General features: G+C 35.6%; 13 protein-coding genes and 4 pseudogenes across 27 annotated transcripts in view; 8 read left to right on the top strand and 9 right to left on the bottom strand.

The window, feature by feature from the left end:
* The window catches only part of ABA3 (molybdenum cofactor sulfurase (LOS5) (ABA3)), a 10,709-nt gene extending 1,299 nt beyond the window's left edge, over positions 1-9,410 (bottom strand). Inside the window, exons 1-19 of one of the 2 annotated variants that reach the window (XM_086228822.1) lie at positions 9,190-9,410; positions 8,772-8,870; positions 8,478-8,536; positions 8,060-8,220; positions 7,350-7,504; positions 7,115-7,241; positions 6,682-6,784; positions 6,551-6,596; positions 5,526-5,564; positions 5,294-5,450; positions 5,064-5,160; positions 4,117-4,233; positions 3,559-3,648; positions 3,343-3,444; positions 2,973-3,048; positions 2,494-2,604; positions 2,036-2,100; positions 1,543-1,694; positions 566-798 (exon numbers count right to left, since the gene is read on the bottom strand). In XM_086228822.1, coding sequence (XP_086084948.1) covers positions 566-798; positions 1,543-1,694; positions 2,036-2,100; positions 2,494-2,604; positions 2,973-3,048; positions 3,343-3,444; positions 3,559-3,648; positions 4,117-4,233; positions 5,064-5,160; positions 5,294-5,450; positions 5,526-5,564; positions 6,551-6,596; positions 6,682-6,784; positions 7,115-7,241; positions 7,350-7,504; positions 8,060-8,220; positions 8,478-8,536; positions 8,772-8,870; positions 9,190-9,301 — 2,101 coding nt within the window. In that variant the 5' untranslated portion in view covers positions 9,302-9,410. The remainder of the gene's footprint in view (positions 1-565; positions 799-1,542; positions 1,695-2,035; positions 2,101-2,493; positions 2,605-2,972; positions 3,049-3,342; positions 3,445-3,558; positions 3,649-4,116; positions 4,234-5,063; positions 5,161-5,293; positions 5,451-5,525; positions 5,565-6,550; positions 6,597-6,681; positions 6,785-7,114; positions 7,242-7,349; positions 7,505-8,059; positions 8,221-8,477; positions 8,537-8,771; positions 8,871-9,189) is intronic. The other variant, XM_086228823.1, reaches the window with a different exon arrangement.
* A 1,295-nt stretch (positions 9,411-10,705) lies between these two features.
* On the bottom strand, positions 10,706-11,056 carry LOC147297705 (scopoletin 8-hydroxylase pseudogene; annotated as a pseudogene).
* Positions 11,057-12,122: 1,066 nt separating this feature from the next.
* LOC147297704 (scopoletin 8-hydroxylase pseudogene) lies at positions 12,123-15,921 on the bottom strand (annotated as a pseudogene).
* Positions 15,922-24,121: 8,200 nt separating this feature from the next.
* On the top strand, positions 24,122-27,764 carry ASL9 (ASYMMETRIC LEAVES 2-like 9). Of its 2 annotated transcripts, none has more exons than XM_086241239.1 (2): positions 24,122-24,298; positions 27,390-27,764. In XM_086241239.1, exons 1-2 carry the CDS (start codon positions 24,122-24,124, stop codon positions 27,762-27,764), a joined length of 552 nt encoding a protein of 183 aa, XP_086097365.1. The 2 variants fall into 2 exon arrangements, with proteins under 2 accessions (XP_086097365.1, XP_086097354.1); XM_086241228.1 differs by having other exon boundaries at positions 24,122-24,302; positions 27,376-27,764.
* A 7,244-nt stretch (positions 27,765-35,008) lies between these two features.
* On the bottom strand, positions 35,009-36,584 carry ASML2 (activator of spomin::LUC2). The gene is made up of 4 exons (XM_086230031.1): positions 36,111-36,584; positions 35,805-35,954; positions 35,306-35,515; positions 35,009-35,130 (listed from the first exon to the last, which is right to left on the bottom strand). The coding sequence occupies exons 1-4, from the start codon at positions 36,582-36,584 to the stop codon at positions 35,038-35,040; spliced, it is 927 nt and encodes a 308-aa protein (XP_086086157.1). The 3' UTR covers positions 35,009-35,037.
* Positions 36,585-42,249: 5,665 nt separating this feature from the next.
* Positions 42,250-47,651, bottom strand: LOC147297701 (interactor of constitutive active ROPs protein). Of its 2 annotated transcripts, none has more exons than XM_086254164.1 (10): positions 47,247-47,651; positions 45,943-46,011; positions 45,696-45,749; positions 45,469-45,532; positions 45,274-45,348; positions 44,049-44,303; positions 43,718-43,763; positions 43,548-43,626; positions 43,307-43,438; positions 42,250-42,569 (listed from the first exon to the last, which is right to left on the bottom strand). In XM_086254164.1, the coding sequence occupies exons 1-9, from the start codon at positions 47,550-47,552 to the stop codon at positions 43,346-43,348; spliced, it is 1,041 nt and encodes a 346-aa protein (XP_086110290.1). In that variant the 5' UTR covers positions 47,553-47,651; the 3' UTR covers positions 42,250-42,569; positions 43,307-43,345. The 2 variants fall into 2 exon arrangements, with proteins under 2 accessions (XP_086110290.1, XP_086110283.1); XM_086254157.1 differs by having other exon boundaries at positions 43,321-43,438.
* Positions 47,652-49,328: 1,677 nt separating this feature from the next.
* On the top strand, positions 49,329-58,142 carry CYP59 (cyclophilin 59). Of its 2 annotated transcripts, XM_086229090.1 has the most exons (17): positions 49,329-49,674; positions 49,916-49,966; positions 50,218-51,249; positions 51,559-51,665; positions 52,268-52,372; positions 52,651-52,768; positions 52,942-52,992; positions 53,748-53,839; positions 53,945-54,044; positions 54,522-54,644; positions 54,749-54,826; positions 54,947-54,993; positions 55,099-55,154; positions 55,444-55,484; positions 56,021-56,126; positions 56,884-57,019; positions 57,130-58,142. In XM_086229090.1, exons 4-17 carry the CDS (start codon positions 51,568-51,570, stop codon positions 57,953-57,955), a joined length of 1,977 nt encoding a protein of 658 aa, XP_086085216.1. In that variant the 5' UTR covers positions 49,329-49,674; positions 49,916-49,966; positions 50,218-51,249; positions 51,559-51,567; the 3' UTR covers positions 57,956-58,142. The 2 variants fall into 2 exon arrangements, with proteins under 2 accessions (XP_086085216.1, XP_086085217.1); XM_086229091.1 differs by lacking the exon at positions 50,218-51,249.
* A 504-nt stretch (positions 58,143-58,646) lies between these two features.
* Positions 58,647-61,038, top strand: LOC147297699 (protein ACCELERATED CELL DEATH 6-like; annotated as a pseudogene). Its single transcript, XR_015124089.1, has 3 exons — positions 58,647-59,317; positions 59,433-59,950; positions 60,407-61,038. The product of XR_015124089.1 is annotated as a protein ACCELERATED CELL DEATH 6-like (transcript).
* Positions 61,039-62,535: 1,497 nt separating this feature from the next.
* Positions 62,536-75,707, bottom strand: LOC147297698 (cyclin-T1-3-like). Of its 3 annotated transcripts, none has more exons than XM_086243104.1 (7): positions 75,566-75,707; positions 74,589-74,959; positions 65,901-65,982; positions 65,155-65,289; positions 64,437-64,612; positions 64,204-64,355; positions 62,536-63,870 (listed from the first exon to the last, which is right to left on the bottom strand). In XM_086243104.1, exons 2-7 carry the CDS (start codon positions 74,813-74,815, stop codon positions 62,825-62,827), a joined length of 1,818 nt encoding a protein of 605 aa, XP_086099230.1. In that variant the 5' UTR covers positions 74,816-74,959; positions 75,566-75,707; the 3' UTR covers positions 62,536-62,824. The 3 variants fall into 3 exon arrangements, with proteins under 3 accessions (XP_086099230.1, XP_086099222.1, XP_086099238.1); XM_086243096.1 differs by having other exon boundaries at positions 74,589-74,904; XM_086243112.1 differs by lacking the exons at positions 65,901-65,982; positions 75,566-75,707 and having other exon boundaries at positions 74,589-74,728.
* A 547-nt stretch (positions 75,708-76,254) lies between these two features.
* LOC147297697 (cyclin-T1-3-like) lies at positions 76,255-82,523 on the bottom strand. Of its 3 annotated transcripts, none has more exons than XM_086255807.1 (7): positions 82,379-82,523; positions 81,154-81,478; positions 79,166-79,247; positions 78,755-78,889; positions 78,148-78,323; positions 77,888-78,066; positions 76,255-77,559 (listed from the first exon to the last, which is right to left on the bottom strand). In XM_086255807.1, the coding sequence occupies exons 2-7, from the start codon at positions 81,381-81,383 to the stop codon at positions 76,490-76,492; spliced, it is 1,872 nt and encodes a 623-aa protein (XP_086111933.1). In that variant the 5' UTR covers positions 81,384-81,478; positions 82,379-82,523; the 3' UTR covers positions 76,255-76,489. The 3 variants fall into 3 exon arrangements, with proteins under 3 accessions (XP_086111933.1, XP_086111934.1, XP_086111935.1); XM_086255808.1 differs by having other exon boundaries at positions 77,915-78,066; XM_086255809.1 differs by lacking the exons at positions 79,166-79,247; positions 82,379-82,523 and having other exon boundaries at positions 81,154-81,278.
* Positions 82,524-84,078: 1,555 nt separating this feature from the next.
* On the top strand, positions 84,079-86,449 carry LOC147297696 (Tetratricopeptide repeat (TPR)-like superfamily protein). Its single transcript, XM_086240622.1, has 3 exons — positions 84,079-84,429; positions 84,777-84,965; positions 85,419-86,449. The coding sequence occupies exons 1-3, from the start codon at positions 84,250-84,252 to the stop codon at positions 85,908-85,910; spliced, it is 861 nt and encodes a 286-aa protein (XP_086096748.1). The 5' UTR covers positions 84,079-84,249; the 3' UTR covers positions 85,911-86,449.
* A 147-nt stretch (positions 86,450-86,596) lies between these two features.
* Positions 86,597-89,320, bottom strand: LOC147297695 (acetylornithine aminotransferase, mitochondrial-like). The gene is made up of 3 exons (XM_086240613.1): positions 88,719-89,320; positions 87,904-88,338; positions 86,597-87,315 (listed from the first exon to the last, which is right to left on the bottom strand). Exons 1-3 carry the CDS (start codon positions 89,145-89,147, stop codon positions 86,776-86,778), a joined length of 1,404 nt encoding a protein of 467 aa, XP_086096739.1. The 5' UTR covers positions 89,148-89,320; the 3' UTR covers positions 86,597-86,775.
* A 211-nt stretch (positions 89,321-89,531) lies between these two features.
* Positions 89,532-91,777, top strand: LOC147297694 (uncharacterized; annotated as a pseudogene). The gene is made up of 2 exons (XR_015121779.1): positions 89,532-90,302; positions 91,640-91,777. The product of XR_015121779.1 is annotated as an uncharacterized LOC147297694 (transcript).
* LOC147297693 (cell wall / vacuolar inhibitor of fructosidase 2-like) lies at positions 91,231-92,147 on the top strand. Its single transcript, XM_086240645.1, has one exon. It carries the CDS (start codon positions 91,549-91,551, stop codon positions 92,092-92,094), a length of 546 nt encoding a protein of 181 aa, XP_086096771.1. The 5' UTR covers positions 91,231-91,548; the 3' UTR covers positions 92,095-92,147.
* A 2,581-nt stretch (positions 92,148-94,728) lies between these two features.
* Positions 94,729-99,892, top strand: LOC147297692 (putative potassium transporter 13). Of its 5 annotated transcripts, none has more exons than XM_086238541.1 (10): positions 94,729-95,072; positions 96,016-96,118; positions 96,349-96,597; positions 96,731-96,781; positions 97,007-97,267; positions 97,359-97,411; positions 97,657-97,771; positions 98,171-98,425; positions 98,554-99,076; positions 99,204-99,892. In XM_086238541.1, exons 1-10 carry the CDS (start codon positions 95,034-95,036, stop codon positions 99,652-99,654), a joined length of 2,100 nt encoding a protein of 699 aa, XP_086094667.1. In that variant the 5' UTR covers positions 94,729-95,033; the 3' UTR covers positions 99,655-99,892. The 5 variants fall into 5 exon arrangements, with proteins under 5 accessions (XP_086094667.1, XP_086094655.1, XP_086094664.1 ...); XM_086238529.1 differs by having other exon boundaries at positions 96,016-96,247; XM_086238538.1 differs by having other exon boundaries at positions 96,013-96,118.
* Positions 99,893-101,373: 1,481 nt separating this feature from the next.
* Positions 101,374-102,020, top strand: LOC147297691 (uncharacterized). Its single transcript, XM_086229856.1, has one exon. It carries the CDS (start codon positions 101,394-101,396, stop codon positions 102,000-102,002), a length of 609 nt encoding a protein of 202 aa, XP_086085982.1. The 5' UTR covers positions 101,374-101,393; the 3' UTR covers positions 102,003-102,020.
* Positions 102,021-102,493: 473 nt separating this feature from the next.
* LOC147297690 (putative LRR receptor-like serine/threonine-protein kinase At1g56140) lies at positions 102,494-118,845 on the bottom strand. Its single transcript, XM_086240241.1, is given in 24 exon segments — positions 102,494-102,901; positions 103,641-103,791; positions 103,914-104,145; positions 104,225-104,435; positions 104,862-104,980; positions 105,129-105,290; positions 105,389-105,584; positions 105,942-106,318; positions 106,938-107,002; positions 107,411-107,455; positions 107,716-107,781; positions 108,506-108,571; positions 108,662-108,733; positions 108,981-109,052; positions 109,171-109,248; positions 109,328-109,399; positions 109,534-109,605; positions 109,727-109,798; positions 110,231-110,302; positions 110,669-110,740; positions 110,867-110,938; positions 111,069-111,140; positions 111,228-111,414; positions 118,704-118,845. Coding segments are annotated over 24 exon segments (3,117 nt in total). The 3' UTR covers positions 102,494-102,529.
* Between the last annotated feature and the right edge of the window lie 23,340 nt (positions 118,846-142,185).

The raw sequence follows: 142,185 nt of genomic DNA, 5'->3' as shown, positions 1-142,185 counted from the left end.
CCATAGATATCAGGGGAAAAAAAAATTCTTATACACCAAATGACTCCTAAATTGAAAAAATCATAGACATCAATTATTCCTATAAAGAAACTCTGCTGCATGTGGCTAACTTGGGCCTTGGTTAGATTGAAAAATGTTCTTCAGCTAGCTACCTCTTGGCTGGGTTTTAACCACAAACCACTCAACACCTTGACATACCTTTACTGTGTAGTAAGAGGTTTCCATGCTCTGGAAAGGTAACATGCCTGCACTTGAACCATTTTTAAGATCCTCAACTACTTTCCTAAAGAAGGCTTTGGGCTTTGCCTAAAGTGTTAGAAAGATAGGGTGGTCATATGATTCACAACAAAGGTACTAGGCATGAAATTTGGTCAAGGAGGGGAAAAAAAGGAAGAAAAAAAAAGGGTATCTTCCTAAAGGTTCCAGGGTATAGGAAAAAAAATAGTATGTCCATATTGCATTTGCATTCAGAGCTCATCAACTCATAAAGTTTCGATTGTTTCACACCAGGAGTGCATGGATTGACTCATTACATGACTGACAACAGTTCAATCTAAGAACATACTTATGCTTATTCTGTGGTTGAGGTCAGATACGCTTTCCTCAGATATTAATAAGAATTGAGCTTCATTGGAAAAATTCAACATGCTCTGCACCTCTCTGCACATGCCTGTACTTTTGCTCTTATTCAAGCAAAAGTTGTAATTGGAACTAAAGCAGCGTAATAAAGTGCATGGTCGACCAATGGCATTGCTAAACCAAATATTGATTTCACTGTCGTTGCCATGTACTTCATATCTAAGCCAAAAAGAAAAAAAATACATATCAACCAAGAAAGCTTTATAAAATATAGAGGATAACTGAAAAATAAAGGGAATATTCAACACAACTTCAGAATTTCATTTCCAGAATTTTACAAGAGATAAAATCTTGTCATGCAATCTCAAAACAGAAATAGCTGAGCATGTATATAATCAATGGAGTAGTAATTTACTCAGAAAGAATAAATAACTACTTCATAATGTAAATTTCAATATTTCATGAATTACTAATGAAAATGGCAATTTCCAACTTATATGTGACTTCAGCTTGGTAAGATTCACCTGAGGCACCCTGGGAAGTTTATTTCCAACTGAATAAAGCATATTTTGGTCCAGTACAGTAGATCTTAAGATTTCTTATAATTGCAAAACTTGGCAATATCTACCTCAACAAAATTAGAAGTTAGTTGTGTTGATTCATAGATGGCTAACATACTGCTAATTCTAAGCCACCAAAATATACACAGTACATACATATATGTGTATGTAACTGTGTTATTTCCAATCATCAAGCTCTGGTAATATTTTACTCATTGCTTTTTCATCATCACAGTTGTTCCCATAGTAATCATTGATATCCTTGACTTATACCCGGGCTAAATCAGGTAATAATGAGACTAACCATTCCATATCATCCACCAAGTCTTTAGGACCATTGGGCATATCCCTAACAAGGCGACATACTCTACAATTAAAGAGTAACAAGCAAATATTATCTTACCTCTGGCCATGTAAAATAATTTCTTCTCTCCCACCATTACATGAATCTGTCATAAAGTTGATTGGCAGTCTCACTTGGCATCGTGGTGATTCTACAAACAATATTCCCTGATTGAGGTCAATAAAAGTACTTATAAAGCACATTTCAGGAACCTACAAAACCAAGTTCAGAAGAATGAAAATTTAATAAGAACCAATTCTTATATGGTTAAATGGTAAATAATACTTCAAAATTATGAAAAGAGTGGCGCTATTACCAATCACCTTGTTGGTCACTACACCCACCTACTTTTCCACCCATATTCATTTTTTATTAAAAAAAAAACATTTACTCAAACCACCCATTAATATTTCATAATATACCTAAAGCCCATCCCTAGTTTTATTTTGTTATCTATGAATGGTGGCAGCTATGGACCAGGGTTCCCCATTGGTCTGTGTGTGTGTGTGTGAAACTACTTCTGCATCAGAAAACTACTAAATTGGTAGTTCACCTTCTTCTGTGTAAGAATTTCACCACTTAGGCTTGTAAGAACCCACTCCCGATCATGACGCAGGCCTGCTCAAAAATCATAGCAAAAAGAATGAAAATCCTGTTTGAATTACTGCCATGACACTGTATCACCACTCTCAGATAAGACATAAATATTTCAAAGTATTAAGCATTGCTACGAAAAATCAACATAAACTAATATAAGATACAGCTAAGGAGGATCTGTATACGTATAATATATATATATATATATATAGTCTCTCTGTGTAAAAAAGCATATTCATAGACAGACAGATACAAACACATAATAAATAAATAAATAAATAAATATTGCTAATTTCAGGCTTGTACCCTTGTATTATTTCAAGAGGCACTTCTTAATGCTGTGTGCGAGATTATTAAATAACGATATTTTAAGCAATTAATCCGAGCAAAAACATGAAAACAATAAATAGCTACCAGTACTGCTCAGAGGCCAACTTTCCACATTGAATCCTGCACATGATTTTATTGGGTAGATAGTAACAGACTTGAGATAGAAACTGGCAGCTGCTAGTCTTCTTTCAGGACCTACAATTTATTTAAACTTATTTTAGTATGTAAATTAAATTTTCCTGGGGAGCAATCCAGTACACAGGAACCACAGAGAAAAGTTCAGAGCATAAATAAACCTTAAAGACATGCAGCATTCATGCTGCATAGTTTTTCAATATTCTCAGTCCTTTTCCTTCCTATATAACCAAATAAGAGGAAAGAAAGCTCCTCCCTTTCATCTTGTATGGCAACACAAAGTACAATATGGCTTTTCATGCTGAAGATGCAAATAAATTTTAGGGGGGGGGGGGGGGGGGGGGAGACTGAACTCCACAGGAAATGATTGTAGGGACTTCAATGTATAACAGCATATAAATTAACCTTCATTCAGAAAGGGGATGAACCTTGCTTTATTTGACACCCACTTCCAATCCAGTTTGATAATGATACAAAGGAACTTGTCACAAAATCAATAAATTTCTGCATATCATAAAACAAGAAAGAGCGAAGAAAATTAGACTGGCCCAATAGGCACAATTTATTTTTTTTGTTTGCTATATCTCTGTGTGTGTAATAATATATTCCACTCGTAAATGTTGAATACAAAAAAGATCTTCAAAAGTCTAAAAAAATTACACATTTGTCAGTTAATTGCACCCCACCCACCCACAAAAAAAGTAGCTTATGCATACGATTAGAAAGGAAATGCAGCAGCACTGTACACCCCCTCAAAATTTTGACTACACTCTCTGTGGCTTTAGAAAGAACATCTACCTTTGCATCTTCAAATGTTGACATATAACCAAAGGATACTCTCACAGCTCCTGTAGGTTTTCCATGAATTATGTCATTATCATCCCAGCAAACATGGCCAGCCTAATATCAAAAAGCTAATTGTTAAGAATATTTTATATTCTCCAGCAGAAACCCAACAAATACATGCCATACAGTGGATCAATTCAATGGAAGAAAAGTCATTGATTAACTAACAGTCAGACGCACTTCAATATTTGAGAGAAGATCCAAGTGGGACAAGCCAAGATATTTTGCACATGCACCGGGATTGCAAAAGCATCCTGTCTACAAAGAAAGCAGGATAAAAAGTGGAGTTAAATTACTGATTTTTCTCTCTTTTAACCAGATTGTAAATCAGAACATATCTAGGAGATGCATGCAAAATGTGAAATAACATAAACCGCACGTAGAAATCGGAAGGAATATGTTACAAGATTTTTTAAAAATAAAATAAAGGCATAATTTTCAAATACACCCTCCACCAGTTCTCTAGGCATTGCCCACATTGACTTCCAAATTTATAGAAAAGAAAATATCTAACAACTTGTAACAACTAACAACTTTAATGACTTAAGGTTACCTATCATTTTTGGATTAGATAAAAAGAAGAAATTAATTCCATTGTTCCACCTCTTGTAGTATCGTAAATTTAATTGTGTCATGCAAAGACCAAAAATCAAACAAAAATTCAAAATGGAAAAGTGAAAAACAAAGAATGGGTTGAATGGCGAAAGAACATCTCTTGAATTTTACCCGTAACTGAATTCCAGATAAAGATGCCAGTTTCTCCACTTCACGGTATCCATACCAAGAGCCATCCGCCCTTTTCAAGTTGAATGAGACTGTAGGACCAAATTCATGACATAAAGCCTAACAAAGAAAAGTTGCAAAATATATCAGATGGGTCATCTACAACTCCCAGAAAATATAGAAGAAAGCGATTATGTGTGTCCAAACAGCATTTACTAAATAGACTCATCAACCTTTTAACTAAATTTTACAGGTATCAGACAAGAAATCTGAATTGCTGAAGAATTGACATATTAGGCTATTAATGGAATAGAAAACAGAGCCATCAAGTTGGCTAGACTTGTGGAAAGTTGGAGAGGCTTCAAAAATGCATCTTGAATTCTTGATAAAACCAACAAAATGTTTTTCTATGTATAGAACACATGCACCAGCCAGAGATTGAACCTCAGAACTCACTCACCCTGGTTCTTATGGGGGTTGTGGTGCCATTGGCTGATACAACCAAGACTGTGAAGAGGATAATGGCAGTCTCACACAACAAATTAAGCCAAGATGGACTCAACTCAAAATGGGCATCATGTGCCAAACCAAATAGACCCGGCATCTTGACCTTTACATAACAGGACCACAGTGTGATATAGCAAGCATAATCAAACTTGCACTTCTTTTCTACTATTTACTACTCCTCCTTGGCCCTTTTTCTTACCTTTTTGGTTCTTTCAAAAGAAGTACATGCAGAGAGGCTCCCTTAAAAATCCAAGTGAAGTTGGCCTATTTGTAATATATAGAAAAAACTTTTTCTAACTGCCACCCCCATCCCAAAAGAAATCCTCACTCTACTCCTGGTTGATTGGTGTAACATATGAGATGATACACATTTCATTCACTTAATAAACGTGGAAGCATTTTTTTGAAAAAATAAACAGTACACTTTAAATTACAAAGCTAACCTTTAAAGTTCCATAAATTGTGCAAACACTGGCTCCATTTTTATGCCTCAAGGCCAAGAGCTTCTTCCTCACATACAAGGCAAGTGATGCTGTATGCCTAGGATGTGACACGTTCAAGCATGGTTTAGAACATATCATATATATCTAGACAAAATCGTTAACTCAATGATTTTCCTATTTTTATCACTACAGACAATACGAAAATTGAGAAGTAACGAATTATTACATACCGAGATATGGCAGATACGGTTAAGGAATTAAGAATTTTGAACCCATGTTGAATGGATGCTATACTCAGGAATGAAATGGTGCCATCCTCGAACAGCTCTTCCACACTTTTTCTTCTTCTAACAAAGTCAATATCAGCAATTGAGGCAGCAACAGTGCCTGAAATGTTCTTATGATTACCAACTGTATAACCATATCGACTCATAATAGAAAACTAGATATCTAAGTGCAAACCTCCACTGAAGTACGTCTTCTTTAATAATCTGGAGGCATCTGTGATGTTAAAAAATGAAAATGTAAGATAAAAAAACCATATACGAGATATTTGAACTTTTCTTTTTTATGAAAACACACCACAAAATTTTAATGGAAGTAAAAAGAACCTAAAAAAGAAAAACAGAAAACAAGAGATCTAGCTGGCATACTGCTATTTTTTCTACAAGAAACTCGCATGTTGCTGTAATTTTCAGATTTTCGCATGGCATGAATGCAAGCCTATGTGGTTATGAAGGATATGCCATGAGGAGTTAAGGGTTAGAACAGTTATGAAACAGGGTCATTAGTATTAGAATTATAGGCCTTTTAATGAGTAGGGGCAGCACCGGAATTTTGTAAAATTCCTAAACCAAAACTTATGTTTGTATTGATCATGTTGAATCTAGAAATTTTTAAGAGACTAAGGAGTCCTCTTGGGATTTAAGTTACTCTGTTTACTGTTATCTGTTTTTAGCTAGTTTCCATATTGGTTTAACTGATTCTCTATGTGAAACAGTTATCTGATGAGTTAGTATACACAGGCTTCATCATACTCAAAAGAACTTACACCTGGGCAACCTACAAGTTATTTCCAGTTCCATCTAATAAACCTTTAACTTTTAGGGAATATTAACCAACCTCTGTTTAGTAACTGTTTTGATGACTGAATATTATTGGACTACAGTCTTCAAGAAGAAACAAATCATACAGAGAAGTTAAACCAAAAGCAATTAAAACTTGGTCAAACTAACATAGATGTAAAGAAGGAAAATCCAGCACCAAAAGGATGACCAAGAAGACCTGATAATTCCTATCTTTTCTTCCTACAACAATCTTCAATCTTACTGTATCCACCCCATTTAAGAGAAACTTAACCAGACTGGCTATGTTCCAATGATGGTCCATCTGCTTAGTGACATTCCACTTTCACGGGAATAAAAAAGGCAATTTCAACAAGAACTAAAATCACAAATAAATAGATCTCTTCATTGTTAATTGCTTACCATTTCGAGCAATGAGCACTCCAAGTCCAGTCGGATAACCAAATAGCTTAACAAGAAACATACAAAGACAATACATCAATACCAAAGGTAATTATTTCTAATGATGAAATCCAAGCTTCAAACATATTTACCTTATAGAAAGATATAACAACAAAATCAGCCGGATACAGTGATAAATCTGGTGGATCTGTTGCACTTCCTTTTGCAGCATCAATCAAGACCATCCAGCGGCCACTTATGAGATAAGGAAAAAAGAACAACAAACAAATATTCAATGCACAGTATTCGAACAAATGAAAAATTCTTTGAGGAATTTTGAAAATGTAATTCCTCTTTACTACCCAGATATACCAATATAAACAATAAAAATACTAGAATACACAAAGACTATGCTGTCTAAACAAGCATTCAAAGAGTGATCATCAGCAAAGATTCTAGAAAAATGAATATAATACAGTTGTGGCTACAAAAGCTGGAAATATCTGGAAATAAATGGAAGCAATGAATGGCAGAGCAAACCAAACAGTTAACTGGATACAAATAACAATGGTATGACTATTATACTTGCAAAATGGAGAGCCTTCCAAAATTCTTTCCGGATCTTCTTTAATTATCTTCACTAAGTCGAGGCTGAATTTTGAGCCAGAGAAATTGCACTCCGAGGGGAAGGCAAATAAGTTATATGCATCACCTGCATCAGGCAAATGAAATGATGAAACCAAATTCATGTGTTGAGATAAAGTTCTTGACTTGTTGTCAACTTTGCCATCAAATATCTGATGTGCCCACTGAAAATTACCTATTGTTTCTTCCTCCAGGGGTCTAGCCTCATTTCTCCTTTGAATTTGGTGTTGCAACACTCTCATTGATGCTACAGTACCACTGGATACTCCATGATGCACAGTCTCTTCAATATCTATTGCAAAGGCTGCAGCTCCTTGATCAAGAGAATATCTAAATGTAATTAAGGGTTACATAGGTACCGAATTACAGAGTAATACAGACACCTAAGGTGAAATAAAGAATAATAACATCAGTTCAAAGTTATAATACAGTGTGCTAAGAATATTGCATACAAAAGGAATGGTCCCAAAAGTCTCCACTTGATTTCAAAGAGATTTCAGGAAAAAATCATCCATAAGAGGAATATATATATACAGGTCAACACATATCCAAGACCATAAGCCATAACATTACTGTTCCACACTGTAAGTGTTACTGTGATTAGTGCCTTAGGTTTTCACTAATTGGAGGTTCACATTAAGGAGATGACCACCCATGACAAGGAAGAAAGTAAGAAACTGGCACAATTGTTCCTAGCCAACAAACAACAAAAAGAAAAAGAAAAATGACAAAAGTAGTTTAGGAATCCAGTAATAAAAATCAAAATTAAATGTTTTTTCTTGCCGGCAGAAAATTAAATGTTGAGCCAAAAATTCTGGAATAATTACTAAAAATTCCTAATCCTATCTTTTCAAGATGATGACTGAGTGAAGCATGGAAGGATACTCTCTGATCCCAAGGACACTATTGTGATTCTCCATAGTGTATGTAAAACAGCTCTGATGGCTCCAAGGAAAGGTCTCCCCTACGAGCTTCAGTGCGGCTGTCGCCCCAGAAGTGAATATGCAGCTGTAGTCTTTTGGGGATGCTTTACAGTAGTCAAGGACCTATATGAGTGTAACACCAGAGGCTATTCAACAACTCACTAAAAATAAGTATGGAACTTTCTATCAAAGTAATAATTAATTACAAATGAATCACCAGGGGACAGAATTCATGAAACATCAATTCCAGACAGCAATTATTAGTCACAACATTTCCACTCTATCCAAATACTCGAAAAAGACTAGGAAAAGATTGAACTCTTAAGATTCATTAAATTTTAAGGACTAGTACCAAAGCAGCACGAGATATGGTATGATACCTGTTGGCGGGCTTCCCTTACAATGTCACTAGTGGCAGAACTGGTATCACTTTGACTATCTAAATTTCAATCAAGGAATTTCATGAATGGCAATCAGGAATAAGATAATCCAAACCATTTCACAACAAGTAATAAGTCCATCTAGCTTCATCAAAAAAATGATTTCACAATACAGCATACAAGAAAATTTGATTTCAACACCCAGGAGAATAAGATTGTATTCCAAATTCTGTTCCAGTAATCCCTTAAGGGTTTCTCGCAACAAAATCATTTATTTAACATGTAATAGGATACGTGGGTTTCCATAAACATTGGAAGTGAAATCTTTAAGGATTGCTTCCATCTGCAACTCAGAGTACAAAGTAGCACCAGCATGATCCAAGTACACAAGACCTGCATTCCCCAAATCCAAACAACATCAATAACCAAAACCCAATAAAGAAACTTCATAATCATTCCTCTGTTTGGCCACCAAGAAACCAAAGGAAAACCAAAGAAGATAAATTGCAGGACTCTCAGCTTTCCCCCAACTTAAAACCAACATAAATATAATAAAAAAACTAGACTTTTCAGCTGGGGCCAACATATAAGATTGAAAGTTAATATCAAATGCTTTGTGGGGTCTCTTTTTTTTTTTTCCAGCTGAATTTTCTAGGGAAGCAAAAAGAGAGGACAGGGATAGAAGATAGAAGATAGTAAAAGAGATGCAGACCATCTAATCGTTTGAATTCGGTTGCACGGATTTCGTCGACCGTTTTGGGACCGTTGGGGTATCCATAATGCTCCCCAAACTCTCTGAGAAACGCTTCCTTACTTGCGTCCATGGCCAATCCAACAGAGAGAGAGAGAGAGACTCAAGATTAAAGCTTTACACTGCCTTAACAGGTCTGACCATTCCAGCTGACTCTGCTTACCATGTCTGTCAACATTTCAACAGAAATTATCAACCTCAGTTTTAAATTTTAATGTTTATTTGGGATAGATTTTGATTCCAAACATAACTACATAATGATAAGACGACACACTTCACATTATTACGAATAATAGCTAATCAACCAGGATGCCAATTGAGTTGGGTTCTGTCGTTTACTGACGGATTCATTTCGAATTTCCGTATAGACGTGTATTAAATGATTAATTGAGATTCTAATAGATTTTAAAATTAGGGAAATGATATCCATTTTCTTTAATTTACTTTCTCTATCGATATTTTTTTTTATTATTCTTATTTCACAATATAAATTTATGATTAGAACCGTTCATTTTTTAGATTATTTTTTAAAGATTATCTCTATAAAAAAATCGAACATCGTTTGATTATGTAACTATGATTAGATAAACAGACAGTTTTGATAACAGTTTGTTTCACCGTTTGTTTATTTGATAAAAATTACATGACCAAACGATTTTCAATTTAGTTGATTATTAACAAATATAATCTTTAAAAAATGATATAAAAAATGAACGATTCTGATCATAAAAATACACTACATAATGAAAATAATAGAAGAGAAGATCAGTAGAATAAGTAGATTGGAGACCGTGGATATCGTTAAAAATCTTAATGCATTCAATTCAGAATTTTAAAATGAAAGGAAAAAAAACTTCAATTAAGGGTCGAAATTTTCCAATATGTTGAATGATTTGTGTGCCAACATTAGATTACTCAAGACACTCAAGTTTAACAACTAGGCATGTTAATTTATTATCAGTGTAATTAGCACGTCTAGTTCAAATTAAAAAATAGTTAACTCATACATACTAACTTGATATTTGATTTCAATTGTATTCTTGTATTATGTGGACCAGTAAATTATTTTTCAACATTTAAACTGTACATTTATATGTTAAAAGATAAATTTTGAACATAAAGAATTAACTTTTTATTTGTATTCAAATGAAGGAGAGTGCAAGAATTAATCAAACTTTTACCATAAGCATGATAGCACCCTTACATGTAATCCTCCTCTTTATTACATCAAATTAAGGAGCAACCTTTATCGTTGGATAGTGATAAAAACAAGTCTCAATTAACATTCAAGTAGATCTTCGAAGTTCGAACCTTTGAAAATGAAGTATCAATCTTTTGAGTCTTCAAGTGTCACTCCAAGCTTTTCAATCAAAATTTTCACTATTTTCCTTACCATCTGTGTTAATGCTTTAAGGTACTCTAGTGAAACTTCTCTGTAAAGTTCATGATGATAAACAATATTATTATTAATTAAGACTTAATTACATGGCGCTTGGCCGAAGGAATTGTGTGCAGCATTCTTCAGGGACTCTAGTAACTCCACTGGCATGCCATGGTTCACAACTTGGAAGAACCCAAGAACCTCAGCAGCATTGACAATGTCATTTGCCACTTGGTCATGGTCAGGCCCATCTAGCTTTGACAAATCAATGGGTGAGAGCTCATGTGCTGAGCTTGCATTTACTGGCTTCACTATACTCTCATGTGGTGGTTGTATGTATTCTTCAGGTACTTTCGATAGGCCCAAGTCCACCAGGCCCATCACACCATTGCCATCTCGAACAACAAAGTTGAATAGTGAGTTCCTATCTTCAATGGTTGGAGCCATTAATTTCTGTGAAGGCTTGGGTGTTGTGGATAACTAATTAATTTGATGGTGCAATTTCTTTGTGAAAGGGTGACAAAAGTACTAGAAGCTCAGTTGACTTGTTTGTGACTTTAGTTAATTGGTATCAAGGTTTGGTGTTGTGTACTGTACTGCTTTAGTTAATTTAATATATATATATTTTGGTAGAACTTAAATTTAATATATAATTTGCAAAAGGTAAGGTTCAGGCTTTTGAGTAGGTTTATAAGGTAATTAGCTAGGTAAGGATCAGATGGTTTTCTTGTAAAATTATTATAACACGAATCCAATTTGTTCATTAATTTTATGCCGTGTTTGGATTTTGTTTTTCTTTTATTTTGGGGAAGAGTGATTTGAACTCAATTAAAAACTCTTCAAGAAAGTAGAATAAATATTACTAAATCATGAGCTAGCTAATTCTCCCCTTTAAAAAAATAATTAGGCTTGAGTTTTTTAGAAAAACAATTTTTAGATGAAAACTAGGAGTGTTTTAAAATTTATAAAAAAAATCTTTAATTTAATTCATAATAAAATTCTTTTAATTTATAAGAAAACTATTTTAATTCATAATAGAGAACTTTTAATTTATAAGAAAATTATTTTAATACATAATAAGTCCTCCCCGAAGAAAATAAAAGGACTTGATTAAAAACTCTAAATTACTACCGGTTTTAGTCTAAGAAAAACTCATAAAATGGACTAGATTCTAAGTCTCCCTTGTTCAAATTAACATAAATATTGTTTAAAATTAATCAAATTTATCACTCATACATTTCCATAGATAAAAATTCATTTGAATCAAATGGTAGCAAACAAAAATTTAAGAAAGCTAAAAAACCAAAGATCATATATTGAAACAAATAACGTTACACAGTCATAAAATTAAACAGTTTCAACATTCAAGTAAATATTCACACTTTGACAATTAATGAAGAATCAAAGAGAACACCCACCAAATTAACCAAAGTATATATATATATATGGATTGATTTTGTAATATAAGAGTGACTACTACTTTGCTTGAAATGAGTTGATGGGATCTTTTGCATCAAGCAGTAGTAGTGGAGCTAATAATCTGTGCATAATCAAGGGACTTCATGCCTTCATGCGCATTGCCAAAGAAGTTGTTCATGTAATCCTCAAACACCATCTCGCGGTAATGAGCCACTCCATCTCTCTCCACCACCTCAGGCAGCGGCCCAATTCTTTCTGTTGGCTTTGGGATGGTAAATATTGGAACAGACACTCTTGATTCGGTGCTTGTGGCTCGCACTCTGTGTTCAGCACTTTTGTACCTTCCATTACTAAGTATCTGAAACAAAATAAAACAAAGGAATTAAGGTTAAAATTTAATGAAGCATACATGCATATATATAAAGCTTAAAATTTAATGAAGGTTGTAATTATTTATTAACCTGTAATGTGTCACCAATGTTGATGACAAGAGCACCAGGGATAGGAGGGATCTCAATCCACTCTCCCTTCTTCCCAGCTGCCATGTCTTGTTCAAGTTTCACATACAGACCACCAATTCCATCTTGCAGTAGCACAGTTAGGGTGCCCATGTCCGAGTGACGCCCCACACCAACAGTCAGCTCTGGATTGGGGCATGTTGGGTAGAAATTCATGTTCACCATCCTTAACTCAATGAGTGCATCAATCTTTGAGTCTTCAAGTATCACGTACTCCAAGCTTTTCAATCAAAATTTTCACCATTTTCTTTACCATCTGTGTTGATGCTTTAAGGTACTCAAGTGCAACTTCTCTGCAAAGTTCATGCTGAAAAGCAATTTAAGTTAGAACTTGCACTCTTATCTGGAGTAGCGAATTCAAGAATTTGTCTTTATAGGGTGTGATGAAGAAGCTCTTAAATATTGATTAACTTAAATCGCGAACCAATTAATGGCCTCAAATTTCTTCTCTTTTTCTTGATCATATATGCTGTGAAACACAAACCTAAAATATAATGTGAACCAAACATAGGGTAAGACCGTAAGGGCATATATTTTTGTATCCCGTGGGAGTTTTTTGGGCAGGATGGCATGACTCATGACATTCGAGACTCCTCACACCAACCCTATACTATTCACATTCATACTTTAGAAAATTTTATCAATGATTACGTACTCTCCTATTTATCCATTTCAAAAGACTTCGGCTGCAAAAAGAAATTAGTCTTAAAACAGAGTGGATATATAAAGGCCCAACCCATCCCATTCCCTCCAGAGTCCAGTAGTCCACCCTGGCCCACAACTCACACAGACAGAAATGGACACCATGATGATGGTGGATGATAATGATCCAAATTCCAATAATAGCTAGTCAACCTGGATGCCAATTGAGTTGGGTTCTGTTGGTGTCATTTCGGATTTCTGTTAAGTATTAGTTAACTCTAACTTAATTTACTTGATCCAAATTAATGGTAGCAAACTAAAGAAATAAACACACTCTAATTCTAGGAAGATTCATATAATATATATGATATTAAGAAACCAGAAAAGATCTTCAAACTGAGGGCCATATTTCTATAATAGGGTTTATCGTCTCAAAATTAATTAAATTACTCATGTGTAACAACTAGACACTCTTTATAATTTGTGTTAGCAAGTCTTGCCATTTTTGGGTTTAAGTAATAGTAAACTCACACATGCTAAGTTTATATCGATTTCAATCGTATTCTGAAGTCACGTCAAAAATTAACTTTAATATGTTATTTTTCAACATTTAAAGTTGTATAGTTGTATGTTACAATAAATTTTGAACATAATGAAAGTCAACTTTTGCTTTTTATTCAAAGGTAGGAGAGTGCAAGAGTCGAATTTTTACCATAGCTAGGCGTAATAGCACACTTACGTGTAATTCTCCTCTTTATTACATCAAAATAAGGAGCAACCTTCAGCAATGCATAGTCATAATAACAAGTCTCAATTAACATTTTTTTTTGTCTAAATGGTCATTCATAGAAAGCCCAAAGGCAAAAACAAGAAGATATATTGTTTTTTTTGGTCTAGTCTCAATTAACATTCAAGTAGATATTGAACCCTTTGACAATGAAGAATGAAAGAGAAGACCCACGAAAGGATGTATATACAAATCTTCATAAGAGTGACTAGTTTGATTGAAATTACTCGATGGGATCACTTAATTGCATCAATTAAGCAGTACGTAGTAGTGGAGCTAATAATCAGCCCGCACAAAATCAAGGGACTTCTTGCCCTCATGTGCATTGCCCAAAAAGTTTTTCATGTAATCCCCAAACACCACCTCACGGTAACGAGCCAGTCCGTCTCTCTCCACCACCTCAGGCAGCGGCCCAATTCTTTCTGTTCGCTTTGGGATCGTAAACATTGGAACAGACACTCTTGATTCTGTGCTTGTGGTGCGAACTCTGTGTTCAGCACTTCTGTACGTACCTTCCATTACTAAGTATATATCTAAAACAAAACAAAACAAACCAAAATCACTAACATGAGCTCCATCTGTTAGTCACAGTCGCCCACCCAATCAAAGCACAAAAAGTTAGCATGTAGAAGAACCATTTTCCATTTTACAAAAAGTTAGCATATATATAAAGCTTGAAATTGAATGAAGGTTGTAACTATATATTAACCTAGCTGTAATGTGTCCCCAGTGTTGACGACAAGAGCACCAGGGATAGGAGGGATCTCAATCCACTCTCCCTTGTTCCCAGCTGCCACGTCTTGTTCAAGTTTCACATACAAACCACCAATTCCATCTTGCAGTAACACATTTAGGGTGCCTGGGTCCGATCGAGTGACGCCCGACACCAACAGTAAGCTCTGGATTTTCAATCAAAATTTTCATTAATTTCCTTTCCACCTGTGTTGATGCTTTGAGGTACTCAAGTGCAACTTCCCTGTAAATTAAGTTCATGATGAGACACGTACTACGTACAATAACAATATTAAGACTTGATTGATTCCATCTTAGGACCTGCAGTCTTGCAAGCCACACAGGTTGGCATGCATGTTATGCTTATAGAGCACTATTGCAATCTTAATCAATGACTAAGCTGATCAATTCTTATTTGAATAACAACGGAGCCAGAAATTTGTGTCAAAGAGGTCGAACTTTAATATATCGTGAAATTAATTGTGAAAAACTACTAGAAAGAAAGTGTGAGAGCTAAATGCCTCCCATGCATTCATCCAAACACGTACCTTCCTCGGCCCTAGTAGAGAATTAATATAACGTAAATAATTGGGAAATCACATGAGATCAATATATGCTCTTGTCCCACTGTGGACCCGCCAATGAATGTATGGTACGTATAAACTTTGACCCTTTTTTCTTAACAATATAACATGTTCAGTGTCTTACTTGGACTCGTTGGGCCAATAACTGAGAGCATTAGCATCACCGGAATACCACATGCTGATATAGTCCTTCCACCCCAATGCCTTCTCCTTCTCCGGCACAAAGCTTGTACCGTACGTAACATATGGACTCGGGCTCACACCTTTCCGGTAAGCAGCTTTCTTCTCGGGCGCTTGGCCGAAGAAATTGTGTGCAGCATTCTTCAGGGACTCTAGCAACTCCAGAGGCATGCCATGGTTCACAACTTGGAAGAACCCAAGAACCTCAGCAGCATTAACAATCTCATTTGCCACTTGGTCATGGTCAGGCCCATCTAGCTTTGACAAATCAATTGGTGAGAGCTCATGTACTGAGCTTGCATTTAGTGGCTTCACTATACGCTCATGTGGTGGTTGTATATATTGTTCAGGTACATTGGATAGGCCCAAGTCCACCAGGCCCTTCACACCATTGCCATCTCGAACAACAAAGTTGAATAGTGAGTTCCTATCTTCAATAGTTGGAGCCATTAATTTCTGTGAAGGCTTGGTGTTGTGGAGAACTAATTAATTTGATGGTGCAATTGCTCTGTGAAAGGGTGCATGGCAGTAAATACTAGAAGCTCGATCATTTGACTGCTTGGGTGTGAACTAATTATTTATATCTTATTATAGGGTACACTGCTTTGGCCAACTACGAATTGGTCTGACTCAAATGTTAATTTGTAATTTGCAGGAGGGCTTTTGTAATTAATTGGATATAGGCCTTTCTAACTATGTTTTTTAGCTTCTAATTCATTGACTTTTTTATTGTTAGATTAGGCCTAGATTCAAAAATTTCAGCCACCAAAACTTAAAACACGTACACCTAAAAGTTCTCTCATAATTACAAAACATGTTATATTGGTCCTACATTGAATCATAGTTAATGCGTAAATCTTAAGGAGTTTATAAAAGAAGGCAATAAATATAAAAGTAAATGATTTTAATTAAAGTTCATTTTACACCTCCAAATATTAAATAAACCCACCTAATGTTTCCAACTGTTAAAAATGTCTACCTAATAATAGATAGCTAGGATTATGAAAATAAACTTACCTTATAAAAATAAAAAATAAAAAAAGCACTCAAATTGACACAAAAAAATAGGTGCTAAGTGCACATTGGGCGATGTACAGTGACGATAACCACAGTTCAACATTAATTTTGCAATGACAAAGATGACAAGAGTTTATGTGACTCAAATGGTGATTTTTTGTGTTTTATGTTGTAAAAAAAAGATCATAAGTACCATATTTATACATTTTTTATAATTGTTATTGCACAATGAGTATAGTCACTGTTCATCAGTGGCAACGTTGAAACGAAAAAAAGAAGGTGCCATGCGTTGGGCTATGTGTCCAGTGCCTTTTTTTCATTACAGTGGACTGGCATATATATATCATCGTTTTTTTTAGAGTAGACTGACATATCATGCTAATTTTCACAAAGATTAAAAAAAATCCTAAATCTAATCCTAATAAATCAAAACAGCCCTTTACATTTGGTTAAAAAAAAAATATATCTTCCCAATTAATTCAAAAGCTCCTTTTAGTCAAAGTATCAATATACGTGTTGTACTCACCTACATTAAACTATAATCAAAGTTCATATATATCAATTTACCTACATTGAATTGAAATCAAAGTCCATAGATATTAATTTACCTACATTACCTATACAATATTGACTATAGTAAAGGCCTCTACACTTGGACCCCTAAATTTCTACAACTAAAGTACCTACATTTATTTTCAAGAGACCCCACCGGACGTGCATTGCATTAACAAAACCGGCCCATTGATATCAACCCAATTTACTTACAAGAATACTCTCCATGAAAAATCCTTGATCAAAATTCATTTGAATGTAGAACACAATTCACTTTAGAATCATTTGGGCCTTTCATCAAACACCTATTAGCTAGTAATTAGTAGGTAAATAAGCTTACATTTACAGCCAAGCTAGCACACAAGAAAGATATGCAAACAAACACAAACAAGTAGGTAAATTATGTGTTTCTAAAAAAAAGTAGGTAAATTATGTGTTTTTTAAAAAGTAGATAAATATATTATGTGTTTCTCAAAAAACAAAAAAAAGGTAAATTATGTCGTGCAAACATTTCTTTCTTTACAGATACCAAAAATTTCTCCACTATAATTAGTGATTCATTAACAATAAATAACGTCTTCAAGAAAATAATTAATAAACAAAACAATTCTTAGAAAAAAAGATCGAAGAAGAAGTACGCATAAGTTCATGATATTGTAATTACATGTCATATACTTTCATGTTCATGGATGCTTTTGAAAAACCCAATGGTAAAAAACAAATGAAAGCGAGTTCTCCATATTCACAAACATCGATTAATTAATATTTCTCTACATTTAACTCCCTACCAACTTACCAAGTACCAACTATATATATATATATATATATATATGTGGTTGATAGTTCAGTAAATGGCCGGGGGCTAGAGTCTTCAGTACTTACAGACAAGTAACATCATTCAGAGACTTTGATGCTAGTCTAATTAATTATTTGTCATATATTTAACTCATCCCTACGTACCAACCATATATAGTTTGCGAATCAAACATGATTGATTAGGTACAGATGATTCTTATGTTCAAAAGCTCATTATATTAATTGGTATAGTACTTAAAGCTAATGAAATCTATAAAGAAATGATCTCTTTGTTAATAGTATGTTGTTGGACTATATATAAGTCTGAACCGTTAATTAATTAGGTTGATTTTTAATTAACTGTTTATTTATGGTATACATTTCTGTTTGTGTGTGAGTATTGTATGTGGGCCGGGTTAATGGAGTGAGTGCTTGTATAATGTGCATGAATCACACAGGTCGGGCCAGCCTGAGCACGACACGGCACATCACGATTAAAATAGGCACGGCACAGCACGACATGATTAAATGGACTGGGTCGGGCCGAAGTTTTTAGCCCATCGGGCACAGCACGGGCACGAAATAGGCATGATTATTTTAACATTCTTTTTTTTTATTTTTAGAGAATTTTTCAACAAAAATATTCAATTTCATGAAAATTAATATTAATATTTAATTATAAATAAGAAAAAAATATCATGAGATTAGTTTTATTTTCCTAAAAAATAAAAATAAAAAAAGTTCATGGACCGGCCTGTTTAAGACACGGCACAAACATAAATAGCCTGCAGGCCGTACCAAACTTAAATATTAACTATATAGACCAATCCGAACACAACATAAAAACAAGATATGCTCAACTTAAACGGCCCGGCCCGTTTGACACCCCTATGCATAATGCATTTGTTTGAATTGAAATCTATCTAAGCTACCCCTAGTAGCTAGCTAGTGTGCTTAATTATGTAAGCTTTAGTTCCACAGAGCTAGTCATAGACAAGCCTAGTAGCTATATATAAAAATGCGATGTGAAAAGGCTCTTCGGTTTGTAACTTTGTACCAACTTAGATATATATATATAGGGATATTTGAATATTAGTCCTTTAAATTAATTTTTTATAGAATCTAATACTATTATTATTATTTTAATAGCCAAACTTTATATTTAAAATCTTAAATCATGTAGGATAACAATAATTTATTAATTATAAATTTTGTCATTATATAATTAATGTTGATTTTGTATTTTTTTTATTCGACAAAGCACTAAATTATAGAAAACCATTAAATTACTAAAATTATGATTGTTTGTATTTAAATATAAAAAATAATTTATATGTGAATAGACAAATCCACCGAATTATGAAACTTGTACACTTCAAAGTCAAGTTCTCATAAAATAGACAAATAGAAAGTCAAATTCATGCGAGTCCAGATTCATCCCACTGGAGCCACCAGCAAAAAATCATATATACAAGCTGTAAAAGATCATCTGAAAAAGATTTTGAAAATTACAACTTCAATTTTTTTCTTTTAATTCTATTGATCTCCTCCTTCTAGACTCGATCGAGTACTTTCTGATATTTATCATAAATTAAACATTTATAGTACCCCATATCTTTTTATTTTTCTTTTTGGTTGAAACTTATACCCATCTTTAATTATCACACAAGTTAAAAGTTGACAATACTCTCATCCCAAACAAATTTTTTAGAAACAATTAGTCTCATATCTAGTTATATATCAATTATTGTGAGAATCCGATGTAGTACCTCAGCGTAGACATGAATTTTTGGTGTATGTCAAAAGTAAATTCATTTCCGAAAATGAAAGCTAGCTCTCCACTTGTCAGATTTCATTTCCACATATATATCTATATATGATTCTCTTGACCTAGACCATTATTGGCTCATAATTGCTAATTTGCTATATATATATATTAACATGTAGTATCATGTATGTATATATATGTATATAATATATGTCGTTCCCCTGTACACGTGCAGGTTGGCAATATATAAATCCAAATAGTCAAATACGAGTTCTTCAGTACGCAATCTCACCCATGAAAGCAATAAAGCAAGTTCATTCATCCATCTTCAATCCCATGGTGGGCTAGCTTGTAGTCAAATTAATTTTCTGAAAGCTACATGGTCGATCATCTATATTTTTCACAAACGTCTAAACAATCCATATTATCAGAAGAATCTTATTAGCTCAAAAGCTTTGCTTAAGAGGACCTTAGCACTAATTATTTGACTAATTAATACAATATAATTTTAAAGACCTTTTAGTAGTGCATGAATGCATGATAGCCGTGGAACTAGAGATAAAAAAAAAAGACTTGGTGATCGACTTGGTGTCAAAGCACTCGCTCTCAGCTTGATGTTACTTGCCTGCAAAAATCATTCTATTGATGAGATCATCAAAGCATATATAACATTTGTTTGGCAAGAAATAAAAATGATAGGATTCGATCCCACTAATCAAAGTGTGAGTTTGTGTGTTGCCATTTACAATTAATTTGATTCCCATCTTGTCATCCATATCTTATCGGTTGGAATTTAGTATTAGGGTTTTTATTAGCTTTTCTGTTTCACCACATTACAATCCTTGTCTATGTGTATTTAAAGCTCCTGGCAGGATCTTACAAGGGGTCACTAACAAATATTGTGAGCCAAATAAAATAAGATTAATATATAGTATATATATATATATATATATATATATACAGGCTCCTTCTGTTGAGGTATACCTCAACTTATTTATGTTGAGGTATACCCTGTTGGGGCGTACACGAGTCTTTTTGTGTCAATCCGAACCGTTCATTTTTTACATCTCCATAAATAGATCATCCTTGCAAAAAATTAGCCAAATCGGAAATCATTTGCCTATCTAACTTTGATCAAATAAATGGACGAACCAAATATTTTCGATGAAACCGTCTATTTGTTTTATCAAAGTTAGATAGGCAAATGATTTCCGATTGGGCTAATTTTTTGCAAGGATGATCTATCAATGAAGATTATCCTTGCGAACGGTTCGGATCGACACAAAACGACTCGTGTGGGCTCCAACAAGGTCATACCTCAACATAAATAAGTTGAGGTATACCTCAACAGAAGGAGCCTGTATATATATATATATATACCTAGCTACGTACCTAGTGATATATATATAGCTAGCTTAAGAATCAAGTTAAAGCTTCACAAAGAACTATCAATATGCATTTTTTTCCTATCATAATTGAGAAGCACACTTAATAAAGCTAAAAAATTACATAGTATTTATATATATAGGGAAAAATTTATAAACATGACACATAATTTGATGATTGTTTCATTTTAGAACATTAATTTTGATTCGTGTTAATAAATGACATATACTTTTATTTTGTATCAATTAAGGATTTTTTTTATTTCAACTTTGATCCGACATTGGACCCATCAAAACTCCACCAAATTTAGCAAACTTATACTTAATTTAAAGTTATGCATCTCCTCTTTACAACCATATAAAGATCACTCAAATCGGACATCTACAACTCTAGATAATTGGCCCAAAAGTAGGGTATCTGAAACTGTCTAATCGAACCTCTGAAAAAAAATTTAGAAAATCGGATAGTTTCGGGTACCCTACTTTGGGGCCGATTATCTGGAGTTATAGAGATCTGATTTTGGTGATTTTTATATGGTTCTAAAGAGGAGATGCATATCTTTAAACCTAATATAAATTTTTTTGAATTTGGTGGAGTTTTAATGGGTTCAACATCGAGTCAAAATTGAGATAAAAACTGAAAAAAAAAAAACATAGTCCTTAATTGACACAAAATGAAAGTATGTGTCTTTCATTAACACAAAGCAAAATTAATGTCCTAAAATGAAACAACTATAAAAATATGTGTCATGTTTGTACATTTTTTTTAATTTATATATGATCATCGATCTACCGATGATCTTGAATTAATTATACAAATGAGCAGCCAAATTCCTTGATGGCTGGACCTTGTAGCAACATATATTTCTTTTAATTATATTTTCCTTCTAGGAATGGATTAGTCTATTCAAACTCAGCTCAACACGTCCGTTGACATCACATACCACAGATCATACATCATACCATATAAAGTTAGATGATCGAGCACAAGTTTTATTTCATTATTAATTGTCCCTTCTACATGTCCTCGATCTCTCCCATATAATAAATTCTTAGAATATCCATCTTCTTTTAGTTTGATTATTTAAGAATTAATGACTAATTAACTTTTATATTTAATTAATGACTAATACACACTAACTATACATATGTGTACATATAGCTACTCTCATACTCGATCTAGAGATTTTTTTTGTTTTTTTTGTTTTTTTTACTACGGTACTATCCTATAGCTTCACTAGTAAAAGTGTAAAACTATCAAAGAAAATCATTGACAAAAAAAAAAACTATATATATACATGAAAATATTCGGCAACAAGAAAAAAAATTATATATATATATATATATACATGAAAATATTCTCTTACTGGATGCAAGCTTGTTGCTAAACTGTGAATTTGGATATTATTAATTAAGTTAACTACTTGATTTTAATTGAATATGCGGTTCATATTTATATGAGCAAATTACATTTTAATACCTTAACTATATCTCATTTTTTAACTTAGTACCTCAATTTTAAAAAGTTGCATTATCATACCTCAATTTTTATTTTGTATCAATTTCATACATTCGTTATATTTTCCGTTAAAAATGCCGTTATCTATTAACGTGGCAGTGTCGTTGCATACGCAGACCTCACCTCTAGGCATTGACATGGCTTCCAATATATAATAGCCACATGAATTTTTAAAATATTTTATTTGATTTTTAATTACTTTTTAAAAGATTTTGTTTGAATTTTTAATTAATTTATTTCCTTTTTAAATGTTTTATTGGTTTTTTTATTATTTTTCATCTATGCGGCTATTTTTAGAAGCGATGTTAATGCTTAGCATTGAGGTTCGCATATGCCACATCACTGCCACGTTAATAGATAACTGCATTTTTTTCGAAAATTGACATGAAATGAAAGTTGAGGTATGATAATGCAACTTTTTAAAGTTAAGGTACTAAGTTGAAAAACGAGGTATAGTTGAGGTACCAAAATATAATTTGCTCTATTTATATTATTGTCACATTGTCTAATAAAATAACCTTATCATATATATATATATATATATATCTCGCATTACTCAATTAAGCTTAGAAGGTTAAGAAATATGCATTATTTTCACGAACATATAGAATATGGATGGAGTATAGTATGTATATATATATATATATATATTTGGAAGCAGTTAGAATCTATCTAGTACCAAACTCTCATACTCTGAAAATTTTAAATATTAATCCTAGTAATGAAAGCTATAAATGGAAATCATTATTTTCACTTAATACAATATTGGTTTTGAACTATGGATGGAATCTAGTATATAGAATGCAGTTTGAAACTAGCTCTCAACATTTCTTTGAAGAATTAATTTACTATTAGACTAGTTTCTAATAATAGAGACTTAAAATTCAGTCCATTTTATGAGTTTTTCTTAAATTAAGACCAGTAGTGATTTAGGATTTTTAATTAAGTCCTTTTATTTTTATTTTTTGAGTTAAAATCTAACATACAGCCTCTACAGAGCTCATCTACACTCTATAAGGGGAAATATCCTTTAAAAAGAGGGAAATATCATTTAAATCGGAAAAATACTTTATTATGAATTAAAATGATTTTCTTATAAATTAAAATGACTTTATTATGAATTAAAATAATTTTCTTATAAATTATTATAAATTTTAAAATACTCCTGATTTCTATTTAAAAATTATTTTTTTAAATAACCTAAGTCTAATTATCTTTTCTAATAATATGTAAAAGCTTATATACATACGAGGTATGAAAAAAAAAAAGTAAAATAAAAAAGGGAGACAAAATATATTATTGTTGTGGGGCTAAAGATCTTATCAAAAACGATGTTTTGTCCAACAAAATCTAGTCTATTCTTTAATGGGTCCCTGAAAGATTTTCTGTCACGTACTACTTCTCTATATAATCTCCACCACGCTTCTCCTCAAGTCCCCTCTCCTCCCTCTCTCAACACCCCGCAACATTTATTCAAAGCTCCATAATTTTCTTATTAGCCCAATATATTATATCCAGGTTTCTTTTTAGTTTTTGGTCCCTAGCTAAAATTACAAAGCTTTTAGTTTTTTTTCTTAAGTTAATATTTGTTGGCCAAATAAGTTGGGATCGAAAATGAAGGAGAGTGGTCGAAAACAAGGTGGAATGTCTCCATGCGCAGCATGCAAGCTTCTGAGGAGGAGATGTGCGAAGGACTGTGTGTTTGCTCCTTATTTTCCAGCTGACGAGCCCCAGAAGTTTGCCAGTGTACACAAGGTTTTTGGTGCTAGCAATGTCAACAAGATGCTTCAGGTACTATAAGAGATATTAGACTGATATGTGTCGCTTAATTTCATGCACCCTCTTCTTGATCTCTGTCTCTCTCGTTAGAGATATCTGATATGTTATTAGACTCTCGATTAGAACTCTACATTCAAATAAGAGTTTTCGGTCAATGGTGCTTCAGCTTCAAAATCTGGACACACAAAGTCAGACTGTTCGAGCACATGAAAAATTCTACCTAGCATACAATAAATGTATGCCACATAAAACACTCTTAAATCCTTAATTAAATGTTGATAGACTCACTTTTCCACTACTAACATATAGATTGATCCTCTACCATGTACTATTTGTATATCATATAAACACTATTGTAAATTGACTCTTGAGCACATTTCTCTTATTGTATGTTGAAGTCATTTTCAAAGAGGAGAGGGCAAGTGTGGCTCATGGGTATTAAAAAACATCCAAATCAATATTTTTATGAAAATTATTTGAGAATGGTTTGAGGATCACCCTTTACTTCATTTCTTGGCCGTCAACTCCAAATAAATTAAAGAATTAGTGACTAATTGAGAGGGAAGTTGTGAGAGATCGATATTGCACATGTCTTTTGTTTGTTAATTAATTTTCTTGTTCTTGTCATCAGAACTGTTGTAGTATATATATAGTGGTGTGGATTGAGGGTTCAACTTCAGTAATAGACCCAAAAGGCATAAAATACAAAAGAGTTATTAGTTTATGGGTTTTGGGAGATAAAAACAATGCTTGAATTGTTAGCCAGATAAATTAACTAAGTTTGTGATGAGGTGTGCTTACTCATCCCCTACACCATCTCTGAAAAAGATGACCTTAATTATTAGATACTATATGAACCGACCCGCAGGTAAAGCACTTTGATTCTGTTGAACTTTAATATTTCCTTTGTTAATGTTTTATAATGATGAATCCCATTATAGCTACCTAGCATGGAGAAAAGATGCATGCCTTCTTAGTTTGTCCACATAGGAAAAAAGAAACAAAAAAGCAAAAGTCGATCATTTCTAGCTAACTAACAACTTATTTCCATAAATTAATCAATATTCGCAACTTGATATATATAAATATATATTTCCAGCTTACTTATATATTAATTTATAAGAGATGCATACCACACTTCATTTACAAAAAAGAAAATGATACCACACTTAAAACGTCAAATCGATCTCATGAAAAAAAAAAGCTTTATATATATTTTTTTTTCATGAGATTTGACGCAAAGGTTTATTTTATTTACACTCAAAAGAATTGGAAAATTATCTCAGCTAATTATAAAGGGTTTTGCATGGAAATGAATGAGTTATATATATATATTTGTAGTCTTTGTAGATATTCGAATCCCTATATAGGTATTATTGGTTCCTTAATTCCAAGGAAAATCTTTCATCCTCTAGCTTGTTCCACGAGGTAGAAGAAACTTTTTAGGGTTTCTTTTGATATTTTCATTCCTTCCTTTTATATCTTTATCAAGCAATTTGATACTTTGTCACTATTTTAGGAAGAAAATATTCAAAAAGGGTTAAAAAGTGTTCTTCCATTTTTTTCTTCTCCATCTATACTTCAGGCCGGTATAGTGGTTAAATATAGATGAAAGTCTTTGATATATAAGAATTCTCATTCTTCTTTTTAATAAAGTGGGTAAAGATAGAAGTATTGTTTATCGATCATTTGTCATTAGAAAAACATTTTGATAATAGCCGCCTCTATAAGAGAGGCTGGCCGGTATGACTTACATGAATATTAGAGAGATGGCCAATGAAAGGATCCGTAAAGTTAGTCTTTTTTGTTGCCCTCTGAAATGATCCTTAAAAATAGTCTAAGTAATTTTATTTTTATCAAACTAATTAATGATTCATTTGTACAAAGGTCGATAGAAAATAAAGTTGTAATTGTAAATTAATTAGAATTTTAGTTACTTCTTGAACAAGTTACGTATACATGATTATAAAGGATAAGTAGTTTTTCTGGAAACTGATGTGGCTAAGGTTTTTGGTCCTCAAATTCTTTACTTTTTGTACTACACTTACAAAAAGAAAGTCTGTTGTCTGCATATGTATTCTCTTTGCCTTTTGCTTTTTGAATATGGGTTACACTGATAAGATGTTTATATATAAATCCAAAAAAGAGGTTGATCCCATGTAAACAAGTAATGTTCTTTGAATAGTATTGTAATTTTAATAATATTTCAAACAGTAAATATTACGTAGTCATGATTTCACGATGACATATCTATAATTTGATATGGAACTTGCTGTTAAATTAGAAGATATATAGATAGACTTGTAGATTCCTTTTTTTTCCCCATGAGTTAATCTTTCATAGATAAAACCATTAGAAATCTTCTGTAAGCCATTGTGGCCTTGTAAAAGACTACGATATATAAGGTTTAATGTCAGCTTTTTTTTACTATTTATGTCCCCACTGGAACCTTTATATACATATACACATAGGCAGAGTTGGTATAAAACTCTACATTGAATGATATTAGTCTCGATTAAATATAAAAAATACAGAATATATTCTACAAGATATAAGTTGGATTGGTCCATTACTAATTGTATCGAGGTATTTTTCAGTTAAAATGTCACGCTTGATGAATTTACTGGGATTAATTGCCCGAATCTTCATTGAACCCAAGTAAAATTAATTTGATCGAGAACATTATATAAATGTCAGTACAAAATTAGTTTTGGGCGGTGTGATCCATTGCCGAACAAAATTATTGATCATTATGGAATTGAATCAATTGATTAAGGATGTATAAGACTATATAAGTGTGTCCCCACACAAACCATTAATTATTTGGAGTGTGAAAATAAATGCCCCCTTTGGTTGATGTCTTTTGTTGAATTTCGTCTCCATTTTGATGATATTCATGTCTTGCACCAACCAAATCAGTCAACAGATAATATGGGTTTAGATACTTCTTTGAATTTTCTTGTTGTCAAACTATTAATTTTTTCCCAAGAAATTAAATCCGAACGACTTTTCTTTTTCATTCTCCATGATTTGGCCATGCACACAAAATAGACCCATGGATTAAAGTAATGGGTGTTGTGAATTAACTAAACTTAATTTGCAGGAATTACCAGAGCACCAGCGCAGTGATGCAGTGAGTTCCATGGTGTACGAAGCAAATGCGAGAGTGAGAGACCCAGTGTACGGGTGTGTTGGAGCAATATCTTCTCTGCAGCAACAGATTGATGCCCTCCAAACCCAATTGGCCATTGCACAAGCTGAGGTGGTGCACTTCAGAATTATGGGCCAACTCCCTTCATCAACAGATCAAAACACCTCCTCATCATCACCCTCAGTCAAGCAGCATCATAATATGCCTAACAATTCTCATAATCATCATCATCACCATCAAAATCATCAGACCACCAAGTCCTTTTTTAGCATGGACATGGTGGTAGATCATCAGGCCAGTATGGGAGAGTCTTTGTGGTCATGCTAGCTACCTACCTTTGCATGCCTGCTGCCTGCTCTTTAATTATCTATTATTCTCTAATAAATTAATTATTGTCATGGGCTTGCTTTATTAATGTCTGCCTCTTTAATTATTACCTTTATTTTTTTGCTTTTTTACTTTCATATGTAGTCGTGCATCACTCTACTTGACCCGGGGTGATCGATGATCATCGATTAACCATATTGTAAGTATGTCTAAACTCTAAACCATGTAATTAATTATGAGTTAATTATAATATAATATTATTATGGGTTATTTGAGAGAAATTATTTGCATAATTATAACACCACTGTGATGTGGTGTAATTAATTCATATGTTGTAATATAGGTGAAATTTATTAATATTATATCCTATAACTTAACCGCGGCAACAGTAAAGCCATTATCTGAGACAGACAAGTAGTTCACATCCTCTGTACCTGCAGCACCTTCACATGCATCATGGCAATAATTCAATAGCGATGCAAACATTAATACTATAAATTCATTAATATTCATCCTTGCAGTTAATTAATCATGTTTAATATATATTAGTTAACATGCATGCATGTACTATAACATTGTCTTTTCTGATGTGAGTGTATGTACGTATTATAACATTGTATTATATGAGATGACTAATATATTAAAGCACTTTATATCATTGTCCAAACCATATATATTAGCTGGCTAACCGAAACAATTCAGGTGTCCCACTCCCTAAAATTATATTAGAGTGTGAATTGAAAACAACATCACAACTACATCTCCACAGAAAACAGTACTACTCAAAGCTGCAGGCTAGCAAATACTCTAATTTGATTTTGATATTCTATTTTGAAACAGTATAATTTGATATCGATCATAAGATGCTTTTTTGTAGGATTCACAATTTGACAACATAAATATCTTAAGTTGTTTCAAAACAAAACAAAAGATTATTAACATCAACTGCTCAGCCCATGTCCATCAAACAAGGTCGGGCTTGATTTAAGACCTGTGTCTTGGCCCGGCCCGACTTTACTCAGCCCATGTCCAAGTCCAGTTAGTGGTGCAAAAACCAAAAAGTTCTATAAAAACTGTTTCCAAAGAGATTGAGGAGTAACATTTTACAAAAGTTGCTTGCTATAGTATTGATGCAAAAATCGGGGATCTTTACAACAACTTCAAAATGGTGACTTGGATGTTCGCTTGACTTTCTTGATCGATGATTTGGAAGCTTGCTGATGCTTGAGCTTACTGGTGTTCTTCAAGAATGGTGTCGTATCAGCCGACCAATCTTCGATGACTAAGTCAGATAGTATTTTTGAGTCTCGATTTATAGTGATCATAATGTAGAATTGAAAATTCCAAATCTAATTTTATTCATCAATTTTTTGAGTTTTTTTTAGGGTAATGCTAAGGTGCCTTAATTTTGTGCCTCAATGACATGGAATGTCATGCCAATTAAAATATTATTTATGTTAAATATATATCATTATTTTTTTATTATATTATTTTTTTTATAAATACCATTGTAACCTTTCTTATTAATTTAAAAAAATTTAAATTATAAAATAATTAAATAAATAAAATACACCATGTGTTCCCTCTTCACCTCTTCAGATCACCATATATAACTACCATCTACCATTCTTCCCCTTCCTCACTCCCTCTTCCATTTCTTCCCAACCTTTTTCTTCTCTCTCTCTATCTCTTGAATTCATTGTAATTTGAACAGGATTATCATGTAGGCTCTCTAAGAATTTATTGTACTTTCCTCTGATGAACAAATTCATTGTAATAATTAATTGAGCAAATAAATAGAGTAATGGGTTTCTTGTATTTTGAGGGTATAGAAATTCATTCACTAGTCTCTCTTTGCAGCCCCAACCCAACACCCCACTTCTACCCCAACCTTTTTGTCCCGTCCCTGCAGTTACATTCAAGATATGCAATTGCAATTAACATGGAAAAATCAACCTTAGCGAAAAAAAGAAGAAGGAAAAATCAATTAAACAAAGTAAATAAGACATGATATAAAAAGATGAAATAAGAAAATAAAAAGTGAAAATCTAAGGAATTAAAAGAGAAGATCAAAGATGAATTAAGAATATGAGATTGCAAGGGTTGGGGAGATGAAATTGAAGAGAAAATTGGGTAAAATAAATTAGGGTAACTGGAGTCTAAAGGGATAAGATAGTCTTTCAATAAAAATGATTTTAATGTCATATTATAAATAAAATAAAAGTATGATGTGTATAATTATTAAAAAAAAAAAAAAGTGATGTGTATCATTTAATTTTACCACATCAGATTGAGACACATATTAAGGCACAAAATTTGAGGGCTCCAAATCTTTTCCTTTTTTTTTTTTTTTTTTTTTTTTTATTGTAGTAGATCGATAATGAAATGAGTTCAATGATCTATTTTAGATTGATTTTTAGATCTCTGAATTTTAATCTGGGCTCAATCATCGAACAAAATAGACATGCCCACACAATTACTCAGGGCCTCAGCCCATGTCCATCAAACTCTAAGCAAACAAGGTCGGGCTCGAGTACCTGTAACCTATATCCCGAATCTACTCAGCCCATGTCCAAGTCCAGTTAGAAACTAACTCAATTAATTAAGTATCTCAAATAGTGGAGTAACATTTTGAAATAGTTTCAACTTTCAGGCTAGCTAGTTTAACAATGAACAAATCTAATTACTTTTTCAAGGCAACCTTTAATTAATTAAGCTTTTGCTGTCATTAATTGATGGCCAACAAATCTAATCCTCTTGACAGCCACCAATATATAAAGATCCTCCTCGTACAAATGGTCCATCAAAATCATGAGTTTTTGGAACAAACCTACACTTAATTGATCATTGATTCATAATGCATTATTACATCGACCATGCATCTGTTAATTAAATCCTTAATTAATTAAGGGTCACATCTTGGTGCAGCCAATCACATGGAACGAGAACAAAGGGCTCAGAAAGGGGTCTTGAATCTTGATATTCTTCACTAACTGGACTGTTCCTTAATCAATATGGGCCAGAATGGACAATTATGAAGGCTTCTCATCATTCTGGTTAGGGTCAGTCCAAAAACACACAAACCCACACCCCATTCTAAATGGGGGTATTTCAGCCAACATCATATCTTGACCAATACGTTACCCAATTCTTTGAAATTTTAAAGATACTACTATTTGTACCATCTCAATTAATTATTTCTTATACCATTTACTTATTAGAGAAATGATATAAATAATTTTATTCGCATTTTAAATCTAAATACATACATATTTAAATTTTACATTTGATGATATCTACATTCCACATTATTCATCACATTAAGCGCATTAATCCATCCTATACCAAGACCTGCCAAGAGTACATATAAGGGGGTGTCCACTTTGTAATAATTAGGCAAGTTGGGGTTTTTTTTTTTTTTTTGGCCAAGAAACAACAACATTAGGCAAGTTGGCGTTGAGGGGACATAATAATGATAAACATGGAAAAGATGCACCCAAGATAAGACATCTTTAATAGACTTCTCTAGCAAAGAAACAAGTATGAGCATGTATTGGCCTGCTTATCATCAATATCATATAGTGCATTTTCTTCTTTTCTATCTATCTAGCTAGTGCTAGACTTTGTTGGTACTTTGATATAATTGGGACATCGATATGGTGTCACATCCTTACAATCCATTTCACGATCTTAGCATCTAGCTAGCTAGCTAGAGCTAGCCTCACCGAAAGAAGCACAAAACTGATCACATGCAGTATTTTATAATTCTATCATTTGACTGCTCCAAATTTCTGCATGAACTATGTGGCTCTCAAATTCTGATTTTGTGGTTTGAGTACAAATGGTCAACCCATGGGACCTGAGGTTGCAGTTTTTGCAATTGTGGACCTCTTGCTAATCTTGTGGGTCATCCATGGTGGCTGTGTTGCCCATGATCACTGTCAAATCTTTCTGGATGACATTGAGTTTGAGCTAATAGTACTTTAACACTATCAATTTCATCGATTTTATTGGCTCGAACCCACTAAGATACTCTTTAGCCTTCCCTCCCCTTCAAAGGACATAAAATGACTTGCAATTTTCATGTATAGTGGTGCTTCATTATTTGGATTTCTTTGAATTTGTACTTTTCAGAGGAAGGTACATCTGTAGCTAATTAATTTGAGGAAAATGATCAGCAACCTAACATGCAGCTCTATCTTCATTATTTCCTAAAGGTTTTAAGTTTTTTTAAATTTAGTGATTGTTCAACATGATTATCAGATTAAACTTTGATTTTAAGAAGTTTGGATTCAGAATGTTCATTCTCGTTTCTCATTTTGTTTTGTGAGATACAAAATGGGGCTGCATCTATACATGTATAACACATCTTTCCATCCAAATAGTACGTCTACAGTGGCATTGAATTTGAAACCCCATGAAAGCTCTATTTCGTAACCAATTAACTCTATTTCCATCGTTTTAAGTACTCCAAAAACATCCCCTAATGTGAATACTAGCTTTCAGAAATCATTGTCGACGTATTGCAATGGGGTATCACCGAATACTGAAGATATATATGATGATGTTTCTGTGACTTTAGGTTTGGGGGTAGGTAGTGCTTTCTTACGATTGTAAGAATGCTTGCTTGTGACACCCCATTTTCCCTTTTTTCTTATCCCCCAATTCATTTTGGAGAAAGAGATGGATGTGAAGTGTGCATGAACAAAGTAGCTAGCCAGCTGAAGAGACTCTCAAATTCTCCTATTGCGCTTGTCATGTTCATGTTGACTTGTACAGACTTTAAATTATATATACAATATTGTGAAATCTCCCTAAATGTATTGATTGCTGTGCACAAAAGTTCCAAAAAGTTAAGCCTTCTTGCCTTGTTTGACTTGGCCATGCCTTAGATGCCAGGGCCAAGCATTTTTCAATACGTTCGAGGCAACTCACATCCCATAAATTAAGGCCAGCTCTTCATTTATTAGGCTTGAATACATTTATATCTATCATCAGGTCCATTTTAAATTGACCAACGAATTATAAAATATTTTAAATTTCTTTAATAAAAACATACGAAATGGTCAATCTGTTAGAAATTCTGACAAAAGAACAATTAAGTGCCACGCTAGACGTAGTTCAGTTGAAATTTTTAATGACGTGACATTGACTGATAGAGGGTAAAAATGGATTTGACCCAAAAATAATTTCTCACCCATTCCACGATGACATGTGGCACCTAACTCTGATATGGGACCACCACTTTCCTCCCCTTTTGTGAATAGAGCTGTAAGTCCCCATAAATTAAAAAAATTGAGTTTTTGTTCTAAAAGCCAAAAACAACGCATTTAACCATTAGAATTAGGGTTTTCTGCTCACCCAATAGTTTTGTCCATGATTTCCATTGCAAATTGAATCTTATACAGTACAAAGGCTGATTTTTTGTTAGATAATATGAGAATTAGTGTTTAAGGAGGCTAAATGAACTACGTTCAGCGTGACACTTAACAGTCTTTTTGACGAAATTCCTAACAGATGGACCATTCCGTATATTTTTTGTTAGTTAATGAGAGAATTTGAATGTTTTATAGTTCATGGAGCAACTTGAAATACACCCTATGGTAGTTGGTGTGGATGTAAATGTAATTGAGCATTATTTATATATTCTTCTTCTTTCTTTAATTTGCTGGAAAAAATTTTGTGACAGAGAGAGAGAGAGAGAGAGAGAGAGAGAGAGAATGCTGCGTTGCATGTGTTGGTTAGCTAGGTTAATATAGATTAGCAGAAAATTAATTCATCAAAAGAATGAAAAATTAATTAATGACTAGCTGTACTGAAAATTAATTAGTGAGGAACATAGGGAATTTATATGGGGAAATATTACTAAAAGTTAATGTTAATATATAGTAGTTAATCGATAAATGTACTATATAAGTTGTCAAACTCTTAAGGTTAGTTCAAATAATGAAAATGAATGAAATAATAAGTTAGAATTAGTATAAATTCATTTTTTTTTTAATATAACGTACAAAAAGAAGAAAAGTACTATGTCGTCAAATATGTGATCTCACTTTCCATCCATGTTGACCAAAATAAGTGCCATATATGCTATCATTATATTTGATTTTCTTCTTATATATATAGCTTCCAGATAGATAAGAATGTGACTAACACACCCCAAAGGTAGTGAAGACTAGAATCCTAATATCTCTATTCATGAACGTGATGATGTATTTTGAGATTTGGTGGGGGAATATTGTAATGAAAATGACACCACTAGGTACTTGAAGTTGATAGTTATAAAGAAAGAATTGTGATTGAGGCTGCAATCAATTCTATTTTTATGGGGCTGATTAGGTAGTAATAGGCTAGGTAGGTGTTCTATGCCCTTGGAAATCTAGTTACGTGCTGGAGAAAAGTGAATTAGATTAGAGTCAATGAGTCATATATTTAATCTCACATCGAATAAGTAGTAATGAGTCATCTATTGGGTATATAAAGAATGAAATCACACATATTAATACCGAAATTTTTTGGTAAAAGTTTAAATTGGTCAAATATCGGTATGTATATATGAAGAATTTTTCTATATATGTGCATGCAACATTACATTACATGGTATATTATGATCTTTAAACATTTTATATGTGTTACAATTTTGTGTGAAACTATAATACCATGTTAAAATGTCACATAGTAATTACGATCATACCTACATATATATAGTATGTAGGTAGCCGCGGCGGCTGGGTGGGCCGACATATAACAATACATGGAATAATTCCACATGTTTATTATATATATATTTTTGGAGCTTAATACAGTGTCAGTGTGTCAGTGTGTTGGGCATATTGAAGAAATTTTGGATCAATAATACAGTCCTTAATTAATTAATTATCTCTTTAATCAAATCACGTACGCATGCACCTCTTACAAACACTACTTAAGTACGTATGGATGCATGGTTTTCATCGCAGCAATATTAACGGTTCTTCCGATCGAACCATGGGTATATAGATCACGATTTTAATAATCTTTGTGCCACAAAGACTATTTATACACTTAATATATAAGAAACGATGAACCTTGAAAATTAAAGCCGTGGACCAATTAATATATATATATATATATATATTACAAATACAAACACTAATTAGTAATTAGCTAGCTAGCTTGTTAGATCGTACTACTTCTTCTACAATTAATAAATGCCTTCTTCAAAGTTCAAACTAATTAACATTGATCTCCTTAATTATGATCGATTACTACGTTTGAATTAGACATTAATTAATTAATAGCTGCATGCAGTAGTAGTACCATAAGGTAAGTACATTAGGCTTGTCATAGCCTCTTGCAGCCAGTCGTCCTCGACGTCATATTTCATCTGTAAATTAATAATTAAGGAGTTTAATAAGTACATCATCATCATTTTATATAAATGGCATGCATACATAATATATAACATATGCATGCGTGAAAATGCTCAATTATAAAAAAAATTAATGTAATGATCGATCCAAAATTGTGTATAGTTGTATTTAGTACTAGCTAGTAGGTACCTGGACGGCAGGAGCACTATTACAAAACAGTTGATGATCTGATCTCTCTTTGCAATTAGTAGCTGTGTGATTGGACTCAATCTTTTTTGCTTCTGCCATTGTTTCCTGATGATCATGATCATGATCACGATCACTGAGTTGATCAGTGTTCCTTGCAAATCTCCCACGAACTCGGACCCTTCTATCAGCTAGGGTTTTGCGACAAGCATACTGTGTATATACACATGCATAGAACCATAATTAAGAACAATGAGTTTATATACAGGGTAAATTATATATGCATATGTTATATATTGAATGGTTAAACAATAAACAAAGGCATGCGCGCAAAAGGTTGTGTACCATATATAAATTTAATTTTGAGGATCGAGTCTGGATTCTATGTTTCTTTGTACTAATATTTTAAATTTAAATAACGTTGTTTTGGATATAAGCACAATATCATCTATTTCATAATTTTCATGTAGGGATGAGAGTGAGAGATCAAGATTCAAGAGACCTTAATGGTTTTGTTGAAGTTCCTTTGGTTTCTTTTCTTCAAATATCTGTCAATCCTTTCTTTCCTTTCTTCTTCTGAATACCTTCCCACCTTCATATTAGACTGATCTTGATCAATTGTAGGCATATTCTGCAGGTTGCCTTGAATTCCCTACAATACAAACAAATTGTACACCAATGAATATAATTAATATGCACAAGCTAAAACATTATCAAACACAATATGTACAATTAATGAAGCCCATGAATATATATATATATATATATATATATATGATGATCGAGCTAGCTAGCAATATTAGCATACCCAGTTTTGTTGGGCATGGGCAAGGCTAAGCGGCTTAAAATCACCAGTAGCCATATTGAATCCAAAGCATTCTTCTCTAGACTCACGTCTATATGGCACTTGATATTGATGATGATCTCCACCAAAATTCTGACTATTAATCCCTGCAGCAATTCCATGCAACTCCGTATTACCATTTTCCAAAAATGCATCAGGCACAACATCCTCCAAAACCCCGAGTAGCTCCGGGAACGAAGCCGCCATAACAGAGGACGAGATGTCGGATTCCGGTGACACCACATCATCAAAATTATTAATAGCTGCACCATTATCACAAAATGGTACCAGTAAGTTTTCTTCAGTACCAGTACCCCACATTGCTCCACTCAGAACAGCACCGCAACCATTTCCTCCGGACACCGCCGGAGTCGGGTACCCGAAGAAATCCGTAGGGAGTGTGTAGTCATTGTAGAATTGGTGGGGAATGGAAGCCATGGAGAAGGGGAGTTATGGGAGCTTAGGACCTGATTGTGGGTTGTGTTATAGTGAGGCTTTGTGTTTAAGGCTTAAATATATAGCAATGTGGGGTAAGTTAAGTGCACTGGCCTTTAGGCAAGTTGTTCTGACCGGGTGGCATACGTTGTGCTTTTTTTTTTTATTGGCCAGACATACGTTGTGCTTAATTAGACAAAAATAGGTGGTTCGAGCTAATTAGCATAGCTAACTACATCAACTCTCTCACTCTGTACTGTTTTGTGAGGCTGTAAACGCGTAAACATTTGTTAATTAAGTTTGTGTATACATTTTTCTTAATATTGATTAATTTCTAACTAATTTAAGTGCTGTTAATTAAGTAATTAACTATGCTAGCTATGAATTTGGCAAAGACAGTGTATAACTATGTGCTTGATTGTCTAAGAATTGGGATTCATTTTAATAAATTTTTTTTTTTGACCAATCATTTTAATAAATTATTGATTTCAATATAGTTGTGTATGTTACTAGCTAGTTTGTGTATTTTTTTTGATAACATAAAATTGCCGCATAAGCTTATACAAAGACTATTTTAACCTTTATTCAAATCTTGCAAAATCTAAATGGATCTGAATGCTCTCTATTTATTTGATCTTCCTTTCTAATCATATTCTTTCAATCCTAACCACATAAGTTAATTAAACAAGATCTAATGGCCATTTTTTAAGAAAAGTTGGTAGCCTCAAAATGATGTGTTTTGGTAGCCAAAATTCCAGTTGAACATCTGTGGAGGGGGAACCTATATATGTCTTCTCAATGTCGTACGTCTTCTTTTAAATCTTAACTATTTCATAATAAAATTTCTTATTATCATTTTATCATATATAGATAATCTGTAGTGTTTGAATTTATATTCTATGAAAGAGAATTGGTTGATTCCAGTTTTTCCCCCTCGATCTTCAATATTTTTTTAAAAGAAATCAGGTTAAAGATTTGGTAGAATTTAATTTGATAGAAAAGCTGAGAGACTGAGAGAGAGAATTGCATGCGCGCAGCTTTGATAAGGGATGGATGAATTGACCAAAACAAGACAATAGGGGATGTATGAATCTGGTGCAAATTGTTGAATGAAGAAATTAAAGATAATGCAGTAGATGATTCTAATTGGGTTTGATGGCTGAAAATAAAAATGAAGGATTTCTTTGACGTTGAAGGTTTAGTGCAGAAGGAAGAAGAGTGTCCTCGACATTGAAGGTTTTCTTTAAAAATCGTTGTATTTTATTTTAATGAATTTGATGGTTAAGATTTAATAGGAGATAAAAGAGAGGGGAAATATTAAGTTGGGTAAAATAGTATTTTAATAATAATTATATTGATCTGATGTGGCAAGTTAATGTGATTTGTGCAAAATAATTTTGTCATATCAGATTAGGGCACATATATCTTGCATGTGTCATACTAGGGCATAAAATATTTTCCCTTTTAACTATTATATGTATTATTTCTCAATTTAAGTGAACAGTTCTATTTTAACTAATTTCTTTGTATATATATATTTTTTACAATAATGTTAGGGATCTCAAATTTATATCCCAAATTTAAATCTCAAATGATGTGTCAACATATCAATATTTTACTTGTTGTGAAATAATTAATCTTTAGAGTGAACCATGTATAAATCAATGAAATATTGATATATTATTTGGGTTACAAATTTGAGATTCTTAATATTGCTATTTTAAAAAAAAAAAAGGAAAAGAAAAGAAAAGTAAGGTTACTCAATTACTTTAGCACGATAAAGTTTTTTTTTTCATATTTGGATTGTATATGTGAAAACTTGTCTCTAAGAAACAACCCAAGTAAACACTCTTTTGGAATTTACTGTATGCTTTATTTTCAAAATCAAATATTCTAGACCACGAACCAAAAGGACAAAACTTGCAAATTGTGATCCTTATCTTATTCATTGGATATGATCATCTGGATTAATCTAGAATGTTATTAGAAATCACTCTCATATAATCTATAGCCAAATTATATTAGGCCTATTCAGTAATAAAAGGAAGAGAGAGAGAGACAGATTTTAATATTAAAATAGTATATGGAAGGAGTATATATATATATATCTGAACAGGTAAAGTAAATATGAATGTATGGAAGTTAGAAGGAAAAGGTGGAAGAGACCTGATAAAGAGAAATAGGTAGAGGGCTTCATGTGAATACTATTCTCATATACTGTCTAAAGCTGTACACCCATGAGTACTACCAAAGATCTAGCCTACTTATAGACCAAGAATCTACCACATGGCCTTGTACCATTTTGCATCAACAAATCAAGTACAAAATATATACCCCAAACTAGATTGACCCATTAATTCCCTTACTTACCCATCATAATTTCATTCTGCAATTCATGACATAGTAAAATGTCAAAAATACCCTCATTCAGGTTGATGATTACAAATGTGAATGCTTCTAGTGGGATCAATCTTTGTTTTGACACAAATATATATGTAGGGACAAGACAAATGTCCTCGTGGTTAGGAAGCTGCTTAGTTTAATTTGCACGACCATGGAACATGTTCTTCTAGTCACATATGTTGGAATTGAAGGTTCCTATTGTTTTTCTTAATTTAGGCAAACAAATCAAACATGGTTCTTAACATTGCGTGTGCGTGAATATATGTACCTGACTATCTGTGATTAGATCATTAGAACTTATCTTTTGTAAAATGGCAAAAATGTATTGCTTCCTTGTCTTCATGAAAAACATTATAATGCTAGCTTTTTTATAAAACGTACCATAAAGGAATATATACATGTGTATATATCAACCCCTTATGTAAGATCGATGGGGAATTTTATAAAGATGCCTGCCCCATTGCGGCTGTGCACCAACACCAACAAATCTATTCAATGATTTACAAGTCCAATTGGATCATTGGATGGTTGTCGGTTTTTAAGGTTTTTAAAATAAAAATCAGTCGATTCAATTCTAGATGAACATGTGTACTACATCTTTAATATCTCTACTGATCTTTTAGTATCAAACTTACATATATGCTAAAAAAGTTGTCATTTTGAAGTTTTAAAATTTAGCATTTTAGGTTAAAATTTAGTACTTATATTGGTGGCTCTCACCTCTATTTGGATTTAAACCAATCATATAAACCAAAGAATATTGGATTGGTTTATAAAATGATCCAGCTCACGAGGTTTTCATTAATCATTCATTCAAATGATTAATGATTAATGATTAATGATAAGTTAATTAAATTGCCTTTGTTGGAATTTAGCGTACGAAGAAAAGAAAAAGAGTTAGTTTTATCCTCTATAAAGTTAAATTCATAACTACATGTTTACTTTTCAATATCTGTGTGCATGTGCTGTGTTTGCTAAAACGAATAAAAGTTTTCCTTTTCGATGAAAAAGAACAGAAGTTTCTCATACAAACTAATTAAAAATATAGATTCTTTTTACTTGATTTATAACCCTCATCACTTAGTTTCTAAACAGTTTGGTAAGGGGGGTTTGGGGGTGAGATTAAGCAACAAAGATTGTCACGCACTGAAGTAGAAATGAAGCATAGCTCTGCTTTCTTGTTTGTTATTATTCTGAGTTCTGATTTTGAAGGGAGTATCTGGTTCAAAACAGGTTTTGCATGATCTTTTGTTATCTTAAAAAAGATTCCTGGCTTTCCTTTCATACCAACTCCAGTCTCATAAGATATGGAGAATTCAGAAGGGACAACAAGTTGGGGGGACCTGTTTTATCATCCAACTATGAGTGAAGAGAGCATTTTTGGGGACCCTTATGCCTGCAATTTTATCTCTTTCCCTTGCTATTTGCCACATAAAGTGAAAATTTGAGATAAAATTCAAGAATTTGTAGGCAGTGCAGTGCAGTACATATAAATAGAGTATCAGGTCCTCTGGTAAACCTTTCCATCCCATCAACCAGCAAAGCTAGCCCTGACCCTTAACACCCACTTGCAATATGTGAAATGCAACTAGTCCTCACTAAGTAGCTCACTCTCTTTTTTTTACATCTATGAAAAGAAAAAATGAATCTAGACACTATTGTCTAAAGTCTGAGAGTCTATAAGATCTTAAGGTAATCCCTTGAGTCTGTAATTCTCTTCTCTAATTTTGTTTTACATATTGCATAAATAATCTAATTATCCTTCATACTAACAAAGTATATGCAACTATTAAATAAACAAAATTCAAGTTATACTCTAAGAAAATTCATTCAACTATATCAGCATGAATATATGCAACTCAAAAAACACAAGAAGTTCATATTATGATTTATAGCACTACAAGATTGAAGTTGGATGCTCATGATGTGATAAGCCAACGGATCAAATTTGTGAGAAAAGTTTCATTTGTTATGCATATGCCACTAAATTATGGTAAAATACCTCATGTGCTACTTCTATCAAAGAAGATGAGTTATGCTTGCGTTAATTGTCCATGTGCCTTGAACTGTTGATTGGTGTAAGATCACTATCAATCAACGGTTGTCAATTACCCATGCTCGCATGAACAGCTCAAGCTAGTGCGTCTCTCATTGAGATATTAACACAGTTATTATCATAACATGTCAGTTAATTTAGGATGGACTGCAAATGAAAATGGAACAGAAAAGGAGAAGGAAAAACATATACATTTGAGATTTACCATCCCAATTGGACCATGGTCATTGGTCCAACATGTTCATGTTGGAGCAACGCGCATGTTGGTTGGAAATGTTTCTAGGCAGATTTTTGGAGCAAAAGATCACCACAGCATTTTTCTTGTTTCCCATCATTTACCAGTCAATAAAGAATCTTGTTCCATGTACACCTCTCTTGTTTCTATTTGCTAGCAGATCCTCTCCCATGGATTTGTCAAGACTTTCCCGAACATACATATTTTCTTCCAGGCTAAGTATGACCTCCTTTGTATCAAATGCCATCATACTACCTTTTCTTGTTCGTATTCTTTTGGAAGATATCAGAGGGATGGAGAGGAGTCAATAAAATAGGTATAGAAAGGAAATTTGATGGATAAGTTGTTTAATTATGCTCATAGCTTCGCTAGCTCTTCATTCTTTTGAAGAAAATTGAAATGCTATTCTGATATTTGTAATTTAATAGAAAGATATTATTGAAGCCAAAAAAAGATCTGAGAAAAAAGGAAAAGGGAGAAAGTGAATTAACAGTAGTGTGAAGAACACTATGTTTAAGCTATGTACCTAAATGATTAAGCTAAAACTATGTTTAGGAACACGAACAAGAACACTAAAACTATGTTTAAGCTATGTACCTAAATGATTAAGCTAAAACTATGTTTAGGAACAATGCTATATTAGATAAATTATTTACAATGTGTAGTTCTTCATTTTCGATTTCATTTCTGATATTTTCTATCATTTCCAAAGATCTCAACAGCATAAGATCAATATTTTTCATGCACACAACAAGGCAACACTCCCCAACCCAAGAATGTGGCACAGTGAAGAACACTTTATTCCCTTTGTCTCAAATTAAAGGCATGCTTTCTCATTTTTCAGTACTTAAAGATTGTACTTAATTTCATATATAAACCAAACAGGAGAATAATGCTGAAATGAAATTACAGATAAAAATAGCAATACCATCCACCAAATTAATGATTCATCATATAATCACTCAAGCTAAAGAAACTTTTGCACATGCAATTATCACAACGGGAGCACAACATGAATTTGACAATTAATTGTATTTTAAATAACCAAGCAGGTTACTGAAAAATAAAGCAATTATATACACAGCATTCCTGCATTCTATGACATACTAAAGCCTACAAAACCCTACAAAACCCTACTCTAGTTTGCTGAAACTCAACTTGATGTTGATTACATCTCGAAAAATGATATGCCACAGAGAAAGAGCCATGGACCTTCCACTCAAAGCAGCTCAGAACAAGCTCAATTCACAGCCTATCATGCATGGAAAGGAGCTGTGGACGACTTTTGCACAACCTGCCAAAAAGAACTTGATTGTTGACTAGCATCGACTGTGATGATTAACTCAAGATTCAGGGTAATTCAGAAGGTTATATTTTAAAGTTGTGCAAAGCTACAACTACAAGGCATATAACCCATATGACACAATCACGAATTAGAAAAATCAATGAAAACTATTTTTTGTTATTATCCTACACAAAAGGGCCTCTTGAAATTTAATATTTAAAATTTCAGTTATGAAACTAATGTAGGACAAAATGCACAGGCATGTTACAATATTATGGTCTTGTTAATTATGGTTATTTTCGGATAATTATTTCTACAGAAATTAGAGTTTCTGTAGCCTATAAGTAAGCTTCTATGTGTAAAACAAAAATTACCCTTTTTAATAATACTATTTGTCTCTCTAAGAGTTTCGTCTATGAATGGATTTTAAAGGTCTTCCTTTAAGGGCTTCAAAAGCATTTCACCTCCACTACATCAGAGATGGGTAGGTATGTTGCAAACATTTAGAAACAGAATTTATTTAAAAAGAACCGAGCAGGCAGTCAAGACTTGACAGTAAATCTAAGAAGTCAAAGCAGGTTTGATGTTAGCCCATTAAGGGATTGCCATCTCATGCAACTCATAACAGGAATGATGTCTGGAGCCTCATTGAAAATTGTTGCATGAAGGTGGCAAATATGTGTACAGAGAGAGAGAGAGTGAGAGAGAGAGAGAGTGAGAGAGAGAGAGACTAAGGATAGACGTACTGATTATTATAAACCTTTCAAGCAACTATACTGCGAATGCTAGTGTATGTTGCGGTTAAGCAATCCTTGAAATGATAAATAAAGATCTTTATTATCTGTCCCAAATATCTCTTCTGCTTTCCTTAGAGTTTCCTGGAAGAAAATGTATACAAACCATTCACTAATTTGGTAATCAATGGATCTGATCGATATTTGGTTTAATCAATTTAGAAAATAATCAAAGAATGCACTAGTGTTTTACCTCTCGAGTTTGCTTTTGAGCATTTAGTTCCTTGATGTTAGCCAGAAATGCACTGAACTGTTCATATGATAGGCGACTCCTAAATTACAATATATTTAAATCAGTCTGAAGGGCCTCATTACTATTGCAACAAATCAGTCAAAGTTGGAATTGTATTAATAGCAGTGTACCTGGCTTGACGAAAGAACTCCTTTCCATCAATTCGAGGAGTGCGACCTACCCAATTTACAATGCAGAAGATGAAAAGTTTTAAATGCCAAAAGTTAAATTCAACGTAGTAGAAAAGAGCGTTCATCCATAGTCATCAACTACAACAGACTGTTGTATAAATATACAGAAAACTTTACTTTGGAGTAAGAAGAGAGGGGGGGAGAGGGGGGGGTTTGATAGATAATTTCAGATTTGCAGCAAAGGATTGGCCACAAAAGAATCAACAGTTCCCATTGAAATTTAACAGGAGTTCTTCAAATTATAAGGAAATTAGCAATAACTATTCCAGACCTGGCAGTGAACGTCCACGAGGTGGAGAGTTTGCTGCTGATGACTGCTGGCTTGATGACCATGAAGGCAGTGAACTCCGTCCGTCATATGGGGGTTTTGTGGGAGATGTGGCACCAGAGGTTTGCTGAGGCGATCCAACGGTAGAATACTGTCTAGGTGACCCAGTTGTTGAAATAACCTTTGGAGTTCCAGTTGGAGTAAGCCGTGGGGTGATATACGGAGTCAGAGAAAATCTTTGCCCAGTGTTCTTCAAGGCTGTCGACCAAAAATTATGTTTCTAAGCATAAAAATAAAATATAAAACTCATTATATTTGAGATTGCTACTTAATAGTAACAAATTGAGATGATTTCCAATACAGAAATGTATTTTGCTAATGATGTATAAATGTAGAAATAGCCAGATACAATCATGTTTTCACCAACTTTTTATATTTATGGATCAGTACCCTCTAAAACAAACCAAAAGTCTCAAAATCGCAAAACCCACCGAATTTATTAATTATGGATCGGTACCCTGTCCAAAACTCAAAAGGATCAATATTACAAAACCCTTCATTACCATTTTATAATCCCCCATGCAAGCGAGAGAGAGAGAGAGAGAGAGAGAGAGAGAGAGAGAGAGAGAGAGAGAGAGAGAGAGTTTTGTGAAGATTTACAATACCACATATTATCACTGCAAACTTACAAGCTTATTTTCAATTTACATTTCATTCTTGTTTCAAAATCAAGATTTAAAACTAAACCATTGATTATAATTCTTGAACCTTGATGATTAAGTAATAAGAAAGTTATTTACTTTGAAACCAATACAATTTACGACAATAACACACCTTATGGGTAAATCAATGCCATTTTTTTCTTTTTGGTAGAGGAAGATGTGAAATTATTGAAGGTCTAGAAAATTAATTTGGTAGAATCATTTATGTCAGACCACCTTTTACTGTGTCAATGTACTATGCTATTTTCTGATCTTTCATCATTTAAATGACTAGTGTATTAATTTTCCGCAGAGTTGTCTGTACAATCAATAATCACTAAGCATAGGATGCATGAAAAAAGAAAAAAAAAATTGCTTAGAAATAGATAATGAATTTATTATTTACTTATAAATATGTTTCTCAAATGCATGATAACAATGCTTCTAAAATGTTTGTGACTTATTCTAAGGTGTATCACACACAAGCAGGATAGAGATCCATAGACAGTAGAGTCAGGTTCAAATACCTTCATCAGTTTTGTTCCCCAATTCTGTAGAACCGCTTGAGGAATATTGTCCTGTGTAGCCATTTGTCTCCTCATCTGCAGGAAATAATGCACATTGGCCACCAAATCAAAGGCAACAATAAGAAACAAAATTAGAACTCCTAACCACAGAAAAAAGAATTTCTAGAAAACTCGATCAAGTCAAATAAACAGTACCCTTATCAGGATATGCCTTTGGAACTGATTGGTCAATGGTGCGAATATCAACAGTATCATCTTTCTGTAAAAGAGAAAATATTGCTAATGAGTTCCATAGAAAAAAAAAAAAAAAAAAAAAATCTAAGAACACAAAGTTCCACATGCAAAACTTCCATGAGAGGAAGAAAAGCAACATACTTAATTACCAAAGATACAAAAAAGAACAGGTAACTATAAATCCTTACAGGTGAATTATCATCAGTTAAAGACTGCATCAGTTGTCTCTTAAATGTCTCCAACTGTCAACATGAGGAAAAAATATTAATACAATAAACAATGAAAAACAAAAGCCATCCAAATTCCTCTCAGAATGTGTAAAATCTTTTGTGATTCAAGAAGTTTCAAGATAAACAGAGCATAAATTAGGATACGCTTACAAGTTTGAACAACAAAAATAAAACTCTTCCACTTAAAACAAATAAAAAATCACACCTTCGCCAAGTCACGGCTGAGCTTCTTTGCAGTCATTGCCAATGAATCTCTTTCTTTGGAAAGTTTCACCTTCATGAATAGCAAGAATGTAAAAAAGGCACAGTTAATGCAAGTTTGTTTGAACAAGAAATTCCAATTGTTGAGAATAATAAATGAATCTTGGATACTACTATTTTATTTATTTATTCATTTTACATTCAGACTCAGGAAAATCAAAACAACAAAAACCAGATACCTCCACCTCATTGAGCAGTGATACGACCATTTAATGTAATTGAGTTCAATGTATTAGTTAATTACTAATTTTTCATCAGCAAAATTGAAAGAAATACATGTGCATGTTAATTATAAAAAATGAATTATTACAACTTTGGTCTCTCAGCATTATACAACAATCTTTAGTATACAAAAGAGAAGATTAATATAAAAATTCCGCTTACAATAAAAGTAAAGCCACAATTAAGTTTGCTTTACCATTCCAGCTGATCTTTTTTTTTTTTTTTTTTTTCCCGAAGAACTGGTAACTTTGTGCAGAAGAAGAAAAATTTGAATGAAATAGAAAGTTATGTTATTTTCCTCTGTTTGGTTATATATATAAAAAAAAATATTAGTTCCTTTCTTTTTTACATAGGAAGAAACTAGTTCATTTCTATTACTAGTACCTAGTAAATTTGTCTGAGATTTCAAGAACTTTATTGACCAGTGCGGGAAAACAAAGATATCTATTCCTATTCTATTTTTTTTAAATAGGAAGAAAAAAACTAATTCATTTCTATTCCTATTCTTCCCTCAATTATGAGCCAAAAGTTAAAAGAAGAAAATTTATTCTCTATAGTAGATACACCAAACTTATAAATTTAATAGTTGCAGTCATTCTATGTTATACATCCATCAAGCATAACCTGTAGTTCCCAGTCATTGAACATTAAATACCAAACACAACTGAACATTTCTTACTTTTAAATATCAGAATTTATAATTGTCAAAATCAGAGCCCTCTGATGAAAAGTATCTCAACTGAGTCCTGACTAGAATTACAAGCCTTCTTTCACTAGAGGGGGAAAAGTTCACACTTTTATCATCTACAACCACAATCCAGTATCCTAACTCAACTACTCAAAGTCCCCCATTTCCCACTCAATGAAACCCAAAATACAAATAATTAACAGCAAAAAAGGAACAACAACAACAAGGCACCAGTTTAAATCCCTCAATCCCCACAAAAATTTTAGTAAAACTCCCAAATTTCAAATTTGAAAAAAGAAAAAAACAAAAAAAGAGAAAGGGGGGTTTTTAACTCTTACATTGTCATCTAGGGCAATTCTCAAGTGGGAGTCAGCCTCGTGGTGAGCATGTTGGAGGCGCGACACCCTTTCCTCAAGCTCAAATATAAGTCTATCTTTGTCATGAAGCTTCTGCCTCATCCTCCCATTCTCCGACTCCAGCTTCGAAACCCTAGACGCAATCGCCATCGACGTGATCTTTCGCGCCAGATCCAGCTGGTCGTAGGGGTCACTCGGTATCACCTTCAAGATCTCGTCCGGTAAATCAAAATCGGGGCCGCCGCCGCCGCCGCCACCACCACCGACGCTTCCGCTGCTCTGCGACATAGCTGATCGTCCCTCCTCTGGAGTCTGCTAGGTGGTTGTGGTGTAGTTGTTGGTTGTTGATTGGTTGGTTCTGTTGTAGTTCTTTCCCTTTGTACACAACTCTGGAGTTGGAGAATTTCTCTTATTTTTTTTATTTTTTATTTTCCATTTGAATAAATTCCCACCTACTCTGGCTTTTTTATTTTATTTTATTTTTTCTTTTGTTTATTTATTTATGAGTGCCGAGTGCGTTTTATATTCTTTTTTGGGGTTGTTTGCGTTCGAAATTTGTGGAGGTTTCCCTCCAAAATCCAAATGGGTACGAAAAGGAAAGAAACCCAACAAACATTGGGCCTAAGCCCAACAAACATTGGGCCTAAGCCCAATTTTTCCATAAAGGCCCATTAACCAAACTTATATGCATAAGCCCAGACGGGCCAGAACAGACTCTCTTTCTTCTCTTTCCTTCCTATTTTGCTTGGAACTAGGGGTGGGCATTTAAACCGGGAACCGGGTGCACCGAATCAAACCAGGGGAAAAAAAACCGTAAAAAATCGCTTTGACCAAAACTGGTCAACACTGGGTCCAAACTGGACTGGACTGGTCCAATCCAATTCTGATTCTAGTTTTGCACTTCACAGAACTGGACTGGACTGGACTGAACCGTTTAATTAATATGTATTTTTAATTTTTATACATATTTACTTTTAATACAATTTTTATACACTTTTTTAACATTTTTATACACATTTTTACACATATTTTTACATACATTTTTACACACATTTTAGATAATAAAATTAATGTTAACCTAGCTATATTTTAGACCCTAAAATATATTTTATATAACCCTATGGCCTATATTCTATATATATAATAATGTTTTAGTATATAATTTTAGTTATACATTTTATAATAAAATTAGTATATTATTTATACTTTATAATCTATACACTAAACACTATATACTAAAATTATTATAATTCTTGGGTATAGTATATAGTTATAAACTTCTAATAGGGAAATTATGTATTAAGGTTTAGGGTTTAAAGTTTAAAGTTTAAAGGAAACCCTATAGTCTATACCGTAAACTCTAAAAATAATAAATATATAACATATATAACTAATAACTATATAAGTATATAACCCCAATTGAAACCCCAATGAAACCCCAATTAGACTCATAGTTAACTATAACCCTATATCCTAATACAATTATAACCATATACCCTAAACTATATTAATTACCCTATACATATATAAGTAATAAGTATATAAGTATATAACATATATAACTATCTACGTATATAAACCCAATTGAAACCTCAATTAGACTCATAGTCAACTATAACCCTATATCCTAATACAATTATAACCATATACCCTAAACTATATTAAATTATTAATTAGTTTATTACTCTATACATATATTATATATAAGTAATAAGTATATATGTATCTAACATATATAACTATATAAGTATATAAACCCAATTGAAACCCCAATTAGACTCATAGTCAACTATAACCATATACCCTAAATTATATTAATTACTCTATACATATATAAGTAATAAGTATATAACATATATAACTATATAATATAAGTATAACTATATAACCACAATTGAAACCCCAATTAGACTCATGGTCAACTTGAAACCCTAATGAAACCCCAATTGAAACCCCAATAAAAGTTGAAACCCCAATTTAATTACACAAAGTCACACGCCCATGAATTTTGAAACAGTCAAACAGTCAAACACTTAGACACTTTGACTTAAACCCTCACGCACTCAACTCACTCAAACTCACTCAGCCACACCTCTTAGATCAGCGATCCTTCTGAGATACAAAACCCACTTCCCTTCTTCCCTAACCCTAAGTGGCTAAGTCCGTCGCCGACTCGCCGTCGCGATCTTCCTCTCTTCCCGTCGCCGTCGCCAACTCGCAGTCACTCTCTCACGTCTCAGTGTCTCACTTTCCCTTCTGACTCTCACGTTTCAGTGTCTCAAACCCACGATCGTCTTAGTCCTTCGCCGTCGCCGTCGCCGTCGCGATCTTCCTCTCGCGACCTAAACAGAAACTCAAACAACTCTCGATCTCCCCTCAGTGTCTCAGTGTCTCGCCTCTCGACCCGTCGGTAAGTTCTCTCATCTCTCATCTCTCGTCTCTCATATCTCACTCTGTCTAATTTACTAATTTAGGGTTTGATTTTGGGTTAGGTTTAGGGTTTGATTTGGGGATTTAGGGTTTGATTTAGGGTTAGGTTTAGGGTTGATGTAGGGATTTAGGGTTGATTTTCTGATTTATTTGATTTTGGGTTTGATAATTTTGATTTACTGATTTACTTGTTGTTTACTTGTTTGGGTTTGATCTTCTAGCTTCCAGAGTCCAGACCCATTCGTGGAAAAAAAGACAGAACACCATTCTTGGTAAGTACCTGGCTCTCAGTTTTTGATTAATCTGGTGCTGGGTTTACTGATTAGTGGCACACTGGCTCTCAGTTTTTGATTAATCTGGTGCTGGGTTTACTGATTAGTCATTTTGTGATTGTGAATTTGTCTGTTTGCGAATCTGTTTGTGAATCTGTCAAGTTCGAAAACTTTCATTTGTTAAGTTGAATTCTATTGTTTAGTTGCCAGTTATTTATTTATAGTGTTTGAAAACAATTGGCTGTTGACAGGGTTGTTTGAAGACAATTGGCTGGTAGCAGGGGGTTGATGGTTGGTTGGTGGCAAGGGGGTTGATGATTGACTAGGGTATTTTAATTTGTGTTATTTTTAGTTATGTAACTTAATTTGTATTTGGTTGGTTTGTACTTTGTAATTTGTATTAGGTTGGTTTGTAATTTGTATTTGGTAATTTGTTTTTGGTTTGTAATTTGTATTTGGTTGGTTTTTATTTTTTAATTTACTTGCACTTGGAGTCTTGGGCAATAGTATATGGTTAGTAAGTTACTAAGTTAAGTAGTTAGTTTTGTATAGTTATATGTATGATTGATGTCTTGAATCTTGATGGGTGATGAAATAGTTTGTAACTTCGAGTCTTTGAGGTTGTGAAATAGTTATTGGTTGATGTCTTGTAGGTTTTGAAATGGTACAAAAAATGTAATGGTTGAATGTTGATGACTTGATGTTTTATATGTTAATTGTTAAATGTTGAATTGTTGTGATTTGTTGTGACTTGTGACTTGAATAACAAATGGTTGATTTGTTGTTAAAAAAAAAAGTTTTGATTTGTTGTTAAAAAAAATGTTGTGATTTGTTGTTAAAAACTAAAAAAAAACATGTTTTAAAATTATTTTTGGCCCAAAAATTTAATTGGGCTAAGGCCCAGCTATAAACAGTACACCGGACCAAACTGGAACTGTTTCAGTTCAGTTTGGTCCAGTTCTGAGCCCAAATTCCAGTTTTCTAGCACTGGATTGGACTGGATATGCTCCACCAGTCCAGCACAGTTTGGGGTGAGCACTGGACTGTACTGGACCGTGCCCACCCCTACTTGGAACGTCACTGAAAGAGTCGAGTGAGTTTCTCTTTCTCAGGAGTCAGGTCGTTAATTTTAGCCGCGAATTTTCCCGCAAAATTTGGTGTTTGGGGCTGTCTGTTGAGAGTTTAGGGTTTTGTAGTTTCATTGTAATTCTCTTTGTTTGCTCTTGTTACTTCGCGGAAAGCTAGCACAGCCCTTCTTTCAGCTTCGAAAGGAAGAACAAAAGGTTCGTCGAAAACCACCGTTAGGCTTTCGATTTTGGTAGATTTTAAGCAGTTTATTTTGTAATGCAATATTGGGCTATAAGATTTTCAATCTAATATCAAATTAATGCATTTTGCGGTTTTGTTTCTGATATCTAAGTGCTAAGAAACAGAAAATCAAAATATGAGATTTTTTTTCCTAATCTTTGAAAACGTATTTTTCAGATTAAATTTGGCCCAATTGGATTTTTAAGCTATACGTACGTGTATATATATATATATATAGTGTAATTTTAGTTAATGAATTTAATAGTTGCGTTTAATGCATGCAGAGAGAGAACATGTCCGTGCTTATAGTGACAAGTTTAGGGGATATTGTTGTGGATTTGTTCACAGACAAATGCCCTCTGACTTGTAAGAACTTCTTAAAGCTCTGCAAGTAAGTCTCTCCCTTCACCTCTAATTAAAAGTATTCGATTTAATTTTGTTTATTGTTGTGCTGATTTATGTAGATTGAGGAGAGGTCTTTGTTATTTCAGCTAAGAAGCTTAGTAAATAAATATCTAAGACTTGAGCTTCTCTTTTTGTTCAATTTAATGCATTTTCTCAGAAACCAAACCATCTTTGTTACTTTAGCTGTGGATTAAATTCATGGGTTTTGAGAACATAAAAATGGGTTCATGTTAGATTCCCATTAACTATTGAGTCTTGAGATTCTCTTTAGCTTTGTTTAAATACTGGGTTCTATTGTCAATTGCTCATTGGGTGTTAGGGATATTTTCTGAATTCATAAAGTTTCTTATTGCCTCAGAATTTTAGGGATATTAGTGTCATCCCTCATTGGAATATGAATTTTATTCAAAAATCATCTGAATATTTTTAAGTTCTATTATCTTAACTCATGTTTGGAGATTATTTCCTCCTTGAATGCTTACTTTTTTGAATCTGTTAAATTTAATTATGAATCGTTGCTTTTGTTTTTAGTATATCTTCTCATTATTTTTTCTTTCTTTTCTTTAACCTTTATATTGGTTGATTCAGGATAAAGTATTATAATGGGTGTCTTTTTCACACGGTTCAGAAGGATTTTACGGCACAGACTGGTGACCCAACTGGAACACGTTCTGGTGGTGATTCAATTTACAAGTAAGCAATTCTGCATGAGCTATTTACTGCTGTACATAACATGTCTCACATAGAATTCCTTAATTTTGCTGAAGTATTTAAATATATTTTTCTACCTACAGTTCTTCCTTCTTTTTTTCTTTTTTCTTTCTTTCCTTCCTCACAGCAACAAGTAATAGTGCATTAATTTTGAATAGGCTGTGTTTGTGGTTATCAATCACTCTACTGAATAATAAGGTAACTGACTCTAGTTTTTAGATTACCCCACATACTCACTTTGTACTATGTTCTACTTTCAGATTTTTGTATGGTGATCAGGCTCGCTTTTTTAGCGATGAGATTCATCTTGATTTGAAGCATTCTAAGACAGGCACTGTTGCCATGGCTAGTGCTGGAGAGAATCTCAATGCTTCTCAGGTATAAGATTAATGCTTTTCTGGTATAAATTTGTTATCCCTGCATCAATCTTATTGAGAATAAGAGTTATTTAGTTGAGTTGTGTACTTCTTTGTAAACTTATGCGTTTTGAATAGTGAACTTTTCACTTTTCAAATACATTGCACTGATGTGCTGATACTTTTTTTGTCCAGTTCTATTTTACATTGCGTGATGATCTAGACTATCTCGACGGAAAGCACACAGTAAGTCGCCAGTCCTATCTACATATCATTTACCATTTATGTACTGAATTCCTTTCTCTTATTCAACTTTGTCAACTTTAAGGAACCTATATTGATTTCTAAATTCCTTTCTGGGTGGATGGATTCTTAGGTTAATGAGGCTTAAATCTAGATCTTGAAGGACCTTTACAAAGATAGGAGCAGACGAGTGACTCAGTTATTGTAATAGCTCATATGCGATAGTTTTTTTGGTCTAAATGTCATTAAAAATTCAATGAATAAAAAATTAGCAATATATCTTAGTCATTATATCTGCTATAAAATGCTGGATAATGGGAGAGGGATGCCAACCAACTGATGCACTGACTACATGTGAAAAATATATATTTTTATGTACCTTTCTATGCCTCAATGCTTATGGGTTTGTGTTTCATATGTAAATATAGGATTTTACCTGTACAATAGTATTCTTTTTCTTTTCTCTTTTTGAGGGGTTTACATGATTACCTTTCCTTGTGTATGTTTATGTAGGCTGTATTAAATATAATCTACAACTTACATAAGTAGATTGGCATACATGTCTGGTGATTATTCAGGTTGGTCTACCCCTAAAGAGCTCAAAAGGAATTGTATGATTTAGATGTGGTCTTGTTGGTCTGGTAGTTTTGAAATAGACGCTTAGCTTTGTTTATTTTCTTACCTTCTGTTAGCAGAGATTTCTCTCTTTGGTTTTTGTGTTATACCTTGCATTCCTCAAGCAATGTATGTCACTGCAGGTTTTTGGGGAGATAGCAGAGGGACTTGAGACATTGACAAGGATCAATGAGTCTTATGTGGATGAGAACAACAGACCTTATAAAAATATCCGGTTGGTTCCTGTTTTTCATTGTATATATTATTTTAATTTCTGATTATTTCAGTCTAGATTGGCTTCATTCTCACTTATACCATTATATTTTATTTGTCTGAATAGCATCAAGCATACCTACATATTGGAGGATCCTTTTGATGATCCTTCACTACTGGCTGAGTTAATTCCTGATGCCTCCCCAGAAGGAAAACCAAAGGATGAGGTAATGACTAATTGTAACTGTTATTTAATATTTATCCGGCAGTTTAAAAAACCAAATGAAGATAAAAATTAAAAAATGACATATACAGCTTGAAATCATAGGTTTCTCATATAGCATGGTTGCCAATTTGTAGTATAAACATAGTGACCCTATTCTGACTACTTCTGATAAAGTTTTATCGGTTAACCACTATTTCCTAATCTTAAGCTGTTAGGATGTTGGCCAATAATTATTTTATATTCAACCCTTACATGATGTGGGTCTCTCCCCGTCACTAGATAGCCCAACATGTGAAATTCAAATCTTATTAGAAAGGTTCGATTGTAAGGATTCGAACTCGGAATCTTCTGCTGTGATATGTGATAAAGTCTGTTGGTTTACTGCTATTACCCAAAACTTAAGCTGTTAGGATGTGGGCTAACAATTAATTTGTATTCTAAGATCTTCAAAGTTCTGACTGATCTCTATTCTTACCAGGTTGATGATAATGTGCGGCTTGAAGATGACTGGGTTCCTATGGATGAACAATTAGGTCCAGAAGAGCTTGAGGAGCGTCTTCGTGCCAAAGATGCACATTCCAGTGCGGTCGTACTTGAGAGTGTAAGAACCTTTAACATAATCTCATGATTCTAGTTGCAGTGTGTGATGTTGTGTATTCACAGCTTAATCCTCCTTTTTCCACTATTGTCATATCTGTGTAACAGATTGGTGATATTCCTGATGTTGAGATAAAGCCTCCTGACACCGTTCTTTTTGTTTGTAAACTGAATCCAGTCACTGAAGTAAGTAGCTTTTCTTTTCCCCATTTTCTTTCTTAGCTTTACCTTGTGGTGTGGACTGGTGACTAGAATTTTGGCTTTGGTTACTATATTTTGTTGTAAGAAGTTTAGCTTTTGATGCAGGATGAGGATTTGCACACAATCTTTTCACGTTTTGGCACTGTGCAATCGTAAGTAACAATTTTATTTATTTATTATTATTATTGTTTAAAGTTTGGGGTTGTTGGGTTAGGGATTACAAAGATGCATATGTGATGATATTTCAATGATGACAGGGCTGATATAATCCGTGATTTTAAGACCGGAGATAGTTTATGCTATGCATTCATAGGTGAGTAGATTTTATTTTAGTACATTTTCTTTTTTGCTTTTTGTGGTAGAATATACACTCTCTTTTCTGCCATGCTTGAGAAGGTATAGTTCTCTGATGCATAAGTTCATTCATATTCCCCTCCAATATTCTTGTCCGTTTAAGTTCTATGCACAAGTTCAACAGTCGACCTTAAGTACTATCATGTTCTCTGTCCTTTTTCTTCTTGTTATTTTCTTTTTAAATTTTTAAAGTAGTATTTAAATATTCGATTATGTAACCTAATCATTGACATGTTTTGTAATGCCAGAATTTGAGACCAAAGAGGCATGTGAACAAGCATATTTTAAGGTATGCTGAAAGAATGAATTTACCTATTTCTTGAATCAAATATCCATTCCCTGCCTGCATGCCCGATAATCCTAGTACTTGTTCCATTCATTTGATTCTTAATCTAGTTCTTAGTTATGGTAACAATTTTATAAAGATCATTATTAAGATGGAAATCTTGGATTTTTTTAACATCAACTAAGGTGATGTATGGGGCTGAAATTTTCTTCCCTTCTTTTGGCAAGGCTGAGCTTGGGAACAGAACATTCAGAGTTTTTCTTAGATTAGCATTTATTACAAGTTAGGTTTTGATTGTCCAAACCAAATAGGGAACTGGGATGTTGAATACCTTATGGAAGCATCCAGTGATGTCCATTCCTTTTATCTGTATTTTTAAAGTTTCAACAAGGGTTGTATAAATGCTTTGCGCAAACTTTGGCTTCTGATTTGTAGGGAGTTTTTTCTTTTTTTAAATAGATAAAGAGCAAAATCATTTGAATTTATTTTTTATCTGAACCCATTTTTCTTTATTCGTTTCTTCATTTTCTTTATGGTAGATGGATAATGCTTTGATTGATGACCGAAGAATACATGTGGACTTTAGTCAGAGTGTTGCAAAGCTGTGGTCCCAGTACAGGCGCAAAGATAACCAAATGGGCAAAGGTATAGACTTTAAAGCACGCAGAAAAGATATATGCTTTATTCCTTTGTCCATTTTTTTATGTGTTATCATTCTCTGTAACTTTGTTCTTTTTTGAACATTCATGTATCAACTAACCCAACCTGCAGCAAAATTGAACTGAACCTATGAACATCAACTTAGCCAGCCGTGGGCATTGTTTGTGGTGCTGTCTAATTAATAGCATGAACGTCTGAAATCATAGTTGTGAGAGATTGATTGTTGATGTGAAAGATCTGTAATAGGTTGTACATGTCTTTTCCTGCATGACAAAATATCCTTTGGAGTATGTGTCATTCTTGTGGTCTTTGTTGAATCATGTACTTTGGTGGGATCATTGAGGAAACGTAATGTATGATCTGGAAATTTCTAGTTTGGATCAAATTGGTAAATTCATATGCAACTTATATTAGATCAATTAATACCTGGGAGTGCATTTTGTTGTACAGACAACAATATGCACCAGGGCACCTAGGTAGTTTGGTGTTGAGTTTGAGTCATGATTTTCAGAAGTAAAAAATTAATAATAATATGTAAAATAAAGAGGAAATTGGAGACAAATAAATGATTTAGAAAATTCCTGGAGGTTGTTTTTTATTGGAAGGATTTGTCCTATGGTCATTGCTATTGCAATATGCCAAGGGCAATCTCACATTATTCTACTCTTCATCAGAATGTATCTTGCATGTGAAAATGTTTTTTCTCCTCTAGTTAATCAATTCCTATTTTTTGTGGCTGTAGGCAAAGGTTGCTTCAAATGCGGTGCACTTGATCACATCGCCAAGGATTGCACTGGTGATTCTGGCAGCAAACAGCAACCTCAAAAGTACACATTAAAGGATGATAATGCACAGCGAGGTGGAGGCAACAACTCTAGGTTGGTACCCTCTGTCTCTCTTTTTGTACGTCTCTCTCTCTCTCTCTCTCTCTCTCTCTCTCTCTCATATATTATAAATATTTTAACTGATATGAAAATGATCATTGTAGTTATGAGATGGTATTTGATGGAGAGACTCCAGAAAGTCCAAGACGGGAAAAGGGACATCAAGGCCGTGACCCAAATAACCGAGTTGAGAAACAAAAAATGAGTAGGCAGAGTTCTGAGGACCCGAGGTATAGGGATCAAGAAAATAAAGACTCCAGTGATAGGGGCTGGCACAGCAACAGAAGCGGAGGATACATAGAGGATTCTAGTCGAGACGGTAAAGCAGGTCGATCTGGTGGAAGCAGAAGTGGCCGAGATCATCTTGAGGACCGAAGAGATAGAGAAAGGCATAAGGAGAGACAAAGAGACATAGATGATAAGACAGATCAACGTGAGAGTGGAAAGAGATACTCAGATGATGGTATGCATGCAGAGAGGAGGGGTGATGGAGATTACAGAAAGAGGAGTTCAGATAGTGATAGAGAGAAGCATAAGGAGAGACGAAGAGACATAGATGATAAGATAGATCAGTGGGAGAGTGGAATGAGATATGCAGATGTTGGAACCTATGCAGAGAGGAGGGGTGATGGAAATTACAGAAAGAGGAGTTCAGATAGGGATAGACCTGCAGAAAGGAGTAGTGACAGAGAGTACAGGACGAAAAGTGCAACTAATGAGAGCCTTTCAGAAAAGAGAGACAATGGAGACTATAGAAAGAAAAGTGCAGAGTATGATAGCTATGCTGAGCGGAGGGATGATAGAGACAATCGAAAGAGGTATGTAGATGATGACAGTCGAGACAAGAGAGATGATCCTTTTCATAAAAAAAGAAGTGCAGATGTTGGTGCCTATAAAGGTAATAGGGAAGACAGAGAACATAGAAGGTGAGAGACATGGAAAATGATGATGCATCTTGTTCAGAAAATGGAACCGAGTTGACAGGAAGGAGCTGAAATTTTTCATGATGTATAAATCTTACGGCAGAATATTGAATTAGACTTGGATTTAGGTCAGTATTGGAATCAATACACTTTTATCCGAAAGGATTTAAATCAGTTTTCGATTTTGGTCAGTATTTGAATCAAATCGTTACTTAAAAATGAAACATTGAAACTATGTGACAATGTAGAAAGGGTAGATGAATTAGGAGAATGCGAAATTTGGTTTCTGTGGAACTAAATGAATTAAATGACAAGAATCAAATGAGAAAATGATCTAAACTAACTGACAAATCGATTTTGGTTGAATTCATTTAGAATCCCAGAAATTGTTAAAAGCACTACTGGATTGCATATTTGCATGCAACATTAAGCGCGAATTAAAATAAAAGCGTAGTTGAACCAAGACTTTGTAGAAAGTCAACCACAAGAAGTTGATGGGATTGAAAACGAGTGAGATTTTGATTGCAGGGGACACAGCGTGTGGACCCTCTCGATTGCACTGGTAGTTCCTTTACCACGAATTTAATTAAGTTGATTGCAATCATATATATAATAACCCAAGACTTTTGTGTTAAAATATAATTTCATATTTAGGTACTAATATGTAAAATAATTCATTATTAGTTGGCTTCCTGGATTGAAAGTTATCAACAAACCATTGACAAAGGTAAGAGATGGAGTTCAAAGCCATGGATCCTTGTCTGTATGAGGCTGCAGCATCAGGTAATGTTGGTTACTTGAGAAGAATTACAGATGTTGAAGTATTAAACGATCTTCTTCTTCAGAAAACGCCCAAAGAAAATAATGTTCTTCACATCGCAGCTGAATTCAAGCAAGTAAATTTCTTTGAAAACGTCCCAAGGCAGTCTCCGCTGTTTTGGGTAACCAACAAGAAGGGTGACACTCCCCTTCATGTTGCTGCCATGGTAGGCTGCAGTGAAGTAGTTGAGTTCCTCATTAATCATGCAAAAACTAAGCAACAAGAAACTGATGTGGAAAGCGGAGCAGCGAATGGTGAAGCTTATAAAGAGCTACTACGAACGCCTAACTTGGAACTGGATACAGCATTGCATGTTGCTGTACGATACGGTCGTGATCAAGTGACCAAGTTGCTAATGCAAGCCGATCCTGAGTTGTGTTGTTTAACGAACACTGCTAATGAGTCGACATTGTTCCTAGCTACTACCAATGGCTTTCCATCCATTGTTAATTACATCTTAAGTGAGTCAATTATCTCCTTCTTTTCAGGGGATTAATGGTGTTACAGCTTTGCATGTGGCGGTAACTCGTAAACCCAAAACCTTCAAAGGTAACTGATATATAACTTGGATTCATCTTTGATGATTATACTTCCATGTGGTGATTCATTGATCGTTATTGAATGGATGATTATACTTTCATTTTTCTGCATCAACATGTGCTAGGCATTGTGGAGACTATGGCGTCCAAACATCCAAATATAATTAGACAAGTTGACACACTTGGGTGGACTCCTTTACACTATGCAGCATTTAAAGGAAATCTTGAAGCAACTCAAGTGCTGATGCGACACGATAGTTGTGCTTCTTACATCTTGGACAAATCCGGAATGTCATCTCTCCATGTCGCCGCCTATGCCGGACACACCAAAGTAATGGGAGAGCTTGTTCGATGTCGGCCTGATACTTGTGATTTGCGCAATGCCAAAGGCCAAACAGCTCTCCATGCTGCAGTTTTAGGTGATCAAAGTAGTGTTGTGAAATACATATTGAAAACGCCTAACTTTGAGGGACTTATAAATGAGGCAGATAACGATGGAAACACTCCTTTGCATCTAGCTGCTTTTTACAAAAAACAACCAATTATAAGAATTTTGACAGGAGATCGTAGAGTGGACAAGGCTGCTATCAACAAGGAATTCTCCAAGGCCGTGGACTTTTACTTTGGCGACGATACTGGACAGGTACACAACATATATAAGTACAGTCCTAACTATAATATATAGGCCTTGTTTGGTACCTAGGATTGGATTTGATATGTTAAATGACTAGATGCATGTATATTCTAGGAAGAAAATGGAGGTGTCTTCTAACTTGAATGAATAAGATAGAAAACTTGTTCCCACTAATCTCATGGATCAGAAGGGATAAGTTTCCCCTTATAGCTAATCCATCACTTCTCGTCTGCTTCTTTCAAGTTAGAAGTTTCTTCCTTAAATACACATGATCGAATCTAGTCATTTAATATATCCAATCTAATCCATTGCTTCAAACAAAGCCATAAATATAATTTCATGGTTGTATTCGTATACTTGTATATGTATATGTAGTATGATTCTGAATCCGAGGCATTCCATTGGTGTGCTATATTTGTTTACTTTTAGCCTTAGTAAGTAATAATTCATTTCTCTATGTTTCAGGGTTGCTTTGGTATTGCATTTTCAAACTGGCTGGGGCACTCCATTGGTGTGCCATATTTCCAACAAGTGTGCCGTGATTTTGTTAAATTGGATTCTCAGGAGAATGACACTTCTCACAGAACACAGCGGGACATTGAAGGAAATAGAGAAGAGCTGCAAGCTTATTTGGATGAGGATAAAAGATTTGATACCAATCTAGTGGTAGCAATGCTTATCGCAACTGTTACATTTGCAGCTGCTTTCACCATGCCTGGAGGATTCAAAAGCAACGGAATGGCAATGTTACATGGGAAGGCACTTTTCCATGTGTTTTTTTTATGCGATGCCCTCTCTTTCTTTTCATCAATTTTGGTGGTGTTTAATCATTTTTTGGTTAAAACTCGCTCACGGTCACAGGCCCTTCTAGTCCCATCTTCAACTCTCATACAGTGTTCCATTTTAGTAATGATGATAGGCTTTGCTTCGGGCATGGTCGTAGTGCTACCCAAATACAGTCCGCTTGGCATTCTGGTGCTTATAATATGTAGCCTTTTTTGTTATGAAATCATCGGCAGGATCAGGGTTCAGTATCCAAAAATCTGGCACCAAAGGGCGTTCGGCATATGGTTCCACTCTCGCACGATTTGATGAGATATGACGCTTTGTTAAGTCTACTTGTTTGTGGGAAAATCCACATCGATCCGAACAGCCAATCACGGCTCGACACGTGGCTGGTCAATATCCACCTTGGAGCTGACTCTCAGTGGTCAAACTTTGACCTCCACGTCATCATCACTCAGCATCGCCTCTGCCAGCTCGGACCGGATCTTCACACCGGGCCCTCCATGTTCGGTCCGAGCCGAACCGATGATCTTTTAAGGGATCGAGTGTCCATCTTCCCACGATCATCCCGGTTCGGCTCGGCTCGGCACAGGAGATGGTCTCCTTCCGAGTTCTAGCGTCGACCAGTTAGGGCTCGGAAAGACCCCAATCTATGGGACCGGCTCGGCCTGGAATCCCATGTCCGATCCGACCACACATGGACTTCGTGTCTTCGCATGAGAACATGTGTTCGTATCAGCTCGGCTCGGCTCTCCGCCGCCATTCCCAGGAAGATCACGCTGGGACAAACCGCCACACTTGAATGCACCTGACACAATCTTCTGACAGATAGAATATCAGGCTTGCATTCATGACTACTGGAGCAGTTTGCCTGAACCTTCCAACCTTGCATTTAATGAAGCATTCAATGCAACATTAAATGCTGAGGAAGCAAGCAGCTGAGCCTGCAACTAGGTCTGACCAGGTGCGTGGGTCTCTGGCAACCATTCATTCACATGCAGGTATCTTACTCATTAAGGTTTCCTTTGCTTATATATATATCAAGCCATACGTGCAAAAACACACTACAAATCTACCCACAAACACTTACACAAAATTTCCATTCACCAAAGAGCTTACCCAACTTGCTGAGAATAACCCAGAACATTTGCCTTGTTCCTCCTATTCTCCCAAGTTCATCCCTTGTTCTTCCTCATCCACCATCACTGACTTCATCATCGGAGCGTGTTTGGCTGGTACCACACCGGTCCATCTCCCTTGATCTTGTTTCTCTTGCAGGAAGATCTCAACCAGCATCCACTTCATCATCCAGCAAAGCACCTGATCAGCCAGATCAGCTTATCTAAGTTGTTGCATCTACCTTACTAGAATTTGCATCAACACTACTCTTTTATCTTTCATATGTATCTGTTAGTCTCTTTGTATGGAAATTTTAGTCCCAACTACTGGTTGTGGTATTTGTACTTTCGTTTCCAGAAACAAAGGCCTCGACTTTCTTTAAATTCACTACTTGTTTTTGTTTGCTCGTCTCTTTGTTTACTTGTTTTTGGGTCTCATTCATCAAAAGAAGCAGATCATTGAGTGCTTTTCTTAGTTGATCACAACTCATCCTGACTCTTTTCTTACACTTACATATACATGGCAAAGTTGAGAGAACCTAATACATATATACATACACTAATGGACTGAAAGCCATCTCCTGCCTGATCTCATTAATTCATGATTTGAGAGTTCATAACTTGACAGCAATGGATCATCTGCCTGTATGAGGTGGTAGCGAAGGGTTTCAATGGGTATAAATAACTGAATTGATTAGACAATATCAAAGGGTTTCTTCTCTATTTTAAATATTATGGTTCTACAATCAAATTATCATCATCATCATCATCTAATCTATAGTACAAGGTTACATCGGATACATCTTCAGAAAGAGATGAGATGAGATTTAAAAAGAACCTTTAATTGTATTCCACCTAGGACTTTGAGAAGCCACCATTCTTAGGCATACATGGAAGTTGGCCAAAAATATCAAGATGAAGGAACCTTAGAGCTCAAAACTGACATTACTTTGGGTTCTTCTAAGCAGTAGACACCACCTCAGACATGATTCTCCTGTACATGCCTTTTGTTATCCCTTTCTGTGTGGCCAACACGGCTCACCCTGTTGTGATCTTCTGTATAATCAATGTGATTATGGTGATGGGGCCCAGGCACGTAATCATGTCGCTGCTTCCTTTCTATAACTGTTAGAGGGCTTCCTGCCTTTCTCTTGCGATTGCTTGATTTAGGTGACTGAGATTCTTGTCCGCCATCATGTGTCGATACCTCACCCTCTTCTATATTACTTAAATGTGGTCCACCATCTTCAACACTCCCTTGATGTTTTCCCTGATGCAGGCTCTCATGTTCTTGTCTATTTGAGGGCTTTGACCAGCTTTGTCTCCGGTCCCGCTTATTCTTCTCACTCCCAGAAGCCAGTTCAATACCATCTTCCAGTTCCCTCTCAATCAGATCATCCTCATCCAGCACATCTGTTTTCCGAGTCACATCGCCAGTGGATTTCCTACGTTTCTCCAGTGCTGCCCTTACCTTGTCCTTGTCAATTTTTTTAATAGCTTCCTGAGGTGATCGGCCAAGTACACTTTGTCTATTCTCTAGATTTCGGCCAACTTGTTTGTCCTTCAGTTCCCCTCCTTCCCTTGTTTCACTTTTCCCGAAATTACTCTCTCTTTCTTGACCTTCTTCACTTCGCCTTGAAACACTGTGAGCTTCCCCCACCTTCTCCTGGTGCAATGGCACTGCTTCAGGGTGTTGATTATCTTTGAATTCAACATCCATATTCTCATCCGAAGCACCTTTCAAATCAGCACTTCTGTAATCATTACTTCGACTTTGGGTAGTTCTAGTAGGTCCACCATTCTCAGCATATGATTGCTCAGACCCTGGCCTAGATGCTGGCTTTGAGATTCCAGGTCTTGTACCTCCAGCCTGCAAATGACTGTTGCTTGTTGTATGTTCTTCACTGCTAGTTGTAGCTTTTGCAGGAGGCTGATGAGTAGCACCACTCGCTGCACTTCCTTCAACTTCATTGGAAGGTGGTAATCGATTTTGTTCATATAGTTCCAACATTTGATTGCTAACCTCTGCAGCAAATAATTGTCAATTGAAACTAAGACCAACATATTTGAAAAGAATATTAACTAATGATTTAGACATGATCACATGATTGTATGGATGGACAGAGGGAGAGTTTACAACTCTCCAAAACATTTTCTCCCAGTTGATTAGTTTGAACATTTTAGTTCTTCCACAGACCTACCATCTAACACTCACTAACAAAAAAGAATTAGAGGGGTCGAAAGTAAAGGAAGAGTGTAGAGTGATGAAGAAAATTCATCGGACGAAGAATAAGAGGCTGGGAAAGGACACTATTTGCTGTGTAGCATCACTTATTGAAACAAAACAAGGACACCCACCCTCCAATTGGCGTGGGGTGACATCAAACTCTTGCCACCAGACCTTCTCGCCATCTGATGGAAGCTTTACTTTGAGGAACTTGGCAGCAAGAAAAATGGCACCAGCCGCAATGTGGTGGGGCTTAAATTGCAAGCAAAGAGATGTCCGAAGTCTGCATGCCACATTCCAAGTTCAAGAAGAAAATGAAGAAAGGCCAACAACAAGCAACATATATGAACTAAGAGAAGCATACCCATCATTGACAAAATTCCATGCAACTTGGGCGAGGGCATTTTGAGCTACTTTGAATTTCTTTATTGCCTCAACCAGGGGTTTATATGGATGGTGTACATTAAGATCAAAACCAAGTGTTGCAAGAACAAGCCTCTCACAAAGTAAAATTAATTCTTTCTGCTGTTCATATACCTCCTGCATGATTGTTGCATGTGTATGAATAAACTAAATAAACTGTAAAACAATAATAGAAACATACTTGCATTTTAACACACAAAAAAAAATTTTAAAATCAGATTCGGAAAGAGTGCACATATCTGCGGATCATAGAGTAGAATATTCTTAGATAAAAGAATTATTAGAATGAAGATGGGAAAAAAGAACAGGAAAGAGAGAAAACAATTAGGCAATGCAAGTCGACTTTCGGACTAGGAGATTTAGCAGCCGGCTAACACCTATTTATATGTACTATTGAACACTGTCTTTGTGCTCAACCTACAGAGGTAAGGTGGCATTTCGAAATGGTATAAGCAAAGGGCACATAACAAGCAGTTGGGAACTTAGGGTAAACAATAGAGAAGAAAATAATGGTCCACATATGAGGATTACCTTTGAAAAAAGGAAGAACTAAATGAGTTCACTTAAAACAAGTAACATCAGTAACATAATATAAATGTGTTGGTGGATAAATAGAGGAATGCATTGTACAAGCAATATAGTGATAAGTTGATAACTACCTTCTGCTTGATCCTCTGAACTGCTGCAGGATCCTTTTTATGAATTATTTCATACGAGACAAGGATAACATCTTTCAGTGGGCGGGGAGTTTCTTCAACCTTCCCAGCGAGAAACATACACACTGTTGCAACGGTCTGCACAACATTTTAATAAAAACAAATCATTTGCCCAATTTTTTTATAGGAATCCTTTTCCCAATCAATTCCACCTTAATTGCTTTGTTTTTATTTGGGATAGGAAACATAACAATTATACAAATGAAAGAACACCAATACAAAGACAGATTAGCAGCAGTCCACTAAGGGTTCGCTCCAAGTCCCAACCATTACAACTACAGAGCATCAGAAATGTAACCTTTGCGCAGAACAAACAACTACAGCTAAACAATCAGACCCTAACTAAAATACAAAGAAATCCTAAGAAACAGCTGCCTCCCGGTCCACATTCAGCAGTTATCCTATTCTTTATGTGTTCGTTAATCACATTATGGCTCGAAATGGATCTAACTTGGGAAAGAAAGGAGTAAACCATCAAACTACCCCAATAAAATTAGCTTCCTTCTCAAGCATATGAACAATTTTCCTTTCCAAGATAGAAATAGGGAGTAAACAAATGCAATAGAAACAGCCAGCATAATGCATTACCAATCACCCCAGCTAGAAAGTCTAAATCTAACTTAGATATAAATCAAATAGAACAAGAAAACCAGAGGGAATGGGGACCATTCCAGACTGTTAATACTCACCCTTCTATCATTCTTCGCATGGGATTGGCAAAGGAAGAATCGATGACAGAAAATTATGGCCGTTGCAATTGTTACCTGAGGACTGCATAATAAAATGTTCAGGATCACCATCATGTGGAATCTTTTATCATAAATTGTTTGGTAGAATTTGAGTCACAACACAAGATAATAGATTCAATCCACTATGCAGTAGAACTACAATGTTACTCAGTTCCAATAGCTAACATGAGCCTTCAGAGTTCAAACCTACAATACTTTATTTGAGTATGATTCAATTCAATATTAGTTTTCTTTTAGAAGATAAGCACCGCTTAGTAGGAAACTATGACAAATTTAGATACTTTCAGTGCATATGACCAGCCTTTTAAAACATATATTTTTTATTTTTTCATATATATATATATATATAATAACCTTCCCCGAGGTGTCAGAAAATACCCTCGCCTATTTTGTCCGGCTAACTGTCATTATATGTTTAATTATGCAATTACATGTTTACCCTCGGAGAACATAAGAAGAATCTTGAATTAATACATACCAAAATCAACAACTCAACGGTAAAATGGTTTTAGGAATATTAGGGGCCAAAGACAGTAAAGCAGGGTGTTTGTGCCTTTAGTTTGCACTTTAAAAGTACCCACTTGTGCGATGATAAGTACTACAGAAGAGCTTTTTTTTTTCTTTTCTTCTTTTCTTCAGTTCTTTAAAAAGCATTTGAGGAGACACATTTCATGACTACTTGCAGTCTTTGCATTATTAAATTTTTTATGGTTTCGATTTGATTGAAAATGCCTCGTTGTATCCATTGTGTTCTTGTAGAAGGTTTTGGCAACTTGAATATTCTAAACTTTTTCGTGCGAAACCTATTTTAATTGGTTGATTGATAAACCACCTCTCCACCTCTTTTGTTTTTAACCCATCAGATTTATTTGGAAGGCTAAGGAAAACATAATTGCTTGGATAATTGCTCATGGAAGGGTTAATACTTATGAAACTATTCAACGAAGGAGGCCTCACATTTGTATCACCTTTATAGTGTATCATGTGTAAAGAGAGAGCCAAGAAAATTAATAGCTTATTTCTCCATTGTCCAATTCCACTTATATGTTGGCGCAAACTATTTGGGGAGGCAAGGTTAAGTCGGATTCCAACCTCTTGTGTATCTTTTGGTGACAAACACGGTGCATTTGGTTGAGGAAAAAGATTAATTTGCCCCATTGATTGATTGAGGGACAGGGACAAAGATTAGTAATGCAATTGAAATGCAAACAATTAGTTTGGAAAAGTTGGTCTTCATGTGGTTTGAAAGAAAAGGAATTTTTGAAGTAAAATTTGAGGAGGTGGATTTATTGTGGGATAGCGTGCACTTTTGAGCTTCTTTGTATTAGTATCTAATGAGTTTAGAAATATTACACTCGTTGCTCTTCATGCAGATAGGGGAGCTGTTATTTATTGATATTTTGTACTGTTAAGTTTTGTTGTGTTAGGTTTGTGTAGTAAGGAGGATGGTACAGTTTTTACCAATCTGTTGGGGAACTGCTTGTTCACTGCTAGCTATACTTTTGTACTTTGCTCACTTTTATGGTGTCTATTTGTTCATTTTATACTTCACATCACCTCTACAATGATATTTAGCAAACACTCTGCAAGTGCTTTCACTTATCTAAAGCATCATTTAGACCTCAGAACCTGACACTGTTTGTTATATGAATAACTTTTTTTCAACATCCTTTTTCAGCGGTTTATAAACCTACCAAACATTGCATCAATACTATGCACAAATTGCAAATCAGTACAAAAGGCATTAAAATATATGAACAATGTTGAACACAGAAATTACATAGAACACAAGGCTGATAGGTGTCATAATGATTTTTATCACACAAAGTTAACCCCATGTCTGCAAAATAAAAGAGAAAATAATATCAATAGAGCTTCATCAAGAACGATGTCTAATCATCTCCATCTTTTCTAGGTTGATATAAGCACTCCTTCCTCTCAAACAAACATTCAATAGGGTTTCATTGAAAACGATGTCTAATCATCTGATGCTTTCATTGAAACATCATCTACAAAAATTCAATCTAGGTGATGCAGGAGACGGTTACAATACCTAATCTATTCTAGCTTACAAGTTATTTCTAGATATTTCCTTTTTAAGTGTTTTCCTTTTCTAGTTAGGATTCTAGTAATTTTCCTTATTTCTAGGAATTTAAGTGTTTTCCTTTTCTAGTTAGGATTCTAGTAATTTTCCTTATTTCTAGGAATTTCCTATTTTATGCTTTAGGTTTTCTCTATATAAAGAACCTTAGGTGCTATGTTTTAGGGCACTTTTTATCATCATTATTAATCAAAGTTTTCGAGTTTTCGAGCTTTATCTTTTTCTGGTGGATTCCAGAGTTTTTTTCTTCAAGTTTGACACCCGCGAACTTGAACCTTCAATTCTAAGACCAACGTTTGTTGTCTTAGTGCATCCGACTGCGTCAAGTGGTATCAGAGCAGGCAATCTCCTACTATTTTCAAAGCTTGAACAGCTATGGGTGATCAACCAGTAACCAGGGCCGACATGGAGGGTTTCACAGCGAGTTTGAACGAATCAACCACGAACCTGGCAAATCTGGTGGCAGCGTTAACTAATCAGATTGCAGCATTAACCAATCAGATTGCTAACGCAGGACAAGGTGGAAACAACCGACCGCCTGTTAGAAACAATCAACAACAAGGCAGGCATAACCGTGTCGCTGTTGATGACTCTAGCTCAGAGGAGGAATTGGAAGAGGAAGAGGAAGAACAAGGAAATCAAAATAATCAGGATTACAGAGTGAAAGCTGATATTCCATTGTTCTATGGTACTATGGGTGTAGAGGACTTTCTCGATTGGCAAATTGATGTTGATCGGTTCTTTGATGTTATGGAAGTCCCGGAGAGTAAACAGGTTAAGATGGTGGCTATCCGGTTAAAGAAGACTGCTGCTGTTTGGTGGGATAAATTGGCTCTCCAAAGGCAAAGACAGAGGAAGGGTCCAGTTAGAACATGGCGCCGAATGAAGCAGCTAATGACTGAGCGGTTCTTACCGGAGGACTACGAGCAGATTCTTTACAAGATGTACATTGATTGTGTACAAGGAAGCAGGACCGTGACTGATTACACAGCAGAGTTCTTACGTTTCTCTGAACGTAGTGACTTAAACGAAACAGAGAATCAGAAGGTGGCTAGATACATCAGTGGTTTAAGGGGCTCTCTTCAAGGGAAAATAGGGTTACAGACTGTGTGGACAGTTCAAGAAGCATCCAGTCTAGCCTTGAAAGCGGAATTGATGGAGAAATCATCTCGGGGTTTCACAAATTTCAGGAGACCCTCGGTTCAGAACAACGTCGAACCAGCCGGAGAGAAGGACAAAGGCGTGGTTAACAGAGATTCCAACTCTAACAACAAAGGAGCAAGTAGTTCCATTAGTGGCATTCAGAAGGACAGAGCACCCACTCCGAAACAGAACACTCCTTATGCTAGGCCAACCCTCGACAAGTGTTTCCGTTGTCAAGGAACAGGTCACAAGTCGAATGTTTGTCCCAGTAGGAAGACGGTTGCATTGCTAGAAGAAGAGGAAGACGACTTTATGGAGAATGAGGAGTATGAGGGAGTTGAATTTGCGAAAGAGGAATCTGAGGACAGAATCAGCATTGTTTTACAGCGACTGTTTCTATCATCCAAAGAAGAGGGACAACGCAAGAATCTGTTTAGAACGCATTGTTCTATTCAGAACAAGGTGTGCAATGTGATTGTTGACAATGGGAGCTCCGAGAATTTAGTTTCTCAAAAGCTGGTGGAATATTTGAAACTACCCACGACTCGTCATGAGAAGCCGTATGGTCTCGGATGGGTGAAGAAAGGATCTAAAGTAGGGGTTAGTGAAACTTGCAAAATTCCTTTATCAATTGGTAAGCATTACAAAGAGGAGATAATCTGTGACGTTTTGGATATGGATGTTTGCCATATTCTCCTTGGGCGACCATGGCAGTACGATAACGACATTACGTACCGAGGACGAGACAATGTGATCATGTTTACATGGGGGAATCATAAGATTGCAATGGCTCCTGTCAAGGATTTTGGTAGCGTTGCAAAAGAGAAGAAGTCAAGCTTCCTAGTCATGTCGCATGATGATAAAGAACTTGACAAGGCTGTTAAGGAATCACAGTGTTTTTATCCGGTTGTGGTCAAGGGGTTGATGAGTGCCGTGACGGAGGAGACAACAACTCCACGTGAGGTGTTAGAAATTTTGGAAGATTACAAGGAGTTAGTTGCTGAGGAACTACCTGACAACCTGCCTCCTATGCGTGATATACAGCATCACATTGACTTGATCCCAGGTTCTAGTCTACCTAATCTTCCCCACTATCGAATGAGCCCTAAAGAGAATGAAATTGTAAGGGAACAGATTGAAGATTTGCTGAAGAAAGGGTTAATCCGCGAGAGCATGAGCCCTTGTGCTGTACCGGTTCTTCTCGTTCCAAAGAAAGGTAATCAGTGGCGAATGTGTGTTGATTCTAGGGCCATCAACAAGATCACAATCAAATACCGGTTTCCTATCCCTCGGTTGGAAGACATGCTTGATGAGTTGAATGGATCAAAGGTGTTTTCGAAAATAGATCTTCGAAGTGGGTACCATCAGATTCGAATCAGGCCTGGAGATGAATGGAAGACTGCTTTTAAGAGTAAAGACGGATTGTACGAGTGGTTAGTGATGCCTTTCGGCTTGTCAAACGCACCTAGTACTTTCATGAGATTGATGAATCAGGTTCTCCGTCCTTTCATTGGGTCCTTTGTGGTAGTTTACTTCGATGATATTTTGATCAATAGCAAAGCCAAGGACGACCATTTGGAGCATGTAAGGCAGGTGTTACAAGTCCTCCAAGAAAATCAGCTGTACGTGAATTTAAAGAAATGCACATTCTGCACAAGCAAGCTGCTGTTTTTGGGGTTTGTCGTTGGTGAGGATGGGATTCAAGTAGATGAAGCCAAAGTGCGTGCAATAAAAGACTGGCCCGTTCCCAAAACCGTAACTGAGGTACGCAGCTTTCATGGTTTGGCTACTTTCTACCGGAGATTTGTAAGAGACTTCAGTACTATTACTGCACCTATTACCAAATGCTTGAAGAAAGGGAAGTTTCACTGGGGACCAGAACAAGACAAGAGTTTTGCATTGATTAAGGAGAAGCTTTGTACTGCTCCTGTGTTAGCATTGCCGGATTTTGATAAGATATTTCAAGTGGAATGCGATGCTAGTGGTGTAGGAATTGGTGCTGTGTTATCTCAGGAGAAAAGACCAATAGCTTTCTTTAGTGAAAAGCTAAGCGAAGCACGACAGAAATGGAGTACTTATGATCAAGAGTTCTATGCGGTATTTCGAGCTCTTCGACAATGGGAGCATTATCTGATTCAGCGAGAGTTTATTCTGTTCACTGACCACCAAGCTCTGAAGTTTCTTCACAGCCAGAAAGTGATAAATAAGATGCATGCTCGTTGGGTAAGTTTTCTGCAAAAATTTCCTTTCATTATTCAGCATAAGTCCGGAGCTCTTAACAAGGTAGCTGATGCTTTGAGTAGAAGGGTTTCCTTGCTAACTACCTTAGCACATGAGATTGTGGGTTTCGAATTTTTGAAAGAGTTATATGAAAGTGATGCTGAATTCAAGGAATTATGGGACAAGTGCAACGGTAAGCATCCTTCTGCAGACTTCCATATTCGCGATGGTTATCTTTTTAAAGGAGACAGACTGTGCATTCCTTGCTCGTCGTTACGAGAGAAGCTGATCCGAGAATTGCACAGTGGTGGTCTTAGTGGTCATTTGGGACGGGATAAGACAATTGCAAGCTTGGAGGAAAGGTACTATTGGCCGCACCTTAGGAAAGACGCTGGAGCTATTGTTCGGAGGTGTTTTGTTTGTCAGGTTTCTAAGGGACAATCTCAGAACACAGGTCTTTACATGCCGTTATCTGTTCCTGAAGATATCTGGCAGGACCTATCTATGGATTTTGTGTTGGGGTTGCCGAGGACGCAACGAGGTGTGGATTATGTGTTTGTTGTTGTCGACAGGTTTTCCAAAATGACACACTTCATTGCTTGCAGAAAGACCGCAGATGCAACCAACATAGCCAAATTGTTCTTTCGGGAAGTTGTGCGTCTCCATGGGGTTCCGAAGTCAATAGTTTCCGACAGGGATACTAAGTTTCTCAGTCACTTCTGGATTACATTATGGAGGATGTTTGGAACAAGTTTAAAACGAAGCTCTACAGCTCATCCCCAGAGTGATGGGCAAACCGAAGTAACAAACAGGACGCTGGGTAACATGATCAGAAGTGTTTGTGGGGATAAACCGAAGCAGTGGGATTTAGCTCTACCGCAGGTCGAGTTCGCTTACAATAGTGCCGTACATTCCGCAACAGGGAAATCACCATTTACGTTGGTATATACCTCTGTCCCGAAGCATGTGGTTGATTTAGTTCCACTACCGAAAACTCCTGGAGTTAGTGCGTCAGCTGAAGCTATGGCTAAAGACATTTTGGACACTAAAGAAGCAGTCCGAGCTAGATTGGAAGAAACTGGGCAAAAGAACAAAAGGGCAGCAGATAAAAAACGGAGGCTCAAGGTTTTCAAAGAAGGTGATGAAGTAATGGTGTTTCTCAAGAAAGAACGGTTTCCAGTTGGTACTTATCGCAAGCTTCAGCCTCGCAAGTATGGTCCATTCAAGATTTTACGAAAGCTTAATGACAATGCTTATGTGGTAGATCTACCAGACGACATGAGCATCTCTCATACGTTCAATGTAGCAGACATCTACGAGTATCATGCCGATGGTGTTCTTTATCCAGATAAGAACTCGGGGACGAGTTCTTTGGAGGTGGAGGAGACTGATGCAGGAGACGGTTACAATACCTAATCTATTCTAGCTTACAAGTTATTTCTAGATATTTCATTTTTAAGTGTTTTCCTTTTCTAGTTAGGATTCTAGTAATTTTCCTTATTTCTAGGAATTTCCTATTTTATGCTTTAGGTTTTCTCTATATAAAGAACCTTAGGTGCTATGTTTTAGGGCACTTTTTATCATCATTATTAATCAAAGTTTTCGAGTTTTCGAGCTTTATCTTTTTCTGGTGGATTCCAGAGTTTTTTTCTTCAAGTTTGACACCCGCGAACTTGAACCTTCAATTCTAAGACCAACGTTTGTTGTCTTAGTGCATCCGACTGCGTCACTAGGTACCTATATATTTACTTCAATCCTTTATTCTTATCACCTCAATCTCTTATCAAAAAATAATAATAATAATAATAAATTCTTATCAAAAGTTAGGGCCCATCCATGAGGGACTGTCATAGACTGTTATAATTCCTAATGATTCTTTTGGCTTCACCTCAATTAGGGTCCACCAATGAAAGAAATGTAAGTTTTTGGCAACATGGTCATGGATGTGTCTTCACGGCCAGAATAATATAAAATGTCTAATCAAATGTATACATTCCAATCTCCAAGTGTGCTCAGTCCTAAACATCTCTTTCTCAGGATTTAAAAGAAGGTTGGGGTATGATGTCATGTCCAATTTTATTGGATTTCCCCAAAGGGACGATCCATTGGTCATGTAGGAGTAAGTTTAATTTCATCCCCCAACATCCAATTCTTTGATCGCCAGATGACAACAAATAAGGATTCCAAAATGAAATCCTTAATAATTTATTTTTTAAATAAGAAAAAAAAAATCCTCAACATTTCAAATGAGGATTTTTAACAAGTAAAATTTAAAAAGATAAAAATCAAATGTATACTATGGAAAGATGGACTAAGGTGATCTAACATTTTTTGGTTACACGCAACAAAATTGAATGCATGTACCAACTTGAAGGGACAATTTACTTCATACTGAAGAGATTAAGCAAACAACAGGCTAGCTGAGACAAAGGTCAAGATAGTAAGGTAAATTGCCTATAACTTTTTACAACAATGAGGCCTTGGAAAAAGTTAAGGTGGAGATAAACAATTTGTGCAGACTATCCTTAAGTAATTCAAAAAAAGAAATCACAAATCAAAGTTAGACAGGAAAATCCCATGTCAACGAGAATTGAAGTCCAGATGAAGAGTTTAACATAAAATAAAAAAACAAAAAAAAAACAAACAGAAATCCATTAGGCATATGAATTTAAAAAGGAATTAATGGTGTGTGCCATCATTATTGTGTATCCACTCATTTTGGATGTTGTAATAAGAAGCCACAGAAAATGCTCTATACTATAGAAACTTTTGTATAATATTCCTGCTGGGCATTTAAAGGGAGCGAACACAATGCTTCAAAACTTCATATGAGCTTTTCTAACAACATTTTTGAGAACATCAAGCAGAATTCAACAGTTATTCCATGCAACAATAACTCTGATATTCTGCTAACTTATAATTATTATACTAATTAAAATATACTGTAGAGTGCTAGCAGGCATGTACATACAGGTTGTACTTTAACAAATTTAACAACATATTAAGATACAAATGAAATAAAAATTTATCTAAGAAAATATAAAAAAGGAAAATGCACAAAGGTCTAGATAAGAATAAGAATTGATGACAACCAAATAACGGTAATACTACATCTTTGAAAATAAAGGATAAAAAGAAAAAGGTAGATAAGGCTTAAAACTCACACTTTAAGTCGCATCCCCAAATCTTGTAGAAAAGTACAGTATGACTTGCGTAGATATGCCTCTTTCTTTAAGTCGATGCCATCTTGTTTAGATGGAGAATTTTCTTCAATTTCCTTCCTGGAAAAGTACCAACAGGTTCCTTCCTCTGGGTTGTCCTGAGCGTGTTTATAGGAACCACTTTCACTCATACCATGATTAGAGGAATCACCAGACAACAAAGAAGCCATACGTATCTCTGTTCACCAATTAAAATAACTCTGACATACACAGTTCATCGGTGTTGAAAACTGTAAAGACTAAATCACCCAGCAGCCTCCTGCCCATGGCATACCAAGATGGGTCAGAAACAGGGGGCGCAAGAGCATCACAAACTGGAATCAAAGAAAATGTGAGATATAAACAGGAAAAAAAATTCAAGAAAATACACCCAGTGTCCAACGAAAATGCAAAAGCAAACCCAATCAGTGCCACACAACACGCATATGCAGGCACGGCTTTTCACATAAGTATCTCTTAAACTCTACAGAGACCAAATCTAACCAAATGTGTACTAAAACAACAGCTATTAAAGAAACCCCTGGGTATTGCTATTTCTCTTAGTAGATTTTTAACTTCCCAAATGTTTATTTAAAGTCAAATCATTGAACTTTGATAACGATTATGAGTAAATTGAAAACCGCAGTGGATATACTACTCTGAAAATCACTTGGGCATTATCTTAAAACCCCATTTTTTGCAAGTGAGCCATGGGGAAAACACACACTGACACATACCACACTTTTTCCGGAAAATTGTAGCAAGCGATTATTATTCTATCGAAACAGAGAAGACCCAATTTTTGAGTTCGTGTCAGGTTGCAGATAACACAAATTTTATAAATTTAGCTTAAACAGGGATAAAGAAATTCGATGCCTTCAATACAATTGAATATGAATACAACGAAAACCACAAACCAAAGTTAAAGAAGTGATTGTTACCTTGAATTGTTGAAGACGGAGGTAGTAGGGCAGGAAAGTGCCGACTTTGCCCAATTCGAACTTAGGGTTTTATACTGTGAAGCGAGCAAGAGGAAGAGAGATCGCTGTTCTGAGGGCCAGCATAGGCCTTTGGGTGCTTTGTATTTTTGTTTTCATATTTAGTTTCCCTTTTTCTTTCTTCGTTTCCCTATTTCCTTTTTCGTTTTCTTTTTTATCAAGCTATTTCGTTTTTCTTTAAGGAAAAAAAAAAAACAAATAAGAAACAAAAGATAAGAAAATCATCACTATTTCCGGTGAAAAGAAAAATTATAATCATATAATGACTTATTTAGTTATTTGTGGAGCATAACTCGAAATTAAATTTCAGCCGGAATTATTCTTGACATAAATTGATTACTTTAGAGTAAACATCTTTGTTTTATGGTTAGACTCAAAAACTATCTGAATCTTGATATATAAAATGTCAACTACATTCTTATTATACTGGAAAACACTTCTTTTTTTTTTTATTTGATGAGGGGCATTCAAACTTGCCTCTCCAATGTTGTGAAGAAAAAAATACCATAATCAATTGATCCCCTTTGACCTAACTCATATGAACCCAATTGTAATTATAAATTTCAACATTGAGTGTTTCAAGCCTATATGAAATATAGGTCACTTTCATAAAGAGATCATAGCAAGAAAAATGGGTAAATGAGTTTTTTTTTTTTTTTTTTCATAAATAGGTAGAAGAGATGAGAACTCAAAATTATCAATCCAGGATTATAACAAATTTAGGCAAATTTGTACTATATTCATCAACTTCATTCTCAAAAAAAAAAAAAAAAAATGTCCATCGACCATATTGCCCCAACCATGTCTTGGCCACTGGGCTTGCAAGTGATTAAATCAAGACATCTTTGGCAAGAAGTAGACGCTATCTCAGACATGGTTTTCCTGTACTTGCCTTTTGAGATCCCTTTCTGTGTGTCCAACCCGGTCCACCCTGCTGTGATCTTCTGTATAATCAAACCGATTATGGTGAGGGGTTCCAGGCTCATAATCATGTCGCTGCTTCTTCTCTACAGCATTGAGTGGAGAGCTTCCTGCCCTTCTCTTGCGGTCACTTGATATGGGCAACTGGTATCCGTGGCCACCATCATCAAGTGCAGATAGCTCACCTTCTTCCACATTATTTAAATCAGCTCCAACATCACCAAAAACCTCCTCCTGATGTTTTCCCTGATGCGGGTCCTCATGTTCTGGTCTATTTGAGGGCTTAGACCAGCTTTGATTCCTGTCTCGCTTGATTTTCTCACTCCCAGCAGCCAGTTCAATACCATCTTCCAGTTCCCTCTCAATTAGATCATCCTCATCCATCAAATCTTTTCTTCGAGTCATATCACCCTGGGACTTCCTTCGTTTCTCCAGTGCTGCCTTCACCTTGTTTTTGTCAATCTTTTTGATAACATCCTGAGGTGACTGGCCAAGTGCACCTTGTCTATTTTCCAAACTTCGACTGAATTGTTTTCCCTTGGATTCCCCTGCTGCTTCTCTCGTTTCACAATTCCCATTACTTTCTTGACCTTCTTCACCACGTCCCTCCAACCCAAATTTTGATATGTTATGAGCTTCTCCTACCATCTCCTGAGGAGATGACACTGGTCCAGGCTGTTGATTATCTTTGAATTCAACATCAACATTCTGGTCCAAAGCATTTATCATTTCTGTACTTCTGTGATCAATATTTCGACTTTGGGTAGTCCTAGTAGGTCCATCATCATTGTCAACATCTGACTGCTCAGATGCTGGCCTAGATGATGCAGGCTTCAAGGTTCCAGGTTTTGTACCTCCAGCCTGTAAATGACTGTTGCTTGAAGCATGTTCTTCATTGCTAGCTGTAGGTTTTGCGGGAGCTCGATGAGTAGCACCACTCGCTGCACTTCCTTCGACTTCATTGGAAGGTGGAACTCGGTTTTGCTCATATAATTCTAACATTTGATTGCTAACTTCTGCAAAAAATAATTGTGAACAATTAAAGCTGACACCAACTGTAATTACTTAAATATTTAACAACAAAAAATTAGACACGGTCAAATAGTGCAAATTTTGCCCAGCAAAAAAAAAATAGTTGTCCAAAACATTTTCTTTTTATTCTTAATTTTTTTGAGAAACTTTTTAGTATTTCTCAAACTAAATAGAATAGTAAAAAAATCTTACTATCTACACCGAGTAAATAAAGAATTAGAGGAATAAAAGTAAAAGAAGAATCTGGAGTGATGAAGAATAAAGGGTGGGGTTAAGGACACTGACACACTGTTGATTGCTCTGTAGCATCACCTACTGAATTAAAACGAGGACACCCACCCTCCAATTGGCGTGGGGTGACATCAAACTCTTGCCACCAGACCTTCTCGCCATCTGATGGGAGCTTTACTTTGAGGAACTTGGCAGCAAGAAAAATGGCACCAGCAGCAATGTGGTGGGGTTTAAATTGCAAACAAAGAGATGTCCGAAGTCTGCATGCCACATTTCAAGTTCAAGATGGAAATGAAGAAAGGCCAAGAATGAGCAGCACATATTATTTTTGATAAACATACCCATCATTGACAAAATTCCATGCAACTTGAGCAAGGGCATTTTGAGCTACTTTGAATTTCTTTATTGCCTCAACAAGGGGTTTATATGGATGGAGAACATTAAGATCAAAACCAAGAGTCGCAAGAACAACCCTCTCTCCGACTAAAATCAATTCCTTCTGCTGTTCATATACCTCCTGCAGGATTTCAACTTGTATTATTACACGAATAATAAAATAAAAAAACAGAAACGGATAGAGAAGACATATTCTAGGACAATGATATAGTATTGTTGTTTGATAAAAGAAGTATTAAAAATAAAAGAGAAGCAGCTGGATAGACCACTTGATCTGTAGTATTGCAACATGAGTGTGGACAAGTCATTGTGCTCCACCTGCAGGGGGGGAAGTTGACATGTCCAAATTCTATAACCAGAGGGAACGTAATTGCATTTGAGAACTTGAAGTAAAACAGAGAAGAAAAATTAATGGTACACAAATCATGAGTACTTTAAATAATATTAGGAAGAACTAAATGAGTTCACATGAGATAAGTAACATCAATAAGAAATATCTTGATATATGAAGTAGAGGAATGTCTTGTATAAAAGCACTGTAGTGAAAACTACCTTTTGCTTAATTCTCTGAACTGCTGCAGGATCCTTCTTATGTATAATTTCATATGAAACAAGGATAACATCTTTCAGTGGCCGTGGAGTTTCTTCAACCTTCCCAGCAAGAAACATACACACTGTCGCAATGGTCTGCAGAATAGTTTTATTGAGTTTAGTCAATAAGGTTTGATTTATTCAATGTAAACCTCACCTTGATTCCTTCTTGTGCTCTCTTTTCATAAGTTTATATTCAATCAATAGCGTCTATTTATGCATGATATATATTTAGAATTATGTTTTCTTGTCAGATATATGGCATGTTATATTGACAATGATCCAAATTGACAATCTCACAACATAACATGCTAGATCAAAAAAACAAAGCCAACAATACGGGAAGGGGGCATTCAAGTTTTCAATGCTCACCCTTCTATCATTCTTTGCATGTGATTGACGAAGAAAGAATCGATGACAGAAAATTATGGCTGTTGCAATTGTTACCTGGGGTCTGCATAACAAAATGTACAGAATCATCATCATGCTGAATCAATGAGTCAAAACAAGGTAAAAAATCTACTATGCAGTAGGAGATTTACAATTTTAATTCCAGTGGTTAACATAAGCCTTTCAAACCTACAAGGTTATTGAGTAAGATTCTACTCAATACTATTTCTCTTTTCAGAAATAAGCACCGTTAGAATGAAACCAAGAGCACGTTAGATATCTTCAGTGCTAATGACTAATTGACTAGTCTTTTTAAAACTCATATGAATATTGCGTTTATGTTTAAAATTATATATATATAATGACCTCTCCTGACATTTCAGAAAATATCTATCATCTTTGTCAGGTTAACTGTCTTTATGAAATAGATGTACATCCAATCACACTTTTACCCTCAGAAGAGTTAAGTAATCTTAATTCAATTCATGCTCAAATCAGGGTTAAAATGGTGTTTTGAAAATATTTAAGTGAGGTAGTCATGTCCTCACAACATACAAGAGTTAAGCCCTGTTTTGGATGGTGTTTCAACAGGGCTCTCCTGCTTTTGCATTTGAAAAGTACCCAATTGTGCATTTAGTAAGTTCTCTTGTGCTTTTACTTTCAATGTTTTAGGTGCTTTAAAACGCATTTAAGGTGATGCTTATCAAAGGTACTACTTCTTTGAATTTTTATTAGACATCTCCATCATCTTTTTTATAATATTTCAAAATATATACGAAAAGCAAACTCATCCATGCATTATTATGATATCAATTTTGGCTCTTTTACTTCAATATCACTTCTAGAATAACATTTACCCAACACTCTACCAGTCCTTTCACTTATCTACATTAGCAAACACTTGATCAATCACTTTTTTATATATTAAGCTGTTAAGGTTGATAAAAGAATCCTTTCTCGAAAGGAATTTCTGATTCTTCCAAACATCATCTGCAGTGCACAAATGCAACCTAGGTCCCTATAGTCTATATATTTACATTGTTACACTTAATGGTCACCTTGGCATGAATTAATTGGGAATCATCCAATGAAATAGATATAGTCCTAGTCAGCAACATTGGTCTTGGACAAATCTTCATGGCTAAGATAATGATATTTAGTAAAATTCATACATCCCAAGTATTCTCAGTTCAATAATATATTGATGAGAAAACGTTTAATTATTAGGGTTTAAACAAAGGTTGGGCTTTGAAATATCAGAAAGGGGTAGGTTTGTGATTTTGAGCCTACAATGTCCAATTCTCCGATAGCAAAACGGCCCAAAATAAAATGTGGATTCCAAAATCCTTCAACATTTCAAATTGAGGATTTTAATACCTATTTAGAAAAAAAGAAAAGAAAAATCAAATGCATATATGACTTGATAGTGTAACATCTAACACTGTTTGGTCCTGTGCAACAAAATCATATGAGGGGACAATTTGTTTCTAAATGGAGGGCATCAAGCAAGCAACAAGTCAGCTGAGAGAGTGGTCAAGGTAAAAAGTGTATGGTTTCTTATGGAAATATCCCCCAAGTGTATGACTTTCATGGGGATATTGTTATAGTTTGATACACTTGCATCAATCTTCAAAACATCATATATCTTTCTAACAACAATCTTCAGAGCATCCAGCAGAACACAATGTAACAATACTTCTGGTAAAGTGCTATAAGCAATAAGGCATGTACAGGTTGTGGTTTAAGAATTTAGCAGCATGCTATGATACAAGTGAAATAACAATTTATTAAAAAGGGGGAGGCACAAAAGTTAAGATAAATGACATACTATAAGATGAAATGTCAACTTACTAACAGATATACTGCTTGGGAGAAGAAAAAGGTTATGTCAACTTACTAACAGAAATACTGCTTGGGAGAAGATAAGGTTAAAACGGAAAGCAGTTTAGAGATAGGGCTCAAAAACTCACACTTTAAGTCTCATACCCAAATCTTGTAGAAAAGTACAGTATGACTTGCGTAGATATGTCTCTTTCTTCAAGTCAATTCCATCTCGCCTAGATGGAGAATTTTCTTCGATTTCCTTTCTGTAAAAGTACCAAAATGCTCCTTCTTCTAGCCTGTCCTGAGCATCTTTATAGGAACCACAATCATTCACTCCACTATGATGAGAGGACTCAGCAGGCAAAAAACCAGCCATATGTATATCACCCCACCAATATAAAATATATCCAATATAGATAATGTATGTTGTTGAAAACTGTAAAGACTAAATGACCAAAGTCCAGTAGCTTCCTGTTCATGGAATACCAAGATGGGTCAGAAACAGTTGTCCAAAATGTATTATGAAATAAAAATAAAATAAAATAAAATACGAGATGTAAGCATAAAGCTAAAAAAACAAAAAACAAAAATATATCATGTAATCATGAAACATTATAGTTTACGGAACTGTAAACTTCAGCACCCACTTAGTGATTCAATTACTAACAAGAAGACCTTACAAGTAGACAACGAATAAACCAAACAAAATGCCTTTTTTCACATATTTTACTATTTTTTCACCTCATCTTCCACTAAATCAAGCTTTCCTGTTTCTTTTTCCCACTTTTTAACTTTTTGCTTCCATTTTCATCTTGAAATATAGTACCAAATTCATGCTTCTTTCATCTTCAAGATCTAAAAGACTTCATTAACCACCTCTCATAGCTACCTCAATCATTCCCAAAGTTCATCAATATGCAAGTGACGTAAGTGGTCTTCTTGTTACTTCTTTGGCTACTACGAAAGTTAAGAACTTGAAGAAAAAAAATTATAAGTTTTGATAAAGAGTATATTGAACAAAACATGGATATTACCCTATCTCTCTCACCATATATACATATATAAAACTATATTCTTCAACATTTAATCCTTACCATTTTCTAAAAAAGCCATTTGTAGGAAATTCAATCAAGATAACTATAGCATTATCCTAAAACCCCAATAATCCCAGGCAAAAATTAAAAATAATAGCAAAAGATTCTTCCATCCAAACCGGAAAAAACCCATTTCTTTGTTTGTGTATGTGCGATATCAGAAGAGCTAAATTTAGTAAAATGAGCTTAAAAGGATTCGAAAAATTCGATGAGTCTGATAGAATTGAATGGAGAAACTAATAGCCCGAAACCAAAGTTAAAGAGAAGTTTTTGTTACCTTTAATTGAGGAAGGCGACAGCACTGGGGCACAATACCACCCGCTCTTCCCAATTTGGATTTTAGGGTTTATGCTGTTGGAGAGCGAGAGAGAGCGAGAGAGAAGAATCGCTGCCTCGGCTTTAGACTTTAGAGAGCTTTTCCATTTTCTTTTTCTTTTTCTTTTTCTTTTTCTTTTGTGCATTTTTGTAATTGTTTTTTTGTAGTTGCCACGTATGCACGTACGGATGTGTGAGATCTGAGATGGATTTTTAATTTACTTTTATTTTTTGGGTCAGAATTTTTAATTTACTAACTGAATACTTGATTTTTTTTTTAGTAAAATATTTTAAAGTCTATTTTACAGCCATTTTTATGTTAAATAAACTCACTTAAAAAATTATAATGATAAATATAGACCTACTTTTTGACAAATAATCTCACGTTATAACTTTTTTTATGTTTTGAGTGCTGAGCACTTGACGTGTTTAAAAAAAAAAAAAAATTGGGCAAAGTACCACTGTCGGACATTGACTATTATTGTCAATGTTTGACAATAACAATTAGCAATAGTCATTTTTACGTTATAATACAGGTGGATGTGACTTTCATAAGTTTGAATTGTGTGTTTTATGTTGGTTTCATTAGTTTTTGACATGTTTATATAAGAAAATACATAAGATATATCTATAAATATTATTTGTATGCAGTTCAAATAACTACTGTTACACAATAACAATTGTTGAACACTCGATGAACAGTGTCGAACGCTCGGTGGGTTCCGTGTCGCGCGTATTTTATTATAATGTTATTGAGATTAGTCCAACTCTACATTAAGGTTCGATTCCCTCTGATATAACCAACAAAATATTTTAATAATTAACTCTTCATTATAGTATTAAATGTTTTTTTTACAACAAATATTTTAAATATTTAAATTATAAATCTTAAATATAAGGAAAAATAAATGATATTGATCACTAGAGTATACAAAGTGAAATGCCCAAAGTTACAATTGTAACTTCTTCATTTTGTACTTTGATGCATTAGGATTATATTTTATTATACCAATTATTGTGTTATGACTTATGAGTTGAATCAAATACAACTGTTTCACAATAATAAGATAAGTTACACTGAAAGCTTTAAGATAAAACCACATATTTAGATGTATCTATTGAATTATTCCTCACTCATGTTAGATTTTGGTGATTAAATTGTGATAATATCAATGCAAACTTAGGGAGCTGAAAAACGTGAACTGCCAACAAATTGTAAAATTGTTGTAATACGTACAAATTTTATAGTTAAAACTCTTCTGAAAAAAAAAAAAAAAAAAAAAGAGAATAATTTAAAACAGCAGTACATTTATTGCATTATATTCGTATCTTTACTCTTTAGACGTTTTTACTTTGTACAAGTAAGAAACAAAAAAACCTTTTATAGAGTGATTTATTTTAGTTGGTCATTGACGAGTTTTTTTTGGTCAAATCATTGACGAGTTGACTCCTGAGCTCAGCTCATACAGTCATACAACCTGACCTGGATCCCTTCACGGCTTCATGTTCGTTGGCGGGGGTTGACTTACATGTCGGCAGTCACGTGTGGCTTTCCAGTAAAAAAAAAAAAAAAAAACAATAAATTTTTAAATTCAAATAAAAGAAAATAAAAATCGCTCTCACTCAGACTCTCCTACAAGTCTCCAGCTTTGTAAATCACAATTCACTCAACACCATAATCATTCGAAGCCTCAAAGTTTGAAAACCCCGAACTCTCTCTCTTTCTCTATCTCTCTCACTCTGTCTGATTCATCTGTTGGTGTACCAATCAGCGAACACTGAATAATTTAGTGAATTTTGGACGGCTGAGATTGGTGGGTGGAGGAGGACAGGATGGCATCGGCGCCGTCGAACAAGATCGAGCGGGCCCACCAGATGTACCGGGAAGGGAGGTACGAGGAGGCGCTAGGGTTTTACACGGAAGCCCTATCCATGGCCAAGACCAATCCCCAGAAGATCGCTCTGCACAGCAACAGAGCTGCTTGCTTCTTGAAGCTTCACGATTTCAAAAAGGTTCATGCTTTTCTCTATCATTTTCTTCCTATAATAACAAAATATCGAGGAACCCTTTTTTTTTTTTTTTTTTTAAAGAAATTTGATTGATTATTGCTTTGGAATTTATGCTAAGTTGGATTATTTGATTGGTGAGTGACAATATTCATAGTTTAGTTTGATATGGCTTTTATATCTGGCATTTAGTTGTTTATAGCTTTCTTGATCAAACCCTTTAACTAATTTTGTTTTCTATGTAATTTGGAATTTATTTTGGCTATCACAATAATAATTGAATTCAGTTTGTTCTGGTGTTTGTTCTTTTCTGACAATTGATTTCTTAATTGACTTCATTATGACCATCTTAGGCAGCAGAAGAATGTACCTCAGTGCTTGAGCTTGATCACAAACACACTGGAGCGTTGATGTTGCGGGCGCAGACCCTGGTGACCCTCAAGGAATACCACTCGGCACTCTTTGATGTTAGTAGGCTAATAGAGATGAATCCGTCATCGGAAGTGTACCAAAACCTTCAAGCCCGTTTGAGGACACAAGTGGTATAATTCCCTTGTTCTTTCTACCAAATTTTTTTAAAATTATTCCACATAGGGTTTAAGATTATTCCACATAGGGTTTAAGATTAGGGGTTGTTTAAGATTGATACATAAGTTTAGTGGCCAACTATTTTACTATGCAATGGTTTGCATTTAAAATCTAAAATCGGAAAGAGCTCCTTTGTTCCTCTCTTTCCAACAACCTCTACGTTTTTGTTCATTGTTATTTGACACATTTTGTTCAATTATTTTCCATCATCATAATAAATTTACAATTATGAACATCATCATCATCATGATAAATGTACAATTATGAAAATCATCATCATCATAATAAATTTACAATTATGAACATCATCATCAGCAGCAGCAGTGCAGCAGGTGTTGAAATCATAAATTTGCAATTGTCAATTTCCTGGCTGTGAGTAAGAAGTTATTTTTTCTGCTTGAGGAAAGTCACTTGCTCCAATACCTGAATCCGAAGCAGAGCTAGAAGAAGAGGAAGAAGACGAGGATGAAGCAGAGCCAAATAGATATGGGGAGGAAGAGGAGCAATACGAAGGAAAAGAGGATGTATTTTCAGATGCAGGAAGGGATCAGTTTGCTGAGGTTAATAGGACTACCACTGTTGCTGATGTTATTCCCCTTAAGACACCCATAAACAAGGAATTTTCTGAACAAGGAAGGGATCCAAAAGGCAACTTCATAAAGACTACTTCCCTAGCTGAAGTTGTTGCCCCTCGTGCAGAGCACATCAAAGTATCATCTGAAAAAGAAAAAGGATGGCAAGCAATCCCGAAACCAAAGGGGCACTCTTCTCTGGACTATGCACGGTGGGACAGTGTGGAAGATGACTCTAGTGAAGATGATGACGACGACGATGACGACGAGTCTCAACCTCAATATCGATTCCGTGTAAGAACTGTTGGTGTCCGACCGGTGAAGTGAAGGGGAGCAAATATACACAGCCACAAAGCCATTACAGCTGAAACCATCCACAAAGTCAAAATCATAGTGAATTCAGGATGAAAAATTTCTGTTGGTTAAATATGCTTTGAAAGCTACAAGAATCCAGCTTTGACATGTAAGTGAGCTTGGCAAGTGTATCACCTTTGGAAAACAGGATTTTGCATTTTAGCTCTCTGGCTTGAGTTGGATTTATTGACTCTGTGCAGTTTATATTATGCTGCCGTTTTCAAATAATTCATGCTGTGGCACAAAAATAAGTGGAGGACTCGGTCTGCAAACAACTGAAATCAAACTTGTCCCGGTTTATTGGTTCTTACAGGGTCAGGTAATTGTTGTCTCTGTGATGTAATTACATGGTTTTGTTACTTTTGTAAATTGTTACTGTAAACTCGTATGAAAATTATGAAAATTGGAATGTTTCCAAGATTGCTACTGTCATTAAGCAACTTGGCGACCAGACAGATGATGTAAGCTTTCAACATTTAATTTATTTTTTTATTGCGTTTTCTGTTGTGTAAGTGAGTGTGGAGTTTATTTACTTTCTTGTAAATTAGTATTTGAGTATTCTGGAAAGGCTTGATTTCTGTTTGTGGTAGCAAGTTGCTCTGAATTAAAAAATAATTTTTTGAGCCACCAATGTGTCCACCCAAATAACAAGCAAAATCAAACCAAAAGTACTATAATAGATACCATTTCTCCATATTTTGAAACCTAGCAAAGGTTCTAGAATCTAGATACTAATAACAAACCAAGCCGAGTGCTACAACAACATTTAACATTGACACCAATACAAGCTTAACTTAAGAAGCAACATCTACAACAAAATGATGCAATTTTCATCCTCCTAATTCGAATTATTTTCATCAAGTACTGGCAAAGCTTGGTACAAAATCTCGGCTGCACGATCAAGCTCCTGCTCTGTTATGATCAATGGAGGCACAAGCCTAACAACATTGCCTTTTCCAGCAGTTAATATCAGAAGGCCAGAATTTCTACATGCATCCACAAGGGGTGAGGCAGAGACATCCAATTCAACTCCAACAATAAGCCCAAGACCACGAACTTCTTTCACATGTGGGTTCCCTCCCAGCTTCTCCTTTAAGATGTGTTTTAAGTAGCGACCTTTCTTAGAGACACTGTTCAGAAATTCGGGATTTGATATTTTGTTGAGAACAGCTAGGGCCGCACTACAGATGAGAGGTGCACCGGCAAAAGTACTTCCATGGTCACCGAAAGCAATGGCAGAAGCAACTCTTTCAGTCACCAATACAGCTCCAATGGGTAGGCCTCCAGCAAGTGGCTTAGCAAGTGTCATTATATCTGGGAATACACCATATGCCTCATGCGCCCAAAGATACCCAGTTCGGCCTAAACCACATTGAACCTACAGAGTGAGAGTAAAACCAGAACTATGTGAGTACTAATCAATATAATATAGCATCCAAAAACTGCAAAGAAGTGGAATCATTATGTTGCACTCTGAGTCTCTGGCTATGTATCAAGGACTTACCATAATGAAATTTGGAAATAGACAATTCCAAATTATGACTCATTTAGCATTCACAGTCCCAAATTTGTGAAAGCAGAACTTAAAGGGGCAATGAGAATGGAGGAAGAAGCTAATATGAGATAACCAGATGCATAAAAAATTGTGTCCTGTTGGAAGGGGGGATATATACCTTAGTTTTTTTTTTGGCCATTGGATATATACCATAGTTACTTGTGAAGAAATAGACAAAAGGCATATCAAAGTTAAAACACGGACCGATGCTTGAGGTCATAATCTCTATTATCCAAGGGATCAATGAAATGGAACCAATCCAATGCAATTACCACCCTAAACCAAACTAAACCAAAACCATTTTGGAGCAAACATGAAGGTATAAGACCAATGTAAACATACTGGCCAGAAAATACAACATCTAGTCACTTAAATTTAGACAATAGCTAAAGATAAAAAATAGCTGATTACCTCGTCGAACACCAGAAGAGCGCCAGCATCATCACAAGCAGTACGCAGAAATTGCAGAAACTCCTTTGAAGCACTGTATATGCCCCCTTCACCCTGGATAGGTTCGACAAACACAGCCGCAGTTTTCCCAGGCTGAATCAATTCTTTGGTAGCTTGTATGTTTCCATACTCTACAAATGTGACTCCAGGCATGACAGGCTCAAAAGGAGACCTGTAATGCTCTTTGCTAGTCAAGGCTAGAGCACCCATGGTCCTCCCATGGAAGCTGTTGGTGAAAGAGATGAAGTTTGTGGCAGGCTCTTTCACATCAGGATGAGTGTGTCTCTGAAATTTCCTTGCAAATTTAATGGCTGCTTCGTTGGCTTCAGTCCCGGAATTTGTGAAGAACACACGGTCTGCAAAACTAGAGCCCACCAGATGCGCTGCTAGCTCCACCTGCAGAGCAAGCAATGACTGCCATAAGTCCAAGCCAATGCTAAGGCCTAAGAATCAGAGACCCCAAAAAGAGAAACGACATCGTTTCCTCCCTCTCCAATCACTACCTCAAATTCTACCATTACCTTCACCACTGATATGATGATGAAGATGAAGATAACATAAAGAACTCATCTTTAGAAGCAAAGGGTTACAGAGAAACGACATCGTTTCCTCCCTCTCCAATCACTCCCTCAACTCCTGACCATCACCTTCACCACTATGATAATGATGATGAAGAATCATCTTTCTACTAAAGGGCAATCTTTTATTTATTTTTCCTACACTTTCTCGGCAACCAAACAGAGCATAATTCCAAAATCAAGATAAAGGCTTCGAACCTGAGGGATGGAGTAGTAGAGATTGCTGACGTGAGTAAGGGTACTGGCCTGATCAACCACAGCCTTCAACCAATCCTCATCGCCATGGCCGAGCGCATTCACCGCAATCCCCGAGCTCAAATCCAGATACTCTCGCCCCTCGGTATCGTACAATTTACAACCTTTGCCACTGGCCAACACCACCGGAGCTCTCGCGTAGGTCCGCACCAGAACCTTCGCCTCCGCCTCTATAACCTCCTTGCTCTTGGCAAACCCTAACTTCGACGCATTGTCTGGTGCTGCTTCCACGTCCACGCTGAGGCAAGCGGTTAAGGGTCTCCGGCCGTTGATCTGCCGAATGCTTCGGTTTAGGTTCGAGCTGAATCGACGGCGCAGGTTGAGCGGTTGAGAAATGAAGGTGGTGTTGGGTGAGACGTGAAGGGAAGTCATTCTAGTTAGGTGATTCGTTTGGAGAATAAGGAGATTTGGGAGGTGGACGTGGAGGCTGTTTGGCGGCCGAGAAAGTGAGGAAAACGCAGGAAAATAGAGAAGAAAATATCAGTTATTGTCCCCCACTCTCACAGAGTCAGAGTCTTCACTCAACCAAAGGTCCAAAACGCCCGCGTTTTTTAAATGAGAATTTTCATTTTATTTTTGTTTACACCCGGTTTTGACACCTCCGAGATTCGGTGGTTTTTTAACGCCACCATATTTCGTTTCCCAAACGGCGCCGTATTACATATCCTAAATCCCAACAGGACGTACTAGTCCCTTATAAAAAGGACAACTCTTCCTCTCAAGTCTCAACCGTTAGGATCAAGAAGCAAACGAAAAATGGGAGAGCGAAAGGTTGAGAGCAAGTATTATCCACCGGACTTCCCGTCCAAGCTGCCCGGAAGAAGAAAAGCCAGGGCCCAAAAGCTGGTGCAGAATATGCTTCCGATGAGGCGATGACCATCCGCTGCAAAACATGCGGCACTTTCATGTCAATGGGAACGAAGATCAATTCTCGCGAAGAACAAGTCGTCGGCGAGACCTATTTGAGTCTCCGAATTATTCGATTCTACTTCAATGCTTCAACTGCGCCGCCGAAATCACCTTCAAAACCGACCCGCGAAACTCGGACTACGTCCTCGAGTCCGGCGCGACCCGGAGATTCGCGCCCTGGCGCGATGAGGATGGAGGAGCAGAGAGGAGGAAAAGGAAGAGGGAGGCTGAGTAATTCGGGGATCCGATGAAGGTTTGGGAGGATAGGAGTTTGGATTCGAAACAAGAGATGGATGCGATTGCTGCTTTGCATGAGGGCTTTGTGGATCAATAAGTGAGTGCAGATGCAATGTTGGGTGATTGGAAACGCAGAGATGCAGAAGCTAAAGAGAAGAAGAGGAAGCAGGAAGAGGAGGACGAAGCGCTCGTGAAATCGGTGTTTCGTAAATCGAAGGATTGTGTTCGGAGAATTGCTGATGTTGATGATGATGATGATGATGATGATGGTGGTGTCCTTGTTAACTTGCAGAAAGAGCGTCCGAGAAAGCTGTTGCCGAAAAACCGGAGTTTCTTTTGCTTCTGAGTTTGTAAACAAAAAAGTTAAGAAAGCTTCTTAAGGTATATACCATATGATCTTCTTTTTCTTCGTCTTTGTTGGTTTTGATTACTTTGTTGGATTCTAGTTTTAATGTTCATGGTTTGGTTATTGGATTAATATGTGAATGTTGAAACTTGAAGGATTTTCAATTTTGATGTTGTAGCTTTGTGTTGAATGATATTTCGAATTGATGTTTTTTGGGAAATTTTATGAAATAGCTCCTTTGGCTTAGTTTCTTAGCGAAACACTATACAATCGGTCTACACCAACCCCAACGTAAAAGTTCTAGCCTATTTGCTTATTTTTTAAAGAGCCTCAAAGTTGTTCTGTACCACATGCTTTAAATTGAAAGCTTTGCTAATATTTTCTTTTTTGATCAATCAATTTTTTATTCCAGTTAGAAGGGTAGTGGAATTGTCTATTATGAGTTGGATCTGCCAAATAAAAAAAATATATATCAATTTCTATGTAGTGGCCACTGGCCACTGGCTAGTCTAGCTCATTCCTTTAACTATTGACCGAACCTAGCTGGTAAGTCACAACTTGATTAGAAGTTGGTAAAAGAAAAAATGAAATTAGAAATATTCAATTTAAAACATGAAGCTTTAACTAGAATAATTCAGCAATCAAGGCTATGCTATTTCTTTACCATCTAACACCAACTAAGCTTCAAATCTATGTTATTGATGAGTTTAACTCCAAATTATTTGAGTCTTTCACTTTTCTTTATCATTGACGAGTAAAGCAAAACTGAACTTTAGAACATTTATTTCTTAGTTTTGAACGCTTACTGTAATACAATTAGCCCATAAATATTATTTAAAACAATAAATAAGTATACCATTAAATCAAACAAGAAAATCAATATTTAAGATCTAGCTTGTATTAGATTATCTGCGGACTCAGCATCTCGATCACCAAAGTACATATCAGAATACATATCACTCATCTAGTATCTTTGAGAAATTTAATTTTAAGAAGGAAATAGAAACTGCCTTCAACATTTATTGTAGTCAAAAGTTTACTTAATGGCACTTTAATTTTCTTTCCATGTATAGAAAATGAGTAAACGTGTGTGTAAATGCTACCCTGGAAAGCATATATGTCCAAAAAAGTGGTCTTATTAAGAATTAATTTTCATGTGAAACAACCTTAATAAGACAAACAATGTGACATATAACTCAGCGTTTAAATGTCATGAGTCACAAACTTCATGCTATTTATACTGTCATATTGCTAAAGCAATTAGGAAAGCAAAATTAGAGAATGGCTTCACTAACAATTGTTAGAGTTGCTCCTTTTCTTCTTCTTCTTGCTATATCTTCATTCTTCCAACTGCATAATCTTGTTATTGCAGATGAGAAACTAATCCAAATAGAATGTCACAATGCTGAGGTACCAACATCCTGCATCGAGTGCCTTAAATCTGATCCCCGTGCTGAGAAGACTGACAAAGTTGGGATTGCATCTATAATCATAGATTGTCTAAGCAACCATGCCAAGACTTTGGCAACCAACATGTCAGACTTTGTTCCTCGAATCAAAGATCAGAATGAAATGGAAATTTTCAAAGCATGTAGCAAAGGGTATTCCACTGCAGCAAAAAAGTTATCTTCAGCAACCCTCAAGTTGAAGAATGGTAAGTACAATGATGCTGAACAGCTTGTCACTCTAGCGCTCAACTATGACCTCTATTGTTATGTCAAGATTAAACAGACTTACAAAGGGCGATTTCCAAGCAGCATAGCTTATGAAATGAGGATATATGAAGAACTCTCTGAGGCTGCATGTAGAATAATTGAAGGACTCTAATCAATGTAAAATAATTTGCAGTTTGTTTTACTCATCAATAATTGTAGATTTGAATCTTATAATTGGTGTAAGATGAGTGAAGAAATAAGATAGGCTTGATTGCTGGATTACTCTATAAAAAGCTTTATTTTCTCCTTTGTGGGAATGACAGTTTGTTATGGGCTTCTATACAGACTTTGGACCTTTCCTCAGAAACAGAATCACCACAATCTTTCTCGTTGTGGTAGTATTTTACTTATATTTTTTATGTTGATACTTGTGAATTGTGATAGCCTAAAGACAGGCCCAAACTCATGTTAGCAAGCCCATCAACTGCCTTGTTACGCTGCTGGATCACACCCTTCCCTATTAGACTTTTTGATTCATAAACAAAAAGCACTCATGGTTAGAAGAACATGACTCAAATCTCTACTTTTCATTACATTAGATTAACTTCACAACAAAAAGGAACCAGAAAAAAAAGCAGGGTTTGCAATACAAACCAGAAGATAGACCGGGAGGAGGAGTCTGACCAAAACCCATATTATTTCTTCATTGTCTGATACAGATAGACTTTTGGTACACTTGAATTGCCAAATTCAAATCCAGTTATGTCAGGTTTGGCAAAATGTTTAAACTTTACCCTGTACAGGGCAACATGCTAGGCAAAAGTTACCAGAAAGCTAGTAGAATTGAAATCTGCAAAATCCCAAAAAAATAAACCCCAAAACTTTTATCTGTCAATCAGAAAATCTGCCGTACATATGCAAAAGTAGGATTTATTTTGGTTTTCCCACTTGATTGTGTGAATTCTGTGCTACTGCTACCATTTCTTCGAAGTAGGCAAACTTATTGAGACCGTACGTGTGAAAGATGCATGTAAAAATCAAAACAACTTCATTTAGTGAATGCTGCATCATGTCATTTGACTCATGAACCCATGTGAGTTCACATTTCTTCCATAAAATCAAGGTATGTATGCCCAATTAATTGTTGTTTGTCCATATGAATCTTTAATAAATAAGTCAATATAAGCAGTATGAGGTCCACAACAACCGTTTAATTTTCAAAGATTACACAAAATGCCAACCACACCAAAATCAAACACTGACTTAAAAGGGTCATGTAAAATGGTGACACCACAGTATTATTATCTCATCTTATATATTCTATAAAGTTTTGGTCTCCTTTGAACACCCAATGGGGTGCTTAAAGTGGACCCGTGAGTTCTGATATTTTAACCCATATGGTAGAATCAATCCCCTAAGGCCTATTGCTATCGGTTGGCAGCCAAATGTGGCCAAAGATTGGACCAGTAGATATGTAAACGTGTAGTTAACTCAAACTAGTTAATGCAATTTGGATGCTAATGGCATCAGGATTTGACTTTTGAGTGAAAACTTCCACTTTCAAGCCCATGCAAACCACATGACAGATTGACATACAGTCACATATAATATCCAAAGCTTATTTTTGTGCATAAATGGTCTGGTTTTACTTAGGATATTGTTGCTTTCTAGCTGACCCTTGAAGAAGACTAATTATTAATCAATTTTGTTGGCCAAGAACTTGACAGAGTCTGAATTTTCCATTGTTTTAACAAAAAGGAACCACACAAACTTTGGTCCCCAATTGTTTGCTTAAGATTATGTGTTAGTCCATGCATTACATTGTTTGAGCAAAATTCAGGATGGACTTTCTTATATGCCCACATGCTATGCTGCAGAATTTCTTGTAAGTGAAAATGAATCACAGAAACCAAAAATTAATTTCTAATACACAACATAGATGGAATAAGTATGTGATTGAAAGCAAGAAAAGACAAATAAGGTAATGACACACTTATTCCTTCCATCTTTTACAAGAATAATATTTTCATGGGATTTGGAGAAATTTGTTTTTGATTTCTGCTGTTTGTTTTGTTTGCAGTGTAAAAATCTAGTGGAGGCTGTTTTGTTTGGTTTGAGAATCCCATTATTTCTATGCAGAGATATGATTGCCGTTTCCCAGGATTCCATATCCTAAGCAGGGATGTCATACTCGGCCTAGTCCCAAAGCACGCTCCCAATTTTGATGTTTTCAGTTAGATGTGGACTCGTAATTAGTTTACAATTTCAAACCGTCAACAATTCCATACACGTGGCATATGTTTCCACACTGTGGAAATTTACTGTAGCAGACAAATTTAAAGATGAAGAACTTACACCCTATGATGACAAAGATGAACTTATCTAGATTTAATATATGCGTCGGCATGCCATACAATGCCTGCATGGTGGACAAATCTTAATTGTTTATGATTGTGATTGAGATATCTAGCAATGCTGTACAACAGTATTTTAGGTTCAAAAGCCGAACTATTGAAATCTTGGCACACAGACAAATTGGTACATGACACAAGGTTTATTGTTGATCAATTATTTGTTGGTTTTCTTCCCCACTTTTAGGAATTTCATCCTTGATTAATAATTAATTATCTCTTAAGTTGTGGAAGCAAGTTAATCACTTTAACGACAAGAGTATTTTTTTTTTTTTTAATATTAAAAATTTGACCACATTTCTACTTGGCAAAACATAGAGAGACATTGGCCGCCTTTAGAGCGACTTTTCTTAGTCCCACTTTGACACGTTGTATCTTGGGTACGTAGCCTTTGCTCCAAGTCTATAACCGCCTTCCGCTCCCTCCCTCCCTCTCTCTCTTTCTCTCCCTGTATTTCTGCCATCAGTGGATTCATTTAAGCAAATTTCAGTTGAAACACAAGTGCAAATCTTCAAGTCTTTTGTTTCCTTCACTATTTTCCTTTTTGGGTGCTCTCATTTTTCACCATTTAGAAAACCCACTTCAGTAGTACATAGTTTTCGTGTACACAAGACTATTTCCCCCCTCCCCCTGAATCAAAAAAAAGAATGTGTTGGACTTAACATCAATTTAGAGCATTGGGGTCCGATTGGCAAGCCAAATGGACCCAGAATCCGTTTCTCTTTCGGGTTTACGCCAGGTGAGTGTATTAATTGCTCTGTTACATTATGTTCCTATGTTTGATTCTTTTGCTTTCTTTCCGTACTTGTTTGTCTCCTGGGAAAGTAAGTCAATGAGAAAAGGAAGGAGTCGACTTTTGAGTTCTATGGTACCATTTCTGTTACTGGAAACTGGGTTTTGTTGGTTTGGATTTCAAATGTACTTTTATCTTTATCTATGTGTTTTCTTCTGGAATTTTCTTGGCAACCAAACAACAGATGCATTTTCATTTTGTTCAGTTTGATACATTATAACTTAAAATTGATATGGCCTATGAGAAATGGAATCTCTTTTTTATTTTATTAGTAGTTTTTGGTCTTGGTATTATAAATGAGACTGAATATATCCCTTCATTTTTGTATTCTTGTTAGAAGATTCTGACTTCGTATTTCTTATTTGTGTTTGTGCATGGCATCCCATTTATTCGGGATTCACTTTGTATATAATTTTGGTCGAGGACTATATGTATTCTTCTTAAAGTTTTATATTTTATTTTGATTTAAGTTATTTTATGATAATTTTCTTCGTGGATTCGTATTTCTGTACCATTGGTCATGCATAAACCAGAACTTTTAGGTGCTTTCATCCTTAAATTCATGAATTCAATCTACCAATGTTAGTTTACTACTTCAATTCTAAGTGATCCTTCTATATGAGCATCATACTTTCTTTGGTTGAATTGAAGAAAGAGGACGTGAGGAGAATTTAGTGTCCAAAATGGGTGGGGTTTGATTTTTACATCTAAAATTGTACCTAGCCCTAATGAGTTTAATCATGGTTCTGTACTCGGTTAGCTCATAACATTGAGCACTTTTTTCTTAATTATGTTCTGCGTTTTTTTTTTTTTCTTTGGTTCTGTACTCGTTCACATTTGCTTTAATTTGTAAACATAATAACACCTGTCTTTCTTATTTTATCAGCAGAATTTGTACAAGACCACCCTATGCCTTTCTTATCAGAGTCTTGGTATTGTTTATGGGGATCTTAGCATATCCCCCATATATGTCTACAAAAGTACATTCACAGGTGATTTGCAACTTTATGAGGAGGATCATGAGATTCTTGGGGTACTTTCTATGGTCTTCTGGACTTTGACTCTTATCCCTCTTTGCAAGTACATTATATTTGTGTTAGGAGCAGATGACAATGGTGAAGGTGCTTACAGTAACCTGAATTATCTTATAGTATATCAGTATTTCAGAATATATATTGTTTGATCGTTGCTTGAAATTAGAGACTGACCTTTAATTTTACAGGTGGAACGTTTGCTTTGTATTCATCGCTATGCCGACACTCAAGGATGGGCCTTTTGAACACAGTCCATCCTGCACATGAGCGCATATCTTGTTACAGTTCGGAAATATCTACCAAGGATACAAGAATGAGCTTACTCATAAAAACATTCTTTGAGAAGCATAAGAGTTCTCGAATAGTATTGCTGCTTGTAGTTTTTCTTGGGACTGGCATGGTAATCGGTGATGGTATCCTCACTCCATCAATGTCTGGTATGATTTCTAAAATAATCGATCTGGCCTTTCCAATTGACCCTTTCTTCAATTGAACTTGGGAGTGTATTCGTGGTTCCTTTCTGCAGTCATGGATGTTGACCTAATGAGTTTTTGTTATATATGCTGGCAGTGCTTTCTGCAGTTTATGGAATTAAAATCAAATTTCCAGAGTTACATGAGAGTAAGTCAATCACAAAAACATATTTATATTTTGTGTTGTGACTACAAGGGTCCAGGGAGTTAAAATGAATATTTGAAATTTTGTGTAAAGATTTTAGCATTGACAATACATGGAGTTGCGAAGAGAAGGAATATAGTGCAGAATTATTTGTTGTCTGATATCATGCAATATATTCAATTTTATGAACTACCTTTTCTGATTGTATTCTACGTTCATGCATGGCAGATTATACTGTGCTCATAACTTGCGTCATCTTGGTTGGGCTTTTTGCTCTTCAGCATTATGGGACACATAGAGTTGGGTTTCTTTTTGCTCCAATCATGATAGCATGGTTGCTATGCATCAGTGGGGTAGGCATTTACAATATAATTCATTGGAACCCTCGTGTTATACGTGCTCTGTCGCCATACTATATTTATAACTTCTTTAAAAGAACTGGAAGAGCTGGGTGGAGTTCCCTTGGAGGCATTGTTCTTTGTCTCGCAGGTTGGTTGTAGGAAAAAGTTCCAGTATTGTCTGCATTAGCATGGAAAACCTTAAATTTTGCCAAGTCTATAACAGTATTTGGTTATGGCAGGTACAGAAGCAATGTTTGCCGATCTTGGGCATTTTTCCAAACTGTCTATCAGGGTACCTTATCTTCACCCTTTAATTTGACTCTCTGAAGCATAAAACTAGTTAATAGTTGTTCTTAAAGGATTTTTGGTTGTTAGATAATTTTCTCTTGCATCATAATTTTCTTTATTTTATAATTAAGAAGAAACACACTTTATCCATGCTTGTTTCTAATAGTACCACATGTTGCCTAAAATATAGCTACTTTTTCAGGTTTCTCATGTTATTTATTTATGTTGACTAGTTCTTCTGTCTTGCAGATTGCGTTTACAGGGTTTGTTTATCCTTGCTTAGTCCTGGCATACATGGGAGAAGCTGCTTACCTCTCCAAGCACAAAATGGATCTTCATAGCAGCTTTTACATGGCCATCCCTGGTAAAGTTTGAATAATATAAATCTAATGGTACATCAGCTAATTACTTTAGTGTAAAGTGATTCTTCTTTTAAGGAACTAAATTCTGATCCCCAAAAGGAATGATTTAGGGAAGTTTTGCTTGCACTTCCACTTCAAAGCACAGAAGTATTCTTCAGTATAACAGTTTTTATAGTATAGGGTCATTATTTTTAATGTTCAAGATATTATTAGCTTTGATATGCTACATGTAAACTGTATTTTTCTCTTAAAAGAAATGTACAAGAAAGGCATCTTTCTTACCTCCAATGCAACCTTTGGTGTAGTTTCTGAATCTTTAGAAGCCCCAGTCTGTGTGCATGCCTGTACTAGTTTTGGACTTCATCTGATCTTTTTCTTTTTAACTTTTCACTGCCATTCAGAGTTTGTATTTTGGCCGGTATTTATTATTGCCACTCTTGCTTCTGTGGTGGGAAGTCAAGCAATTATCTCAGCTACCTTCTCAATAGTCAGTCAGTGCAGGGCACTGAGGTGCTTCCCACGTGTGAAGATAAAACATACGTCAAATCAGATACATGGGCAGATATACATACCTGAGGTGAATTGGACGTTGATGGTGTTGTGTCTTGCTGTTGTTATTGGTTTTAGAGACACGCATATGATAGGAAATGCTTATGGTTTGTGCTCTCTCTCTCTCTCTCTCTCTCTCTCTCTCTCCCTCCCTCCCTCCCTCCCTCCCTCCCTCTCTCTCTCTCTGCACTTGTGTGTTTCAAAATAAGCATTTTTCACCATGTTGCATTTACAGGGCTTGCTGCAGTGATAGTGATGTTCATCACAACCTGCTTGATGTTTTTGATTATTAGCATGGTTTGGAAGCAAAATGTTTTTGCGGCATTCTTGTTTGTTGCAATCTTTGGATCTCTTGAACTATTCTATATTTCTGCCTGTCTTGCCAAAGTACATAAAGGAGGCTGGCTCCCCCTTCTATTCGCTCTAGTAATCGTGTCTCTGATGTCTATCTGGAATTATGGGACTGTAAAGAAAGAAGCATATGAGCTGGAGAACAAGGTATCCATGGATAGGATTCTAAGCTTTGGGCCAAGCCTAGGTATTGCAAGAGTCCCTGGAATCTGCCTGGTTTACTCTAATGTTGCCTTCGGTCTCCCCCCTATGTTTGCACATTTTGTCACAAACTTCCCTGCATTTCATCATACTCTCATCTTTGTGACCCTTAAGTCTTTGATGGTTCCAAGAGTTCCAGTTGGTGAGCGTTTTGTTGTTAACAGGATTGGCCCACCAGATGTGCTTATTTTCCGGTGTATTGTAAGGTACTTTTCTATAAAGTTTCTCTGGTATGAAGCTGAACTTGTAGATTTTGCATGAAACTTAATTCTGAATTCTAAATATTCTCAATCAGGAATGATTCTTGTATTTCTTACATGTTATTATGGTCAGGTATGGATACAAGGACGTGAGAGATTGCTACGACTTTGAAACCCAGCTGATTGCAAAAGTGGCAGAGTTCTTGAAACAGGAGAGCAATATCGAAGACATGGCAGTTAGAGGGCAGTCACCGAACTTTATGTCTGTCGCAGCGGGAAATGAGGTTAGTGGTGCCATTGCAGATCAGAGGACAAACGAGATTAGTGGAGGCATTGCTGAGCAGCGGAGAAAGAATTTGGGATCTTGTCAGGAGGTGAACGAACTCATGGAGGCACGGGAAGCTGGTGTGGCCTACATGATGGGCAATACTTATGTTGTGGCAAGTGAGGTATCATCCTTTGTGAAGAAGTTTGCAATTGACATTGTGTATGGTTTTTTGAGACGGAATTGCAGGCGTCCAGCAATTGTACTTGGAATTCCGCATACCTCACTGATTGAAGTGGGAATGCTTTATCACGTGTAACTATAGCATGGAGTAAATAAACTCAGAGGCAATAGAGAGGAGTTGATAGAGAAAAGTTGTTTACCAAGCTTTTCCTTGATGTATTAAAAAGAGGTGATAATGGATAACAAAAATATGAGGAAAAGATGCTTAGCTGTGTATATTGTGCAGGTTGTAATTTGATCATAGGAAAATTAGAATGAAGTACAAACAGTGTAAAATCCTACACTTCTATATATAGTATAATAAGAAAATAATTTTGGGGAAGAACTCATGCACATGGCATTTTCTTTTTGTTAAGCTAATTTAGACTAATCTACTCTTTGTTACATGTGTAATTGGGGTTGGATATTTGGTGTACTTAAGTGTCATTCAGGAAAGGTGTTTGCTTGACTTTTATTAACATCATGTAACTAATCCTAATCTTAAACAATACAAAACCATTCAGGGGTAAACAATAGCAGCATGAAAGACTGGTTTTCAAATGTCAAGGTCCAAAGAGGTGACCAGTGAGTTTTAATGCGTTTTCTTGAAAATGCATGGCATTGCATTAGTGAAGATAGAAATCAGCACAGATCATGCAACTTAGTTGCAAATGGTTGGCACCAACTGCCTGGTGACCAATCAATTGTGTGACCGTAAATCACTCTCTAACAGCAATGCCGTCCTGGTCAGAGTCACAAACCAACCTCACATTTTTGTTGCCTGCCAACATTTGGAGTAGCATTATATATATATATATATATATATATATGTGAGTATATCCCACTATATGAACCTAGCTTAACCCCAAGTGCATCCACTCTCTCTCTCTCTCTCTCTCTCTCTCTCTGCAAAAGGGTCATGTATTATTTATCTTTGGCTGCATATAGCATTTTCTTCAATGCATCCAGAGTCATATTTATTCTTAGTCTACTTCTCTTGGTTTCAATTTATGTCAATTTAGTCTCACAAAGAAGAAAAAAATTTCATGAATTAGCAGCTTTGGCTAGTGAGCAAAAGGGCGGGAATTTGGTTTATTTGCAGTTTCAAGAGACTGCGGCATATTATGATTCAAATGGTTCTTACTACAATAATTTTCGAAATCGAACTTGATGAGATGATCATGACCGTTGGTTTTGAAGATCAACATAAATGGATGGCTGTCATCTTCATGTCAATTGTCAAGTATGGAATTTGATAAAACAATCATGGCCAATAAATTATTATATTCTCTAAGCCAAATTTCCAATATCAATTGTTTAAACCTTATATGAGTAACTCCGATTTATAAATTTCAATAATAGAACGTTTAATTCGTACAGTACGATGAATAACACATTTATTTTATTAAAGTTGAAATTAGATAATAATATGATTGTTTGAGTAGTAGTTTTATGTTGATAAATTATGTCATTTTTGTGAAAAAAAAATGTTTTAATCATATCAAATTAAAAAGATTCCTTCAGAAAAAAGAAATTGGTATACAAAGAGCATTACGGCACTTAAAAATTCATAACGACCGTTGGAGCGTGCAACTCCACGGGACAAATGTGGAATTTCACACGCCATGAATCTGATTATCAGAAGACTCCTAGCCGTTACAAAAGCCCGCGATCTCGTGAATACCTGCATACGCTAGGGGTACTTTCGGAAATACAGTTTTCAAAATTTTCCAAATTCGACCGTTATAAAGACTTCAAAGCCTCTCGACCGTTTCAATAACCTCTCATCCCCGACTCTCGGTCACTGTATCTCTTTCACTCTCTCCCTACAAATCCATGGCCGACCAGAGCACAAACCAAGCAATCATGGAGCCAAAGCCCTCACACCCACTTCACCAAATCGCAGAGACACCAAGCCACAGGCTTCTTCTCAAGCAATGGCTCAAGGAAGAAGAGCTAATCCTCAACCGGGTCTCCTTCAAAGAGAACCAAATAGACTCAGTCCGCAAAGAGATCACAATGCTCTTCATCTTCTTCTTCCTCTTCCACTCCACAGCTCTCATCCTCCTCTTCAACGCCTCGTCGAGGGACCCACATGCGCTTGCTTGCCGGAGGTCGTGGATCCCATCGCTATGCTCTCTCTTCTTCTCTTTGGGCATCACTTGGGCCATAAGGTACAAGACTGACATGGAGGGTCACTTAGAGAAGCTGCTGGAGAGAGAGAAAGAGGATCGAAAGCTGTTGGGTAAGTGCATTGAGGAGCTGAAGAAGAAGGGTTTGGAGTTTGATTTGTTGAAGGAGGTTGATGCGCTTAGAAGGGCCAAGAGTATGAGAGTTGAAACCAAAGTGGTGAGGAAGTGGTCTGCTAGGGACTTCGTCACTCTATTTTTCTTCTCTATGTCCTGCTTTGTGATTGCTATCACGAGGGTTATCTTGTGTAACTAGGAATCTGACAATGTGGTCATTTTGGGATTGGATTTGTTAGTCTTAGATTCATTATGTTTTGGGTTCAATTGTTTTGGTAGAAGATTTTGGTTTCTGTCTAAAAAATTGGTGGGAAGCAGCTGCAGAATATTTTGTTCTGCGTTTGTAATTTGGGGGATTTTTACATGACATAACTATGAAATGAATTTGGACCGACTGCTCTTGTTGGCCTTCACCACATGTTCTTTATAATTTGATATTTGGTCTCTGATTCATCGTAATCTTAATTGGTTTATGCCATTTTTATTTATGCTTTATTCAATTTGTTCTTCACTCTCACAAGAAGATCCAAAGCTCCAAATTATCTTATACGAAAAAAACAAGTGCCAAGCATCATTCAATACAAGGAAATGAATGAGAATTTCACATTACATATCTTTACATGCATGATAAAGAATTAAAATTTGTGTATATTATTTCTCCTTCCTCCTCAAGAAAAACAATAAAAAGAAAATCAATCATTTTATTGAATCCCTTCTTCAAAACTCTCACCTGCCATCGCTAATAGTACTGTGAGGTTGAGGGGCATTAACAGGTAATTGCCCTCCATCCCCCACCATGGTTGTACTTGCCGATGAGTTGTAAATGCTTGAGTCAGGTCCAATCATTATACTGGATCCACTACTTACATCATCAAATTTCCAGTCAGTCAAGTAGCCAGGCTTTGAAGTAACAGTCGTCACTTCGATATCTCCCAAAAGCATTCCCACCACACGGGACATTGATGGTCGTAGCATTGGTGATGTTTGAGTGCACAAAAGTGCTATTTTGATTACTCGTTCTACTTCTTCCTCATTGAATTCGGATACTCTAGAGTCCACGAGTTCAACTTCACGTTTGTTTTCATGCAAATGCCAAGCCTAAGAAGCAAGAACATGATAGTGCATTAAAGACTGGAGTGAGCCAATGAGCTATATGGTCCAAGAAGTGTAAGAAGTGACTATTTGAATTGTCTTCACAGCACACAAATTAAACTACTTTGCTTTTCAAACAATGCACATGTATCAGCAGTTTCCTGGGATTCCAACATCTGGCTCCAATTCTCATGCCAACCACTCCATGTTTTAAATATTGGGCTGCATACAGAATTGGAAGCAAAAGTTCTACAGCTACAGTTCCAAGTATACCCAAAAATTGAAATATGAAAATGGTGTAATTTTCAAGTCAGAAGTTTAACAGAAAAGAGATTATTAAATCATGGAATTCAAAGTCAATCCTAGTCATAATTGAGGAAGACACAAATCTTTTATGTACTGGAAGAAATGACAACAAAACTACAAATGATTATATTATGGAATTTAAAGTCAATTCTAGTCATAATTGAGGAAGACACAAATCTTTTATCTACTAGGAGTTAAGGTGAAGTAATTACGTCAGTTGTGATCTGAAGAAAAAGGAAGTTATTCCATTATGGGACGACCAGCATTGCATAATATCATGAGCTTAAGTTTTATGAGGCGCTCAATTTTAGCAGAAGATAAAGAAGTGTGGTAGAATCATGAAATAATAAGCACATAACAAGAGTCAAAAAAGAATACTCTTAGAACAAATTTTTGGGGGAAGGGGGGATCCACAAGGGCACAAAAATAAAGTTCTTACCCATTCAAGAAGATAAATCTTTTCTTCTTCCAAACTCGAGTCACAATTTGCCCTACCACTGACAGTTTCTAAAGCCACAACACCAAAGGCAAACACATCGGTCTTCTCTGTAAGGTGTCCACGCATGGCATATTCCGGTGCAAGATACCCACTGCACCATTGACAATTATGTGTACACTACTTGTCACTAACATAACATATTTGTAAGACGAAAAGGAAATGAAGACTGTATTTGAAAAGGAATGTGAGGTGACTAAATCTTTAAGATCTTACATTGTTCCTGCAACCCGGGTACTTATGTGGGTCTTTTTATCATCATAAAGCTTGGCCAAACCAAAATCTGATATTTTGGGGATGAGATTTGAGTCAAGTAGAATATTACTGGCCTTCACATCTCTGTGTACAATTCGAAGCCTTGATTCCTCATGAAGATAAGTTAAACCTCTTGCTACACCCACGCATATATCAAAACGTGTTGACCAATCAAGATTCAAACTTCTTTTTCCTGCTTCATACAAGCCATAATTATAAATATTATAATGTTGTATATAATACATAAAGCAGTAATAATGTTATTCCCATACCAAATAATGCTTGATCAAGACTCTTGTTCTCGAGATACTCATAAACAAGGAGTCGTTTAACTCCCTCAGTGCAGAATCCATACAAAGTCACTAGGTTATTGTGTTGCACGGCAGATATAGTGGCAATCTCAGTTACAAACTGGTTCTTTCCTTGGTGGGATGCTGCAGACAATTGCTTGACCGCAATCACTCTTCCATCATTAAGCGTTCCCTGCAATTACAAAATTCATAAAAGTTTAGCAGAATTAATATATACTCAATTTCAGTATCCTTAAGTGAAAATGAAACTTCAGCAACTGAGTTTGATGTCTTGAACAGGAAAGCACTTCTTTATATAAGGTTAATTTCTTTTCACACCAATTTACAGGCAACACTTGGCATCTTACCAATCACAACACATGGTCTCAAGGTAAGGTGGACACTGCTGACATTTCATAAACATAAGGAGATCATTTTTATAGGAGCATAAGAAGATAATTTCAAAAAGGATATCCGGAAAGAGAAAGTGATGTATCTAGATATCATGGTTTACATCCAGGCATATGCAATAGATATATTTAAGTTCTGCATTTGTATCAATTTAAGGCACTGACATGTCTGCAGCCACACCATATCGTTGTTTAGAACAATAACTTACCTTGTAGACAGGTCCAAATCCTCCCTCTCCCAGCTTATTAGCTGGATTAAAATCATTCGTAGCTGTCTTTAGTTCAGAAAAACTGAAAGTGAGTGGTCCAATATCTATCCCTAACAGCTCTGCAAATTCAACATAACCCACTATTATGTCTGTAAGCTATAAGCCTGTTTGTCTAGCCATCAATTTGCTTGATGCAGAACATGGAGAGAAATTGAGAGAGAGTACAAAAGAGAAGATAATGATAAGATAAAAGAAGTAGCAGTTTACCTTCATCACCACTGGTGTTGGGCCTTTTTCTGCTTTGAACAATACAGAAAAACACCGCTGCCACCAAAATTAAAACTCCACCACCAACAACAATCCCCACAATCAGCCCAGTCCTATTCTTCTTACTAGTTGGGGGGTTGTTACTGACAGTATGTATGAAATCTGTACAAAAGCTTAGTAGTCAACAACATGGCACCAGATTGTGAAAAATCAGAACCTAAACTTCCTAAATTGCATCTGAAATTTCCACATCATATTACCTGACGTGGCACTGATGGCTGAAATAGCAGGTCCATAAGTACCTTGCGCAGGTACGCAGCAAGTCCCCTTTCCAGCCCAAAAGAGATGAATTTCAAGGTAGTTCTCTGAAACCAGAGCCTTGAATTCCTTCTGAATAGCTTGTAAAGAAGCGCCTGCCTCCTTTCGTATATCGAAATCCTTTAACACCCGATTGCCCTGAAGACAAATAGAGGAGGTGATGGTTAAAGGAATTAGATGGGGAGTGAGGACCAGAAATAAGAGCTTCAGTGGTGATTCTACAACTATTCAGATACTTTTGGGAATGATTCTAAACATCCATCAAATTTTGAAGTGTATATTGACCTGAATGATGAATATAATTGGTAAAACTTTTACATGCAATTTAAATAATTGATATAGTTCAACTTCTCTTAAATGAAGACCGTGGCAATCCCAAGTAACAACAAAATAATTATCAACTTTACTAATTCAAACAAAGAAAAAGTTAATCATAGGAGCTCAGAAGTCAGAACATGGTTTTATAAATAAAAAATCCCCTAAGATGATACAGACCTGGATATAAACATCAAACACACGTCTCCCAAGACTTTTCCATGTAGTAGAATCTATAAAAGCTGTTTCTGCAAACTGGAGGTTCACGGTATAGTTACCATTTGCAAGCCCCAACCCATAGTATCTAAGCGAGGAAGCAGAGATTCTTGCAGTCTGAAATAGCTCAGAATCTAAAGTATTTCTGAATTGAGATGATGAGAAACTAGTATACTGAGGATTGTTGCTCCCAGTGAAATATCCAACATTGTTAACTCCCCATTTGTCTATGGCTGTAACAAAATATGCAGCTGGACCAAGGGTCTGATTTTCTCTCTCATACACAATAGCATTGGAAGACGTAATCTGAGGACCACCACATTTAATCCCGAAGTTAGAATCTGCAAAGAAACAAAAGAGGTACATATCACAGTATGTTCAGAAAGGCATTTCAACTTACAATGTTAAAATAATATAAGGCCACATGCATTCATCGCATAATACACATTCAAACATAGAACATGCAATATCCACTAAATCAGAATGAGATGATAATAGTTGGTACAAGCATACTCATCCTCCATCTAAATCACAGACTTAAAAACAAAATAAATGTTAATGAACACCACATCCAATGCCAGTCCCACCCGAGTGGATAGTAAGAGAGATCAGGATGCAGTCCCAATTATTTTAATATTTTTACATAAATTGGACACCCTCAAGAATCAGATTTCACAAAGGAACACTTTTAGCATTATGAGACAATTGCCTGAAAAAAGAAAATATTGAATAAAGGGACTAATTATAGCTTCCTATGATTCATTTCACTTTAATCTTCTGCATTTTCTTTTCTCTGGACGTACGATAACATTCCTGGTCATATTACTACCAAAAATTTTTTCGTTGATTGATGATATATTACTACTATTATTTGATGAGAAAGTTAATCCTAACACATGTCGTGCTGGAAGAATTCCACTCTAGTAACCACAAAATGAAATAAGCTTTGACAGTACTTACAGATTCCAAGGCCACGATTGCAAGGAAAGTTCCGTTGAAGGCAATTCAACCCTGACGGAAGAACACTGAAATAGAAATTAAATAAATAAATAAGTAAAACACTTAAAAGTGAGGAATATGGCAATTGTTGGGTAACAAGCAATAAGAATTTCTCAGCCCCCCTCAATCCGCTGGAAAGGGGAAAAACGAAAGGAAGAAAGAAATAAATAAGACCATACAATAGTTATTTGGGCACCTAATTGACTAATTGTAGTCAAAATACAAGTACCCTAATTACCATACTAAAGAAACCTGTGACTTGGGTGCTAATGATTCTGATGAAACATGACATTGGGGCATTACAATAGTAGCCTCAATTATCATTCTTAAGAACCAAAACAATGACATGCATACATAGTAAGTGGCATCTAACTCTCACATCATTATTGAAATGTTCAAAACACTAAAGGTGAGCTACAAATGCAAAGAATCACCTGCTGTTTGAACTTTCTATGGTGAAGTTGTTGGCGACTAAATTACTGCAATTTACACCCAAAAATTCTCAATGTTAATTTCATTTTAGAATATATAATGCAAGCCCATCCTGCAAAAATAAAATCTGTATGTTTTTTGGAGAAAACATCACTAAGGAACTAGAAAATTGTAATATCAGAAGAGTAAATAAAGTTATTAAACTAGAAACCATTCAACTAAAAGAAAAAAAACAAAATATATATATATATGATATAGCAAACAGGGGAAAAACAAGCTAAATATTTAGTGAAAGATCAAGACATACAGCTGTAAATTTTCTTCGCTGACCCAAGAAGGAAAGCTCCCCACCAAATTATTGTAAGACAAATCTCTGCATGCATATCATGACAAAAACATCAAATACATAGTTCATACAATTAATATAACAATATTGAGATCATTACTAAATTTAGGCATTTGTCAAGTCATATTTATAGTAATGTGATATATGCTTTTGCACCATATTAATTTGAATATAAAACCTCAAATTCTCCATGTTTCCCCATGAACCCACAAGATTATGTTTCAGGCTTTGCTGGAATGGGAATCCATATCTTGAGGAGAAACAAATCAGCTGACTGACACTGTAGGACTAAGAATGGGCTTCAAACCAACTTGAAGGAAGAACATCATCAAAACAATTTAGGATTAGTAAACTAAGAAAATGTCAGCCACTTTGGTGGATGAAGTTTTAGCTTTACCTCTTCATTGCTACTTACTATTTTCTTCCTCATGAGGTCATGAAATAGCTCAGTTAAGATTATTTTCTTAGTTGTAGGCATTTAGTATAAATCTTCAACTCAAAAATGGTCTTTAGCATCTCGTATCAAGGTTGCTCAAAAAATAAAAAATTATTTATAAAAAGAAAAGCAGGGCATTCAGAATCCTTCCAGTTCATGTAGAAGCTGGGACTGTACAATTCAGAAAGACCCAAAGTAAATACATTCTTCATCAACACAGATATAACTTTTATCGAACCGAAAACATATTTATCAGAAAACTCCCGTTCTAATGCATTACAGTTATGTTTAAAGCAAATATGCTGATATACTTACACATTGAGAAGAGACGGGCTTTTATATTCTGGCAGGGTACCATCCAACTTATTGTTTCCAAGAAACCTAATTATGAATACAGAAATACATGTGTCAATACTTTTAAGAGTAAGTTTGGAAGGAGTACAATACAATTAAGAGGTGATGATATATTACAGGATAGAGAGCGAACTCAAATTAAACAGCGAGCCTGGTATGTCTCCAGTTAAATTGTTGAAACTCAAATCCCTGGGGCAAAAAAAAATAATAACACAGTTACATGCTTTAAGGACAAAGGCAGCTATTACCAAAAATTCTTCTAAAAAAACACCATCATCTTCATGCATCTAAAACTGGTAAAATTCAATGCAAACCTAATAGTATATTAGTTAACTTAAATTTATCATTGAATATTTTAGAAAAGAGGATATTGTTGCCTTTAGGGCACTTTGGTTTGCTCAACATGTATGGTCACCCATCACCAAGAAAAACTTACAGCTGAGACAAAGCTTGGTATTCTCCAATATTGGAAGGAACTGAATCAGACATATTGTTATTCCTCAGCACTCTGCAGGAAGTAAACCAAAATGTCATATTAGATTTCAGAAGGAAAACAAACAAGATAATAGAAGTATGATCCAGATGTTAAAATAGATTCAAATGTAAGGGAGAAAGATTTTCCTTACAAGACATTTAGAGACTTCATATCCTTAATAAATCCAAGAGAAGAGCTCCCATTGGCATTAGATATATCACTAAGGAGCCTATTATCATATCACACATGAGCTAGATAGCTTTATAGATATGTTAAACAAAAAGTGACAAGTAAATTTGGACACTCACAGCTCTTTCAGAGAAGTCAGATTGGAAAATGTAGATGGAATAGGACCTTCGAAAGAGTTTCCTTAAAACCTCCTAACGAAACATTTAGCTAAATATTAGTGGAATATATATATAAGTAATTAAATTTTCTCAATAAACATTGAGTATCATCATTTAACTGAAACTGAATGTAAATAAAGAGAACAAATTTATTTGGAGTATCTTACAAGGAAGTAAGCTTTGACCAATTTCCTATGAAGTCAGGTATTCTGCCAGTGAGTTCATTGTCTGATGCCCAACTGCAACAAACAAAGTAATCCTCTAATAAATATTCAAATAATAATTTTTTCCGAGTATTGATTGATGTTTTTTTTTTTTTTTTTCAATTGGGGAAAAGAAACATATTCATTAAGTTCTTACACTGTATTCAAGTTTTGTAGATTAGCAAATGTTGATGGAATCTCACCGCTAACTCCGGAACTATCAAAGTAACTGCCAGAGTAAACAATAATGAATTATCAAACATTTATTTCAATCTTACATCTTTTATTTATTGTGAGTTAATAGATGCCAAGCCATCATTAAAGAACAGATGAATGTGGAAAACTAATCATAGAATATTATAATAAACTAAATCAGAATTCTGTCAGTTTTTCGTTTTTTGAAATAGCCATACATACATCCATTGTGTGCCATGAAGGTGTCAGATAGCGAAAATGTATAATTGGGTGCAAGTAAAACTATTTTCATTAATAAGGAGACCCTCTTGCATCCACATAACCTTGTCTTTGGGGAAATTATAGTATTCACAAATTATTGATCAATTTGTGCGAACAATTTCCAAGTCCTGCTACCGATTCTTAAAAGATTCATGGAATTTTACACTGCAAACAGAATAGGAAGTCAACAACATATCAAACTTACATCTGTGTTAATTTTGATAAATTCCCAAGCTCATATGGCAGAGGACCAGAAAAGTTGTTTGTCCCAAAAGCCCTACAAAATTGACAAGTAATCAGTTAAGGCCTGCCCATGGATATTGTTCTTTAGATGTTCAGATAATCAAAATTAAGAACAAGAACCAGGTATAAGACAACAGTTACATGCTTGAATCAAGCTATAAAGTTACACGCTTGAATTTACTATTATTTTAATGTTTGAAATACAAAGATCCATATGAAGTAAAAGCTGTCATCCTTTATAAAAGAAGCAAAAACATCAAGTTGTAACATATACATAGGATGATGTTCCCTAAGTTCTGAATCACACCTCCGAATAAAAATTCACCTTATCAATAGTTTAAAACAACATAAAATGTCAAATGTTAGACGAGAACATTTGGTTTAGAATGAGAAAACTTACAATGATATCAAATCAGTGAGATTTCCGAGTTCCTTTGGTAGCTCACCCGACAATGCGTTAATGCCAAGACTCCTAAAAATTAAAATCAAAATAACAATCATGAACACCAAGAATAAAAAACAATACAAATAATGTTGGGTATAAAAATCATTATACATATGGAATAAATTTTCCAAATAAAATTTAGATGGGCTTTACAAGTATTGCATGCTAGTTAAGTTTCCAATGGATGGAGAGAGAGGTCCTGTCAAGTAATTCTGCGCCAATTTCCTGTACCAAATGAAGAAGAAAGCTTACAACTTTAGGCACTTAGCTAATACACAAAAACAATGAATCAATGGCACTCGAAATTAATGAGAACCCAAGTCCCCAAATCAAGTACAGAGCTTAAAAAGCATACAGATTGACGAGAAAAGTCAAAGTCCAAAGCTCTTCTGGAATCACACCAACAACGTCCAAGGCATCAACTTTCCTGCAAATGCAAATGTGTGATTTTGAAGATAAAGTGAAGGTGTTGAGAATGGCATTGAATGATTGAAGTAAAAAACAAGAGACTTACAGATGGGTAATGTGGCAAGTGGAGTTGGCGTCGTAAGAGCAGTCGCATTTGATGAGTGGGTTGTAATCCTTGGCCTCGAAGTCGGTGGAGTCTATGGCGGCTCCGCTGCATGGCTCTCCGCTTATGTTCCATTGTTTCTGGTTGGCTAAAATCTTCCATTGCTCAAAGATTGAGTTCAAAGCTCTCACTGCACCACCAATATTTACAACCAATTACGAAAACAGAATGACATTACCTGTCTCGTCCCCGCCCTTTTAAATTTATAAAATGTTTGATCGTTTCTATTTCTAACCTCTGTGTTTCATTTTAATTTTGTGATATTGTATTGCTTTTTTAAATTTGGAGAGAAACCCTGATATATTGTATATTTGTATTTCATTTTAATCGTAACTTATTATTTATTTACTTTTATCACTTTTATTCATTATTAAAGTATAAATCTACTACAGTTTTTCCTTTGTGTGCTGTAGTGCTTTGTTTGCCCTTCGGGCTTTTCGTTTCTTTAATGAAAATATGAAATATCTTCATGGCCCTAAAAAAGTATAAATCTACTACGTGGATGATGATATTATGATTATATAAAATAAATTACAAAATGATATTAATTGAAAATAAAAGTTTACGAGAAATTCAAACTTCATTCATCAAGATGGCTAAGATCACATGAAATTTGTAAATTTAGTACTGTTTTTTCTTGGTCATGAGTCTCATGACCCATTAATCCATCAATGGCCCAACAAGTTTGGCGTATCCCAAATTTAAATTTATAAACAAAAAAAAGGAAAATTTTAATTTTATGAATCCAAAATTTGGATTTATGCGCCTAATTAAGCTAATTGGAAGGGAAAAGAAATTCGATTGTAATTAAAAAGCAATTTTAATGGAATAATTTTGTGATCAACATGCATATGCTACAACTAGTTGTTTCCCTTTCTTAATTTGTATGTTGCAATACCACCATATTAGAGAGTTGTACAACTAGAACAAAAAGGGCTTATACCACAGTTGTATTTGCCACTGCCTAAAGCCAATGGCAAATAATATGTCATGACCCACAGGCAAATAGTTAGCTATGGTGATTAAGTAAAAAACCACTGACTATAGTCTATAGCAAATAGCTATAAAGCAACAAGAGTAGTTTTGTTCACTCACTTTCACTCAGGTGTATACTCATTTCTTATCTAAAATACTGTCACATGTTTAAAAAGTTAACTATGAGTTAACCTATAAATATTTTATTATTATTATTATTATTTTCCCCAAAACCTAGTTCCCCCTTTCTCTCGCACAGACGCAAACCCAACAAAAAGATTGAGAAGCTTGGTGGTGCTTACGCCGGTGAGGGAAAATCCTTATCAACAAAACTTCACCATTCTCTAAAATGCAGAGAGGTTTCGAGGGTAATTTATCCCCTCGAGATAAAATCTTTGAACGAATTTTAATAACTTGAGTCCACGATTCCTTCATCCCGTATTCTTTCATCGCCCATAATCTAATATTCATGTCAAATGGATTTGGAGTATTGTCCCAATTCATATCACCCACGATTCCTTCATCTCATATTTCTAATAGTCCCAATTCAAACAAAGACATATTGTTTGTTCTCAGAATTGGATAATGGCACAAAATCCTGATTTGCAACCTGCTCCATTCAAACAATAATATTTACAATTGAGGCCATTATAGGTCCTCCAGGAACCCCTTTTTAGGGAAAAGAGCCGAACGATGGTTTCACGCCGGCGAGGGAACGGTTGGGTCTAGGTTGGTCGGGAAGTGGCCGGCCTGGCCATGGCTGGGCTGGGCTGGCTGTGTGCAGCATCGCACGAGGGAGATAAAGTAGGGGAGAGAGAGAGAGAGAGAGGTTGTGGGAGAAAGAGGAGAGGGGGAGTGTGGTTGACTGGTTGCAAGTGGTCGACGCCAGTAAGTTGCGCTAGGGATGGAGATGCCGAGAGAGAGAAAGAGAGAAGCACAGGTAGGGATGGCAAAAATCCCCGCGGGGATGAATCCCCGCGGGGACCCGATCCGATTAAAACCCTAATGGGGGAAATAAATGGGGCCGGGTTCGGGTTCGGGGATTTAGGCGGGGCCCCGAGTCGGGGGCGGGGCGGGGATGGTTTTAGGTCCCCCGACCCCGAACCCGCCCCGTTTACACTAAATATATATATAACCAAAATTTAAATGTGATAAGTGCTATGCTGGGAATCGAACTTGGCACCTCAAACTCCTTCCTTCAGCTCCTTACCATCAGACAACCAACTTCTTATGAGTACACTATCCCAATTTATATATTTATACACAATTTAGATAATAAAACCCTAAACCCTAAACCCTAAACCCTAAACCCTATACCCTATACCCTAAACCCTATACCCTATACCCTAACCCCAAACCCTAACCCCAAACCCTAAACCCTATACCCTATACCCTAACCCCAAACCCTATACCCTATACCCTAACCCCAAACCCTAAACCCTATACCTTATACCCTAACCCCAAACCCTAAACCCTAAACCCAATTTATATATTTATACACAATTTAGATAATAAAACCCTAAACCCTATATATACCCTAACCCTATACCCTATACCCTATACCCTAAACCCTATACCCTATACCCTAACCCCAAACCCTAAACCCTAAACCCTAAACCCTAAACCCTAAACCCTATACCCTATACCCTATACCCTATACCCTAAACCCTATACCCTAACCCTAAACCCTATACCCTATACCCTAAACCCTAAACCCTAAACCCTAAACCCTAAACCCTAAACCCTAAACCCTATACCCTAAACCCTATACCCTATACCCTATACCCTAAACCCTAAACCCTAAACCCTAACCCTAAACCCTAAACCCAATTTATATATTTATACACAATTTAGATAATAAAACCCTAAACCCTATATATACCCTAACCCTATACCCTAAACTTATTCTTCCAATTTATATATTTATACACAATTTAGATAATAAAATTAATAACCCTATACCCTATATCCTATACCCTAAACCCTATACCCTATACCCTAAACCCATACCCTATACCCTATACCTTATACCCTAAACCCTATATCTTAAACCTTATACCCTAAAAGCCTTTAAACCCCATAAACCCTAAACCCTAAACTTATTCTTCCAATTTATATATTTATACACAATTTAGATAATAAAATTAATAACCCTAAACCCAAAACTTATTATTCCAATTTATATTTTTATATACACATTTAGATAATACAATTAATAACCTAAACCCTAAACCCTAAACTTATTCTTCCAATTTATATATTTATACACAATTTAGATAATAAAATTAATAACCTAAACCTTAAGCTTTATATAAATGAAAAAACATATATATGTTAAGTAAATTAACAAATATATATGTTTAGGGTATATACCATATATTAATGTATGTTTGTTAAATTATATATTTATATATATGTTTTAAAACCCCAAATTCCAAACCCCAAAGCCAAACCTGAAACCCCAATACACCAAACCCTAAAGTCTAATCTCGATCTCTCAGACTCAGTCTCTATTCTCTAACTATCTCAGATTCTCAGTCACTCGACTCACTCGGTCTCTCTCTCGCCCTCTCACCACTTCGCCAGTCGCCTCTCTGTCTCGCCCTCTCGCCACCATCTCTGAGACTCTGACTCTCTATTCTCTAATCTCGATCTCTCAGTCACTCGGTCTCTCTCGCGCAGTCGTGCCGCTGTTGGAGATTTCGCCATATCCTGTCTCGCCGCCCTTTCGCCACCATCTCGCCCCTCTGTCTCGCACTCTCGAGTCTCGCCAGTCGCCTCTCTGTCTCGCCCTCTCGCCACCATCTCTGTCTCGCCCTCTCACCACCATCTCTGTCTCGCTTACTCCCCTCTGTCTGGACTCTGGTATGTATTTGGTTTTTGTTTGTTGATGCTTTCTGAATTGGTCAAGAACGAGTGTTGCTTTTAATTCCCTTCGATTTAACAGATTTTAGAATTGAAAGGTTGCCGTGCGCAACCATCTGTACTGCAGCTTTTGATGGGGTTGAGATTTAGTTGGTTATTTTAGTTTGATGACTTTTAATCTGTACTGCAGCTTTTGTTGTGAATTATGCTTGTGGAGGCTTATTCCCAATTAAATTTCTGTCCTTGGCTAATTAGTATTTTGGTTGGTGCCTGTTTTTTATCCTAAAGAGAGATGAAAGATTTGTTAACTCTTCCCTCCCTAAATTTGTACCAATATATCTGATATATGAATGTGTGTGTGTGTGCGTGTAAGAATGTGTTTATTATCTATACTGGCAGTAAAGATTTTGAGAAACCACAGTTATCAAGTATGTTTAATCTTTTATTACATTTCTCTTGGTTCAGCAGCCAGCAAGTGATTACAGATGTGTTTTCTTATCATGTTTGAAGCTTGATATCTAAACCAGCAAGCAAGATGCCATAGATGAAGCTTGATATCTAAACCAGCAAGCAACATTTCTCTTGGTTCAGCCAGCAAGCCATAAAGGAGATATCTAAACCATGTTTGAAGCTTGATGCCATAGATGTGTTTTCTTATCAATTGATGGATGTATCATGTATTTAGTTTTATCCATTTATGGACTATTAGAACATTAATTTGTGAGTTTGATGCATTGAAACATTAATAACAGGTCTGCAACTCTGCAAGTTTGATATGTATTATGTTAAGCAAGTTTGAATTGACTCTATTGATACTAGCAGGTTTGTATTAATATATTCATCAGGTTTGTATTAATAATTACTGCTAGCAGGTTTGTATCATACTGCAGTGCTATGTAAATATGTAATGGTTATTTGATATGCATTATGTTCAGGGGAGAAAAAAAAGTGGACATTGAGGCGGGGATTCGAGGCGGGTTCGGGGAAGCCATTCCCCGGCGGGGTCGGGGACGGGGAATCCCCGTTTACATAATCGGGGATTTGGGGCGGGTTCGGGGATTCAAATAATTTCGGGGGCGGGGGATGGGGGTGGCACCCCCGGCCCCGACCCGCCCCGTTGCCATCCCTAAGCACGGGGGATGGAGAAAAAGGAGAAGAAGAAAAAAAAAAAAAAAGCAGAGAAAGGGGAACCGGGTTTTCGGGAAAAAAGGAAAAAAAATAAAAATAAAAATAAAATATTTATAAATTAATTATAGTTAGCTTTTTAAATATGAGGTAAGTATACACCTGAGTTAACTTAGGTGAGCAAAACTGCTCTCGTAAAGCCACTGCCGCGTGTTGTTTTTACAATATTGACTACAGTGCCAGTGGTATTTAATCCATTGTGTCAGTCATAAGTTCAGCTTTATGACCGAAACACTGTTGCATAGAGAAGTTCCCACGCCTTTTGTCACAGACCCAGTTGCAAATGAGTTCCAAATCAATCCTTTTGTCAAATAATATCCAATGTTCTGACAAAAACTTTTGCATAGAAAATACCCAACGCTTAATTCACTATCCCGATGGGACCTCAAATAATTACTTTCAATAAAAAATTCAAGTTAAAAATAATATTAACCAAAATACACTAAAAATTCAAGTTTTCCCCCATAAAAATTTAAGAGGGCTGCTATTTACACACCCCTAAATTTCTTTTGGCATACCCTTCTTAAAAGAAATAAAAAAGATCAAAGGGAAAAAACTCTTCTCTCCTTTTCTCACCCAAAGCCCAATTCCATTTTCTCTCTTTGCACACCCCCATCAACAGATAAAAAAAAAAACAAAACACACCAGCCCATTTCCCTCCCTCACCCCGACCAAAAAAACACATACACCAGCCCCGACTCCCAACTATGCCGGAAACGGAATCAACGCCGGCGAGAAGCTTTTGGTTTCGGAGCCGTTGCTAGTTTTCTGGGTGGTTGGCGGGTGTGGAGAGGAAGAGGGAAGAGAGAGGAAGTGTTTGGTGGGTGTCTCGTCGCTTGGTTCGCCGGCGAACGCCACCGGGCTGAGGAGATCGAGTTGCAGCGAAGGTTCGGTGGGTGGCTGCCAAAGGCAACTCGAATGTTCGGTGGGTGGCTGCCGAAGGAAACCGCCGGTTTCGGCAGATGGCTGCCGAACGAACCCGTAGGTTTCGGCGGATGACTGCCGAACGTCCTGCGAAGTTCATCCTTTTGGCTGGCACTGGGGCGTGGTTGTGCGAGCTGGGCAGAGCGAGGTCGGGCATCGGCGACGTGGTCAGGCGTTGGGGCGTTGGGGCTGTGCGAGCTTGGCATGGTGGTGGGCGCGGGGAGGGTGGTGCAGCAGGGTGGCGCATGCAGGGGGGTGGTGCTGCGCCGGTGTGTGTTGACAAAGAAAGAGAGAGGGAAAGAGAAAGATGGGGTGTGTGAGTGTGTAATGAAATGAGGGTATTTTGGTAATGGGTTAGGTGTGTGTTGAGAGATTTTGAATTTGAGATGAGTGTGTGGGGTGTGTAGGAAAAAAAAAAAAAGTGTGCAAAAAGAAATTTAGGAGTGTGCAAATAGCAGCCCTCAAATTCAACCATCTCCATATCCAACCGTAGATCTCCTTGTAGACTCATTTCTCTCTTTCTCCTCAAATCCTATTCTTTCTGTACAAATTGTCACTCCTATCTTTCTCTGAGTCTCCCCCTTCTCTCACGCAACTTAGCAGAACTAATGAAAAATATATGGGCTTTACCCTTTCCAAAACCCAACACGCGCCAGAGAGCTTCAAGAAAGAAAGAGCGTACATCTTGCAGAAACATATTGAAGCTTGAATAGTGAAACTAGTTTGGTTATGTGTTTTATTATGTGTGTATTATATGATTGTAATGATGCTTTTGACCATAGATAGAGATCATGGAGTTTTAAGTGATGTTGGTGGAGGGGTTGTTGGGCCGGGTGTTGTTGGGGAGAAATTTGATTTGAGGAAGATGATTGAAGAACCTGACTTATCTGATCGAGTTCCAAATTTCCAATTAATTTTAAAATGTATGATCTATATGGAATATAGATCTATGGGATAAAAACTAAAAAGCAATAAGGAGCAATATATCACTGGGTATGGGCTGTGGTATATAAAGCTAACATGACTACTGTTGTGCATTTAATGCACAAATGCCAGAAAATTCGCAAGGAAGTTGTGTCAGGCGAGAAGCAGTGGGGATGTGTGCATAACAAATACCACAGTCAATTTCCGGTGGTATTTGACTTTTTGATACACCCGCAACGACCACTGATGTCCTTTCTGTGGCATGTCTGTGGTATATACTCAAAATACCACAGGGCTCAGTGGTTTTTGTGCAAATACACCACTGATATTGGGCTCATGTATGTATGTATGTATGTAGTATGCATTCATGCATATGTGTGCATGCATACACGACTTTTCTTGTCAAAAAAATATTTATATGCCATTCACTTTTAATACTAGCTTATTGTCATGCATATATGCGTTAATATTGTTGATGATCGAAGTAGTCATCTGATCAAACAAATTAGAACAAGCTTAATTAAGTTATAAGAAAGAATTAGAGACCTTCAGAAGGATCTGTAGTGGCTTGAGGTTGAGAAGTTGGAGCTTGAGCTTCTGTTATGCCACCAAGCCCAAGCATGCAGCAGCACACAGCAGCATACCAAAAGATCACCAAAAGTCCTGATGATGAGGTACTTCCTGACATGAGTTTGATCTTCCTTTGTAAGATTAATATTGCTGATGAGTCCACCATATATATATATATATATATATATATATATATGCAAACTCAGAGATACATCGATCGAGAGGGAGAGAGGGGTTGGCTTCAAATTGGATTTGCAGTCACCAAAGTTGAAAGTAATTAGAAACCTGCACTAAACCCACATCCTGAAGGGTAGCTAGTGATGATCACATTCACAAATCACAACAATATATATAAGATTACAAATTACAATACTACTTGCTTATGTACTGCTATTTTAATGAATATATAACATTACATTTACACCAACAGAATTTTTTTGATATATACTACGTACTATTCTATTCAAATCAAGCTAGGCTCTATTTGAGGAAACCCCCAATAGGCGCCATCAGCCCCCACCAATATCCTTAATTTATTATCACTTTGTCAACTCACCAATAAGTATCTCGTTAATTTCTCATGAGATCGATCACAGTGGACCAAGCAACTTTCTATGGTCCACTATTATACGAAATTTATTTATGCAGCATGCTCGTAAAATATTGAGCAACAAGTAATTCTTTACTTAAACCCATAGGTTTTAAAATACAACATATATATATAGCAGTTTAAAAACAAAGAGCAACTTGCACTTAAACCAACTAAGTAAGCTAAACCAATACATTAATCGACAACTTGACCCAATTCAAGAACTAGACTTATTGTTGAAATTAGTCAATTATAGACTTACTATTAATTTAGGTTCACAACCAACTAATTGCATGTTTTTTATCTATCAGTTACTATTAATCCTTATGTATATACTTCCACTCAACTTCTGACTATAATTTATTTAATTTTTGTTATGTGCTATATATTATCGAAATCATGCTAGTTTGGCATGTAATGCGATTTAAAAATTTAATACATACAAGTTATTATTTGCATCTACTTATAATTTTAAGGGAAAATTTGTAATTTTAGTAATAAAACATTTCGGACTCCCAATATATTATGTTACGTTTAAATTTTATATTATTTTTTATGAATATTTTACTAATGAAAGAGTTTAAGAAGAGTGTACATAAAATGACATAAAATGTTTTATTTAAACATTTATCCTTTCCCTAATAGAAGGGCTCCACTATAATCGTTCCCTTCACAAGAATATAAAAAAATAAAAAAAATAGTAATTTAAAAGGTTATTCCATCCATGATGCCAAAATTGGATGAATGGTTATGCAAATCACATAAAAATCATATTAAAGAAAAAAAAGAGTGGGAATTGACAATGGGAAATGGATGTGGGGCCGGGGCCCGTTGATGTGATTTATGAGCGTGTGGACGACGTCTCAGCTTTTGGAGTTGCGTAAGGGGCAGGGGGATCCTCAAGCTGTCAAGCACTAGCAGTCAATTGGCCGGTGGGTGGGGTTTGGTTTTGGTCTTTCCGTACTTGTGACCGTACGGCACCACCGAAGGTCCACATAATTAGGGGCATATTCATTTTACCTATATATCTAGGACACGACCCAAACCAAAACGTCGTTTTAAAAATTCACTTGTCAAAGTCAAACACTCAAAACTTATCAACTTTTCCATCTCCATCAAATTAATTATTTAATTCCCACTTGATCGGGCACGAGTTACCACTAATTACCACCCAGCTATAAACTAATCAAGATATTTGGACCTTAATTTTACTAAACTAAATGATTGTCGTTGACAATTGTATGCATGCATCATGCATGGCCTGGCATTGAAAAATACATAATTTTTTTGAGTTTTTAAAAAGAAAAATACTACGTACCATATGTACGTATACTCTTAAATAAAATTATATGCTCCAAATTAGACTCTGGGAGGGCTAGCGACGGGGATGAGATGGGAGAGGGGCGCCTGCTGGAGAAAAAGGGAGGGAGAAGAGAAGGAAAGAGAGGGGCTCGGGGTGGGGGAAAGAAAAAGAAGGGAAAATATGAAGGTGGGGGAAGAAGAAGAAGAAAAAGAAGAGATGAGGGGGGTGTGTACGGGGATGAGAGAGAGAGAGAGAGAGATGGTGAGTTCTGGGCTGTGTGGAGATAAGACTGAGAGAGAGAGAGAGAGAGATGGTGAGTTCTGAGCTGTGTGGAGATAAGACTGAGAGAGATGAGAGATCGAGAGAGGTGAGAGATGAGAGTTTTCACAAATCATAAAATTAGTTTTAAATATTTTAACTTATTTTTAGTATTAATGGTTTTAGTTTTTAGAAAATTAGAATTAAATATCAAATCTCAATAAACTTTTGGCATAACATGAAGACCATATAATACTTCAATTGAACTACCAAATTTAAATGTAGTTTTTTAGATTATATCACAAATATGTTGGCCTCTTTGATTTGAGTCTTTTCCATTTGAAATTTTTGTCATTTGACCCACATATGATGGGTATTAGTTAAAATTTATAAGGTTTTGACAAAATTGCCCTCGAGGCTTTTATATTATCTTAAAAATTTACTAATGTAGTCTTAACTTCACATTTAGTTATGACTGTACGACACTCACAACTTCAAATTTAGTTGTGACTGAACGACAGTCACATCTAAGTTGTGAGACAGTTACAGTTAAGTTGTGACTTAATTGAATTTTTTTTAGAAAAATTACACTACAATATAGTATAAATAGAGGACAAAACAATATTTTTACTCAAAATAATACATAATATAGTGGTATGAGTTATCTCTTTCAATTTACTAAGACAGTCACAGTTAAATTGTGACTGGATTGATTTTTTTTTTAATACAATATAATATAAATTAATGTAATATATATTTTTTTTTTGTAGTGGCATGTGATGTAATATTTGTAAATTCTAATACCTTTTATTTTATTATTTTGTTTAACTTTTTAACTAATACTTAATCTAAAATACTATTTAATTTTAGTACCTAAATTAAAAAGTTATTGAAATTTAATAGTTAAAATCAATGGATCTTTTAGTTTTTTAGTGGTAACCTTTTTGTTTTTTCTGTTTTTAAAATATAAAATGTCCAAATTGTCCCTCATTTTAACGGAGATTTTAACTGAGTTGACGGATTGTCCCACATTAATACAAATCATAAATATGTGTCATAAACTAGCACAAACTCAAACTGGTATTCTAAACTAAGATTGACTCCAACCTAGGTGTCTTGTTTAAAAAGTTTTCCCTTTTTTATCTATCAGTTATCAACGCATATATACATGTTCAAAATTACGTTGACCACCTGGTTTTCTATTAATTAAGCTACAAGTTGTTTTTCTTAAAAAAATAAAAGTTGTTGGCCAAATCAACTCACTTGGTCATACTTTTTCGATTTTACCCAATAGATTCTTTTTTTTTTTTATCTGGAGGTATCTGGTGGGATTTCAATAAAATGACTTCTGTGAATCATATTGTAAATTTTTTTTTTTTTTTTAAATGTGAGTTTATAGATCTCACTTTTATTAGTGATGTCATCGATTCATTGAATAAAAGTAAGATTATCGTCTCAAATGAGTTCAAATCTATATAAATAAAAAGTATAAATCATGTCCTACAAATGTAAAACTTCCGTTATTTCATCATTTCGAATGTGATTTTATTACCAAAACTTCCTTAATTTGGTATACCTAACATGTACAATGGGGAAATGATCGTCTCAATTAATGAATAAAAAACTCAAATAATTGGTTTGTTTAATCCTAGTTGGGATCTCATTATGCCCAATCTAGTTTGCATTTAGTAGCAGACTAGCAGCAAATTCGTTATTCAACTATGGCAAGTTTCTCCTTCAAGTTTAATTGATTTAAGAGATAATTAGACTTAAGTCATTTAGAAAAATAGTTTTTAGATGGAGATCGGGAATATTTTAAAATTGATAAGAAAATCATTTTAATTCATAATAAAATCATTTTAATTTATAAGAAAATCATTTTAATTCATAATAGTCCTTCCCCGATTTGAAGGGTATTTCCCTTCCTAGGATGTAAAGTGGGTTTTATAGAGACTGCATGCGAGTTAAAACCTAACATAAAGTCGTTAAAGAAAAAAAATAAAAAGACTTAATTAAAAACCCTAAATCATTACCAATCTTAGTCTAAAAAAGACTCATAAAATGAATTTGACTCTAAATCTCCCTTTATTTAATTAATTGATCATGAACAATCAATTTCCTGTTTAGTGCAAGTTGTCCCAGTTGGATATTGAAGCCTGAAGGTGACTGATATTTTTGTGTTGTCATTGTCTAAAATTACAAATATTTCATTGCTTCTATTCTTGCCCAACACAGCGTAGCTATTTGAGAGTCTTGAAAGATCGATTAAAGATGACTGACCAACTAATAAAGAGATCAAAATGTGTAAAGCACCATAGAGATTGCCAAAAGTAGATCTACATCTCATTAATTGCTTCGTTCAAACAAAGCTCAAATTCAAGCACAAATGATGAATTAGTAAAACACTTGAAATTCATGTCAATGATTATGTCACACCCCAATCCGAGATTAAGAGTAAATTTCGGATTAAGCAGTGAATCACATTCTAGTTACAGGAGTTAGTTCTATAATTAGAATGCGATTCACTTCTTAATATAAGATTTACTCTTAATTTTATATTAGAGCATGACGATCAATTTTAATTGGGCTTTATCTTTAAGACCATGTTATTTCTCTAATAAAGGAGTTCTAAACAGGGGTGACAATTTGTATTAGTGTGTTGTGTTAGTGTAGAGATAGCTATCCGTCGAAAAACAAGAGTAGCAGTCTTCAACTATTCATCTTCCTTAATTCTTATTCTTAAAGATGCTTAGTTTTATAACTTTTTTTTTTTTGTTGAAAGTTAGTTTGATAATTGATTTATCATCGGGCTGTGTAATTGGGCCCCTGTTTCATTTTAAAGCCATGGGCCCATGAGTCAATCCTTATTAAAGAATATGATCCAGGGCTTGAGCTCATTCTACTTTGCTTGAAAGAATAATGGGTCTAACTCAGTTTAGCCCATGATTAGATGCATCACAACTATTAATACTTCCTGAGTAACTAAGCCCAAATCGATCATTGCTTTTCTATATTTATCTCAGCTTAAAAGTAGAACAGATAGGAGAGTAGACAAAAATATTGAAAAAAAAAAAAACAGAAGCAACTCATCTCAACACTCACCCTAACATCTGTTTATTGATCTCATTTGTATGGTGGATGACCAGTTACTACCACATTCAAGAGGTGATTGCACTTTTGCACCATAGGCTTCTTTTGAGTTGTAATGAAGGTCATATAGGATGAGAGATGCTAATTAATGTTAGATATCACGGAGTTAGCTAATAATCGTTAATTGATGTAAGTTTAATGAAATAACCGACAACTGTTATTTAATTATGAATTTCATATCAATAAACGGCTAATAAGTATCTCGTTAATTTCTCATGAGATCGATCACAGTGGACCAAGCAACTTTCTTTGGTCCACTATTATGCGAAATTATTTATGCAACATGCTCGTTAAATATTGAGCAACAAGTAATTCATTACTTAAACCCATAGGTTTTAAAATACAACATATATATATATATATAGCAGTTAAAAGACAAAGAGCAACTTGCACTTAAACCAACTAATTAAGCTAAACCAATACATTAATCGACAACTAGACCCAATTCAAGAACTAGACTTACTATTAATTTAGGTTCACAACCAACTAATTGCATGTTTTTTATCTATCAGTTATCAACGCATATATGCATGTCGAAATTTACGTTGACCACCTGATTTTCTATTAATTAAGCTACAAGTTGTATTTCTTAAAAAAATAAAAGTTGTTGGCCAAATCAGCTCACTTGGTCATACTTTTTCGATTTTACCCAATAGATTTTTTTTTATTTTTTTTTTCTCTGGAGGTATCTGGTGGGATTTCAATAAAATTACTTCTGTGAATTATATTGTAAATTAAATTTTTTTTAAATGTGAATCTATAGATCTCACTTTTATTAGTGATGTGATCGATTCATTAATAAAAATAAGATTATCGTCTTAAATGGGTTCAAATCTATAAAAATATAAAATATAAATTATGTCCTACAAATGTAAAACTTCCCTTATTTCATCATTCCGAATGTGATTTTATTACCAAAGTTTCCTTAATTTGCTACACCTAACATGTACAATGGGGATAAGATCGTCTCAATTAATAAATAAAAAACTCAAGTAATTGGTTTGTTTAATCCTGGTTGGGATCTCATTATGCCCAATCTAGTTTGCGTTTAGTAGCAGCAAATTCATTATTCAACTATAGCAAGTTTCTCCTTCAATTTGATTGATTTAATTAATTGATCATGACTAGGGCTGGGTTTTTTTTCCGATTTATCGAAAAATACTGATGCTGTACCGGTACCGTACCGATCGATATGGTTTTTTTTTTAATTTTTTTTTAATTTTCAGTATCGAAGTAAATACCGTACCGGCTAAAAACGACATCGAAACGATATTGATATACTCATACCGATGGTATGCCGATCCGTACCGATACCTTACCTCCATCTTCTTCTTCTTCTGCTTCTTCTTCTTTTCTGTGCAGAAACCATTTCTTCTTCTTCTTCTTTTTTCATTTGGTTTCTGGGTCTTTTTTTTTTTTTTTTGGGTCTTGCCTTGTGTTTGTTTGGGCCTTTGTCTTGTATGTTTTTTGGGCCTTTTGTTTTGTGTTTGTTTTTGTAGTCAAGCCCAAGTCTCACACACTCACATACCCAATTACCCAACCACCATCATCATTCGTTCCCAGCTAGCTCTCTCTCTCTCTTTGCGCAATCCCAGCCACCACCACTACCATCTCAGACTCCCACCACCATCTCAAACCTCTACCATCACCACGAACTCCACCTTTAAACCACCATCGCCTCGCTCTTTCCCTCTCTCTGTCTTATCTCTCTCTTTCTCTTTGCGATCCCAGGCTCCCAGTCACCAAGCCCACCACCACCATCTCAGACCCCCACCACCATCGCCTCCCTCTCTCTCTCTCATCTCTTTCTCTCTCTGATTTCTTTTATTGTTGGTGTTGTTGTCGGCAAGCCCAATACCGCTCCGACACCGCCCCTCTCCGATCGATACCGTAGTGAAAGGTTACCGACTACTGTCGGTACGGAATCAGAGCCAAAAACCTTCATCCCGACCCCTATCGGTCGGAATTCGGTATTGGTGTTTCGGTACAGTTACTGTACCGAACCAACCCCTAATCATGACCAATCAATTTACTATTTAGTGCAAGTTGTCCCAGTTGGATATTGAAGCCTAAAGGTGACTGATATTTTTGTGTTAGTCATTGTCCAAAAATACAAATATTTCATTGCTTCTATTCTTGCCCAACACAGTGTAGCTATTTGAGAGTCTTGAAAGATCGATCAAAGATGACTGACCAACTAAATAAAGAGATCAAAATATGTCAAAGCACCATAGAGATTGCCAAAATTAAGTAGATTTACATCTCATTAATTGCTTCGTTCAAACAAAGCTCAAATTCAAGCACAAATGATGAATTAGTACAACACCTGAAATTCATGTCAATGATCATGTCACGTCCCAATTCGAGATTAAAAGTAAAATTTCAATTAAGGAGTGAATCACATTCTAGTTATAGGAGTTAGTTCTATAATTAGAATGTGATTCACTTCTTAATATTGTTGGTGTGAGTCAACACGTGGGGTTATCGTGTAATTATTAGAATTAATTAGGTGGTTTATTAATTCTTGTTTTTTAGTTATAGGTCCATGTATATAAACCACACTTTGTGGTCTTTTTCAATTAATCAGAAAATATATTGAAACCCTAAACCTAAGCCTCCTCCTCTGAACATGGTATCAGAGCATGGTTCTATGAACTGGGCTCTTTCCGCTTGATTTCTAAGTTTAGATCTACCTATTCTACTGGTTTTTTGAAGATTTTTCCCAGAAAAAATCCTATTACTCTACCTGTGCAAACCTGCCATCAGTTACTGTTCACTAACGTCGTTCACTACACACCTCCGCCTGCTTGCGTCTGCTACACCTGCCGCCATCTCCAAGTCGACCACCTCTGATCGTCTGTTTCTGTGCGCCGACCAGTCACAGTGCCGACCGATCTTTTGTGCGCCGACCCACTGCACCAAGAGACGCCGCGCGTGCGCCAACCCACTGCACCGAGAGACGCCGCGTCAGTCTCATCCCTTGCTGCTCAGTGACGTCGACCCACCTCCATCGACGCCGTCGCCCACTACGTCGACAACGACCACGTCTCCTGCCCACCACCGCGACGCCGACGCCGACGCTGACGCCGTCTGCTTCTCTGTGTGCCGCGCCTCCGCCTTGTGCGCTGACTCTCTGCACCGTCTGCACTTCCACGCCGTCCGCTGCCGATGTGTGTCTCCGACTGAACGTGCACACTGACCCGCGCGCCTCCTTCTGCTTGTGTGCATCTCCGGCAGACTGTGCACGGTGATAAGGTGTGTGTGTGTTGCTTTGTGCAAGAAGACACCAAAAAAAAAAAAAAAAAGGGAAAAAAAAAATGCTACATTCTAGGGTGAACTCTGTTAGTTCCTCCAGCTTTATTGTCAAGTCAGGTATCTCTAACTCTGCTTTGAGTACTTCTGCTTGTACTGGTAATAGTGCATGGATAATTGATACAGGTGCTACGGATCATATGACTTCTGATCGTTATGTTTTTAGTCATTTTTCATCTGTCTGTTCTAAGCCATTTATTGTCAATGCCAATGGTGTGTCGTCTCCTGTTTTAGGAGATGGCACGGTATCTTTTTCCTCTGATTTGTCTTTGCCTAATGTGTTGTTTGTTCCTTCCTTGAATTGTAACCTTATTTCTGTTAGTCAACTAACCAAAACTCATAATTGTGTGGCCATATTCTTTCCTACTCATTGTGTTTTCCAGGACATTCATACCAAGGAGAAGATTGGCAGTGGTAGAAAGAGTGGTGGATTGTACTATCTGGATAGTGGGGTTTCCGCTTCAGATGGTCGTGGCATTGTGAGTCTAGTTAGTGATGGTTCCTCTGAAAATCAGAAGAAGATTTGGTTGTGGCATCGCCGACTTGGTCATCCGTCCTTTAGTTATCTTCGGCGTTTATTTCCCTCTTTATTTCGTGGATTGAACATTTCCAATTTTAATTGTGAAGTTTGTGTGTTGGCCAAAAGCCATCGTTCAGTGTTTCCTTCTAGTGCTACACGTATGGATGTTCCTTTTGCTTTGGTCCACTCGGATGTTTGGGGTCCGGCCCCGTGTGGTACACATAAAGGAATGAAATGGTTTGTGACATTTATTGATGATTGTACTAGAATGACTTGGGTGTATCTTCTGAAACATGAAAGTGATGTGTGTGCTGTTTTTCGCCTTTTTCATCATATGGTCCTCACCCAGTTTGCCTGTCCTATTAAGGTTTTGCGCTCAGATAATGGCGGTGAGTTTGTTAATACAGAGATGACTCAGTATTTTGCTTCTGCGGGGATCCTTCATCAGACTTCTTGCGCTCATTCTCCACAACAGAATGGGGTTGCTGAACGCAAAAATCGACATTTATTGGAAGTCACTCGGTCCCTTCTTCTGGGGGGTCACGTGCCATCTCTGTTCTGGGGTGATGCCTTGAGTTCTGCCGTTTATCTGATTAATCGGACCCCATCTAGTGTCCTTGACTTTCGGCGACCTTTGGATGTTCTCTCGGATTTTGTCTCTCTACCAGGTATCCTTCATTTGGAACCCCGTGTTTTTGGGTGTGTTGTTTTTGTGCATTTACATTCTCATCAGCGATCCAAGCTCGCATCTCGGGCCTTAGAGTGTGTATTTGTTGGTTATGGTCCATCCCAGAAGGGGTATCGATGCTATCATCCCTCTACTCAGCGATTCTATGTTTCTATGGATGTCACTTTTCATGAACATCAACTTTTTTTATTCTCCACGTCCACTGGATTCTACTCTTCAGGGGGAGGTTTCTAGTGAAGTGCAGAATCGAGATGATATATTGTTTTTTGATCAGTTTGGTTCTGGGAGTAATAGTGAGGAAGGGTCAGAACAGACTACTGATCACCCAGTGCCTGAGTCTGCGGATGAGACTGAGACTACGGAAATTACTGCGGATGATACTGGGGATGCAGATGGGTGTTTGCAGTCAAACACAAAGCTGATGGGTCAGTTGAAAGGTATAAGGCAAGGTTGGTAGCAAAGGGTTATACACAGTCCTATGGCATAGACTACTTGGAGACGTTTGCTCCAGTGGCCAAGTTAAACACAGTACGGGTTCTGTTATCTTTGGCTGCTAACAAAGATTGGCCACTGCTTCAGTTTGATGTAAAGAATGCCTTTCTTCATGGTGATTTGACTGAAGAAGTATACATGGATCCTCCTCCAGGTATACCAGAGTTTGAGAATACGAGATTAGTATGCAGACTAAGGAAGTCTTTGTATGGTCTTAAACAATCTCCGAGAGCCTGGTTTGGGAGATTCACCCGTGCAATGAAGAACTATGGTTATCGGCAGAGTAATTTTGATCATACTTTGTTCCTAAAGAAAAGGGGGAAGAAGATTACTGCTCTTATCGTTTACGTTGATGATATGGTTCTGACCGGAGATGATTATGAGGAAATCTCTAATTTGCAGAGGTACTTGTCTCAAGAGTTTGAAATGAAGCAGCTGGGGGACTTGAAGTTCTTTCTTGGGATAGAAGTGGCTCGGTCTAAACATGGCATATTCCTATCTCAAAGGAAATATGTTTTAGACTTGTTATCTGAAACTGGTATGCTTGGGTGTAAGCCAGCTGTCACTCCTATGGAACAAAACCATAGACTTTTTGAGTGTTTGGGGGCTTTGCCTGCAGATAAGGGGCGATATCAGAGACTTGTTGGAAGATTGATATATTTGTCTCACACTAGACCTGACATTGCTTATGCGGTTAGTGTAGTAAGCCAGTTTATGCATGCCCCGTGCAAACCTCATATGGATGCTGTGGAGCGAATTTTACAGTATTTAAAATCTGCACCTGGTAAAGGATTGTTGTTTGCTAATCATGGTCATGTAAATGTTGAAGGTTTTTCTGATGCAGACTGGGGAGGTTCAGTAGATGATAGAAGGTCTACCTCAGGCTATTTTACCTTTGTAGGAGGAAATTTGGTGACTTGGAGAAGTAAGAAGCAATCAGTTGTATCTAGGTCGAGTGCAGAGGCTGAATACAGAGGTATGGCACTTGGAGTAGTCGAACTTTTGTGGTTGAGACATTTATTGACTGATTTAGGATGTCCACCTACCAAACCTATGGACTTGTTTTGTGATAACAAATCTGCTATTGATATAGCACATAATCCTGTTCAGCATGATAGAACAAAACACATTGAGATTGATCGACACTTCATCAAAGAGAAACTTGAAGCGAAGATTATTAACTTTCCATTTGTGAAGTCCGAAGATCAGCTTGCAGATGTGTTGACCAAGGCTGTGGCAAATCGGGTGTTTTTGGACTCACTAGACAAGTTGGGCATGTGCGATATATATGCACCAACTTGAGGGGGAGTGTTGGTGTGAGTCAACACGTGGGGTTATCGTGTAATTATTAGAATTAATTAGGTGGTTTATTAATTCCTGTTTTTTAGTTATAGGTCCATGTATATAAACCACACTTTGTGGTCTTTTTCAATTAATCAGAAAATATATTGAAACCCTAAACCTAAGCCTCCTCCTCTGAACAAATATAAGATTTACTCTTAATTCCATATTAGAGTATGATAAATCAACTTTAATTCGACTCTATTTTTAAGACCATGTTATTTCTCTAATAAAGGAGTTCTAAACAGGGGTGACAATTTGTATTAGTGTGTTGTGTTAGTGTCGAGATAGTTATCTGTCGAAAAACAAGAGTAGCAGTATTCATTTTCCTTAATTCTTATTCTTAAAGATGCTTAGTTTTATAACTTTTTTTTTGGTTGAAACTTGAAAGTTAGTTTGATAATTGATTCATCATCGGGCTGTGTAATTGGGCCCTTGTTTCGTTTTTAAGCCATGGGTCCATGAGTCAATCCTTATTAAAAGAATATGATCCAGGGCTTGAGCTCATTCTACTTTGCTTGAAAGAATAATGGGTCTAACTCAGTTTAGCCCATGATTAGATGCATCATAGCTATTAACACTTCCCGAGTAACTAAGCCCAAATCGATCATTGCTTTTCTATATTTATATCAGCTTAAAAGTAGAACAGATAGGAGAGTAGACAAAAATATTGTAAAAAAAAAAAAACAGAAGCAACTCATCTCAACACTCACCCTAACATCTATTTATTGATCTCATTTGTATGGTGGATGACCAGTTACTACCACATTCAAGAGGTGATTGCACTTTTGCACCATAGGCTTCTTTTGCGTTGTAATGAAGGTCATATAGGATGAGAGATGCTAATTAATGTTAGATATCACGGAGTTAGCTAATAATCGTTGATTGATGTAAGTTTAATGAAATAACTGACAACTGTTATTTAATTATGAATTTCATATCAATAAACGGCTAATAATATTAAGACCGAGTATATATATTTAGCAAATTAAATCTTTATTCAACAACCTCCAAGTGGATCATGTTGTAGTAGTTGTGGCAATGACACCACTCCCCTTTAGAATTAAGTGCTGATTTTACATGAAAAAGGTGAAAATAGACCTTGAAAAAGACGAGCAAACTCCAAGCTTAATATTAATGCTAAATAGTGTCATTAGGAGTAGAAAGTGATTGAATATATATTCTTCCTCTATATATGTAGGTCTTGGCCATATGTATACAATTCCATCATTTCAAACGGAATTTAGAGGAACACATGCATATGGAGTTCAAAAGTGGTTGCTGTGTTGCTTTCAGATGTAACCCACCGCCAGTGTTTTCTTTCTAGCCATGCCCCAATTTCCAATTCCAAACAAATTTCCCGTGACTAGTAATCCAATTCTAATCTACACCTAATTAAACGACACAAGGGGCCACCCTCTTGGCCTTGTTTACATTTTCATATCTTAATCATCTCATTCTTATATTTTCAAGTCATTTCATTTTTGGATCCATTATGAATTTATAATGTTAATATAACAATTGTATTAAAATTTAAACATTACTACAATTTTTGGTCTTTAAAAAAAAAAAAAGTTTGGCTACATTAGACTTTTAAAAGACAAAGAAATGAAATATATCGCACCTACTTAAACAAAAATGCATAAATGAACGAAAAGCAAAATGAACGTGTTATTTTCAAACTAAGAACTAAATACGCTATATTGTTGCATGTTGGTAGACCATAGTTATGGAACTTATGGGCAATGTCAAACTCTAGATTTTTTTTTTTTTTTGGCCAATCAAACTCTAGATTATTTAAATATTTAATTTTGTATATTTTTTTTTTATTTCCTTATTAACACATAACACAAGCATATTTGTTTTTTTGGGGTAAAACTCAATGGATGGGCAAGATACTCTGACAAAAAAGCTTCTTATAAAAGATGGGGAGCCTTGTACTTTGTTCTATTTCATTGTTCTTCTTTTTTTGTTTGGCTTTAAGATAAGAAATATTAAATTTATCAGTAATGCTACACTTACCACATTTTTATACTACAATTTTATACCATCTTACATGGCATTCATACATTGGACTCTACAAATTAAAAAATAAAACCTAAAAAAGAAAAAGGAAATACTCTTCCAGTAAAGTAATGACACATCAGGTGGGATACAAATGTGGGAAAAAAAATGTGGTAAATTTATTTATGAGATGGAAAATTTAGCTATGAACTATGAATTGTGGGCCAAGAAATTTATGAGAAGGCCGGGTCGAGTTGTAGCCGGCAAGTCAAACAAGTGTGTCTGTAGTTGGCCCATATGGCCATATGTTGGAGTAACATTTTCTTCTCCTCTCCACCAAGTTCACCAACTCACTCCTACATTAATAAGATCAATTAAACTCAGTTTGGACGTACCACAAGCTTCTAAATGTACCCCAAACTTACTTTCAGGCCCCCCATTAAAAATCAAAAAATCAAAAAATCTTGTTTTACCCTCAATTGTAAAGAGAAAAAAAAACAAAAACAAACGAGCCAGATCGATCAGTTTGTTTCTAGTGTTAATCTTTCATGAACATGAAAAAGAAGATTGTACTGACTTGTTTTGACAAGTGGTAAACATCTCTCTGATTTTGCATGGTTTGTGTCACACACGTATGACAATGTTGTTGCAATTTGAATGGCCATTGCATATTTGCATCTGCATTGCAACAAAAAATAAAAAAATAAAACACAAAAAGACAGAGCTAAAAAGATTTCTCTCTCTCTCTCTCTCTCTCTCTCTCTCTCTCTCTCTCTCTCTCTCTCTCTCTCTCTCTCTCTCTCTCTCTCTCTCTATGTGTATGTGTGTGGTGTCGCTGAGTCGACTCAGCCTCAGCTTTTTTGCAAATGACGATAAGAGAAGTACAAGTGGATTTCCATTTTCCATATAAAGGTTACGACATTGCGCAATTGTCACCGGCTAATATATTGTCACTAATTGTCAGTGTCACAGTTCCATATCGATCTTTCTCTCTCTTTCTTTACATTTTCTATGGAAATGAACTTGAAGAAATTAATGGGGCATGCCGCATGCATGTAATGTCCTTTTCGATTCTAATTGCTAAGTCGGCATGTGGAACTGTATTTGGTCCGGTTAGATTTTCCATATCTTGGACTTGAAATTAACTCTGAAATTTTAGTTTCTAGAAAAACTAAAAACTAGAAGCACAGAGCACTACGTTTTTAGAAGTTTGTAGAAATCAAAACAATTAATATTGAAGTTTCACATCTAGAAGCTAGACTAGCTACTACCATGCATGCCTAATATTTTGTTCTAATCCTTATGTATATACTTCCACTCAACTTCTGACTATAATTTATTTAATTTTTGTTATGTGTTATATGTTATCGAAATCATGCTAGTTTGGCATGTAATGCGATTTAAAAATTTCATGCATACAAGTCATTATTTGCATCTACTTATAATTTTAAGGAAAAATTTGTAATTTTAGTAATAAAACATTTCGGACTCCCAATGTATATTATGTTATGTTTAAATTTTATATTATTTTTTATGAATATTTTACTAAAGAAAGAGTTGAAGAAGAGTGTACATAAAAGGACATTAAATGTTTTATTTAAACATTTATCCTTTCCCTAATAGAAGGGCTCCACTATAATCGTTCCCTTCACAAGAAGATAAAAAAATAAAATAATAATAATTTAAAAGGTTATTCCATCCATGATGCCAAAATTCGATGAATGGTTATGCAAATCACATAAAAATCATATTAAAGAAAGAGTGCTGCTATTTGCACACCCTGTTTTTTCTTTTTGCACATCCTTTTGTAAAAAAAAAATCAAAACTCAAAAGAAAAGACACACTTACCCTCACCCAACACACCCTAACTCCATTTTTTCTCTTCTGCACACCCCATCAACAGACAAAAAAATAAACACACACACCCCCTTCATCTCCCTCACCCGACCACACCCACCGGCCACCCACGCAGCACCCACCTCCTCCCTCCCCTCCACCAAGCTCAGCCCCGTCGCACCCTCCCTCCAACCCCGACCCAGCCCACCTCCTTCCCCTCCATGCACCCAGCCCGACCTCCTCCCTCCCCTCCACCAAGCCCCAGCCCCGTCGCACCCTCCCTCCAGCCCCGACCCAGCCCACCTCCTTCCCCTCCATGCACCCAGCCCGACCTCCTCCCTCCCCTCCACCAAGCCCCAGCCCCGTCGCACCCTCCCTCCAGCCCCAACCCAGCCCACCACCTTCCCCTCCACCTTCCCTTTTCTCTCTCTGCTTTCTCCTTTATTCGGCACTGGTTTGCCGAAAATTTGAGTTTTCTTCGGCAGCCACCCACCGAACACCCACAAACCATTTGACAGCCACCCGTCGAACACCCACAAACCATTCGGCATACATCCGCCGAACCTAGAGGGAGGTGGGCCGGGTGGGTCGAGGCTAGAGGGAGGGTGCGACGGGGTTGGGTGGGAGGGGATATGATGGGGCCGGGGCTGGGTGGAGGAGAGGGAGGAAGTCGGGCTGGGTGGAGGGGAAGGAGGTGGTCGGGCTGGGGCTTGGTGGAGGGGAGGGAGGAGGTCGGGCTGGGTGCATGGATGGGAAGGAGGTGGGCTGGGTCGGGGCTGGAGGGAGGGTGCGACGGGGCTGGGCTTGGTGGAGGGGAGGGAGGAGGTGGGTGCTGCGTGGGTGGCCGGTGGGTGTGGTCGGGTGAGGGAGATGAAGGGGGTGTGTGTGTTTTTTTTTTTGTCTGTTGATGGGGTGTGCAGAAGAGAAAAAATTGATGTTGGGTGAGGGGTAAGTATGTCTTTTCCTTTGAGTTTTGATTTTTCTTTTTATAAAAGGGTGTGCAAAAAGAAAAAACAGAGTGTGCAAATAGCAGCACTCTAAAGAAAAAAAAGTGGGAATTGACAATGGGAAATGGATGTGGGGCCGGGGCCCGTTGATGTGATTTGTGAGCGTGTGGACGACGTCTCAGCTTTTGGAGTTGCGTAAGGGGCAGGGGATCCTCAAGCAGTAGCAGTCAATTGGTCGGTGGGTGGGGTTTGGTTTTGGTCTTTCCGTACTTTAGACCGTACGGCACCACCGAAGGTCCACATAATTAGGGGCATATTCATTTTACCTATACATCTAGGACACGACCCAAACCAAAACGTCGTTTTAAATATTCACTTGTCAGTTGTCACACACTCAAAACTTATCAACTTTTCCATCTCCATCAAATTAATTATTTAATTCCCAACTTGATCAGGCACGAGTTCCCAGTAATTACCACCCAGCTATAAACTAATCAAGATATTTGGACCTTAATTTTACTAAACTAATTGATTGTCGTTGACAATTGTATGCATGCATCATGCATGGCCTGGCATTGAAAAATGCATAACTTTTTTGAGTTTTCGAAGAGAAAAATATTACGTACCGTATGTACGTATACTCTTAAATAAAATTATATCCTCCAAATTTGATCAGTTATAGATTTTGATTTTCAAGTTTTTGTTTTTTTTTTTTTAGCTCAATCAGATCATTGCATATCAATATTAACCAATTCATGAATCAATTGAATCATTCAGCATAATATAATGAAATGTGTTGAATTTTTTTTAATTCAAATTGTGTTGAATTTCTAAATAAAATAACAGAAGAGATCGAACAAAGTATACTATGTATATATTAGACCCCAAAGCATCGGTGCGTTAGGTTTCTACAAAGAAAAAAAATATCTTCTCCCAAAAGTAAAGAGGACAATCTAGCAAGAATATTAAACTAATTACCTAAAGAGGGCCTTCCAAAAAAAATTAAAAATTAGGAAAGAGGACAATATTGGTGCTCCCTCTAGTTCTTAATTTCTTAATTGCAATATAATAGGAACTAACATATCTTAATTACTATATATAATGTATAAACCGAACCTCGTCACCCCTTGACTGCAATTTTTTTTTTTTTCTTTTGTGCCGGGGATTGAAATCACCCTTTGACTGACAATTAATTAACCCAAATGGTGGACACTATTAAACTGTTATAAGATCACTAATATATATATATATACATATCGATAATCTTCCATGTTTGGCTGCTGTGGGTGTGTTTGGGATCAAGAAAAAATGCAAAGAACCAAAAGAAAGAGAGAGAATGAGAGAAACTTTAAGTTTTGTTATTAACTAAATGAATCACAAAATACAATTGTACAGCTTATATGTGTTGCTGATTTACACGCACAAAAGCTTTTTCAAACTAACTACTAAAAGCTAACCACACCAATTAACTAATTAACAAACAAACTAATATACAGCAGAGCTACAAGCTCATTCTGAGCTGTCTGTGATGAGTCAGCAATGCTGACTATGCTTCTACACTTGTCATATATATATATATATTTGGTTCGTCCATATATTTGATCAAAGTTAGATAGGCAAATGATTTTCGATTTTGCTAATTTTTTGCAAGGATGATCTATCTATGGAGATGTAAAAATTGAACGGTTCGGATCGACACAAAACGACTCGTGTGGGTCCCAACAGAGTATACCTCAATAGAAGGAGCCTGTATATATATATATATGTCTAAAACTTTATTAGATGGATCCAAAAGAGCCCTTGAGAAATTATTAATTAGAATCGAGGGATTGTACTCGATCTTCTATCTAGCCATTAGAGGATTAGTGGAGCTTAATTACGTGCTCTTCACGGCTAATACAAAACTTTAATTAATATACAATGAGTCTTGCCTTTCCATATTACTGTGCTTTGTTTTGCACTTGTGGATTCAAAAATCCAACATGTTTCATGCGCAAACGTAATTAATATACATATAAAGAACTTAATTTGAGCCATGCATCTAATAATGGAAGGTAATTTTTTCTTATCAATCAAATATATATATTTCACTTGTCGGACTTTCAATCTTAACCACACATATATGCAAGTAAAATTTTACATAATCAATGATTCAAAGATATCTTAACTACATTTACTAAGCATATTAATATATATGGCCATTAACGAAAATATGGTACAAATACAAATAGATTTGCTTCATTAATTAATGGGAAAAATAGAAATATGTTCATTCATATGTGTGCGAGTTACAAGGCTACCAGCACGTAGAAGAGTGAAAGATTGCTTACTGAATATGTATTGTGACTTCAGAAAACAAAATCTTGGGAGAAGGTATATTTTGGAATAACAGGGGAGTATATAGGCTGCTGCCCACTGTGGAAAAATATTTATTAATAAATAAATATATAAACGAATTGAAGCCTTAAAATTTAGAATAGTTTGAAAAACCTACCAATTTTCTTGGTCAAACCTTGAATCTTCAAAGAAATTAAATTGAGTCTAGATCCAAACTTTTATACTGACAATGATATTATTATATATACATTTCTGGAAGCCAAATCATGTAGGGAAGTAGTGTGGCCTATACATGTAGTTGTATGTTTATCATCGCTCATAGTTGATAAGGGAGCCAACATCCAGGCCAGTCAAGTAGTACCATTGATAAGCTGTGGTGGGTCACTGGGTGGACCAATCTTATAAGATTTTTTTGCAGCGCACATATTTGAATTTCAGACCCAAACCAAAAAATAAGAAGAAAATTAAAATCAAAATCTTTGACTGGAAATGATATTAGGAAAATCTAGAAAAGAGAATACATAATAGGTATGTCTCAAGTGGCCAGCATATACAGTTACTAGCTAGTTAGACTTGAATGCATGATTAATTTCTTTCGGTTCCCTTTCAAGTTGAATTGATGGCTCACCAATACGTTCAAAGTTCAACCAATAGTTTTTTTTTTTTTTTTGGCTTAAAACAAATAAAAAAATAAACACTCGTATTCATTCATTATTTTTTAGTGTCTAGAACTAGCTAGGTATTTTCATTATTTCCACCAAAATTTTTGGATTGGTTGTAGACTTGCATGTAGTCAAGCTTCGACCAGCCTATTTTATTTAGTTTTGTTATTTCATAAGACTCATATGCACTGATTGAGTTATTGAATTTTACTGTCTTATTTTCGAGATGGAAAGGATATATAAATGTAATTTCGGTATTTCAATCAGGAAATAAACTCCATTGCAGACAGGCATGCACACACATATTGGCTTATATATTTCATCAGTCATCATTATCAAATTAATGATTCAAATCATAAAGAAAAATTAATTATTCTCGATCTACTGATCTTTTCTTTATTTTCAAACCACTATTGTTTTTTTTTTTGTGGCAAAAAAAAAAAACCATTATTGTTTTGAAATTTTAGAGTTTATAATTTAAATTTACATTGAAAAATTTAATCATGAATAAAAATCTAAAATGATATAGTTTTAGATATAAAGTATAATTTTTAATACCAAAAACATCAAGAAAGCATCTAACAAAAACAAAGCATCTATACTCAAGCAAAAGTGTTATTAGTTTAGTGGTATTTATCTTCACACAATATTAAGGAGGGTGTTCTCAATTAAAATTTTAATGGATTTTAAAGAAATTTTCAAATTTCATAGATTCTATGAATTTTTATTGCATTTCATAGAATTCATCAAAATCTAAAATGAAAATATTGAAATTTTCTTGACCTTTGTTATTTAAATAAAATCTATTAAAATTCACCACTTAATGAAATTTTTTGAAATCACCTAAATTTCTATGGAATATTTAAAACACTGAACTGAAACCCCCCTCCCCCCTCCCGGGTTTGAATCCACATTTCTTCAAAAAAAAAAAAAAAGGACTAGCTAGAAAGTGTTATACTTTGTTTTGTAATTTCAAACAAAAATACCTATGGAATTTATAGGTGGGAAAATTAATAAAATTCATACAATACTCCTTTTTATATTCATGTTCGAAGTGTTAGGCCATCAATCAATTATAAAAGTAAGCAGAATAATTGTTTAAGATTAAAATAGATTGAGAGTTCAATTCATTTTCATATAACCGAAAAACAATTATTTTGAATAGACTCTTTAAAAAAATCCATTTAATTTATAAGAAAAATATATATATTTTGCCCTAAAAGAGAAAGATGGAAGAGTAGACTGTCAAAGGCACGTGGATAAAGTGGAGGCCCGCAAAGTGGCAAAGGCGAAAGGGTGGTGATGAGTTTCCAAGTCACAGGGTTGTCAGAATGTCATTTGCTTTGCCTTTTATGTTTGTCGGGTTTAGGTTGGTGGTTGAGTGGGTGATTGGGTCGTTCAATGCGACTCACTCCATGACTGTACGAGTGTACGGCACTACGGAAAGGACTCTCTCATGCATACCACGTAGACTCTACCAAATTCTGTACACCTTTTCAACGGCCCCTCCACGTGGCATTGATTCCATGTATACCTGCCCCTCCTGCTCTCACCGTCTCACTAGTCACTACCCACAATCGTTGATTTTTTTTGGAAAATTGATATATATGAAGGGTATTTTTGATTTTTCATATGTATAAAGTGTTATCAAGTTTTGAAAAGTTAAGTTGGGTTATACAAAAAATGTGGGTGGAAAAGTGGGTTATTTAGTTCAATTTTCCTTTTTTTTTTTCTTCATATTTTGCTCAGTTCGAGTAATATTGTTAAAATTGTTGAAAAAGAATATTTTTGTTATTAAAGGTTCATTAAATCATAGGTGCGTGGAGTATTATGGGTGTAAATAGAAACTCTCTGTTTTTTTTTTTTTTTTTTTTTTGGAATTAACGAAATGAATACAATTTGAGCTAATTGTGTTATTCAACTTATTCTTGACACCCTTATCCTTGGATGGGCTTGGAGAGAACTTGGTTCAAGGATTAATGAGACATTTGCATAGCTACAGCAAGAAAAGGACATTAATTTGATCATGACACAAAATAACAAAAGTATGTCTTATGTATATACATATTATATGCCACAAAACCAGGCATGAAAGTCTACAGAGTTTTATAAATATTATTGATCGATGCTTATATGAACTGCGTAAAATGTAAATTTTTTTTTTTGGATCAAGCTTAAAATACCAAAAGATCCAAAAATAAAAAGAAGAAATTAGAAAACCGAAATTCTAGCAATGATATGCGTGAAGAGAGGGTGGCTTGCTTCCTTGATCAAGTACCGACTACCATATATCTTGCAAGAAATAAACACTTTTAGCTTTCAAGTACGTCATTGTTTCGAGTCTTTTGACAACCTAGCTTATAGTGGAATACTACTGCATTAGGAATGTTGGACTCCCCTAAAGTGATTAATATGGCCCTCCTCACTTTATTGGATCAATTTCAAAACTACAACCACAACTACAATTTCAAAACTATTATGTTCCCTGCAGGAACATAATCGTTGGAATTAATATTCCTAAGGCTAGCTAGCTAGTCCTAAATATCAAAGAATTCTTGCATATAAAACTACAACAAGTGTACAACACGCATCTCCCTCACAATGATCATTTATATACTGATTGTATGACCGATTGACCGTTTATTGTGAAAGATACCTAATATACATGCATATACACCCATGTACACAATTTTATCTAGCTATATACTAATTGGCGTCCCATTAGAAATTAATTAAATGATAATGATGAACAAATGGAGCTTAATTAATTGCCAATGCTATAATGGCATAAGTGAAGGCATAAATTAATATTGGTATGATGATATGTAGATCATAAAGTTGAAGCAGATCTTGACACTGACCTGAAATATAGAGAATGCATGCAAGGACAGTCAGTCGGTCCGAGAATTCTTGAAGATCTGAGATCTAAGCTAGCTTATGAAGCTTCTTTTATTTTGGGCTTGCAGTTGTTGGTCAAGAAAATGAAAAATTTGCAGTTGGTTTGTTGTTCATTAAATATGTATGGAAGGTTCAGATTAATTGTGTGTTTCGTAGCTAGCTAGCTTGGGTACGTATGACAACCAGCACCGATCGAACAAGTTTAATTAATTTGCATGCATGATTGATAATTATAAGAACACGCTATCTGATAGAATTAGAGCATCCAACCCAAAACCAATTGGCAATGGGTGGAGAGGCCCAAGACTTATAAGCACATATACGAAGCTCTAGTTTTCCGATGTGGGACATTGCTCCACATTACTCTCAACACGCCCCCGCACGTGTGGCGAGATTTTGAGCCTTACACGTGAACAAATTGTATTGGGTGACGTGGGAGCACGTGTGGCCGTTGGGCCTTACACGCGGATAACTTGGCTCTGATACCATGATAGAATTAGAGCATCCAACCCAAAACCAATTGGCAATGGGTGGAGAGGCCCAAGACTTATAAGCACATATGTTAAGCCTTAGTTTTCCGATGTGAGACATTGCTCCACATTACTCTCAACACTATCTTCACGCGGTATACTGTGGAAGCAGAAGTGTGATATATCCATAGTGATCGATGAGCTGCCCATGATTCCATGAATGATTGATTATATATGACTTTCAAGCTGGCCTGACTTTGCTTTTTCATTTACAGTTCAACGATATGGACATAAACAAATAATTGAGCTTTGAAATTTCATTTTTAAAGAGAATTTATATATGAGATTCTGCGCGGAGTTTCTCGATCAATATTTTTTAAATAACTTAATTAATTTGTACAGTTGGTTAGTTTGTAATAAACAACATGGGTTAGTTAATACAGGGACTAAAATTGAGTTATAAGTCAAATGGGGGATATTTGATTGGATGAGGAACGATCGATCGAGATCTAAAATTGCATTCACATTTGGCCAACATTCCATCAATTATTGTTTCTACGTGATTTTCAGCTCCCAACATTCCCTAATTTGCATATTATAGAAGCAAATATATTAATGGTTCAATCATTAATTTGGAAATCAAATTGTGGT

This window comes from Dryas octopetala, chromosome 1, assembly GCF_963921425.1.
Source record: "Dryas octopetala chromosome 1, drDryOcto1.1, whole genome shotgun sequence".
Lineage (NCBI taxonomy): Eukaryota > Viridiplantae > Streptophyta > Magnoliopsida > Rosales > Rosaceae > Dryas > Dryas octopetala.
Note: the sequence above shows the minus strand (reverse complement) of the source record. Positions and strands in the feature narration are given on the sequence as shown.

Excerpts from the sequence above, each read along its gene's own strand:
- LOC147297693 (XM_086240645.1), top strand. The coding sequence starts at position 91,549 with ATGGCTTCACTAACAATTGTTAGAGTTGCTCCTTTTCTTCTTCTTCTT.
- CYP59 (XM_086229091.1), top strand. The coding sequence starts at position 51,568 with ATGTCCGTGCTTATAGTGACAAGTTTAGGGGATATTGTTGTGGATTTG. Across the intron at positions 54,994-55,098 it reads CGTTTTGGCACTGTGCAATC|GGCTGATATAATCCGTGATT; the intron begins GTAAGTAACAAT and ends CAATGATGACAG. Across the intron at positions 55,485-56,020 it reads GTGAACAAGCATATTTTAAG|ATGGATAATGCTTTGATTGA; the intron begins GTATGCTGAAAG and ends TCTTTATGGTAG.
- LOC147297695 (XM_086240613.1), bottom strand. The coding sequence starts at position 89,147 with ATGACTTCCCTTCACGTCTCACCCAACACCACCTTCATTTCTCAACCG. Across the intron at positions 88,339-88,718 it reads TCTACTACTCCATCCCTCAG|GTGGAGCTAGCAGCGCATCT; the intron begins GTTCGAAGCCTT and ends CTTGCTCTGCAG. Across the intron at positions 87,316-87,903 it reads CTCTTCTGGTGTTCGACGAG|GTTCAATGTGGTTTAGGCCG; the intron begins GTAATCAGCTAT and ends CTCACTCTGTAG.
- LOC147297692 (XM_086238524.1), top strand. The coding sequence starts at position 95,034 with ATGGACCCAGAATCCGTTTCTCTTTCGGGTTTACGCCAG. Across the intron at positions 96,782-97,006 it reads ATTTCCAGAGTTACATGAGA|ATTATACTGTGCTCATAACT; the intron begins GTAAGTCAATCA and ends CATGCATGGCAG. Across the intron at positions 97,412-97,656 it reads TTTCCAAACTGTCTATCAGG|ATTGCGTTTACAGGGTTTGT; the intron begins GTACCTTATCTT and ends TCTGTCTTGCAG.
- ASML2 (XM_086230031.1), bottom strand. The coding sequence starts at position 36,584 with ATGGCTTCCATTCCCCACCAATTCTACAATGACTACACACTCCCTACG. Across the intron at positions 35,955-36,110 it reads CCCATGCCCAACAAAACTGG|GGAATTCAAGGCAACCTGCA; the intron begins GTATGCTAATAT and ends TTTGTATTGTAG. Across the intron at positions 35,131-35,305 it reads ATAGTGCTCCTGCCGTCCAG|ATGAAATATGACGTCGAGGA; the intron begins GTACCTACTAGC and ends ATTAATTTACAG.
- LOC147297697 (XM_086255807.1), bottom strand. The coding sequence starts at position 81,383 with ATGGCTGGTTTTTTGCCTGCTGAGTCCTCTCATCATAGTGGAGTGAAT. Across the intron at positions 79,248-81,153 it reads TTGGGTATGAGACTTAAAGT|ACCCCAGGTAACAATTGCAA; the intron begins GTGAGTTTTTGA and ends TTTGTTATGCAG. Across the intron at positions 77,560-77,887 it reads TCCTCGTTTTAATTCAGTAG|AAGTTAGCAATCAAATGTTA; the intron begins GTGATGCTACAG and ends TATTTTTTGCAG.
- ASL9 (XM_086241228.1), top strand. The coding sequence starts at position 24,122 with ATGAAGGAGAGTGGTCGAAAACAAGGTGGAATGTCTCCATGCGCAGCA. Across the intron at positions 24,303-27,375 it reads CAACAAGATGCTTCAGGTAC|AACTTAATTTGCAGGAATTA; the intron begins TATAAGAGATAT and ends GTGAATTAACTA.
- LOC147297698 (XM_086243104.1), bottom strand. The coding sequence starts at position 74,815 with ATGGCTTCTTTGTTGTCTGGTGATTCCTCTAATCATGGTATGAGTGAA. Across the intron at positions 64,356-64,436 it reads TGGAATTTTGTCAATGATGG|ACTTCGGACATCTCTTTGCT; the intron begins GTATGCTTCTCT and ends TGTGGCATGCAG. Across the intron at positions 63,871-64,203 it reads CACCCCACGCCAATTGGAGG|AGGTTAGCAATCAAATGTTG; the intron begins GTGGGTGTCCTT and ends TATTTGCTGCAG.
- LOC147297691 (XM_086229856.1), top strand. The coding sequence starts at position 101,394 with ATGGCCGACCAGAGCACAAACCAAGCAATCATGGAGCCAAAGCCCTCA.
- LOC147297696 (XM_086240622.1), top strand. The coding sequence starts at position 84,250 with ATGGCATCGGCGCCGTCGAACAAGATCGAGCGGGCCCACCAGATGTAC. Across the intron at positions 84,430-84,776 it reads AGCTTCACGATTTCAAAAAG|GCAGCAGAAGAATGTACCTC; the intron begins GTTCATGCTTTT and ends TGACCATCTTAG. Across the intron at positions 84,966-85,418 it reads CCCGTTTGAGGACACAAGTG|TCACTTGCTCCAATACCTGA; the intron begins GTATAATTCCCT and ends GCTTGAGGAAAG.
- LOC147297701 (XM_086254164.1), bottom strand. The coding sequence starts at position 47,552 with ATGTCGCAGAGCAGCGGAAGCGTCGGTGGTGGTGGCGGCGGCGGCGGC. Across the intron at positions 46,012-47,246 it reads GAATTGCCCTAGATGACAAT|GTGAAACTTTCCAAAGAAAG; the intron begins GTAAGAGTTAAA and ends CTATTCATGAAG. Across the intron at positions 43,439-43,547 it reads CTCAAAAGCAAACTCGAGAG|GAAACTCTAAGGAAAGCAGA; the intron begins GTAAAACACTAG and ends ATTTTCTTCCAG.